We start from the raw sequence: 144,179 nt of genomic DNA on the forward strand, positions 1-144,179 counted from the left end.
TGTCACCAAGTCAAACCCCTCCCAGACTGATGGACAAAGACATTTAGCCCCAGTCACCTCAACTGACTCGTTGTAAGCCGATACTGCTATATGAGGTCCACCTGGATCCGAGTGACTTTATCAGCGAAAAACGAGTTAAATTCCTCGGCACTGTCCTGCAAGGGCTCCCCAACTCCCCTCTGATATAGAAGGGAGTGGGTCACCCTAAACAGAGCGGCCAGGCGGGATTCTGCTGATGCAATCAAGCCGGCATGGTACGTGCATCTTGCCGCCTTGAGCGTCACTTTGTAGGTCTTAATAAAAGCTCTTACAAGTGTTCGATCGGATTCGGACTTACTCTTCCTCCATTGCTTCTCTAGACGTCTCTTCTGGCGTTTCAACTCCAGGAGCTCCTCATTGAACCATGGAGCTCTACGGGGTCTAGTGCCACAGAGATGTCGCAGTGGCGCAATTTGGTCAAGAGCCTCCGCTGCAGCCTTGTTCCAGGCCTCAGCAAGAGACTCCGCCGAGCTGTGTACAAGTGAATCTGGTAAAACCCCAAGCGCCCTCTGAAAGCCCTCTGGGTCCATTAGGCGTCTGGGGCGGAACTGCCTAATCGGTTCCGCCTCCCTGCGGGGGAGGATTGGAGCCAGGAAATCAAGCCGCAGTAGGAAATAGTCTCACCATGACAAAGGCAATGTCTCTAAGCCCCTTAGTCTCAGACCATTACTCAATTGCTCCGAGAGGAATACCATGTCGGGTGTGTGTCCCCCCTCGTGAGTTGGACCCTGAACTACTTGGGTCAGGTCCATGGTTGTCATGGTGGCCATGAACTTTTGTGCTAGTCCAGAGGAACCGCTGAGTGACGGCAGTTTGAAATCCCCCAGGACAATAAGTCCACGGAACTCCACGGCCAATGCGGCCACCGCCTTGAGCAGCACAGGCAGTGCTGTTGACATGCAGCTGGGAGGCAGGTACATGAGTAACAAGCCCACCTGAACCCCTAAGTCCAACTTAACAAGGAGGGCCTCACAACCCACAATCTCAGGGGCAATGAGTCTATGCAGGCGAAGGTTCTCCTTGGCTACAATAGCCACTCCTCCCCCCCTTCCCTGGGTCAAGGCTAATGCCATACCTAAACCCAGCTGGGCATATTTCTGAGAGAGTGACTGCTCCCTCTGGGCCCAGCCAGGTCTCAGTCACACATGCCAGATCAGCCTCCTCATCCAGGATCAAATCCTGGATGAGGAGAGCTTTGTTTACGACTGATCTGGCATTGAGTAGCAGCAGCTTGAACCCAGGGCCTGGATTACACTCATCACCAGTACCCCAGGTTGAGCTCATGGGACCGGAACAGGGGACTGCTTTTAAGCAGTGATCCCTTCTTCCTCCAGAATGGCAAGCCATGTGACTCCCACCATATCTACCTCTCCACAGCAAGACTGGGATATTCTGGCCCTCTGCCACCCCATAGATAGATATCCCTGTCCCTCCTACATGTTGGTGCTGGGCAGTGATGGCCTTGCGTGAAAAGTAATAGCGGCTGGGAACGGAGTATTTTGGGACAGCCAATTTAAATAATTTCCTGAAACTTGGTGTCTCTACCAGGCGGTAGGGCAGCATTTCAAATGCCAGCAGCTGGGAAATGCTGGCATTCAGGGCCAAGGCTCATGGGTGGGATGGGCCGAACCTCTGCTTTCTCTCAAAAGTTTGAGTGATGGACATCTGATGAATGCTTCCCTGGGACGGTGTAGACATGCTTGGCAATGGTGGTGGTGGTGGTGGTGCTGCTGCTGGTGTCGATGTTGCCGTTGGTGGTGGTATTAGTGGTGATCCATCATTGTCCCTTTGGGGAGAGACAGGTGACCTTGTTGTTGGGGAGGCATTGGCAGTGGCCGAGGCAGCCACAGCAGAAGAGGAAGACTCAGGCGTTTAAATACTTTTAAAGTATTGTCTCCACCGAAGGTCATATTTTGAAATCAGGTGCCTGGTCATGCAGCTGGTGTTGAGATTATTAAGACCTCTTCCTCACTTCAGGGACTGGTGGCAGAGATTGCAAATGACCTTTTTCTTGTTTTCTGTTAACTGCTTGACACATGGCCAATCACAGCCTTTTATTTACGTTGATGTCCGGAGACCGCATGGCTTCAGGTAAGAAGAAGGCTGTCCATTGGTCTGCCGCTTCGCCACTTGCCTGGCACCCTGGCATAGATTTTCAAAAAAATTCAGGTTCGGCATCACGAACAGCGCGAAATTTGGTACGAACCCGAATTGTGCGAGTTCGGTTCACCCAACACTATCCATGATTTTACTTATATCTATTATCTAGTACATGTTAGACAAAATAAATAAATAGATAGATAGATAGATAGATAGATAGATAGATAGATAGATAGATAGATAGATAGATAGATAGATCTAAATTATACATGTTCAGGGTTCATTAGCATTGTTCACCAATGGTAAATATCGACTCCCTGCTTTAAAATCAGACATTCACTGTATGGAAGGTCAAATTGCATATTTTATTTCCTTTGTAATTTGACACATATGTAAATCTCATTCATATTAGCAAACTTTGATAAATATCCCCAGTTTGGCAGTTTATGCTTTTAGTTTTGGGGGTTTGATTTCCCATCTGTTGTTTGTTACATTATGGAATAGTTATTATCGCATAATAACAAAGGTTCAAACCTTCAAATTAACCACAGGAGAATATTTTCACTATCATTTCTTTGCAACTCTTCCTTTATAGGCCTTTGGAGAATGGTTTATTTATCATATAAAGTCTTTATAGCAGTCATAGACCAACATAATGGCCTAACATATTTAAAAAGCCATTGATCCTATTAATAGTCCAGGGTTTCTTTTGCAATGTCAACTGTAATAGTAATCCTTGTTTCAAATCACAGAGTTTCAAATATCAGCTGCCACTGCACAGACTGCTCTCTTTCAGTTTATATCAGAGAACCCAATGGAGTCTTTTGAAGAAGCTGGTCATATTGGTAGGGAGAACTTACTGGAAGTTCCTACTTTAAGTAATTGTTTTTCAGAAGAAGAAGATGTTAAAGCTACACATCAGCATCGTTTCTCTCCTGGTCTCCGAAGGCGGAATTCAGATTCTTCTGAAGAAATGGATGCAGATATCCCCTCAACTATTGCAAGAAAAGTTTCATTCGCTGATGCATTTGGTTTTGATCTTGTATCTGTTAAGGAGTTTGATAGCTGGGACAATCCAGTTACACAGCTCAGTGATGATTTAGAAGATGAAGATGTGCCTGTGGAGGAATTTTATTTAACTCCGCTGTTTCTAATTCCCACCACACAAGAGGAAATTTTGCAAACAGTGCGTGCACATAAAATATGTCTAGAGTTTGTAGAGTTTCTTCCAGGCATAATATGTATGAAGGGCATAATTCGTGTTTTGAATATATCCTTTCAGAAGTTGGTCTATGTTCGAATGTCTTTGGACAACTGGCTAACCTATTATGACATCTTAGCAGAATACGTGCCAAATTCTTGTGATGGTGAGACTGACCAATTCTTATTCAAGATTTCATTGGTTCCTCCGTATCAGAAAGAAGGTGCTAAAGTTGAATTTTGCATACGATATGAGACATCTGTGGGAATATTTTGGTCAAACAATAACAATGAAAATTATATTTTGATTTGCCATAAAAAGGGAACTGCATCACCTTTGGAGGATAATAATCTTCAGGAAGAAGTTACAAATAAATATATCAAAGGCTGCTTAAAGACAACACTGAACAGGTGAGATGCTTGTTTATTATAAGAACTCTGATGTATAGTTTCCATACCTAAATTATGGATATACTAAATAAAATGTGATGCAGATATACATACATGCAAAGAAACAGTTCAAAATAAAATATTGCAATGCTAATTATCAAAATAGTATGAAAACTCATACAGTAAGTTTAAACAGATAAAGCATCTCATTAATAGCTCTATGAAGTTAAGAACAGAGAAGCTATGGGAACATTTGAAGAAATTTGGTTAATGTTTAATGTATCCATTCACAGCTCCCGGCTCTTTGCCCCAACTGTGTGACCTCCAAACCATGTGCTTGCAATTTGTTTACAGTTAAATGTGAAATCCAAATTCAGAACAAGGAATATTTCTGTCCAGATCCTACTAAAGAATCTAATGACACCATTCAGGGAAAGGAGCCAATAGTCACCGGCTCAAGGTTGACTCAGCCTTCCATCCTTCTGAGGTGGGTAAAATGAGGACCATTGATGGGGGCAATATGCTGATTCTGTAAACTGCTTAGAGAGGGCTGTAAAAGCACTATAAAGTGGTATATAAATCTAAATGCTTTTGCTATCACTATTTCCATTAATTAGCTGTTTTAGTTAATCAGATGTCTAAACCCAAGGTATGCCCAGTGATCTTCTAAAATCTGCATCCTGACTTTCTGAATTAAGCAGATGAGTATAAAGGAGATTGTAAATATGGCTAATATGCTATTTAAATGAATTGGGCTGTAATAGCCATAATTTCTATCTACTGACATGAAAATATGGAGGCTATAGTCCAGGATATCTGGATTGTATAGGCAAGTCATTTTTAGATGTTGCTGCACAAATCCTTTTCTCTCCTAACTAAATATTTCTTACAAAATTGAGGTAAGATATAAATGGAATAATAGTTTAGTGTTATGTATCATATACAGATTGCTATGCAGAATTGACCAGAAATGCTAACATTAGAAAAATATTATTTCTGCAGTATTTATTTCATGTTATTATTACAGTACAATTTGGAGTTCACAGTGCACAGAACCACATTCTGGCCTAATATCACTAAAAAGCTACATCTCTCAGTTGTCTGGATTACATAATTTGCCATGATGGCATCTATCTGGAATCTTTGGAATGATGGGATCTTTCAAGAACCTTGAAATTAAATGTTTCAGCCTAAAGTGGGATTAGGAAACTGGTAATTGATCTTAGTGGGGCTACTACTCCCAATTCATTCATTCATTGCTGAGAAGGTCAGAAGAAGTAAGTTCAGTCTGCTACAGTTTCCCAAGGCACTGGGAAGTTTTATTATTTAAAAATGTGAGATCATAGTGATGACTCAGAAAGGTAAGATCAATTCTGCAAATTTTGTTGAGGAACCAAGAAAATGTGACAACAATGTCCTGGATGACACTGAATAGAGAAATTAGAGAATAGAAAATATAGGATGTGAAATAAATTCCATGTCCCATGAATGGAATCTCCATTTTAGACTGGTTATGCCTGAAACAATATATTTGTGTTTGTGGTTTTTTTAATATAGCAACGATTGAAGTATAGTAGTACCTCTACTTAAGAACGCCTCTACTTAAGAACTTTTCTAGATAAGAACCTGGTGTTCAAGATTTTTTTGCCTCTCCTTAAGAACCTGAGACCGGAAAAATTTATCAGGAAATTTGAGAGTGGTACGAAGGCCCAGCCAGTTTCCTGCCATTTTCCCTTTAATCCTGGCCATCTCAGGCTTTTCTGGGCTGCCAGAGGAGCCTTTCAGTGGCACTTAAGGAGGCTTTGGCAGTCCAGAGCAAATGTAGCATTTTCCTTTCTCTGAGCACTTGGAGAGGGAATAAACTTCTGCCAGTGCCCAGATAAAAGAAATGCTCCCTTCGCTCTGGGCAGTCCTCAACTTCGCTGTAGTAATTCCCTCGCGTTGCCTCCCACACACCCAGCGTGAGGTTGCCTCCTGGAGCATCTGGGCGCGGAAAGGCAAATGGGGGCACTTCGCCCCAGCTTCAGTCAAACTGAGGAGTCACCATAGTGAAGGAAAGGCACCAGCTACAAAGTGAGTGAGCGAGAGAAGAGGGGAACCCTTCAGCATGGGAAGGAAGAAGAAGCAGGTAGCAGCAGCAGCAACAGCCACCTTTTGGTCAAAAGTGCAGGAGGATCCCCCCGCTCGCCAGCCCGGGTTTCTCTCTCTGGTGCAGTGTTTGGGAGGCAGCCTTGCGCCAGGTGTATGGGAGGTGCTTGCTCCTCCTCGCCACCTCAGAGTCCCTCTTCTTTTTAAGCCTTAAAGTTTTGGATTTTTTAAATTCTCCTCACCTCACCTTCTTCCTTTGGCAGTGACTGTCCTCCTCCTCTTCTTCCTCCTCCCCTCCCACCCAAATTACGAGCTTTTCTTTCTTTCCTAATGGGGTTGCGTGCATTATTTGCTTTTACATTGATTCCTATGGGAAAAATTGCTTCTACTTACAAACTTTTCTACTTAAGAACCTGGTCATGGAACGAATTAAGTTCTTAAGTAGAGGTACCACTGTATGCACATTCCAACAAAAGGGTTTGGAGAGAAAGGAAGGAAAAGCAGAAATGTCAAGGACTAAGACTAGAGAAGAACTTGCTCTACTTGTGTCTTAAATTATTTTGGATTTTGTTTTGGCCAAAACCTGGGGCAACCAAAACATTCCAGGTTTCAATCCATCTGAAGTGCAACCCACCATGAATGTGCAAAACATTCAAAGCACAGTATATGTTTTGACTTCAAAGCAATGCATTTTCTGCATTGTGCATATCCATAGAAAGATATCTTAAGATAGAGGCTCCCAATCTTTTGGGCACCAGGGACTGGTTCTGCGAAGAGAAGTTTTTACTCGGACCAGAGGGGGCATGGTTTCATATGCTGCCTGCATCCTGCAGATGGGACTTCATTTGCTTGTGTGGCCTAGTTTCTGGCATGCTGCGATCCAGCGCCAGTCCACAAACCAGGGGTTGAGGACCCCTGGTCTAAGATAATGCATAAAAAAATTCTGATGGAAAAAATGCACAAAGAAAAAGGTTATTCTGTATTGTGCAGAATTCTTACAACATATATATGAGAACCATAAAAATTGTAAATGGTTTAAAACATTTGTTTAAATTTATTTTATTTTTAAAATATTTTGGACTTTAGTCCTTAAGGTTGTGCAGATACTTTGTAATGTGAAAATGGATTTGGTGAAGCCTTATTATTCCATAATTTAAAAAAATGTATAATTATGTTTATACAAATTTATATCATATAGTGTGTGCATGGATCATATACTAAATATTATTTAAATTCATGTATTAATTTTAAATATACTAGATATAGTGAAATAGAAGAAATAGCATAGTCTTGTCTATGCAACTAAATCTATCAATAAGCACAATATTAATATTTCATTTATATTCTACTTTATAAATTTCATAAGGGGTATACATGCATCTTACACAATTATAATTTGATTCCTGAATTGAAGACTAAGTTCTCCTTGCCCCCAATATTATACAAAAAAGCAACAATCTTACTGGCAGTTGAAGTTTAGTTAACAGAATAACAATCTTGGCAATCTTTTTGCCCAACCCCCTACTCAAGCAGGAAATGTTACACCGTTTCAGACAATCTCCAGGGCAGTTTAGAGAGTTGTCCAATCTCTTATTAAAAACCTCTCATGTTGGAATTCCCACAACTTCTAAATACAAGATGTTCCATTGATTAACTGTTCTAGCTGTCAGGAAATTTATCCTTAGTTCTAGGTTGTTTTTCTCCTTGATTAGTTTCCATGGATTGCTTCTTCTACGTTCAGGTGTTTTGGAGAATAGGTTGACCCCCTCTTTCTTTGTGGAAACCTTTAGATATTGGAACGTGTATCACCTCTAGTCCTTCCAGACACACCCAGTTCCTGCAACCATTCTTCATATGTTTTAGCCTCTAGGTCCCTAATCATTTTTGTTGCTCTTCTCCACACTTCTAGAATCTCAACATTTTTTATATCATGGCAACCAAAACTAATGGTAATGAGAGTATCAAGGCCGTTTAGAGAGTTACAGATGTCTACACAGGAGGCAGTGGTCTAGTCTACTTTGTAAATCTTTGAAGCATATCTCAGTGCTGGATATAAATAAATTTATATTTGCTTGCCATCATACCCCATATTATATTTATTATTTCTTTTATATCAGTCTGCTTTTACCAAATTATACCCAATATCATGCATTTGATTTTGAATAAATATTCCAAACAAATTTGATATGCAAAATTGAAACTGAGTGAACGTAGGGAAAGATTATTCTGTTTTAATCCTTCATTCTATCATATGCCCCCTCCAGTATGGAATTGTGTAAACTGGAAATGAGAGGCATCGCTGTATTATAACTATTCCTTAACCATTGGTGTTTAGGTCAGTGCCTTTGATTCTTAAAACAGTATTTATGAAGACTAGGGATTATTGATTAATTTGCCTTTTAGCAAATCTTTGCAATACATATTAACACAGCAATGCTGAAATCTGATAATTTGTTCTGTTTTTAAGGAAACAATCTGCCTTATATTTCCTACAATGTTTCTTTGTTAGTATTAATAGCTTATCAAAACTCACAGAAAACCATCAGTTAAGAGAGAATGCTTTTTCATAATTTGGGATTTTTGCCATAACCACTAAGATGACAAACTGCAATCAGCAAGCGGATTTGGTCAACCTTTTTGCTATTATTAGGTACTGATGATATGCCTGATCTTTACCAGCAGTGCAGCTGTTCCCTGCTACTGTGAGGGGGCATTTTAATTTACAGAATGACAAATGAATAAACAACATCTTGTTATTGGCTGATCCTATTTAAGATTCTTTACACCAAACCAAGCTGAGTGTTAAGTGATTCACAGTCTGAGAGCTTTTACAAGGAACACTGCAAAAACATATTTAATCTTTTTTATTTCTTTGGATTTAGCACAGATCTAATATCCATAGACAAAAAATAATGTTTAGCTTGTTAGTTATTCCTCTTCAGTTTTGACTCTAGTAGCCAAGACCATCAATATTGGAGGGTAGTAACTGTGGCAGTCAACTCAAATTTGGGTAGATAAGTTTCTTATAATTCAGCCAAAGAATATGATCAAGAAACAAAGCCACATGTATACACTCTTTGATAAGCTGTGTCTATCTTGGCTGATAAGAGCTAGATATGAGTATGGGCTTAGTTCCAGCTGTCTGTCCTTTGTCAATTTGGCTAATTTTGGAAAAAAAAGAACTAAGGTGTAAGATCTGAGAAGTATGTAGATAGAGGATTTCAAAACTTCCTAGGACTGGGCTAGATTGGGAAATCAAAAAACCCCCCACAAATTGACAGAGGAAACCATTTCTGAAAGATTGCAAAGAAATTCATTAGAAGTCACATTCAGTTTAATGAATCTTTATTATGGTTCATGTCATTTATATAATGAAAATCTATGCTGTTAGATTTCACGGGAATGAAGAGATGAAATATAGGAGCAGTTCAGCACCTTTATTGAATTTAGCTGGATTGCAATACGAACTGCCCTCTGGCTGCAGGGAAGCTGCTTTTAAGGACTTGTCTTTAACCCAGCCGGCTATTGACAGCAGATTATTTCTCCCTCCGGTAGATTAGCCAATCAGCAGCAGCTATGCAAATCCTTGCTATGAATGGCAATATACAATGAAGGGCTACCAAATTTTTTACTACCATATTGTGGGCGTGGCTTATGCAGGATGGCCTGCATTTTCTTTCAACATCTTTCAGTGCAAATTGGGTGCTGTGGAGTGGAGCTCCATTTTTGCTATCTCACTGCATCCCCCCCATCTGGGCAGTAGCCCACCCCTGGCCATATGTAACGTAAGAATTTCATTTTATTTAGGAACAATTATTTAACATTAACTGTATAATGAAATGAATACATTAGTATTGGCCAATTTTCCATTTTTCTGTTTAAAATAACAACAAATGACTGCAGGTTCAGGGTTTCTTAGGTGAAGCTGATTATTTGAAGCTTTTCTGATTGGAATTTGAGGGGAGATATATATATATATATATATATATATATATATATATATATATATATATATAAAGAATAGTCCTAAAAATGCGAGTTCCAGGTACGTGTGTGAATGATGAGGCAGCAGCCATCTCGATCACCGGAACATAGAAACTTTAATAAAACCACTTAGCTTTCGTTAGCGTGCTGCTAACTTCGTCAGAGTATTAAAATGCCATGGGAGACAATCACCTTTATAAAGCATTATTCAGTCTGCTCATTGCCCGCGTCATAGGGCCACACCCTTCCCTCCCCTCTGCGGCAAGCCTAATTGTGGGCTTACTCATGCTGGCTAAAGGGGGATCTACCGCTTTTACTCGTGTCTGTTGCCTCTTTCCCTCCCCAAGGGAGGAGGTGGAGTTACGAGGCAATACTTCGGAGGTGTTTGGTATTACTTTTCCCCCCCCCCCATTATCGTTGTTACTTTCTATAGTGGTACATGTCTGCTCTTGCAATTTTTTTGCCCATGCCCTCGTCTTAGGTCTGCACTGTTCTAATCCCCCCTTGTCCCCTGTGTTGGAACTGCATTGTGCCCCTCCCCCTCCACCCCCATGTTGCTCCAGCATGTTCCCCTGCTTCCCGCCGGGGGCCGCTCCACCCCCATCCAGCTGGTCTCTATGCCCGGCCTGGGGAATTCTGTTAGGGGCTTTATCCAATCCTAATGACCTATCCCCTTTAAGTCGTTGCTGGTGCCTTAAAGCCTGTTATGCCGATGGCATATCAATATGTCTATTTAAAGAATTTTCATTGGAGAACCAGGCTTCCTTTAGGAGGCGACCTCCCTTGGTTTCATCTCGCGCCAGAATCTCAGTTCCCTGGAAATCGAAGCCATGTTACACAACGAAAGCAATCACCCCAACGCACATAAGGTCAGTTGTATACGGACATTATTTAATAGGATAAAAACTCACTGTAGCACACGGGCAGCCAAACAAAAAGAACGAGCGTATCTTTATCAAACTTGTATACGTCATGGCTACTCGAGATATTTTATCCAACGGTGCGTCACACCCAGACTCCGGCAACCTACTGAAAGCGCAAATGAAACATCAGCGTGGAGGGTACTCCCATACATACAAGGGGTATCCGAAACAGCCGCACGCATACTGGCACCCCACGGGGTCAAAGTAGCGCATAAGCCAGATCAAACTTTGAGAAAATCAGTAATGCGCCCGAAGGAAACCTTAGTGAAGGAGGAGTCCTCCTCGGTAATTTACCGTATAAACTGCAATAATTGTGCACACCACTATGTGGGGGAAACGGCAAAAAGATTGAGAACTCGTATACACGAACACAAATTGGCGGTCCGACGTCATGAACAGCGTTCCCAGATTTGGATACACATGGAGGAGCAGGATCATGGCTTCGATTTCCAGGGAACTGAGATTCTGGCGCGAGATGAAACCAAGGGAGGTCGCCTCCTAAAGGAAGCCTGGTTCTCCAATGAAAATTCTTTAAATAGACATATTGATATGCCATCGGCATACCAGGCTTTAAGGCACCAGCAATGACTTAAAGGGGATAGGTCATTAGGATTGGATAAAGCCCCTAACAGAATTCCCCAGGCCGGGCATAGAGACCAGCTGGATGGGGGTGGAGCGGCCCCCGGCGGGAAGCAGGGGAACATGCTGGAGCAACATGGGGGTGGAGGGGGAGAGGCACAATGCAGTTCCAACACAGGGGACAAGGGGGGATTAGAACAGTGCAGACCTAAGACGAGGGCATGGGCAAAAAAATTGCAAGAGCAGACATGTACCACTATAGAAAGTAACAACGATAATGGGGGGGGAAAAGTAATACCAAACACCTCCGAAGTATTGCCTCGTAACTCCACCTCCTCCCTTGGGGAGGGAAAGAGGCAACAGACATGAGTAAAAGCGGTAGATCCCCCTTTAGCCAGCATGAGTAAGCCCACAATTAGGCTTGCCGCAGAGGGGAGGGAAGGGTGTGGCCCTATGACGCGGGCAATGAGCAGACTGAATAATGCTTTATAAAGGTGATTGTCTCCCATGGCATTTTAATACTCTGACGAAGTTAGCAGCACGCTATGGGTTGATTTCATTAATACATTGATGGCAGCTGTACTTCTGTATTTTATAGCCAACAGTTAACAAGGTGATCATGAGATGATCCTTCATGGTCTGGTCACAGTGACAGAATGAAAGTGGCCTAAGAAATTGAAGTATATTAAAATAAGACAAAGTCTTATTGTATATATAAATAAACAAATTGAGGATTACAAGTACAGTGATACCTCGTCTTATGAACCCCTCATCATATGAACTTTTCGAGATCCGAACCTGGGGTTTAAGATTTTTTGCCTCTTCTTCCGAACTATTTTCACCTTACAAACCCACTGCCGCCGCTGGGATGCCCCGCCTCCGGACTTCCATTGCCAGGCGAAGGCTCCCTTCATTGGGAAACCCCACCTCTGGACCTTCCATTGCCAGCAAAGCGCCTGTTTTTGCACTGCTGAGATTCCCCTGAGGCTCCCCTCCATGGAAAACCCCACCTCCGTACTTCTGTGTTTTTGTGATGCTGCAGGGGAATCTCATCAGGGGAATCCCAGCATCACAAAAACGGGGTTTTCCATTGATTCCTATGGGAAACATTGTTTCGTCTTATGAATTTTTCACCTTACGAACCTCGTACTGGAACCAATTAAGTTCCTAAGACAAGGTATCACTGTACAATGTATTCTGGATTGAATAGTACATTGTCTGAAATATCAGGTCAATTCTTTAGTACAAGTTCATTTATGTGTCAGTTGATATAGCTATGCCCAGAAATTATTGTACTAAACCTTGCCTTGATTATGCTTCTTCTTGAATGATGACCAAGATAAAGGGGCATGCATAAGCGCACTAGCGTGCCTTCCGTCCCCTGTCCTATATCTCCTATATCTTCTCTTCTATCCCTATATCTTTTCTTCTATTCTCTCATTATTCCTATATTTTCTCTGCTATTCTTTCTTTGATATATTTTACTTCGAGTATATCCTCTATACCCTTCATTGTGTATTATTGTGTATTGGACAAAATAAATAAATAAAATAAATAAAAATTAACAAAAGTCATCTATGTGGCTATCAATTTCCATTGTTACAATATTATTTATTTTTGGCTGTCCTTGAAGAGTGTTCAAAAGCACAACTTAGAAAAAAAGAACAGCAGCAAGTTTTATTGTCTGGATTGTAGCTTAGGGTATTCATTTATAGGGCATTTAAGTGTCAGATCTAAATGCTCAGTGTAACCACATTGCCAAAAATGCTTTAAGAGTTATTAAACTAATCTTGTGTAGCTTCTTCTCTGGTAATACTGTACTGCTAACTAGAGCATACAAAACATTTGTTAGACCAATTTTCTAATACAGCTCATTTGTCTGGAACCTGCATATCAAACATTAAACAATTGAATGAGTCCAGAGATATTTCACATGAAGAGTCCTACACTCCTCTACTCACCACAAAATACCTTTTGCCACCAGGCTTGAAATTTTGGGCTTAGACAACTTAGAACTACACCGCTTTTGGTCTGACCTAAGAGTATTACAGAAAATCATCTGCTACAACATCCTACCTGTTAATGACTGCTTCAGTTTCAACCGCAACAATACATGAGCATACAATATATACAAACTTAAGTTAAACTCCTCCAAACTTGATTGCAGAAAATATTACTTCAGCAACAGAGTGGTCAATTCCTGGAATGTACTCTGACTCTGTGATTTCATCCCCAAACCCCCATAACTTCAACCTTAGATTGCCTACTATTGACTTCACCCAATTCTTAAGAAGTCTGTAAGGGTGTGCATAAGCGCACCAATGTGCCTACCATTCCTGTCCTACTATCCCCTTTGTATTAATTTCCTGTACTCATAATCATGTTTATACTTATATCTGTTATCTTATACATGGTTGACAAAATAGATAGATAGACAGACAGACAGACAGATAATAAAATTAAAAAATTCAGAGCCTAATTCAAAATTTTAAGCACTGTTTAGTAATCTGAAGGACTTCTAAATATAGCTATGCAGTCTTTGGTTTTCAAGGCAGAAGATATTTCAAAGCCCGTGAAGGGGCATAGAAAGCACATCTGCTTGTATATAAATTTAATGCATTTTTCTGGGGAATGTTGCAAAGAATTTGCTTTAAAGAGAAGTAAACAGGTACTATATGCATGCCTAACATCAGCATTTTTTCCTTCAGATTTAAGTCTAGTGCTAAATGTATGCATCTGGACAAATTTTACAATCTTTATAGAAGTATCAAAAAAGTGTAAATCTGATGTGCTAATAGCAAGTATCCAATAAAATATATATTCAAGGGAAGGGTTTTTTTTTTATGATCTTGTTCTAATTGTTCAGCTAAAATTCCTGTTCAGAATTTTACACTTGATTTGCCTTGGAGACCTGAAATTTGGAAACAGCAAGTTATCTAAAATAGTTTATTACTGCAGGAAACTAAAATATGATTCATTTTTAAAAGCATTCATAAATGCAACAACTTTTCATGAAATACTTTAATCTTACGACAAAGGGAAGTAATTTCCAATGTGTTCTTTTCAAAAACCATCACATACCTTTATTATCTGTAGCCCCTTCTCTTTCCAATTACTGGAATAACTGTAATCAATACAATTATAAGCAAAAGAAATAGTACACAATTCAAAAGTTAATTTAGACTGCAATGCTTTTTAGTATAGTCATTGCATGCTGAAAATTCTATTTTTAAAATATTAAGTAAAATCCCAATGGAAAAATATATTAGAAAAGCTGAAGGGCTGGACCTGAGCAGAACAAGAGCAAAATAAGTGTGGCTTGACATCAGGGCCGCCAATAGGGCAGTATTACTGGTACTGGCCAAATTGAAAAATGGAGGGGGGGGCGATTGAAGAAGACCAGTAACATCTGTGGTGTGCTGGTGAGTTGGAGTGCTAAGGAAGCTAATTGGATTCAGTTGCAAAATTGTTACAATCGGGACCAAGCAAGAGCACAGATCAGCAAAAATGCCTAATTTTCTCTATTCTGCTTGAAGAGCTTCATAGCTGTTAAAAATGAAGTTTGGATCAGAGCTAATTTGGTATACATTTTGATTATGGTGTTAGGTTTTTTTTTTTTAATTGTTCCCTTCTAAGTGTGAGGAAAAGATGTGTTGCTTTGGAGTTGACATGTTTTTGGAGCCATCTTGCCATTTTAGATTCGAGAAGCAAACACCATCCTGGATTCGAGAAGCAAGCATTGTGGGAAGTAGGAAGATTTGAATATGCAAAGGAGAAGCTGTGTAGAGCTAAGGACTAAGGACTTTTCAAAAAACAAACAACTACATCATATTTTGAGACTTGTGCAGAGAAGATCTGAAACGGGAGATTGTTATTTTACATTTTACATTCTACATTATGTTAAATGCATACACAGTAATATCTCACAGTATGTTTAATAGATATGATAACATCCTAGGAAAAGAAGAAGAAAGAAGAAAAGAGAAAGAAAAGGTGTTGTTCTTAGAGCCACGGACATGCTATTTGTTAAGAGACATTATACATTACACATTTAAAAGCTTAAATATATTAAGTTATGGAACTTAACAGTAGGTACATCTATGAGAAAAAATCTTGGATTTTTTGCACATTTGCTTCATAATATGGATTTGATGATACATGAGGGCATGTTCTTTTTTATAAAGCAATTTTAAAAATTTGCAAACTTTGGAAAATGCTATAAGGAGATAGGTGGAGAGGTTAATGAGAAAAAGAGAGAAGGTTTTTTGCTCTTCCCTCCTCTTTCTCTTCTTTTTTCTTGCACTGTGCTTTTCTTTTTCTTTTTCTTGTTTTTTCTTTTCATCCTGTTGTGTCTTTACATTCATAGTTACCTTATCTACTTAGTGTAATTTTCTATTTTCTGTTTATATCTCTTTGTGTTCTTATTTTTTTATATACCGCAAGATGTTTTCAATTTTTTTAGGGGTATTTTTTAATAGGCGCTAATTATCTGTAAAGGGTTGACTTTATTTTACACCTATGGTGGAGTTTACGTATAGTTTTAAACATTATTGCGTATAATTTATCTTCTGGTTACTTGTTATTTATTGGTATTATTGTGAAAACAAATATTTTTCTAGTGTGGTGCAGGAGTGTTTTGTCTTTATCCTTTGTGCCATCTTATTGCTGCTTTTAATATTGTTGATGGCAAAATTAATAATATTTTGTTAATTTGGTGTATTTGCACTGTTCTGGTTATTTATTTATATGTTGATGTGACTTGAATATATTTTCTGCATTATTAACACATTGGTCAAAAACTGAGAGGCCACCGAAGAGACATGTGGAATCAGCGCGGCTTTACTAAAGCTGAATATATGACAGAACTGGTGGCCCTAGCAGCTGCACTTTCTAATGTTATATTTGTTATATGTTGTGTATATGTTTACAGTTCACTGTGCTTTCCTTTATGATGTCATATTTGCACTATAGTAATAAACATACTTGACCAAAGAATAACAAAATGACTCATATTATTAATCTGTCAAAAAAGTGTACCTTGTTGTAGTGGCAGGGTTTAAAATTTTTTTGTGAAAGGTAAATTTAATACATAATTGGTATGTTGCAAAATAAAGTAGTTTAAAATGGCGGGGGGGGGGGGGGTAGACACTTAGGCTGTATGGGGCCCCAAAATTCCTGATGGCGGCCCTGCTTGACATCACAAGCTGTTTGGCTTGGTAGCAAATGTAAACTAGCTGAATTGGTCAATCCAGTACTCTATATCTGTATTTCATTATCCAATCATGAAGAAAACTCAGTCTTACTTTGTGTAATAGAAACTTAGTGAAAAATCTATTACTGCTGGACAGGAACAAAATTGTGTGATAGGTGAGAGGTAAAGTTTCTCTCAATCACAAGAAAAATTATGTACTTCACATATTAATGTTCTATTTGGTTACTTCTAGTAAACTTTCTAGTATATATGAATTTGAATATCAATTTATTATACAACAATCATGTATACAGCAGCTGTGACTGTGACCAGCATATATAAACAATAATGATTTCTAACCCTCTTCAATAATTACTATTAGAGTGGTGAAACATAGCCAACTACACTGTTACATGATATGATAGGCAATGTTCCCTCTAATTTTTTTTTGTTGTGTGCAGAAAAGTATAGTGTCTGAGCGGCAGTCCCTTTGGGACTGGGCGGCAAAGAAGTATAAATAAATAAATAAATAAACAGGGAAAAAATCCCTTCTTTTTTATTAAAAGAAATTAATAATAAAACAAAACCAAAATCTATTACTATTAAAACTAAAACAACCAGCAAAACCAAAAACACAACTATTAATAAATCCATGCTTTAAAATCTTCATTTCTTAAATATTTATCATAGTATTATAGTAATCTAGTAATACTATGAAAATATATCTGAACACCAATGCATCAATTAATATATTTCCATAAATGATACTTTTCTATAATTTCATTCAATATTTCCAATCTCAATTAATTTTCAGGCACTTAGCATTTACTATTATTAACTTTCATCAATCTTCTACATTTCCAAGTATACTTTAAATTCATAATGCAAACTTATAAAATCATACAGTACATATCATAAACCCCTTATTTATCCTATGTATCTTCCATTAATTTTAACTATGTAATTCCATATAGTTCTAAAATTCTAATCCAATTTTTTAAATTAATACATCCTAATATTAAACACCAGGTACGTGTGTGAATGATGAGGCAGCAGCCATCTCGATCACCGGAACATAGAAACTTTAATAAAACCACTTAGCTTTCGTTAGCGTGCTGCTAACTTTGTCAGAGTATTAAAATGCCATGGGAGACAATCACCTTTATAAAGCATTATTCAGTCTGCTCATTGCCCGCGTCATAGGGCCACACCCTTCCCTCCCCTCTGCGGCAAGCCTAATTGTGGGCTTGCTCATGCTGGCTAAAGGGGGATCTACCGCTTTTACTCGTGTCTGTTGCCTCTTTCCCTCCCCAAGGGAGGAGGTGGAGTTACGAGGCAATACTTCGGAGGTGTTTGGTATTACTTTTCCCCCCCATTATCATTGTTACTTTCTATAGTGGTACATGTCTGCTCTTGCAATTTTTTTGCCCATGCCCTCGTCTTAGGTCTGCACTGTTCTAATCCCCCCTTGTCCCCTGTGTTGGAACTGCATTGTGCCCCTCCCCCTCTATCTCCATGTTGCTCCAGTATGTTCCCTTGCTTCCCGTTGGGGGTTGCTCTACCCTCATTTAGCTGGTTTCTATGCCCGGCCTGGGGAATTCTGTTAGGGGCTTTATCCAATCCTAATGACCTATCCCCTTTAAGTCGTTGCTGGTGCCTTAAAGCCTGTTATGCCGATGGCATATCAATATGTCTATTTAAAGAATTTTCATTGGAGAACCAGGCTTCCTTTAGGAGGCGACCTCCCTTGGTTTCATCTCGCGCCAGAATCTCAGTTCCCTGGAAATCGAAGCCATGATCCTGCTCCTCCATGTGTATCCAAATCTGGGAACGCTGTTCATGACGTCGGACCGCCAATTTGTGTTCGTGTATACGAGTTCTCAATCTTTTTGCCGTTTCCCCCACATAGTGGTGTGCACAATTATTGCAGTTTATACGGTAAATTACCGAGGAGGACTCCTCCTTCACTAAGGTTTCCTTCGGGCGCATTACTGATTTTCTCAAAGTTTGATCTGGCTTATGCGCTACTTTGACCCCGTGGGGTGCCAGTATGCGTGCGGCTGTTTCGGATACCCCTTGTATGTATGGGAGTACTGTCCACGCTGATGTTTCATTTGCGCTTTCAGTAGGTTGCCGGAGTCTGGGTGTGACGCACCGTTGGATAAAATCTCTCGAGTAGCCATGACGTATACAAGTTTGATAAAGATACGCTCGTTCTTTTTGTTTGGCTGCCCGTGTGCTACAGTGAGTTTTTATCCTATTAAATAATGTCCGTATACAACTGACCTTATGTGCGTTGGGGTGATTGCTTTCGTTGTGTAACATGCGGTCCATGTTGGTGGTCTTCCGGTATACCTCCGTGTCGATGCTTCCATCTGGGTTCCGGTTAATCTGTACATCTAGAAAGGCCAGTTTACTGTTGGCCTCCTCCTCCACCGTAAACTGAATGTCCGGATATATGGAATTAAGAATTTCCATAAACCTGATTTTATCCCGTTGTTTAATAATGGTAAACGTGTCGTCGACGTAGCGTGTCCAGAACTTGGGCTTATATATTTCCATGGCTTCTCTTTCCAATTGCTGGAGAACTGCTTCTGCAATCACGCCTGAAATTGGGGATCCCATCGGCGTGCCCTTTATTTGTTCGTATATCTGGCCGTTGAATGTAAAGTATGTTTTTAGGCAGAATTTTAATAGTTGGATGAGGTCATCCGTGCTGAGGGCCTTACAGTGTTTTGGTTCTGTTGTTGCCAACAAATTGTTAATGGTTTGGATTGCTAGATCCTGGGGGATAGATGTAAATAGTGAAATCACGTCGAATGATACCATTACCTCATCTTCCTCCACCACCACCCTTTTAAGCTGTTCTAAAAAGTCTGTAGCCGAACGTACGGTGGTGGTGGTCCCTTCAACCAGCCATTGTAGTTGGCCATGTAGCCATTTGGCCAAACCAAATGTAGGGGTGCCACGGAGAGAAACAATGGGGCGTAAGGGTACCTCCACCTTATGAATTTTAGGTAAGCCATAGAATCGTGCCATGGCTGAATCTTTCGGACGGATCCTTTTTAACGCTTCCTCATCCAATTTGCCTTGTCTCTTAAGTTTATCCACCATTTTGTTAATTTGGTTTTTGAATGATACCATGGGGTCTTTATCAAGAAGTTGGTAAGCACTCCTGTCATTAAGAAGGTTGTGGGCTTTACTGTTATAATCTACCCTATCCATAATTACAGTTGCCCTACCTTTATCTGCTGGTAGCACCATGATCGAATTGTCCTTCCTTAATTCTTGGAGGGCTGATGTTTGTGATGTTGACAAAGTCTTACATGGTTTATGATTAGCGACAAACACTTGCTTCAGCACCCTAAACCACAGGATACTCCAACTATCATGGGAAGCACGCAGGCACAAATGCAACACGCTCAAGAAAAAGGCAGAGCTACTATGTGCACGCAGGATCCATCAGACAGAGAAAACATTGGTGCATAATCTGTCTTCAAAAGTTCTTACAGACACTCAGACCTGGACCTTACAACGGGATGCTGGCTTCAACTTTATTTATTTATTACTTAGATTTGTATGCCGCCCCTCTCCGAAGACTCGGGGCGGCTCACAACAAACTTGACTGATGCTAGGGTGGTTGACTTTGCGGCAGCTTTGGAATCAACCATCCATCAGATCGAAACCACGGAGGAAACAAAGAACTCCATTAGGCAACGTCTAACAGGACTCCTCGCTAATCATAAACCATGTAAGACTTTGTCAACATCACAAACATCAGCCCTCCAAGAATTAAGGAAGGACAATTCGATCATGGTGCTACCAGCAGATAAAGGTAGGGCAACTGTAATTATGGATAGGGTAGATTATAACAGTAAAGCCCACAACCTTCTTAATGACAGGAGTGCTTACCAACTTCTTGATAAAGACCCCATGGTATCATTCAAAAACCAAATTAACAAAATGGTGGATAAACTTAAGAGACAAGGCAAATTGGATGAGGAAGCGTTAAAAAGGATCCGTCCGAAAGATTCAGCCATGGCACGATTCTATGGCTTACCTAAAATTCATAAGGCGGAGGTACCCTTACGCCCCATTGTTTCTCTCCGTGGTACCCCTACATTTGGTTTGGCCAAATGGCTACATGGCCAACTACAATGGCTGGTTGAAGGGACCACCACCACCGTACGTTCGGCTACAGACTTTTTAGAACAGCTTAAAGGGGTGGTGGTGGAGGAAGATGAGGTAATGGTATCATTCGACGTGATTTCACTATTTACATCTATCCCCCAGGATCTAGCAATCCAAACCATTAACAATTTGTTGGCAACAACAGAACCAAAACACTGTAAGGCCCTCAGCACGGATGACCTCATCCAACTATTAAAATTCTGCCTAAAAACATACTTTACATTCAACGGCCAGATATACGAACAAATAAAGGGCACGCCGATGGGATCCCCAATTTCAGGCGTGATTGCAGAAGCAGTTCTCCAGCAATTGGAAAGAGAAGCCATGGAAATATATAAGCCCAAGTTCTGGACACGCTACGTCGACGACACGTTTACCATTATTAAACAACGGGATAAAATCAGGTTTATGGGAATTCTTAATTCCATATATCTGGACATTCAGTTTACGGTGGAGGAGGAGGCCAACAGTAAACTGGCCTTTCTAGATGTACAGATTAACCGGAACCCAGATGGAAGCATCGACACGGAGGTATACCGGAAGACCACCAACACGGACCGCATGTTACACAACGAAAGCAATCACCCCAACGCACATAAGGTCAGTTGTATACGGACATTATTTAATAGGATAAAAACTCACTGTAGCACACGGGCAGCCAAACAAAAAGAACGAGCGTATCTTTATCAAACTTGTATACGTCATGGCTACTCGAGAGATTTTATCCAACGGTACATCACACCCAGACTCCGGCAACCTACTGAAAGCGCAAATGAAACATCAGCGTGGAGGGTACTCCCATACATACAAGGGGTATCCGAAACAGCCGCACGCATACTGGCACCCCACGGGGTCAAAGTAGCGCATAAGCCAGATCAAACTTTGAGAAAATCAGTAATGCGCCCGAAGGAAACCTTAGTGAAGGAGGAGTCCTCCTCGGTAATTTACCGTATAAACTGCAATAATTGTGCACACCACTATGTGGGGGAAACGGCAAAAAGATTGAGAACTCGTATACACGAACACAAATTGGCGGTCCGACGTCATGAACAGCGTTCCCAGATTTGGATACACATGGAGGAGCAGGATCATGGCTTCGATTTCCAGGGAACTGAGATTCTGGCACGAGATGAAACCAAGGGAGGTCGCCTCCTAAAGGAAGCCTGGTTCTCCAATGAAAATTCTTTAAATAGACATATTGATATGCCATCGGCATACCAGGCTTTAAGGCACCAGCAACGACTTAAGGGGGATAGGTCATTAGGATTTGATAAAGCCCGTAACAGAATTCCCCAGGCCGGGCATAGAAACCAGCTAAATGAGGGTAGAGCAACCCCCAACGGGAAGCAAGGGAACATACTGGAGCAACATGGAGGTAGAGGGGGAGGGGCACAATGCAGTTCCAACACAGGGGACAAGGGGGGATTAGAACAGTGCAGACCTAAGACGAGGGCATGGGCAAAAAAATTGCAAGAGCAGACATGTACCACTATAGAAAGTAACAACGATAATGGGGGGGAAAAAGTAATACCAAACACCTCCGAAGTATTGCCTCGTAACTCCACCTCCTCCCTTGGGGAGGGAAAGAGGCAACAGACACGAGTAAAAGCGGTAGATCCCCCTTTAGCCAGCATGAGCAAGCCCACAATTAGGCTTGCCGCAGAGGGGAGGGAAGGGTGTGGCCCTATGACGCGGGCAATGAGCAGACTGAATAATGCTTTATAAAGGTGATTGTCTCCCATGGCATTTTAATACTCTGACGAAGTTAGCAGCACGCTAACGAAAGCTAAGTGGTTTTATTAAAGTTTCTATGTTCCGGTGATCGAGATGGCTGCTGCCTCATCATTCACACACACACACACACACACACACACATATATATATATATATATATATATATATATATATATATACACACACACACACACACACACACACACACACACACAGTGGTACCTCAAGATACGAAGCCCTCGTCTTACGAACAACTCGTGATACGAACCCGGGGTTCAGAAAAATTTTGCCTGTTCTTACGAACTTTTTTCGAGTTATTAACCGGCGTTCGGAGACTGCTGGGAAGCTGCGCGGCTGTTTTAAAACATGACAGCCGGGCGGCAGGGCTTCCCAGAAGCCTCCCGAACGCCGGTTCATAACTTGAACAAAGTTCGTAAGAAGAGGCAAAAAATTTCTGAACCCCGGGTTCGGTTCGGGAGGTTGCTGGGAAGCCCCCCAGCCCGGCTGTCACCTTTTAAAACAGCCGCGCCGCTTCCCAGCTGTCTCCCGAAGCCGAACGCGGAAGTTTGGCTTTGGCGTTCGGCTTCAGGAGACAGCTGGGAAGCGGCGTGGCTGTTTTAAAAGGTCGCAGCCGGCCTGGGGGGCTTCCCAGCACCCCCCCGAACCTGGGTTCGGGGTTCGGGTGGGTGCTGGAAAGCCCCCCAGGCCGGCTGCAACCTTTTAAAACAGCCGCGCCGCTTCCCAGCTGTCTCCTGAAGCCGAACGCCAAAGCCGAACTTCCGCGTTCGGCGTTTGGAGACAGCTGGGAAGCCGCGCGGCTGTTTTAAAAGGTCGCAGCCGGCCTGGGGGGCTTCCCAGCACCCCCGAACCCCAAACCCCAGTTCGGGGGGGTGCTGGGAAGCCCCCCAGGCCGGCTGTCACCTTTTAAAACAGCCGCGCGGCTTCCCAGCAGTCGCCGAAAGCCGTTTTTTGCGGGGGGTTTTGGTTGCACGGATTAATTGACTTTACATTGTTTCCTATGGGAAACAATGTTTCGTCTTACGAACCTTTCGTCATACGAACCTCCTCCTTGCACCAATTAAGTTCGTATCATGAGGTATTACTGTATATACCAATATATATATTTGTTTTCCATTTTACAATCATCCGTCCTCAAATTTCTACCACTGTTCACATTTCTGGGTACCTCTCCTGTCTCTCCCCCTTTTCTGTCTCATTTGTTTCTCTTTTTAAAAAAACAAAATACTTTATTAATTTATACAAAAAGGAATAAAACAGTGGGAAAGGGGGATGGGAGTACAGAAAAAGAAAAATGGGAGGGGAGTGGGGTAAACAGTATTGTTATATCACAGCTTATATATATTATTGTATATACATTTCAGGTATTTGTCCATATGTAAATATTTCGTATTCAGAGCTCTTATTTAAATATCTTATAGCTGTAGTATTTGATAATCCAACAGTAATGTGGGAAAAGAAAGGGTAGAAAGGGAGAAAAGGGAGAAAAGAAAAAGAGAGAAGAAAGAAAGAAGACAGAGATAGCGAGATGAGAAGTAGTACCTGCAAGCAAGCAGGCGTTTGGATTGTGACGACTTAGATGGATTATATTTGTTGTTTTTGTTAGTGAAATTTAATCGTAGGTTGTAATATTAGTAGATTTCTAATAATTATCAAATGGATTGAACTCAGACAGGGATTGAATTATTTTTGATCCAATTTTTGGTTATACATATCTTTATTTTGGTTTATATTAAGCGATTTTGGTTATTTTTCGGTTTGTCTTCTTTAGAGTTGGATAGCCATCTGAACCATTTCTCCCAGGCCTTGTAGAACTCTGAATCGTTTTTGTTTTGAATTTCCATTGTTAATTTTGTTAGTTCGGCACATTCCATAATTTTACTAATGATGGTTAGATTTGTCGGAATGTCTTCTTTTTTCCATTGTTATGCATATATTAGTCTGGCAGCCGTTAGTATTTGGATAGTGAGGTATCTGTCTTCTTTATTTAATTTCTGTCTAAAAATGCCCAGAAGAAATAACTCTGGTTTAGTTATGATCTTTGTCAATATGACTTGGTCCATTATTCTTTTAATTTGTGTCCAGAATTTTTGGGCGTATGTACGGGTCCACCACATATGATAGTATGTTCCCTGTTTTTTTTTACATTTCCAGCATAGAGAAGATACGTTTGGGTACATTTTAGAAATCCTAGCTGGTGGAAGGTGCCATCTGTATATCATTTTGTAAAGATTTTCTTTGTAGGAAACAGCGAGTGTAATTTTATAGTTAATTGTGTATATTTTTTCCCATCTCCGTGAGTGTTATTGTGTATCCGAAGTTTTGTGTCCATGCAATCATTAACCCTTTCACTTGTTCCTCTATAGTATCCTGTTTTAACAAATAGGTGTATAGTTTAGAAATCATTTTTATATTGGGTCCAAATATTATTAAATCGAGAGGGTTTGTATTTTGAAAGCCAAATGTACTTTTGTGTTGTTTATATTTTGGGTTTATTTGTATGTATGTGAACCAGTCTATGGGTATTCCATTGTCTTGTAGTTGTTGTCTGGTGAGAATATTATCATTAGTATCTAACAATTTAGAGTAAGTTATTATTTTTGGTACTGAAAGAAGGTTCTGGTACATGAAAGATTCATTTGGGGATAGCCATTTTGGAATTGCTACATAGTAGTTTTTTTTAATCTGTTGCCATGTCGATATTAGTGTATTTCTAATATGATGATTTTTAAAGTATTTTGGAATTTTATTTGATTCTACCATTAAGAATGTATGCCATCCTGATTGTAGGTTAAATCCTTCTAGGGAAAGTAGTCTTGTATTTTGTAATGTTATCCAATCTTTAAGTTTAGTTAAGTTTAGTGGCTTGATAGCAAAGATAGAAGTTGGGGAGGCCAAAGCCTCCTCTTGATCTGTGATCTTGCAAATTTTTTAATTTTATTCTTGCCTTTTTTTTTTGTCCAAATGAATTTCCTAATTATTTTGTGTAGTTGTTCAAAGAATGATTTGTTTAATTTAATTGGAGCTACCTCGAATAAATATAGGTATCTGGGGAGAATGTTTGATTTTATTGCGGCAATCTTACCCATCAGTGATAATTTTAAATTTGTCCATCTATTTGTACATACATCTTTTTGTATGTCCTGTGTGAGTTTATCATAATTATCTTTTTTCAGAGTATTGTTATTTGCTGAGATCATGATGCCCAAGTATTTGGTTTTTTTCACTATTTTTATATTAAGGGTTTGTTCCAGTATAGAGTTTTGTTCTACTGTCATGTTTTTGGTTATAATTTGAGTTTTATCAAGGTTGATTTTAAGAGCGGTTATTTCCCCAAATCTATGGATTTCACTCATTAGAATGTGGGCTGATTTAAGGGGATCTTGAATTGTAAGTACTATATCGTCTGCGAATGCTTGAATTTTGAAGTGTTCCTTTTTTATTTTAAGTCCATTTATTTGTTCATTGTTTCTTATATTTTTTAAAAATGTTTCTATAGCTAATATAAAAATTAAAGGTGCTAAAGGGCATCCCTGGCGTACTCCTCTCGTTATTGTTATTTCTTCTGTGATGGCTTTATTGAAAAGTATTTTTGCTGTTTGTTGGGAGTAAATAGATTTTATTAAGTTAATAAAGTTATCTCCAAATTTCATGTGTTCGATTTGTATTATAAAATATTCCCAATAAAGGGAATCGAAGGCTTTTTTCAAGTCAATAAACATGAGTGCCACTGGTTTATCACGATTTTCATTATAGTATTCTATGGTGTTAAGTATAGTTCGGGTATTATTGCTTATATTTCTTTTTGGTAAAAATCCATTTTGGTCCGGATGTATGATATTGTTTAATATATTTTTGAAGCGTTCTGCAATTATAGATGAGAAGATTTTGTAGTCTGTGTTTAGTAATGAAATTGGCCGGTAGTTTTCTAAGTATTTTTTGTCTTTGTTTTCCTTTGGTATGATGGTAATGTAAGCTTCGGACCATGTTTTCGGAAGCTTGCCTTGTTGTAATGCCTGATTATATAAATTTAGCATTATTGGTTCTAGTATGTCCTGGTGATGCTTATAGAATTTTGAAGGAATACCGTCAGGTCCTGGTGTTTTGTTATTGTGTTGTTTTGCAATAGCCAATTTAATTTCTGTAGAAGTGATATTTCTATTTAGTTTTTTTCTTTCTTCCTCTGTTATCTGAAATGTTTCGTTTAGAGCTAAGTATTTTTTAATTGCAGGATTATCTGGTTTGTCTGAGTTATATAGGTCCTGATAATATTGTTGTATTGTGTTTTTCTTTTCCTCTGTGTTTGTTTTCAGTAAGCCCAAATTATCATAAAGAGATTGTATAGTTTTATCAGCTTTTTGTTGCGTCAGTTTAAAGGCCAACCATCGACCAGGTTTATTAGCGAATTCGAAATTTAGTTGCTTTAGGGTTTTATATTTGGCAGTGAGTTGTTGTTGAGTTTCTAGGTTTATTTCATGTTTTATGGTTTTGATTTTAATTAGTGTTACTGGGTCATCCGGATATTGCTGTAATGTTGTTTCTGCTTCCTGTAGTTTTATGTTAAGGTTGTTAAGTTTCTCTCTTTTTTGTTTGTTAGTGTAGGCTGAATAGGATATATATATTCCACGTATATAGGCTTTCATTGCATCCCAAACTACCTGTAAAGTTGTATCTCCTTCGCAGTTGGTCGTTATAAAAGGTAATTCATTTTCTATTTTGGTTTTAAAATGTTCTTCATTTATGGTGGAATAGTTCATAGTCCATCTTTTGTATGTTGTGGAGTCTTGGTTATTGAGAGTTAAGAGTATGGGATTATGATCGGCCCATGTGGCAGGTAATATTTTTATTTCTCTTCTTTGGTTTATAATATAAGAATTGGACCAAGCCATATCTATGCGCGACCAGGATTTGTGTGGGTATGAGAAAAAAGTGTATTGTGTATTTTCCGGGTGGTGTGTTCTCCATATATCCGTATGTTAGGTGATCAAATGTAGATGGGATGGTTTTTCGAGAACAGTGGTGCTTGCTACTCTTATCGTCTTTGTTTTTGTTGTGTATCGCGTTGAAGTCACCTATTATAATAAAGTTTGTTAAATTTAATTCTATAATTTTTTTATGTAATTGTGTGTAAAATGCTGGTTGATTAATAGTGGGTGCATATATTCCTATTATTGTTAATTGTTCATTTTTTATCGTTATTTGTACCATTAAGATTTGGCCATCAGGTTCTTCATATATAAGTTTTGGTTTATATTGGCTTTTGACGTATATTGCTATTCCTCTCCTTTTAACTAATGCTGATGAGGTGAAAAGTTCGCCAAGAGTAATAAGGTCGTGATGTCTTTTTTTACGATATGTGTTTCTTGTAGACATGTAATGTGAAAATTGTGGCTTAGGAGTTTGTGGGAAAAATTTTCTCTTTTTCTGACTGAGTTCAATCCATTAATATTCGTTGAGAATATAGTAATGTCATCTTTTTGTGTTGTAATATCTAATTTTTTGCCGTTTTTATTTTTTGGCTTCGGCTTTTGCCCTTGTGATCGGTCCTTGTCTTTCATGTTTGTTTTGTAGTTTCTGTGGGTCATTTTCCTCAGTCTGTATTGTTTCTCGTTCTTTTTCTTGGATGATGTCTTCTACACTTGATTCTTCGGTGTTTGTTGTATCTTTATCCTCTATTTCTTTTGAAAATCTTTCTTCGAGGGGTTTTAATAATTCTTCATAAAATTCCTTTGCATTTTCCGGTGTCGTTATTTTATATTTTTTGTCCAGTAGAGTTATGAGTATCCCTTCTGGTATCAGCCATTTAAACATAATTTTATTTTTGTTTAGTTTGGATGTTAGGAATTGGTAGTGTTTATCTCGTACTCGTCTGGGAATCTGCCTTAGTACTGTTATTTCTTTTCCTCTGTGTGAGATTACATTTTCTTTTGATGTTCTATATATTTCATCTCGTATACTTCTCTTTGTGAATCTTATATGTATTTCACGAGGTAATCTGTGTCTGCGGGCAAACGAGGTAGAGACTTGATATATTTCGTCAATTTGTTCTAACATTTCCTGTTTTGTTTTCCCGGTAATTTTTGAAAGAATTTCGGACATGGTTTGTGGAAGATCTTGCTCATCTGTTTCCTTCACATTTTGAAATCGCAGGAAGAAGGCAGATTTTTCCATTTCTAAGTTCATCACCGCCTCTTCTAAATTTTTGTTTATGTATTCTACTCTGGCCTCTGTAAATTGCAGGCGCGTTTCTGTTCGTTCATTTTTTTCTTCTATTGTTTGAATTTTTTGACTGTTGGTGGTTACTATTTCCTGTACCATTTCAATTTTGTTGTCTAGTTTTCTGACGCGTTCGTCTAGGCTGCCAATGTTGTCCTGCATTTTTAAAATATCTTCTCGCATTATTCCCATGCTTCCATACATTGATTCGTGGTTGCGATCAATTGATTCTTGCATCTTTGTCATCATTTCGTAGAGTGAGGCCATTGTAATATTCTGGGGTGGTTGTGAGGCTTGAGGTAGTGTTGCTTTGTCTGTAGGAGTTGCCTCTGGTGGACGTTCTGTCTCATTTGTTTCTGATTTCTCCCTCTTCCTCCCTTTTTCTCTCATTCCTTCCCTCTCTCATTCTCTCTTTTTGCATCCGTGTGTCCTCCCCCCTTGTGTGTGTGTGTGAACTCTTGAACCATTTCCAAAAACAGGTGAGGGCTGGGGTTTTTTCCTCTGTTATTATTTAAGTGCTTTTTACCATATGCTTTAAATCAAGAGTCACTTCTCTCTCTGTTTTTCTCTTTCCTCTCATTCTCTGCCTCAATCATTTTCTCATTTCTCTTTTTTCTCCCCTTTTTTCTATCATTTCTCTCCCTTCCTCTCTTCTCTCTCTCTCTTGCTTTCTCTCTCTCTCTCTTGCTGTCTTCCTCTCTCTCATCCCCTCTCTCTCTCTTCCTTCCTCTGTTCTCTCTCTCTTCCTTTCTTTCTCTCTCTTTCTCTCTCCCCCTCTTTCTCTCTTTCTCACTTTCTTTCTCTTCCTTTCTTCTCTTGGGGCCTGGGAAGGTTTTTATTATTTTGAAAATAAGGACAGGCTTTCCGGAAGCGCTCCAGCTGTGAGAGGCTTTTCTCCGAGCACTTTGGGGATGCCTGCCCCTCCCCTCTTGCAACTTCTTCGCTAGCAGATGGATGATGATGAGGAGCAGCCTCAGCTGCCACTGCTGCTGCAGCCACCGCTGTGTGCAGAGCTGCGACCTGAGGCGGGAGGCGGAGGAGGAGAAAGCTGGAGAGAGGGGTGGATCGGGTGGGGGGGCAGCGGCAAGAGCCAGAGGTGCGAGGGGGCTGGAGGTGTCGGGGGGGCGTGGGGGGCGTGGCTCCCTTTCCTTCCACCTATGTCTACTGCTGGCGCCTCCCTGCCCCCTGCCCCCCATGGGTGGGCAGGGGGTTTGGGAGCACACATGGATGCATGCCCGACTTTTAAAATAACCTTTGCTAGCCTCCACACTTTCGTCGCTCCCCGCCCCTAACTCCAAAATAATGCCCCAAGCTATTCTACAGCATAACTGTAGGTGAAAAGTACTGATGTTCCATATTGCTTTTTGAATCCAACCCTGAAAGTAGAAACAGGGCATTATAAAATAGAAACATAGAAACATAAAAGATTGGTGGCCAAAAAGACCTCATGGTCCATCTAGTCTGCCCTTATACTATTTCCTGTATTTTATCTTAGGATGGATATATGTTTATCCCAGGCTGTTTCCGCGCTGTGCCTGCCACCAAGCTGATCCCCAGCTGATCCATCTCCATGCTGAGCTGGTTCCCTAGCCGAGCCTTCCTTGCAGCTACAGCTTCTAGTTTAAATAGTCCACCAAGCCGACCAAAGCCAAAATTATTTAAACAGTGCTAGGTGTCCTGATAACAGTGGAAGGACCCCGTAAGCACTTTATTCAAAAGGGAAAGTAAATAAAGTGGAAAGTAAAAAATAAAGGGGTGAAAGGAAAGAGCAAATCCCAGGAAACCCAGAAATCTTTTTAAACAGTGATTTAACAGCGATCCAACAGCGAAAAAGCCAAAGGAACAGGAAGGAGCGTGTCAACGAGAATAGGTTGTAAAAGCTATTTCTGTTTTAACTCCAGCCCTGACCGCTCTGTAGCCTTCAGTCCTTCCCAACACCCAGCTAACTCTGTTAAGCAAAAAAAGCTGTAAATCACCATCTCCACAAACACCCTGATTATCAGAAATGGTGTTAGGAGCCAAGTAAGTGCAGCTGCCATCTGGTCTCTGCTACAGCACTAGGAGCCCAGCTAAAAGCCAAGGTTCCCCAAACATCTTATCTACAGCCATATCACCCCCCTTTTGTTTGTAAGGAATTTCAAAGAGGTAGCTGGAGTATCAAAGCATCCTCGAGTATGAAGCAAGTATCAAGCAAGCATCCATTTCCTGATCTCCAGCCCTAAACATTCCATTCCTCTCCCACCAGCCACAGAGCTATAAAGCAATAAAAGTACAAATCCCAGTGATGCCAGGCAAAAAAACACAACAAACACTCCAAGCAAAAAAGCCTGAAATCCATTTCAACCAGTGCTCCAAATGCAAAGACACTATCAACGAACTTGATGAATTCATGAAATGCCAAACTTGCTACAATTCTGTGCATCACTCTTGCCTCAATATATCAAAACAGATTGCCATCTTTCTTCATGGAAGTTCCTCAGTTTTCTATCTCTGTTCAACATATTCCCCAAACCTAGAGATCCTTAATAATTTGACTGATGAGATCAACACCCAAAAAACAACCTCTAAAACTCAACAAACATTCATCAAAAACATTGAACCTCATCTGGCATCTATGGAGAAAAATATTGAAACACTATTAAATGCAAATCTACCAAGTCAAATTCATCCTCTTGTTTCATTGTCTTGTAAATACCTTAATTTAATTCTGGCTTTCTTTTTGGCCCATATATATCTATGAATTATTTTATCTAAGTTTCAAAAAAGTTTTTATTTAATTTAATGGGGGCTGTTTGGAATAAATATAATAATTTTGGAAGTACATTCATTTTTATTAATGCAATTTTACCAAGAAGTGATCGTTGGAGTTTTGCCCATTTTTCTAAATCTGTTTTCACTTTTTGAATTACCATATCATAATTATCTCTTTTTATTGTTGAACATTTTGATGATAATATTAATCCTAAATACCTAACCTTTTTGACTATATTTACACCTAAGGAATTCTCTAATTTTTCATTCTGCTTAATTGTAATATTTTTAGTTATTATTTTAGTTTTATTTTTATTAATTTTTAATCCTGCAACTTTTCCAAACTTTTCAATCTCTTCAAAGAGGAAGGTGGTATTTTCTAACGGTTCTTCAAGAATGAAGACCATATCATCAGCGTAAGCTTGTAATTTATATTCCTCTTTTTTAACTTTCATCCCTTTTATTTCTTTTTTATTTCTTATATTTCTTAATAAACTCTCCAATGCTAATATGAAAATTAATGGGGCAAGAGGTCTGAAGATGCGTCCACCCCCACTAGGGATTATCCAATTTCCAAGAGGGGGGTAAAAAGGGGTTTTGATATATGCATGTATCGTGCCTTTTTCTTCAGTCTTTGCTTTCACCTTGATTGCTTTCCGTTCTGATTATGATAAATTCACTCTTGAATCTTAAATGGACTCTGAGTTTTATTTTTCTTAAATACTGACTGTAGCAGCTGACAATTGCATATAAATTACCAAATTTTGAATTCTCTAATAATTGTTGTCCTTTTTTAATGTGAGTTTCTTGAATACAAATTATATCAAGATTTTGCTTTGGCAGGTCCCATGCTAACTGCTGTCTCTGCCCTCTCTGGAGAATTAACTGTTGTTTTCTCCTTACCTCCTTACAGCTTTCAAACTCTCCCCTCTTATTTTTTCCTGTTTATGGAGGATTTCCCCCCCTTTCTGTAGATTTACCTTTCTTTCTTCTATGGGGAGAGTGCCATGTCTGTTATTTGTGCTGCATTTCTTTGGTTTCTCAACCTATTGTTGTCTCTCAATCATCTACAACTGTTGACCACACGGTGAGCCCATGCATTGTCTTTCACAAAAAAGCAGATTGATTGGCAAACTGGATTCCTTTGTAATATGGGCTCAGTCCTGATTGGTTGATGGACGGGGTCAACCCATGCTGACTGCTATCTCTGCCTTCTGAGAATTACCATTCAGGTAAGGAGGAAATAATGGTTAATTCTCCATGAAATCTGAATTATGAAAAATTGGGCCTCGACAATCTTCAGGTAGCCATTTTCTTCTTTCCACTGTTCCAAGGGATTTTTTTTTCATTGCACCAGATCATGCTGATGATCATTTTATTGCCCTTGGGAATTCCGGTGGCCATTTTAAGTGCCCTAATTCAATCAAGTGGCCACTTTAAAATACCTGGGCTGTTTCTAAGGTCTTTACTATACATTATAGTAAGGGTGCCCACTTATCTGCAGCTATAATGGCAGACAAAGCTCCGAAGTCTGGCAAAACTGTAAGAAGTCTATGATTTGCTAGGTGTGTATGTGTGTATAGTTTTGTTTAGGGGTTGTTATTGATTAGCTTAATTGGGGTCTTATTGTTTTTTATTGTTTTATATTTGATTTTATTGTTATTGATTAGCTTAATCGGGGTCTTACTGTTTTTTCCTATTTTATATTTGGTATTATTGTATTATTTTATTGTTGTAAACTATCCTGAAACCCACAGGAGTGGGTGGGACATAAGACAAATAAATTAAATTAAATTAAGATATTTCTATATTTTTAGCCTAACCTCTGAGGCATTGGCCACTCCTGCCAGTTTGGTGTCATCTGTGAATTTAATTACTTCCCCCTCTATTCCCTCATTCAATTCAATTCAATTCAATTTATTAGATTTGTATTCCGCCCCTCTCCGAAGACTCGGGGCGGCTCACAACAATAATAAAAACAGTATAACAATGGAACAAATCTAATAATAAAATTACATTAAAAAACCCCAACAATTTAAAAACCATACAACACATACATACCAAACATAAAATATAAGAAAGTCTAGAGGAGATGTCTTAATTCCCCCATGCCTGGCGACAAAGGTGGGTCTTGAGTAACTTGCGAAAGACAAGGAGGGTGGGGGCCGTTCTAATCTCTGGGGGGAGTTGATTCCAGAGGGCTGGGGCCACCACAGAGAAGGCTCTTCCCCTGGGGCCTGCCAAATGACATTGTTTGGTCGACAGGACCTGGAGAAGGCCAACTCTGTGAGACCTTATTGGCCGCTGGGATTTGTGCGGTAGAAGGCGGTTCCGGAGGTATTCTGGTCCAATGCCATGAAGGGCTTTAAAGGTCATTACCAACACTTTGAATTGTGACTGGAAACTGATCGGCAGCCAGTGCAGGCCACGGAGTGTTGTAGAAACGTGGGCGAATCTAGGAAGCCCCACGATAGCTCTCGCGGCCACATTCTGCACGATCTGAAGTTTCCGAACACTTTTCAAAGGTAGCCCCATGTAGAGAGCATTGCAGTAGTCGAACCTTGAGGTGATAAGGGCATGAGCGACTGTGAGCAATGACTCCCTGTCCAAATAGGGCCGCAACTGGTGCACCAGGCGAACCTGGGCAAATGCCCTCCTTGCCACAGCCGAAAGATGGTGTTCCAATGTTAGCTGTGCATTGAGGAGGACGCCCAAGTAGTGAACCCTCTCTGAGGGGGACAATAATTCCCCCACCCAGGGTGATGGATGGACAGATGGAATTGTCCTTGGAAGGCAAAACCCACAGCCACTCCGTCTTGTCTGGATTGAGTTTGAGCTTGTTGACACCCATCCAGACCCCAACAGCCTCCAGGCACCTTCACATCACTTCCACTGCTTCGTTGACTGGACATTGGGTGGAGATGTATAACTGGGTATCATCCGCATATTGATGATGCCTCACCCCATGCCCTTGGATGATCTCCCCCAGTGGTTTCATGTAGATATTAAATAGCAGGGGGGAGAGGACCGACCCCTGAGGCACCCCACAAGGGAGAAACCTAGAGGTCGACCTCTGACCCCCCACTAACACCAACTGCGACTGACCGGAGAAGTAGGAGGAGAACCACTGAAGAACAGTGCCTCCCACTCCCAACCCCTCCAGCCGGCGCAGAAGGATACCAGGGTCGATGGTATCGAAAGCCGCTGAGAGGTCAAGAAGCACCAGGACAGAGGGCAAGCCCCTATCCCGGGCCCGCCAGAGATCATCCATCAACGTGACCAAAGCAGTTTCCGTGCTGTAGCCGGGCCTGAAACCAGACTGCTGAGGGCCTAGATAATTGGCTTCTTCCAAGGACCGCTGGAGTTGGAGCGTCACCACCTTCTCAACAACCTTCCCCATAAAGGGAAGGTTGGAGACTGGACGATAGTTATTAAGCACGGCTGGGTCCAGGGAAGACTTCTTGAGGAGGGGGCGCACAAGTGCCTCCTTATAAGAAGCTGGAAAGGACCCCCTCCCCAAGGAGGCATTGACAATCTCCTGGACCGAGCTCTGTGTCACCTCTCAGCTGGCCGAAACCAACCAAGAGGGACACGGATCCAGTAAACAGATGGCGGAACTCACAGCTCCAATGACCTTCATCAGGTGTCACCAAGTCAAACTCCTCCCAGATGGATGGACAAAGACATTTTGCCCCAGTCACCTCAACTGACTCGTTGTCAGTCAATACTGCTATACAATTGGAGTCGAGATCCACCCGGATCCAAACGAATTTATCAGCGAAAAACAAGTTAAATTCCTTGGCACTGCCCTGCAAGGGCTCCCCAACTCCCCTCTGATTTAGAAGGGAGCAGGTCACCCTAAATAGAGCAGCCGGGCGGGATTCCGCTGATGCAATCAAGGCGGCATGGTATGCACATCTTGCGCCACTTTGTAGGTCTTAATAAAAGCTCTTACAAGTGTTCGATCGGATTCTATGTCATTGTTGAATATGTTAAAAAGTACTGGGCCTAAGACTGATCCTTGAGGTACCCCGCTGCTTAATTCTTTCTATGTGGACATAGACCCATCATTGGGTGCAGTTAGTCAGCCAGTTTTCAATCCATCTTGTGTTACTGTCTATTCCACTTTTCTTTACTTTGCAGAGTAGTAGATTGTGGTCCACCTTGTTGAATGCTTTACTACAGTCCACGTATATTAAGTCCAATTAATATACAGTTCGATTGGCAATACAGTGATCCCCCGGGTATCGCGATCCCGATCATTGCGAATGGGCTAAATCGCGATTTTTCAACCCGGAAGTCAAAACACCATCTGCGCATGCGCGCCCTTTTTTTATGGCCACGCATGCGTAGATGGCGCCGGGCAGATCAGCTGCTGGGCGGCTTCCCTGGGTCTTCCCCCTCTTGCTGGCGGGAGGGCAAGCGGCGGGCATCAGCAAGGAGTTTTCCCACCGCCCACGCAAACTCCTCGCTGCCGCTCGCCCGCCCTTCGCCCGCCCACGCCGTTTGCTCGTGCCGTTTCCCAGCTGAGTCCTGAAGCGAATTGGCTTCAGGACTCAGCTGGGAAGCGGTGCGAGCGAGCGGTACAAGCGAACGGCTTGTCCGCCGCCTGCCTGCCCACGCGCCCGCCGCTCGCCCGCCCTTCGCCCGCCCACGCCGTTCGCTTGCGCCGCTTCCCAGCTGAGTCCTGAAGCGAATTGGCTTCAGGACTCAGCTGGGAAGCGGCGCGAGCGAGCGGCGTGGGCGGGCGAAGGGCGGGCGAGCGGCAGCGAGGAGTTTGCATGGTCGGTGGGGAAACCCCAGTGCCGCTTCCCAGCTGAGTCCCCTTCCCAGGAACCCCAATCTTCGGCTCCTCGCTAGCGCTGCGGAAGTAAAAACACCATCTGCGCATGCGCAGATGGTGTTTTTACTTCCGCAGCGCTACTTCACAAAAACCCGATCATTGCTAGGGGTCCTGGAACGGAACCCTCGCAATGATCGGGGGATCACTGTATATAAACCAATATATAAACCATGTATGTCAATAGGTTTAACCGTGTTAATGTGTTAGCTTTAACTGTTTGCTATTTCTGATTGCTTGATTGTGTTGCAGGTTGACATAAGAAGATACTAGAGATCATACCTCTCTCTCTCTGATATGCTTTTTTTGACATTCTGTTCTCTGTTGTATCTAAGCTGTGTCTATAAATTGATATCTTTGATTACTGTGCATGACACAGACAACTAGTAAGAAGACTTTGTAACTGGATATTCTTTGGTTTGTTATTCTGACTATTACGTGTATGACCTGGACTGTTTATTGAATTGTGCTATTTCTTAAAGTAAACTTTAACTCAAGTTAGTGTATCTGTGTGTGGCTGAATAATTATTCATAACTACTCTCAGAAATGTTCTCATGTGCATATCCTTGTTATTCAAAGATTACTTGGCACATTCATTAACAATTGTCTATAACTGTTCTGCTAATGGATCCGGCCTCTTTTCAGGCATTTATGTTGACAGCCATTGAGCAGCGCATTGCAGCCAGCCTTGCTCATGCCCAGCACCACCCTTCAGACCAATCAGAGCAGCCTGGCCCCACGCCAGCTACATCTGCAGGCTGCAGCAGTCAACATCACGACTCTCCAAGAATATTCAAAGGGCTCTTCAGAGGATGACTACTCTGTGGTGTCCACCAGAGGTAGAGTGCCTGAGTGCTGTTCTATCCTCAGTCTTGGCTTGCAGGCAGTCCAGCTCCTTGGCTCAGATTCCAGGCATCAATTGGTTTCTCAGAAGGGCCATCAACTTAATTCCACTTGTGGTCCATTGCTTCCCTGCATGGGACCTCACTAAGGTTCTCAATGTGCTCACCTAGCAGCCTTATGAACCACTCCAATCAGCCTCCTTGCAGCACTTGTCTTATAAAGTGGCCTTCCTGGTGGCAATCACCTCGGCCTGCCACATTTCTGAACTAGTGGCCCTTTCTGTCCGTAAGGACTTATATATTTTCCATTGAGTTTGGGTGGTTCTATGTTTAAATCTGGCATTTGGACTTAAGATCAATTCATGATTCCATCGGGCACAGGAATGTGTCTTTCCCAGCTTTTGTCCATATCCAACACTGGAGTGGCAGGTGGCATAAACTGGATGTCCAGCGAGCTCTACAAATTTATATTAAAAGAATAGCTGAATTTTGCAAGTTGAGTTCTTGTTCATCACCTTTCTACCTACGTGGTTAGGACAGAAGGTCTCATCGACCATCAGTAGGTAGCTCTGGGGAACAATAGCAGCCACATACAACACCTTGGGCATACCCATCCGGCGAGAATCACAGCCCATCTACATGAAGTGTGGCAACTTTGGCAGCATGGATGATCCAGGCTTCCCTGGAAGAGGTTTGCAGCACAGCAACTCCTACCTAGTTCGTACACCACTATAGGATTGATTCCTATTCTTCTGACAATGCTGCATTTGGGCGCTGTGTTTTACAAGTGTTGGGAGATGGCTAGTTTTGAGTCCTGACTATTGTGTCCCTGCCCGTGGACAGAATGCTTGGGTATGTCCCATCCTGGATGATAATTCCATTCACTATGGAGAAGGGACATTGGTCCTTACCTGATATGCATCTTCTAGTAGGGAGGGAGAATAACATCCAGTCCCACCAAGGTTCCGGGCTCTGTTTGTACATAGTTTATTTGTGGATAACTTTTCTCTTTGACTTTGATGAGAGGATGTTGGCCACATGGAGTCTGTTAATTTTGACCTGATGTGATCATGTTGTGTCAGTGTCTTTGGCTTTGTCATAACTGGGGCTCAAGGCAAGGCAGAGCCCCTCAATTCAAATTAACAGACGCAGTCCTCAGATGATTAGATGAGATCAACCCATCCTGGATGATAACTCCACCTCTCTACAAGAAGAAGCGTATCAGGTAAGGACCAACGCACCTTCCCTCCCCTTCTTCCCCCTTCCCCTCCCCTTCCCTTCTCTCTCTCTCTCTTTTTTTCCTTTTCTTTTCCATACGCACTCAAGACAACAAACTTACCAAATGCTCCATCCTATTTTGTCCAAAACCTGTGAGATAAATTGGGCTGAGGGAGACCTGCCCAAGTTTCTCTTTTGGCTTTCATGTCTAAGGAAAGACTAGAATTCACAGGCTCCTGGTTTCCAACCCTGCACCTTAGCCACAACATCAAATTGGCTCTCAAATATGGAGAGTCTCTGGAGAGGGGCGGCATACAAATCCAAAAAATAAATAAATAAATAAATTGTGCTCCTTTCTGAACAGGGATAGCCTAGCTGCAGTTGTTTGCACATTTGTAATTTCATGTTTCATTTACTGTAATGTACTCTATGTGAGGCTATCTTTCGTTTAGGTCAAGAGACTTAAACTGAAGCACTTATAGGTGAAATTCAAAAAACCCAAATCAACACACTGTGGAAATCTTTGCATCTCATTTGGAAACTGAGGACCCAAGTATGGAGGAAGAATAGAGAGGCACACACTGCAAGATGCTTGAAGTCCAGTGTGAAGTTTCCACAGTCTGTGCTGATTTGGGAAGCCACATCATCTGCTGGTGTTGGTCCACTGTGATTCCTTAAGTCCAGGGTGAATGCAGCCATTTACCAGGAGATTTTGGAGCACTTCTTGCTTCCTTCTGCAGACATGCTTTATAGGGATTCTGACTTCAGGACTTAGCACCTGCCCACACTGCCAAAAGCACCAAAACCTGGTTCAATGACCATGGGGTGTGCTTTATTGGCCAACAAACTCACCTGACCTGAACCCCATAGAGAATCTATGGGGCATTGCCAAGAGAAACATTAGAGATATGACACCAAACAATGCAGAAGACCCAAAGACTGCCATTGAAGCATCCTGGTGTTCCATAACAGCTCAGCAGTGCCACAGGCTGATAGCTTCCATGCCGCCCTGAGTCTACGTAGAGGGACGGCATACAAATCTAAATAATAATAATAATAATAATAATAATAATAATAATAATAATAATAATAATGCCATGCTGCATTGAGGCAGTACCATATTTTTCGGAATATAAGACGCACTGGAGTATAAGACACACCTTAGTTTTTGGGGAGGAAAGTAGGGGGAAGAATCTGCTTACCAGATATTCATCTGGCTAGCATCCTTAGTCTGGTAAGTTTCAGCATATTATTTTATCCCCTGGTTAGGGCATTAAAAAAAACCTTATTCAGAGAGAGTAACAATGAAAGAACTTGCAAGCCAGTAAAAGCTGGGAACATTGTTAGAACCTGGTTAGGGCTGGAAAGAAAAATTCTGAGCAAGTAGAACAATAAAATAAACCTGCAAAGATAGGGCTTGGAAAACATTCTTAGAGAGTAACAAAGAGAGCTTGCAAGCAGTAAGAGCTGAGAACATCGTTAGCACCTGGCTAGGGCTGGAAAGAAACTTACTTGGAGTAAGTTAGAGTAATGCAAAGATTTAGAGCTGGGAAAACATTCTTCACAGGCAGTAACAATGAAAGAGCCTGCAAGATAAGAGCTGGGAATATCGTTAGCAGCTAGTTAGGGCTGGGGCAAAAAGGCTTCGAAAAAAGCAGCATTCAGAGTATAAGACGCACCTGAATTTTCAGCTTCTTTTAGGGAGGAAAAAGATGCGTGTTATACTCTAAAAAATATGGTAATTGCTGCAAAAGGGGCCCAAACCAAGTACTGAGTACATATGCGTGCTTATACTTTTCAGAGGTCCAACATTGTTCTATGTACAATCTTTGTTTTATTATTGCATGTAATATTCTAATTTTCTGAGATTGTGAATTTGGGGTTTTTATGTACCCCATAATCTCACAATTATGACAAATCACAGTGTGAACTATCTTGCCTTGCATGTAGTGAGTCTTTCTCATATATTAAGTTTCACCTTTTAAGTTGCATTACTGAAATAAATGAACTTTGGCACAATATTCTAATTCTTCGAGTTTCACCTGTACTTCGGCAACTAGATTACATGTTATATCTTTATGGAAGCAACTATATTGACTGCCAATTTTCTACCAACGTAGCCTTATGGTTTTGACTACAACATACAAATTCCTCAACAACCCTCAACTCAGGATGCTAATTAGATTGCCTGCTACACATATGAATTGCCAAGAGCTATCTGAGTCTGACTGTTATTTTTTAGCAGGCATTCTCTATGATGGGTACTCAAGTTCACTATTTTATCATCCACATCTCTTTCTCCATCTCTTTTAATAAAAGTTTTAACAATGTTTTATTTTAAATGCAGCCAATAGAACAATTCATTTTAATCCATTATTCATTGGGTATGTTATATAATGTTTTTATTGTAAATGACTTTGAGATGCTGCAGCCTGAAAAGTACATATAAATAAATTAAATGAAGAAATAATAAACTTTAATTAAACTGGGTAAGAGATTTAACAGAGCCCTGACTTATGACCTTGTCACCTGCAACAAAATCCTAAATCGTTTTGACATACACACTAAAATAGTTATGAGAACTGGCATTCATGTATATTATCAACTTGATATACATGAAACATCTGCCCAAGTATAAGGTCAAACTTCTAGAAATGAACAACTTTATGATTAAATATCCTAATCTACTTCTTTTATGCCTGAGAATATTTGCATGTAACAGTACAGCATGGCTTCTGGTGGAGTTGTTATCCTTTAAGATTATGTCTCCCCAGTGCTAGAGTTCTGAATTAAGTTCCAGTTTGGGTTAGTCAGTAGGATCCGAGGTTTTGTCTTCCGAGCTTTCAGGCTCATGCTGGAGTCCAGTTTCAAGAAATTTCCCTCTAGCAGAGTGTATGCTGTTCTCTGTATGGTATTTATAATGCCTGTTTTAAGTGGCTTTTAAAATATTGATTAGGGTGCGTTGATGGCTGGTTTTTAAGTTATTAGCTGTCATTGCTTGTGCTGTCACCTTCTAAGTACTTGATAGGCTGATAATAAATCAGCACTCTGTTGACTGACAAGAGGCCTCTTTCCCAGGCTTCAATCACTTCCCTGGCTGTTTTGTGCCTGCTTGCCCAACAATCTTAGCAGCTGCTAAGAGTATTCAGCATGAGGTTGGAAGGACAGGTCAGATAACTGAGAAACTGATTAGTCCTGACTCTGAGTTATGATATTGAATAGAGACCCTCCCTACCCAGGAAATGATGTAACTGACACATAACACAAAGTTCACAAAGGTCCTCCTAAGTACAATTCCCCCTGCCCCTATAGGAGTCCAGGAGGAGGAGGAGGAAGAGCCATGAATCCAGAAGGACCTCCAGATTACACACTGGGTCTGTCTGGTGTAGTGCATCCCTGTTCTGACCCAACGCCAAAACCTCAACACACACAAATTTACAATCATGTTTTGGTTTTAGAAATTAAAAGCAGAGACTCCTAATAGAACTTTTAGGAGTTCAAAACACAAAAAGTACACTTTAATGTACAAATAGTTCAAAGCAAACGAAGACAAGGAATAACAAGAAAGTCCGGTTATCTTACTGAGTCTTCAAGAGTTGGCATAGTTCCTAGAAGTTAGTTCTTGAAAACATCCAAGCCAAATTAAGCAAACAAATTAGAGTCACTGAGCAGACTATGAATAGACAGGCTTTATCAAACCTTCTTAGGAACCATGGAAATCAAGATTCATATCATGATACAGACTGTATCAGTACAAGAATTCTGGAACTATTATTGATTGATTGATTGATTTGATTTGATTTCTATGCTACCCTTATTCTGAGATTCAGGGCAGCTTACAGCAAATTTATGCAAAAACCAATAACATCTACATTAAAATACTGTATTAAAACCCCAATACCTAAAATTAATCAATCACATCCATACATACATTCAATCATTGGCCGGGGCTAGATATTAGCAGCTTAGTGGCCCCAAGCCTCTTGGCAAAGGTGAGTTTTCAAAACCTTATGGAAGGCGGGGAGAGTGGGGGCAGTGAGAATCTTCAGAGGGAATTCATTCTACTCACTTTCTGCAAGACTCTGAAGACCTACCTATGTCGCCAGGCATGGGGTAATTGATGTATTCCCTTGTTGACTAGTAAGATTTATGTGTGGTATGATTGGTTAGTATTGACTGTTTTTAAATGATAGTGGGATTTTAGCTTTATTTTTTAATTATTGGATTTGTACTACATTGTTTATTGTTGTTGTGAGCCGGCATACAAGTCTAATAAATTATTATTATTATTATTATTATTATTATTATTATTATTATTATTATTATTATTATTATTATTATGTCAATACAACACAGCAAACGAGATCACTATGCTGGATTTCGTATTTCATCACCAGTCGGGGGCTTCCCAAGAACCTAGGACTGCGTGATGTAGCAGCGAATTATGTTTGCCGATCCCAGTAAAGTGGCCTTTTGAAATTGACAGATGGAGATTTTATCAATTTTGATGGTTTTCAAATGTCTGCTGAGATCCATTGGCACGCGCCCAGCGTGCCAAGTACCACTGGGACCACTTTCACTGGCTTATGCCAGAGTCGTTGCAGCTCGATTTTTAGATCTTTGTATTTCACTAATTTCCCTAGCTGCTTCTCCTCAATTCTGCTGCCCCCTGAGATTGCGATGTCGATGATCCATACTTTCTTTTTCTCCACAATCAGGATATCTGGTGTGTTATGCTTCAGAATTCAGTCAGTCTGAAGTCAGAAGTCCCACAGTAGTTTTGCTTGCTCATTTTCGACCACTTTTTTGGGCTTATGATCTCACCAGTTCTTTACCACTGGTAAATGGTAGTTCCGGCACAGGTTCCAGTGGATCATCTGTGCCACAGCATTGTGTCTATGCTTGTAGTCAGTCTGTGCGATCTTTTTGCAGCAGCTGAGTATGTGATCGATTGTTTCATCTGTTTCTTTACAGAGTCTGCACTTTGAATCGTCTGTTGATTTTTCAATTCTGGCTTTGACAGCATTTGTTCTAATGGCCTGTTCTTGTGCCGCCAGTATTAGTCCTTTTGTCTCCTTTTTGAGTGTTCCACTTGTAAGCCATGACCAGGTCTTTTCTTTATCCACTTTGCCTTCAATCTTCTCCAAGAACTGGCCATGCAATGCTTTGTTCCACCAACTGTCCATACGACATTGAGTTACAGTTTTTCTTACTGGTCATTAGTTTGCGTCACCTTGAGAAGCTTCCTATTGTTGACCTCCATCAACGCTGACTCTTTGCTGTCCTTCACATAGTCAGCTAATGCATGCTTTTCTTCTTCCACTGTCTGCTTCACTTGCAAAAGTCCTCTGCCACCTATTTTCCTTGGTAAATACAGCCTGTCAACATCACTGCTGGAGTGTAGTGCATGATGGATCGTCATTCATTTTCTGGTTTTCCTGTCCAAGTTGTCCAGCTCTGCTTGAGTCCAGTTCACTATGCCAGCTGTGTATCTAATGACAGGTATGGCCCAAGGATTTATAGCCTTGATAGTGTTGCCACCATTCAGTTTGCTCTTCAAAATTTTTCTGGTCCTCTGGAGGTACTCTTTGCTGATCACAGTTTTGACATGACCATGCTTGATATTATCCAGTTGCAAGATGCCCAAGTATCTGTAGGCTTCTGGCTGGTGGCACTTGATGGTTTGACCATTTGGCATTTCAATGCCCTCACTTTCAGTGATTTTCCCCTTTTTCAGTGCCACTGTGGCACATTTATCTAGGCCAAACTCCATGCTGATGTCATTGCTGAAGATTCGCACAGTGTTGGTTAGTGACTGTATCTCAGTTTCTGATTTTCCTTACAACTTCAGGTCATCCAAATACAGCAGGTGTGAAATTTTTGGTGAATTCCTAGCAGTTTGGTAGCCTAGGTTTGTTTTCTGTAGGATGAGTGACAGTGGGATTATAGCGATGATGAATAGCAATGGGGACAAAGAATCCCCCTGCAAGATGCCCCTTCTGATGTTGATCAGTCTATAGCTTTCCTTCCCAACAAAAAGCTCAGTCTTCCAATATTTCATTGCCTTTTCTATGAATTTCCTGATGTTTTCATTGACTCCAATGACTTCCAGGCATTTTATGATCCAGCTGTGTGTCAATGAGTCAAAGGCTTTCATGTAGTCAATCCAGGCCATGTATAGGTTTGTTTTCCTGTTCTTACAGGTCTCCAAAATCATTTTATCAATTAGGAGCTGGTCTTTTGTACCTCTGCTTCATCTTTTATTGCCCTTTTGCTCCACTGGCATCTTCTGGCATCTTCTAGGTAGTCCTGAATTCTGTCAGCTATGATACCTGTCAGCAGTTTGAGCATGGTCTGCAAACATGTTATTGGCCTGTAGTTTCCTGGTATGGCTCCTTTCACTGCGTCTTTCTGTATTAAATATGTCCTGCCAGTTGTAAATCATTCACTGATATTTCCTGTCTGCAGCATTTTGTTGAACAATTCGGCCATTTTTGCACGCAAGCTGCTCAGGTATTTCAGCCAAAAACCATGTACCTGATCAGTGCCAGGGGATGTCCAATTCTTTACTTTCTTTACTCTTTTTGCAATCATTTCAGCTGTTATTTCCAGCTGCTGCATATTGCTCTTTGAGAATTTTTTCTCAAACTCCTTTATCCACCCAGCAGTTTTGTTATAGTCCTTTTCGACCTCCCAGAGATCTTTCCAGAACTTTGTTGTTATTTTCACCTCTGGCTTTTCAATTTTCTTATCTGTTTGCTGATGCAGGTTCTGGTAGAACTGCCTCTGGTTGGATTGAAATGTTTGATTCTGCCTGTACTGGGTGATCCTAGCTTCATATCACTCAATTTTCCTGGCTGTCACTGTTATCTGCTGCTTTACAATTTCCAGAGCTTCCTCGATCTTTTTTGTACTAAGCCAGTACTTTTTTGTCAAATAGTCTTTGATCTTCTGGTTGTTCAGTTTCTGCTCCTTAATGTTCTTCAAGTTACTTACATTTTCAATTCTAGTCGGATTTTCCATTTTGGTTTTCCAATTGGTTTTCCAATTGGTTTCTGTGGCAGTAACCCTAGTTCTTCAGTTACTATCACAGCTGTACTGTAGGCAAGCTGATTCAATTCTTCAATTGAAGTTACATTGGCTAGAACAAATTACTTCCCAGATCATCCATGCAAAACCCGAACTATTTTTATTAGGAATCATAAGACAAAACTTTAGTAAAGAAAACAGATATATTATAATTCACATTATTACAGCCGCAAGGATTTTATATGCACAATTCTGGAAACAAGAAAAAAACCCAACCGTCCTATCACTTTTGATTAAAATAATGGAATGTGCAGAAATGTCCAAACTAACAATGGAACTGCAAAACAAGGATGAGACAGATTTCTACAAAGCATGGGACAAATGGTACCGCTGGTTAAAAAAAAGGAATTACTCAAAAATTATTCATCAAGAAAAATATCCAACAAAAACAACTTGAAAAACTAGCAACCTACATCACAAATCATAACATCAAATTGAAACAACAAACTGCAAACATCGATTGACACGAACTTTAAATTACAAAGAAAACAAACCCTTAAACCACTGATACGTATTGGCACTAATAATTACATCAAAAACATATGGACAAAACTTTAGGGAAATTTACACCACCTATGTGCTCAAACCACAGGCCGCAAAGCATGAAAGCCCCAGCTCTAACGCTGGCCTTCTCTTCTTACCACTCCCCTTTTGCTCTAATTTCCCATCCCCCTTCCCCTTATATCTCTTTCCCTTTCTCCCCAACCCCCTACCTTTCTTCTTTTCTCCCTCCCCACCTACGTGTACTATATAAGTAAATTATAAATGTTAGAATGTATATTATATATATCCCTTTTGCTTTTCTGTACCCTGTTTTTAATGTATATATTCAATAAAAACAATATTTTAAAAAAAATTGAAGTTACATTGACAGTTGCAAATGCAGAGTTAATATCTTCCATCAGTGGGACTAGTCATTTCTTGTTTATGTTTTTTAAGGCTGGCAGTCTCTTTCACTCTGCATTGGACCCTGCATGAGCAAGTATTTGGTCCTTCAGTTCTTGCTGCCTTTGAGTCATAGTGCCAAGTGTCTCATCTGCAGCTTCTTGCTGTCTTTCCAAGTTTTCATCAGGTTCCAGTTGTGCAGTGACTCCAGATCTTATTGGAGCTTCTACTGGTGCCAGATCAGATTTTGGTGTTTCTATTTTACAAATTTTCTGTATTTCTTCTAATTCGACTTCACTGAACATTTGGTTCCTGATTATGAGTCATCACTGATCGGCCAGTTGAAGTTCCGTTATTTTTGAGTCTGCATGTTCTTGTTTCCATAATTGGTACATCCGTCTTTGATATCCATGTTTTTCAGGCTCCGAGTTGTAATAACACTTCATGATTGTGTGATTCTCTGACATTGAGAATTTCTGCCGTTTTTTGATTTGTAAGCTTTGTTTGTTTTGTTCCTGTAGCTCATTTGTCAATGGCTGCCCAGGTTCCACAGCAGCCACTACAGTCCTTTTTATGCCGGGCGATGACCGAGCCAGTATGGACTTCTTTTTGTTTTGTCTCTCCATTAGTTTAAATGGGTTAGGTACGTTTAGTCTGGCTCCTCTGCTTTGACCACTCCGGCAAGGTTAGACCTACCATTAGTTTACACTACCGCTGGCACAGCTCTCAGCTTCATTGAAGCACACAAGCCCCACTACCATGACAAGGCATCATCAGTGGGGTTTAGTATTAGTATTAGTATTAGTATTCCAAAGGGCTAGGGTCACCACAGAGAAGGCTCTTCCTCTAGGTTCCACCAGTTGGCATTGCCTGGCTGATGGGACCTGGAGAAGGCCAATTCTGTGGGACCTGACCAGTCACTGAGATATGTGAGGCAGAAGACAGTCCTGTAGGTAGTATGGTCCAATGCCATGTAAGACTTTATAAGTAAAAATCAACACTTTGAATTGTGTTTTGAGACTAATCAGTAGCCAGTGCAGCTTGCAGAGTGATGTAGAAGCATGGGCATATATGGGAAGCCCATGACTGCTTGTGCGGCTACGTTCTGCACTACCTGCAGTCTCTGAACACTCTTCAGAGGCAGACCCATGTAGAGAGCATTGCAGTAATCGAACTTCGAGGTGATAAGGGCATGTGAGTAGAGACTCCCTGTCCAAATAGGGCCACAACTGAGGCGGACCTGAGCAAACATCCCCCTTGCCATAGCTGAAAGATGGTTTTTTAGGGTGAGCTGTAGATCAAGGAGGATACCCAAGTTGTGGACCCTCTCCCAGGGGGTAAGGAGCTTCCTCTCCCCGAGTAATGGATGGGTGGGATTGTCCTTGGGAGGAAAACCCACAGCCATTTCGTCTTGTCGGAATTGAGCCTGAGCCTGTTAACACCATCCAAACATTCACATCCTCCAGACACTGGCACATTACTTCCATTGCTTAACTTAGTTGACACAGGGTGGATATGTAAATTTGAATGTCATCTGCATATGATGCAAGACTTCTGGAATTACGATGCAAGCGTTACGATTCAAGATGCAAGATTCAGGAGTGGCATTGTTCTCAGCAATTAGCCTCAGTGGGATTAAGACTTAAGTAGTCTCAGGGCATGGCCAATTAGCCTCTAGCTCTACTCACAAGTAGACCTTACTGCCTCTCCACAACTCTATTATCAGGTAGCTCTCCACCAGAGTAAACCTTACTACATTTCAGAAGCCTTGCAGGCTCTGGCATTCAGACAAAGGAAGGGCTGCTCCTTTCTGAGCCCTGTCAAGATGCATCACAGGTTTCCAAAGGCTCTGGCTGCACAAGCTGCTAGGCAGGCTACAACATATCCCATCCCAGACCAAAGGTTATAAATTCCCACATGGGTTTTACCCATAGCCACTCCATCTTACCAAGGTTCAGATGAAGTATGGTATTTCCCATTCAAGCTCCCACAGCCTCCAAGGCTTGCTTTTTAAAAGCATTAAAAACACACACACACTATGCTGGTTTTATTTTATTTTGTTTGCACAAAACATTTCTTAGGAACAATCCTACCATTTCACATATGCAAGAGTCAGAGTGGTTACGAGGGCCCTTGAAGGTAGAGCAGCTGATTGGATGGTCTTGCATGATGCCGGTGAGCCCTTATTGAGGAATTTTGATGAACTTATGGCAGCCCTCCGAGTGCATTTTGAGGACCCTCTTGCTGAATGCAAAGCCAAAAATAGAATTAAAACCTTGAGACAGGGTGACTACACCAAGGAATTCCATGAGCTTATGTCTTATGTGAGTTTGTACCCAGTTGGGATCCTCATGGAGTATTACATGGATGGCCTGAGTGATGACATCTACCAACACTGCACGTTGAGGGGGGCTCCCAAGGACTTGAGTTGTTGGTTCCAGCTGGCGGTGGAGGTGGAGATCAATCTACTGAGGAGCCAGCCGGAGAAAACCCCCACTCTGGCTGCTGAATGGAGCCTGAGAAAAGTGGGGAGATCTGCTGAATCTAAACTGAGGTCATCAGGATGTTTTAGGTGCGGCTGAGTGCCTTGTGAAACCTGCTGGCAGCAAGAAAATGGAGCAATGCACCACGAAGCCTCCAGAGGTGGGGTGCCAAGGGAGGGAGGCTTCCACAAAAGGGAAGAGCTGGGACCTCCGGTCTGCCTAATCATTAAGGATAGCAAGCCTGAGGATGCCATCTTGGTAAGTCCCCCATGAATCTTTTTACGTCCCTGACACATTGTGGGACCCAAGGGGAAGGATGCCAGCCCTTTGGACTCTGAGTGCACCTGAAATCTCATGAGCCCAGAGGTGGTGGAGAAAATGAGCTTAAAGCTACAGCTCTCCTTTTGCCAATTGGGTGGATCAGTGGCTGGGGGGAAACCAGCTAAGCACAAGACTGAGCCCCTAATAACGTGGCCCCACCAAGAGACTATACATTTTATTGTGGTGCCCCAAACGGACAATCCTCTGATTTTGGAGCTAGCATGGTTGAGGAAATGGAACCTTAAAATTAACTGGTGCACCAGGATGGTGACCATCGCCTACAAAAAAGGGGGAGAGTTGGGCTTCACCCTGGAAGAGTTAGGACTAAGAGGAACGGCTGGGGAGGAGTGGATCGTCGGAGAGGGAAAAATCCCAAAGGAGTATTGGGAGCTCAAGGGGGCATTCAATGAAAGGGGAGCAGATAAATTACCACCCCATAGGCCACACACTGTAGTATTGAGATGCTGCTGGGGGTGAAGCTCCCCAAACCTAGTGAGCTGGAGGAGCTACTTAGATTCATTGACAAGAACTTGGGAGGGGTTTCATACAACCAGCCAGGCCACAGGTGGCTGCCCCAATCCTTTTCCGGGAGAAGAAGGATGGGTTGTTGAGAATGGTGATCGGTTATTGGAATTTAAATGTCATTTGTGTGCAAAACCTGTACCCCGTACTCTTCATGAAGGACATGTTAGCTTATTTGGCGAAGGGGAAGATTTTCACCAAATTGAATTTACATGAAGCATACTATCAGGTCCAGATCAAAAAGGGAGACAAATGGAAAATGGCATTCAACTGCCCGTTAGGTTGTTTCCAATTCCGGGTACTCCCTTTCGGCCTACAGAGGGCGCTGGGGGTATTTATGCAGCTAATCAAGGAGGTGTTGGTCTGTTTGGACGATATGCTCATGTACACTGAAACATTGGAGGAACACATCACCCTAGTGTGGGCAATGGTAAAGAAACTCAAAGCAGTGGATCTGTATGCCACATTGTCTAAGTGTGAGTTCCATCAAAGTAACATTGACTATTTGGGTTATTGCATCTCACCTAAGGGGTGAGGAGGTGAGGGTAGAGAAGGTGAGGGCTGTTCTGGAGTTGGGAGCTCCACGCACCTTCAAGCAGCTACAGGGTTTCCTGGGGTTTGCAAATTTTTACCGACAATTTATTCCCTCATTCACCCAAATAGCCAATCACAAACCTCCTGAAAACAAAAGATAAAGCTAGGCCCAAGCCGGGCCAACCACTACAGTGGCCAATTGAATGTCAAACGGCATTTGAGAAGTTAAAGAGACTGTTTGCGGATGACCGCATCCTCAAACACCCAGACCTGGAAGCCCCTTTTATGTTTCAGGTCGATGTCAGTGATGTGGCGGTGGGGGCAGTACTGCAGTACTGCTGCAAGGAGATGAGGAGGAGGGCCTCTGTCCATGTGCATACACCTCCAGGAAACTGACTGAAACTGAATGGAGGTGGGCAGTATGGGAAAAAGAAGCATTTGCAGTGTGTTGGACCCTATTCACCTGGAGACATTTCTTAGAAGGGGCTAAACACCCCTTCAAGGTTTGGACTGACCACAGAAACGTGGAGGCACTAAAAACTCCCAGGAAGCTGTCATCTAAGTAGGCCCGATGGTTGCAGCACTTCGCCCATTTCAACTTTTTGCTGTGATACATCCCTGGAGGAAAGAATTTTATGGCTGACCCATTGTTGAGATTATCTCAGTATAATAGTGCTCGGTCAGAGGTAATTCAAATGGTCATTCTGATCCAACAGTGGGTGCACCCAGCAGTGATGAGGGTACAGAAAACCCAAATGGTAGAAAACCCAAATGACAGATGTCAGACGACTTTAAATTTAGCATAGGGTAAGCCCTGAAAACTGATGCATGGTTCATGGCCCATTAAACAGAATGCACCCTGTGGGATGACCTAGCTTGGATAGATTCTAGGCTGTATGTCCCATCATCCCTGAGAATAGCAGTATTGGAAAGAGTTCGTGACTCCAAAGTAGTGGGACATTTTGGGTTCGTGAAAACCTTGCATTTACTGAGAAGGCATTTGTGGAGGCCTTCCATGAAAAAGGACATTGAACATTGGACATTGTGGCCAGCTGTCCAGTATGTGCTGCAGCCAAAAGCCCCCTGCTCGGCCACAGGGACTCTTACAGAATGTAGTGAGGCCTGGGGCACCGTGGAAAGAAATGTGTATGGATTTCATTGTGGAACTGCTGGAGAGTGATTTGGGTTGTTACCGACCTTTTTTCCAAACAAGTGTATTTCATAGGCTGCCCAAATATCCCTTCCTTCAGAGCATTATCTAAACTCTTAATCCAACAAGTGTATAGACTTCATGGGGTGCCTGAACAAATTATCTCGGATTGAGGGGTCCAATTCACTTCAGGGTTCTGGAAGGAGTTCCTGGCCCTAATGGGCACCACCCAAAGACTGAGCTCCACCCATCACCCACAAACCAATGGGACGTGTGAGAGAGCCAATTCGGTGTTAGAGCAGTACCTTCGCTGCTATTTAAATTATCAACAGGACAACTGGAATTAACTTCTACTCTTTGCTGAGGTGGCTTATAAGAATTTGTTGCACAGTAGTACTGGGATCACCACATTCAAATTGGTCTATGGTCAGGACTGTGTGCCTATTCCTGAATTACCGCAAGATGGGCCAAAGCACCCCACCTTAAGTGAGTGGGTGACTCAGCTAAAGTCAAATTGGCTGATAGCCCATAAGGCTCTTGATGAGGCTCATCAAGCCCATAAGGTTCAAGTTGATAAAAAGAGGATCCAGCCAGTAAGCTACAAAGTAAGACATAGAGTCTCTTTATTGCCAAGGTTTCTATAGACCACTCAAAAGTCTAAAAAACTAGGATCCAAGTATGTGGGCCCTTTCCCCATAGTGCAACTGGTCACCCGGTGGCAATGAAATTGGAAGTGCCAAAGACTTTACAGAGGATCCACCTAGTGTTCCACATCAGTCTATTGAAACCTGAGCACATTTCAGAGCTGCGGCCAGCCCTGGTAGACCTTCCAACTCCCCTACTTATTGAAGGAGAGCAACACTTTGAGGTTAAAGAAATTCTGGACTCACAAAAGCAAAGGGGAAAATTGAAGTAACTAGTATTCTTGGAAACATCCCCCTCCATCTCAGGCAGAATGGGTGGAGGAGAAAGACATGAAGGCCCAGAAAGAAATTGATTGTTTTAGAGCAAAATACCCTGACTAACCACATTGCATAACCTTATTATTTCTGTTTGTTTTCTCTTTTTCCCCCTCTTCTTTCTAGGACTAACATCCCTGTTCTAGGGGGTCTGAATGTCAGCCTTGCTGTGTTTCATCCTTCAACTATGCTTCAGCTGTCATGAAAAATGGGGTGGGGGGAATAAGTGTTGGGATTTGGGAGGGGGAAATCCGCTGGAGGAGTCCAAGTAAGTTTCATTTCTTTTGGTGAAGGCCAAGACAGTTTCATTTCTCCTGAACACCAACCTCAACACCAACTGGAAAAAACAGCCAGACACTCTGGTAAAAGCCAAAAGTATTTTATAACTGGAAAAAATAAGCACAGAGGAAAACCTGTTCTTCCCAACAGACAGGATATAATACGGTACAGCAGGGTCCTGATGTCCAGACAATACAGCAAGCTTCTTGCTGGCACACCCCCCCAAGGTTTCAATAGTCAAAGGCACAAACCAGGATTCCAAGACGCCAAAGTTCACAGTCAGGTCCCACGACTCTCAAAGATAAAACTCCACAAGCCAGGAAGGGTGGGTCTGCCTTTTAGCCTTTCCCAAGAGCACCACACCCAAACCCAGCTGTTGCCACTTTAATGCTGAAAGTATTTAGCCAATTGATTCCGTCTCTGAGTAGCTCTTCGTTGTCGCAGATCAATTATGGCTTGTGCACTTTCCTCTAAGGAATCCAGGCTGCTTGCTGGGGAGAGCTCCCCCTGGTGGGACTCTGGCTGTCCTCCCTCTTCTTCAGCCTGGGATTCCTCCTCCTCGTCTGTCTGCACCTCCTGTTCCTCAGCCTCTCCCTCTGAGCTGGAAACTGACAGAAGGTCAGCCGTTCCCGGAGGGGCCTCAGACGGAACCACAACAATAAGGGGTGCATTAGTGGTGTGCATTCAAAAAGTATGATGCACCGGTGAAGATGCATCCATCTGACAAAGATGGACAATGGTGTTTGTATGATCTGCCAAGGGGGGCAATTGGGATTACTTTAATATGGGCAACTATCACGTCTTTTTCCTCAGACTTTGCTTTTCGTTCGATGCATTCACTTCTGATTTAGTAAAGTTCACTTTTGAAGTTCAAAATGGACTCTGAGTTTTACTTTTCCTAAATTCTGAGCAAAGCCAACCTGACACATAGCTCATAAAATTATCTTCTACAATGTCCTACCTGTTAAAGACTACTTCATCTTCAACCACAACAATACATAAGCACACAACAGATACAAACTCAAAGTGAACCGTCCTAAACTTGCCTGTAGAAAATATGACTTTAGCAATACAATGTTTAATGTCTGGAACTCACTACCTGACTCTCTGATTTTGTCACCAAACTCTCAAAACTTTACCTTTAGACTATCCATTGTTGATTTCACCCAATACCTAAGAGATGAGTAAGGGGTGTGCATAAGTGTACCAACATGCCTACCATCCCTATCCAATTGTTCCCTCTGATCAGTTCCCATTTTATGTATATAAACAATGTTATATCTATGTATACTACAAATACTGTACATACTTGACAAAATAAATAAATAAAATAAAAATAAATAAAATAAATGATGAAATGAAGAGGGCAGAGATTTTTGAACCAAGGTTCCTTCCTTCCTCCTTCCTTCCCTCTTTTCCTTCTTTTTGCCCATATGTTAAGCCTGTTCTGGAGTTACCAACATTTTCATCTTTATTGCTCCATTTCACCCTAAAATATTGAAATGTTTTGAAGACCAACTTTACATTTCCTTAATTTATTCCATGTTGATGTGTGTAGTTATTTGTAGGTATTTTATTAATATTTATATTGTTAGTACCTAAATATTTTAAAGATTTATATACTGTTGCAGTGATGGTGAACCTGTTTGGCAACAGGTTCTGAAAAGGGAGTGCACACGGACTCTTTTTTGGGATGCAAACCAGAAGAGGAGCTGCCCAGGGGGCATGCGTGCACCAGAAAATGAACTTCCAGTTTCTGATGCATGCCTGCGCAACAGCCAGTTAGTCTTCCAGTTACTGGTGCACATGTGCATACATGTATGATGATAAGCTGGCTGGCGTGCATGCGCACACCAGAAGATGAAAGACCAGCTCTTCCTGTTTACAGTACTACTGCGTGTACAAAGGCTAGCTTATTGTTGCATGTGCACCAGAAACTAGAAGTGGAACGGGCAACACCAAGCATGCCAGGTGACATGGCTCCACATGCCACTTTGGGCACATGTGCCATAGGTTTGTCATCAAGGTACTATTGCCATCCCTAAAACTATGGTTTTCATGATAATAAGAAAAACAGAGATGTGATGTATGAAAATTAACTGATAGTCCTGCCACCTCTGCAAATTAATCCAACTTCTTAATATATCTGACTGAATAAGAAGCATTTAAGTCAAAATTATAGCACTGCAAATAGATTTTAAAGATACATCTTATTTCCCATTTTGTCCCAAAATCTGATTATATATAAATACTATTGTGAACTCTGCTAGGTGCCACCCTCAAATTTGAATTTAATTAATATTCCTTTTGAATACTGTATTTATGAATGAAAAGCTTTGAAGATATAAATTATGTTAATGTGATTAATATAAAACTATGTTATTATTGCTTGTTATCTATGAAATAGCTCTGGTAAATAATGTTTTTAAAACATTTAAAGAAAAACACAGAATAGTTTAAAACATGAATGATAGAGATAGTACATGTCTAATGTATTAATTAATGTAATATTTTATTTTATCTTGTCCTTGCTTTAATATCAAAATCAGGGTGAGATAGGTGGCAAACAAATCTATAAATAAATTTATGAAAAATAAATAAAAATAATTGGGATTCCAATATTTAAGGGGTTGCTGCTTAAGGGGGTCAACCTATTTTTCAAACTACCTGAAGGTGGGACAAGAAGAAATGGATGAAAACTAGGATTTGACAAAGACTATTTCTCTCCCAATTTCATTGATAAAAGACTGAATTTGAATAAGGTTATGGTATTTACAGCTCCTTATTTTGAACTACTGTAACAAACAATTTTTGCATTCATTTATAAAGAATAAAATAGAATAGAGTAGGGTAGAGAGAATTATTTATTGACCAAGTGCGATTGGACACACAAGGAATTTGTCTTTGGTGCATATGCTCTCAGTGTACATAAAAGAAAAGATATATTTGTCAAGAATCATGAGGTACACTTATTTTTTCTCATAGGGTACAAATAAGCAATCAGGAAATGATCAATATTAATATAAATCGTAAGGATACAAGCCACAAGTTATAGTCGTACAGTCATAAGTGGGAGTAGATGGGTGATAGGAACAATGAGAAGACTAATGCAGCCTTAGTGACAGTGGTGAGGGAATTATTTGCTTAGCAGAGTGATGGCATTCCTGGAAAAAAACTGTTCTTTTGTCTAGTTGTCATGATATGCAGTGCTCTATAGTGTTGTTTTGAGAATAAGAGTTGAAACAATTTATGTCCAGGGTGCGAGGGGTCAGTACATTCACTAATGGAAGGCAATCACAAGTTAATATATCAAACTGGATTTTGTACACTGTACCAAAAGAGACACCATTAAATCAACATAAAAATCCAGTCAACAGATTTGACATGCGCCATATGATAAAAGTGGAGAGCGCACTGCAGTAAGGCCTCTGTAGTGTGGTCCTTAGTGCAATAATATACAATTTTCACATGGATAATTTGCCCGCCAAACTTTATGGATTTATGGATGGAGATGGAAATATTAGGTTACTGTCATTATTTTCCTATGGCGACATTGGCTTATGACACATAAAGCCAGATGAGAAAAATATTACCGTATATACTTGAGTATAAGCCGAGTTTTTCAGCCCAAAAAATGGGCTGAAAAACACAACCTCGGCTTATATTCGGGTCATTGACAAAGTCACCACAAGAGGGCGCCATTGCTTGAGCCAGAGCGAGGAGGCACCAGCTTTTGTCCCCTCTCGCACGCCGTAGGAGCTGTGGGAGGGGTGGAGCTCGTGCCTTCTCCCTGGCTCAAGCAAAGGAGGCAGCCATTTGCTCCAACCGAGAGGGGGGAAAAGCAATGGGAAGCTGGTGAGGTCGTGTGTGTGTGTGTGTGTGTGTGTGTGTGTGTATGCCCCCTCTCCCCCCCACCGTGAAAAAAGCCAGCTACCTCTTGCTGAAAACCCAGAGGCTTTTTTTTTTTACTCCCTGTGTGTATTTGTCAACAGGTTTACAGTAACTATTCCTTGCTCTCTCTGCATTGCCCTTAGTTAGATTAAAAAGGCCCCTTGCTATCAGATTCTCCTCCCCCTCCTTTGAAAGGATTTAAACTGTTTAAAAAATGGTATTTTGTCTTAGATCTATCTATCTATCATCTACCTACCTACCTACCTATCTGGTTTTCTGTGCTGATAACCTCACAGCAGCTAATGCTGAAGCTCTGTTTGGATATACAGATTTATTTATTTATTTATTTAATTAATTAATTAATTAACTGGATCTGTATGCCGCCCCTCTCCAAGGACTCAGGGTGGCTCACAGCATGTATAAAAACAGAACAATAATGTAAATCCAATTAATGATGAGATGATGAGAAGGAATCCTGTTTTAAATTTACAGAGCTAGTTTACTGGTTTTCTTTAAAATAAATATTCTAAAACGTGATCTTCTGATGTTTCAATTAATGTAATTTTATTGGTTTCCATTTTTATAAGTTACCAGTAGCCACTGCATTTTCTAACCTCGGCTTATACTCGGGTCAATAAGTTTTCCCAGTTTTTTGTGGCAAAACTGGTGCCTCGGCTTATACTCGGGTCGGCTTATACACGAGTATATACAGTATTTAAAATTAAATTTAAATAATTTAAATACTACATTAATTATGATAATACTATGGCTTAAAAACCCAGAAAAAGATTTTAATAACTATAACTTTATTTTCTTTTTCATTTAATAGTAAAGAGGAAACATTGACAACGGCTGATAAAGACATTTGGATTAATCCCAGAATCTCAGGTAGAAAGTCTCAATCAATTCAGCATTTTGTAATTTGTGTTTTAAAAAGAAACAAAGTATCCAGGTGAATATTATTCAATAATTCAATTCCTTTAGATTCACACATCCCCAAAATTGTTTATTCACATGTGGATAATGAAAATAAATACATAAAAGAAGATGAAGAAGAAAAAAATGATGCCTGTATTGAAGATGACAAAGAAAATGAGAAAGAATTGGAACTGCTGGTAAGTTTTCAGAATCTTTTACAGCAGTGTTCCCCAAATTTTCTGGGTTGGTAGCCTGATGCGGGGTGAGGGTGAGGGGATGCTTTTATGTGACGGGCAGGCATGCACGTGCATAGCTTCACTCATGCAACTCAGTTGTAAATAGACCGTGCCCCAGAATAGGGTGCGGTCCACAAGTTGGGGACCCGTTTTACAGAATAATCTGTAGAAACTAACTGCTATTACTTTAAAACACTCTAAAATCCTTTTCAGATGCATATAAAAATCCCAGAGGGTGGAATCAAACAACATTCTCTATTTTTAAATTTTTCTATAAAATAAACAAATATTTCTTCCTGTTGCAAACAATGAACATGTATTTAGGTCAACCAATTGGCTGTTCACAAACATGAGAAAGTAGTGGCGTTTTCTTCAATAGAACAAAAAACAATTCTTTAGATTATTCTCTCTCTTCCCACCCTATCTTGCTAGCCTCTTATTGACTTACCAGTAGACATTTTTTGTGTATATTTTGTCACAGGTCTGACATTTTTTTTGGGGGGGGAGAGGAATAATATCACAGAATTTTTATAATTTTTCAGTCATTTTTCTTCAAAACAACAACAATGTTCAGATTTAATATACCAAGAATGCTGCCACTAATCTCCATACCTCCAAAATTCAATCCTCATTCTTGATGACAGATTACTGTATTGTCTATGTGCTAATCAAACTTCCAAAATAATTTTTAAAATGCCTAATCTGTGGTCATCAAAACTTTGTTCACTTCAATTAGAAAATATTATTATATATTCCTTAAAAGGAAGAACTTTTTCTACTTCAACAATGGTGAAAAGCATACTACATAATTTGCCAATAGTATGTTACTATCAAAGTTTTAATTATATATTTGGTATGATTAAAGGATTTAGGATGTTTTGAAACATTTTATTTTGTTATTTCATTTAACAACTTATTTCTCTTTTATCACAGGCTATAAGAGACAATTTGAAAACAATAGAAGTATAATAACTTAAATTCTTATTTTTCTGATTACTATTATTGCATTTCCCCCCTTTTTTAGTTTTACAGTTAGGGAGCCATACATAGACTGTAACTAATGGCTACTCAACAGTGATTGTAGGCTCATGAAACAACAAAACAATAATATTGTAAGTGAATTTTTTTAGTATTTGGTAATTAGATAATTGTGTAAAGTCATTTTCAATGTGGCACTTGATGTATAGATTGATTTTAAAACAATTCTCCTTTGATTGATGTTTGATTCTGAAGAGAATAATAGTAGGGAAATATAAGTTATTGTTTTTAAACTCAAAAATTGCACCTGACCACAGATACCACCTTTCACATATAAAACACACATCCCAATATTGACTAAATCACTTTGATTTTATAAAGAAATCTATTCATATTAATCATTATTTTTAACCTCAATGCCACTTATATTTCATAAATGTTATTCATTGGGTTAACCTGCATTTTATGAGAAGAAAAAATGGGATAGTTATATACACAAGTAAATAAGCAGGAAATATAATGGTGTTTGTGAGTGAAAATATAAAAATCTCAAAACACACAAAAGGGACATGCTAAACATTAGCACCACATAGCCATTTTGGGTAGAGAATAAGACAATTCTTCAGACAAAAGCCCAAAAGTTATCTTAGCTCTAACTTTTGGAGAATTTAAAGTTGTCATTCAGAATGGAGCTTTTATTGCCTGAATTATCAGCATAGAAATTTTTTTTTAACTAGAGAGAAGCTATGAAAGTCATAACATTCTCCAATACAAGACTTAAGTATACAGATTTTTTTAAAAAAATCTATATACCTGGTCAAAGCTCAGTCCAATCATTTTATGTGCTGCATAATGAATTAAACAATAGAGGTATATAATAAATGGAAATGCAACCAAATCTTTGAAACCCATAGGCAATGACTCACACGACAGCTCTGCAGTTGACAAGTAACATCAGCCTTATGTGAGGAGGGGAAACTGTAAGATTTGCATATAATTATTAAAATCATGCAAATGTCAGTTATAAGGAGGGAGATGGGGGGGGGGGAGAAACAGGCATCTCACTATTAAATCCTGACAGTTGGCATCACTGAAAAGCTCAGATACATTTGAGGACTAGTTGGCAGAGGGTCATTAAAATAGAATTTGCAGAAACATTAGTTCCTTCACTTTTCTTTGAGTGACGTTTTACTATTAATAGTTTGCAGAAGCTTTGCAGAAAACATATTAATAAGAGACATTGTAATAGGGATATCTGCAGCAAATGTAATAAGGGAGTATCCAAGTTGCCACCTTCTAATTGATTGGTATAGAACCATCTGCCTATGCATTTGAAAGCAAGAGAAGAATGCCATAAGGAGCAAGTGCTATTGAATAATATAATTTAATATTGGAGAGATACTGAAGAAACATATTTGTGGCCATTCCTAACTCTAAGTTTCTGCAGTTTCTAACTAAATCATTCCTGTCTGAAGGGTCTTGGGAAAACAAAATAAACATAATCCTTATAGTATTCGTCAGTGTGCAAATGTGTCTTTATTTTACTGGACACTCCTGTACATTCTTTAGCTTTGATGTTTTGTGTCATGCACTTACTTTAAAATGAAGCATGCCTAGAATGGAATGTGCTCTCTGAATGAAGTAGTTCACTTTGTACAGAATCTTCTCTTCAGGATTCATTTCTCTGAAACATGCTTGAAGCTTACTCAACTCATAAAAATATCAGGCTAAGATGGGGACAGACATAAAGAAGAAAAGTGGAATTTTATTTTTAGCCTCTTATGTTTGTTTCTTGCTCTTTGTGGCTGTGCATGCACATGTGGCTTAAAATGCAATATTTATTTTGTAAACAGCTTGGAAGCATACTTTCTGAAAATGGGTTTTATTGGAAAAAATATATTTCTTGAATTGAACCCCTTTCCATGTGTGTGTGTATGAGTGTAGGCATATAGTCTATTCACATACACATTCACACATATTTTCACTCTTATTCTATTGTTTCAGCTAAGTCAGCACTTGACTAGAAGCAGAAGTTCTTCAAGGAATGAAAGGAGTTCCTCTGCAACTGAGCCAGTTAGATTTCCAAATGAACTACAACAACTGGGGGACAAACTAGAGTCTGGCTTGATTAAACAACCTCTGCCTAGAAGCTCTTCAACAGAACATGCTTTACAAGACAAAGAACTGCAGAATAATCAAGCATGTTCTATTGGAAATGATAGGCAGTTATTATTCCCAGAAAAATTCAGTGAGGTTAACTCACTAAACAAAAGTGCACAGTCCTTAGAGTGTTTGAATCCAGATGAAACCTATTCTTCACCAGAATATTGGTCTGAAATTAAAAAAAACCAGACTGCCTATATTCCAGATATTATCTCAAGCAATTGTGGAATGCATCAAGCATATGTTCCAAGTGATGAATTTAAGAATGTCCCAGGAAATAAAACAAAAGAGACATTATTCATAGGTGAGGATGATTATAACTTCAAAAAAGCAAGGGAGACAATTTCCTTAGAAGATGATGAAGCAGGGAAGTTTAAAAAAAAAAGCATTGAAAAGAGAGTATAATAATATCAATACAGTTCAGGAACAACTTAAGCAGGAAATAGCTTTCCAAATTCTAGAGTTAAATTCAGAAAGCCTCTTCAAACATGAATCCCAAAGAGAAAAAGTTGAAAGCAAAAACAAATTATGTGTAAACAGAGATTTAAATAGTGATGCCATAGCTAATGCTGATGCCATAGAAAATTATTTGGTAAGCTCTCATTCAGAAGACATTGTAAAAGAAAAATATAACTCTGACTATAATGTTGATAAGGAGAAAGAAATCATGCTGAGAATTTTAGAGAATTCTCCAGAAAAACAAATATCTATTACCAACAGATATAGAAAACATGTCTTATGTGATCATTATGACATCAACGAGCTAGCTAAGTCACCTCAAAGGGAAGAAGTAATGACTTCCAGTGTCCCAGCTGAAATAAAAGAAGAGCAAATGTTAACATCAATAGGGCTTCCATATTTAAGTGACAGTGGAAACAGAGATAAAAATAAATCAGAAAGTAAAAATTGCATTATAAATGATTCAAATCATGACTCAAAAAAAGAAGAATTTAGAATCCCTGAGAAAATTCATAATGCACTTTGGGAGAGTCAATCCCATGTTGTACCACCAGTTGATGAAAATATCTTTGTGCAATCTATATTAATAAACACAAAGGAAATGTCTGGTAGCAGAAACAACTTAGAAAAAAGAAAGTACAGTAAGAATAATCCAGCAAAGAGAAATATTCCCGAGATAGAACCCCGCCAAAGTGAACCTGATACAGTTATCCTTAAAGATCAGAGTACCTGGGACAGATTGATGATTCAAAGGGGGAATGGTCCAGAAAGTCAGTTGGCAGAAAGGCAAAGTGAAGCAAATAAAATAGTGTAGATGAAGGAACTAACAAGATTTGGAGCCATGGGGGGTATTAATGACAATACAAGATGTTTAAAACTAAGTCCCACAGATGAACTATTTACCTGCCATGATACAGTAAGTTATGAGGAGATTTCAGTCACTAATCATGACAGTACAGGAAAGGCAGAAGCACTTACAGCTGCTTATATAATTAAAATGACATCAGAAAGTATTTCTGAAAAAATGTCTGCTGGTGAAAAAGCAGTAATTGTTAAGCTACACCAAGAGACTGAACTAAGTGACAGGCCCACAGAGAAAAAGGAAATAGTATTTGATATACATGAAGGAAGAAATGATGGGTCACATTATCCTCTTTGTCAATGCAATAGAGAGGGTGAATTATGTGACACCAAATTTGGAATATCTGCTTCAGGTATTAAGAATGTGCCTACATATGAAACAGTACATATGGAAATTATTTCAACACATGCAACAAATGAAATGCTTGCGAAAGCAGAACATAATTCTGTAAATAATTCACTATCAATTGAAATATTTTGTCCTTTTTCAGCAGAAGGAAAAATTGTTTCTGAACAAGGTGTGCATTGTGAAGTACCTTTGAAACATTCAGAACATTCTTCACAAGGCTTACACAATAAAGAAGCGGAAGAAGGAAGCATCTGGAGTTCATTTTCTCACATAGGTCTCACAACTGAATCAAAAATATGTCATTTGGATGAAAAATTGGTGGGAACCTGTTATAAAAACTCCTCAATGATATCTCCCAAAGGCTTTGTAAGCCCTCATACTGCTGAAGTAGAAGAAATGTTGCCTCCACCTACAGATGCTTCAATTGAAACTGCAGCTCAATCTGAATGTAACTTCAACCCAAAAGATGAAATAACTCATGTTATTCTAAATATCACTAAGCCACAAGAATTTCCTCCTAGTGAGAAAAGAGAAGGAAACATAGGCCAGTTTTCCCATCAAACAGAGTTCAGTTCAGAAAAACAAATAAGGCCCACAATTTTAATTAAGGAATCCACTGAAGAAACAGAAGAGACAAGCTTAGATTCAGAAGATTTAATAACTGACAAGAAAATGAATATTGCCAAACGTGATAAGCAAGCTTTTTTTGATCATATGGGAATTTCTGACCAGCCAAATGAAGCTTATAATTTACCTGCTGAGTGTCTTGTGTTAAAGCATATTGCTTACAAGATACTTTATTTCCTTTTGTTCATTGTATTTTGTGTAACATTGTACCATTATGATTTAATTGTCTGCTTTGCACTCTACTTATTTTCATTATGCTGGCTATATTGTGATGGAAGAAGAAACAAAAACTCCATAAAAAAGAAATAGTATAAATATTCCACATTGTATTTAGAATTTATTATCCACATGTTCCGAAAAGTAACAATGTCTACTCTTAAAACCAAAATAAGACTCATTTCCTCTTTTCAAATGTTACTTAAAAAGAATGCACATGGAATGCAAATGTACTGTATATGCAGCCATTCTATACAGGACCATTCTGTTTGGAACATTAAATATCTACATGAATCAAGAGTTCTGCAGCATATCAACTTACAATAAATCTAGTTGCTGTGTCTTAACCCATTATGAAGGTGTGACATTTCAACCAGTTCTGGTTTGATCATATTTATTTATTTTGTAGTATAGTCTCATTTTCTGTGAATTTAAAAATATATAAATATATTTAACAATATAAATTAAATACTTAATTTTTTAAAAAGAAAGAACACGTTAGCACTGTCTGTTAATGCAAGACTTTCCTAACAGTTGGCAATAAACATCACAATGGAAGGATGAGACGAAACACTCCCATTACTCTTCAGAAGATGTTGCTTCAGAGTTTTGTACCTTTATATGAACCATGCCACTTGTGTGCCGCCCACCTTTTTTCTATTCTGCCATATGAAGACATTCAATTTTTTAAACAATTAGTGACCTAATCCAAGCTCTCCTTCATATTCTAATTATGGTATTTGACCATATTCTTAATATATTAATACATTGGAAAATTGATTTGTGCATGAACAAGTACAATCAGTGAGAATTAAAAACCACAAGGAATGTACTTCATTTGCTAAATCTATTAAATTTTATTGTCGATCTTCCACAATCTGGCTCCTTCCAGATACACTGGACTCACAAATTCTTAGCTAATATGACCGAAAGCTGGCTAGAAAGTCTACAAAGTACCAAGTTGGGAAATGTTGATCTACTGCTCTAGTTTGTGTGGGGTGTGTGTGTGTGTGTGTGTGTGTGTGTGGAATAACTCTGATACAGATTACATGGTCTGCTTTTTTTCAAGGTTATGAGTTATATAATGAACATTAATAGCATGCTGTCAGCTAAAGAATGCAAAGGAATTATGGTGTGTGTGTGTGTGTGTGTGTGTGTGTGTGCGCGCGCGCGTGTGTGTAAAGTTAAGCAAGAAAACCAGGCTTCCATTCTTATCACAAAATTAATATACAGATTGATACACAGTAAAGGACAAAAACTGGAGCCTCACTATTTTCATTTGCTTGTATTTTTATAAATGAAGACTGAGATTTTCTTTTCTTTTCTTCCACATTATTCCAGTTAGGTGTTTTTAATCATATTATTTGAACTGTGCTACATTAAAAAAGCAAACGTGATGAACATTGAATAATACTAATAAGGTTTGACAGTCTGAGTTGTATGTGAATATTCCAAATTCCTAAATGAAAATAATTAAGTATAACAATTGTGCTGTGTCCTATACAGCTATGGAAGATTCATTTTGATCAATACTGACCATTTAGTCCTTCCAGCTCTAACTAATAAAGAATTTTCATAGATCTCATTCATTTTTTAAAAAATATTTTTTTAAATTATATAATTATACTTTATATCTTTGAGGACATAATGGAAATGGAAGGAAAATAATATTGGGATCCCTCATCTCTACAAGCTATCAGCTGCAACATCTGCAGTACAACATTTCTAATACTGTAATATTTGTACAGTCTCTTATTAAACATGCAGCTCTGTGTCATAGAGGAAATTGTCCTAAATGCAAATTATTTAGAGTCAATCAATCATTTTTGTTTATCCTTATAGATCAATATAGAACTGTTTAACTAGAATACACTGTGCAAAGTGTACAATGAGGCAGAGGTGGAATATTGTATAAATGTATCTTCACTCTCACGAAATATACTCCAAAATGGATTCTGACTCAAGTTTGACTGGGCCAAGGTTTCCTACTTATAATATTTAAGAATGTCTGCATCAGCTTCACAAATCACTTTGTTAGTCCATAGAATAATCAAATATTTTATAAGATTCAAACCTAGCAACTAAAAATATTTCAGAGGGCTTTAAAACAGGACTCTTATTTTTCTCTATTGTTTTATAATACTATTATGTATCATATCATATTATTACATACTGTACAATAAAAACAACAGGATTTATGAAGCCTCCATCAAATCCCTGGCTTGAGTCCAACTGTACATAAAGTTTCTTTATCCACTAATTATTTAGAATAGTTCTCATAACAATTATGCATTTACTGCCCAACATAACCTCCCTTTTATTGCTAATCTATTGATTGAGCTAAAGACAGCAATAGTCATTTCTTTCTATCAAAGAATAGGGATACAGGTGAAACTTGAAAAATTAGAATATCATGCAAAAGTTCATTTATTTCAGTAATGCAACTTAAAAGGTGAAACGTAATATATGAGTGAGAATCATTACTTGCAAAGCAAGATAGTTCAAGCTGTGATTTGTCATAATTGTAATGTATGGAGTACAGCTCATGAAAACAGCTAATTTCCCACCATCTGAGAAAATTATTACATGCAATCAATAAAACAAGGATTGTACATAGAACAATATCGGACCTCTGAAAATATAAGCATGCATATGTACTCAGTACCTGGTCTGGGCCCCTTTTGCAGCAATTACTGTTTCAATGCAGCGTGGCATGGAAGCTATCAGCCTATGGCACTTCTGAGCTGTTATGGAAGACCAGGATGCTCCAATAAAGGCCTTCAGCTCTTCTGCAATGTTCTCTCTCATCATTCTCTTGGCAATAACCCATAGATTGTCTAGTAATCCCATGGTCATTGAACTAGGTTTTTGATGGTTTTGGCAGTGTGGGCAGGTGCCAAGTCCTGCTGGAAAATGAAATCAGCATCCCCATAAAACTTATCTGCTCCAAAATCTCCTGGTAGATGGCTCCACTGACCCTGGACTTAATGAAGCACAGAGGATCAACACCAGTAGGTGACATGGCTCCCCAATCAATTCAGACTGTGGAAACTTCACAATGGACTTTAAGCATGTTGCAATGTATGCCTCCCTGTCCTTTCTCCATACCCTGGGTCCTTGGTTTACAAACGAGATGCAAAAGTTTACACAGTCTGTGTTGATTTGGGGAGCCATATCATCTACTGGCATTGGTCCTCTGTGCTTCATTAAGTTTCGAGTTTCACATGTAGATACCTACAGTAGTTCTGATTGGAAAGAAGACTTACTTTTAATTATATCAAGTGTAAAAATGAAGAGATGACTTGTCAGGTTCTCTGTATATTATGTATATTATATTCTCGATACACTAAAATATTTTTATTTAGGGCCATTTGGCTTTGAAAGATCTTTGCAACAAAATGAAGCAAATTATCAAATCATTATCCCTATGCATGCATAGAATAGATGTAGAAGTAAGATCTAGAAATTGTGGAGCCTGATCTGTATCCACAGATTTTTTAAAATTTGTACTTGCAATATTTAGAAATAGAATAATATGTAATAATAGACTTTGCAATAATAGATTATATTTTTTTCTGAAAATGTCTATCATTTTGAAATATAGGGAGAAGTAATAGACATTTAAAAATTAAAAATTAAAAATCTAAAGGGTCATTTGAATATAGATTGAAAGCTGAAGGAGAGAAGAATATATCTAATGTTCTACAAGGAGCACTGAGACTGCAAGAACTACTAGCATGGCAGCATGTCTAAAGGCCAAATTTAGGGAAGGCTATACTTTCTTCCTTTCATGTGATAGCTGAAAACTATGTTGCCATTTCTGTCCTGCAGCTTTGACCTTTGCTTAAATCAAATGTTGAAATGCATTGTAAAGCCCAAGAATAACAACAGGCTGTGTTACTAATTTGATGATGTGCACGCTGTTACAGAAAATAAGTGTTCAGACAAAATGGTACATTTAGTTTAGAATTATTGAGGATCATAAGGCTTAAAAGTGCAAGAAATTCAACACTAGCAAATGCTGCCATGACCTTTCAGACAAGCTGATATGGTTGAATGACCACCTGCAGCTGTATGTCAAGGCATAAGGGATGCAAACACACAAGCAAGCACAGAATGCTGTATAAGTCTTTTGCAAAACATAACAGAGGCTTATGGGGTAACAGTGGATGGATTCAGAGCTTACTTCTTCCTCTTAATATCAATGCAAGTTTCATTTTCTACATTCCAATCAGCTAAGTTTATACTTTTCTTTTTTTGAAATTTAATCCCTACTATTTTGGGTTTTGTTTTTCAAATTAACCCTTAATATTCTCATCTATTTCAAAGAAGCCACATTCCATTAAACCTCCCCTCATCCTATTCTTGATTTGTGAGACATTGTATTCATAGGAAATTTTCATATGTGCAACGTTTACACCATAAATTTAGTAAATTAAGTTTTTCTTTTGTCTTTAGACATACAAGAAACCCCAGCCTCAACTTAAGAAGTTATAGGTTACTAAATTAAATTTTAGCCAACTCTTAAAGAAAGTATGTTATTGAAGTACAATTGAGAATATCAAGAAACATATTTTAACAGAAATAAAAAAGTGATGTGTTCAGTATTTAGTAAAATTAACAGAAATTGCTATCTTTCTAGTTATGAATACTCATTAAACAAATTATCATTATTATTTATTGGATTTGTATGCCGCCCTTCTCCGCAGACTCGGGGCAGCTAACAACAATGTAACACGTAACAATCCAATTTAATAAAACAACTAAAAACCCTTATTATAAAAACCAAACATACACACAAACATACCATACATAACTTGTAATGGCCTAGGGGAAGGAATATCCTAACTCCCCCATGCCTGGCGACAAAGGTGGGTCTTGAGTAATTTGCGAAAGACAAGGAGGGTGGGGGCTGTTCTAATCTCTGGGGGGGAGTTGATTCCAGAGGACCGGGGCCGCCACAGAGAAGGCTCTTCCCCTGGGGCACACCAAACAACATTGTTTGGTTGATGGGACCCAGAGAAGGCCAACTCTGTGGGACCTTATTGGCCGCTGGGATTCATGCGGTAGAAGGCGGTTCCGGATGTATTCTGGCCCAATGCCATGTAGGGCTTTAAAGGTCATTACTAACACTTTGAATTGTGACCAGAAACTGATCGGCAGCCAGTGCAGGCCGCGGAGTGTTGCAGAAACGTGGGCGAATCTAGGAAGCCCCATGATGGCTCTCGTGGCTGCATTCTGCACGATCTGAAGTTTCCGAACACTTTTCAAAGGTAACCCCATGTAGAGAGCATTGTAGTAATCGAACCTCAAGGTGATGAGGGCATAAGTGACTGTGAGCAACGACTCCCTGTCCATATAGGGCCGCAACTGGTGCACCAGACGAACCTGGGGAAACGCCCTCCTCGCCACAGCCGAAAGATGATGTTCCAATGTCAGCTGTGGATCGAGGAGGACGCCCAAGTTGCGGACCCTCTCTGAGGGGGTCAATAATTCTCCCCCCAGGGTAATGGACGGACAGATAGAATTGTCCTTCTTGGGAGGCAAGACCCAAAGCCACTCTGTCTTGTCTGGGTTGAGTTTGAGTTTGTTGACACTCATCCAGGGCCCAACAGCTTCCAGGCACCGGCACATCACTTCCACTGCTTCGTTGACTGGACATGGGGTGGAGATGTATAGCTGGGTATCATTGGTGTATTGATGACACCTCACCCCATGCCCTTGGATGATCTCACCCAGCGATTTCATGTAGATATTAAATAGCAGGGGGGAGAGGACCGACCCCTGAGGCACCCCACAAGGGAGAGACCTAGAGGTTGACCTCTGACCCCCCACTAACACCGACTACGACCCACTGGAGAGGTAGGAGGAGAACCACTGAAGAACAGTGCCTCCCACTCCCAACCCTTCCAGCCGGCGCAGAAGGATACCATGGTCGATGGTATCGAAAGCCGCTGAGAAGTCGAAAAGCACCAGGACAGAGGACAAGCCCCTTTCCCGTGCCCGCCAGAGATCATCCATCAATGCGACCAAAGCAGTTTCCGTGCTGTAGCCAGGCCTGAATCCAGACTGTTGAGGACCTAGATAATCGCCTTCTTCCAAGGACTGCTGAAGTTGGAGCGCCACCACCTTCTTAACAACCTTCCCCATAAAGGGAAGGTTGGAGACTGGACGGTAGTTATTAAACATGGCTGGATCTTTGTCTTTACACAAAGAGAAAAAACAGTCCAACATATCAAAAACAGCACCACAAAAAAGATTAGTAACATTAATTTAAAATAGGGAAGAAAAATGGTAAGTGAACACCTGTCTACCAGTAGTGGGTTCTAAATCCCATCAGTGCCAATTTGTCTGAATGTTTGCACATTTTCCGGATGAGTGGGTGGAGCCTCCTGCTCCTGGTTCACCAAACAAGGCCAAACTGTGAGAAATAGCTGTTTATCCTAGATGAGTTCAAATCACCAGGATCTGATGGATTACAACCCAAGGTTCTGAAAGAACTGGCAAATGAGATCTCAGAACCACTCAGCTATATCTTTCAAATATCCTGGAGCACCAGCGAACTGCCAGAGGACTGGAAAAGAGCTGATGTAGTTCCCATTTTCAAAAAAAAATTAAAAATCCAGAAAACTACAGATCTATCAGTCCCTCAATACCAGGGAAGATTCTGGAAAAAATAATCAAGCAACAAATCAGTGAACACTTAGAAGCAAACAAAGTAATAACCGAAAGCCAACATGTGTCAAAAACAGATCATGCTAGACTACTCTTATTGCATTCTTTGACAAAATGACAGAATTATTGGACCAGAGGAATACTGTCAATATTATTTACTTGGACTTTAGTAAGGCACTTGATAAAGGAAAACCATAATCTACTACTAGATAAACTAGAAAAATGTGTATTAGAGAGCATCATCACCAGATGGATTTGTAACTGGCTGACCAACTGCACTCAATGTGTAGCCCTCAATGGAACTGCATCTACATGGAGGGAAGCATGCAGTCGAGTACCCAAAGGCTCTGTTTTAGTACCAGTACTTTTCAACATCTTCATCAATGAATTGGATGACAGGATAGATGGGAAAATCATCAAATTCCTTCCAAGCTGGAAGGAATAACCAACACTCCAGAAAATAGGCTTATGATACAGAAGGATCTTGACAGACTTGAATATTGGGAACTATCTAACAAAATAAAATCCAATGGCGAAAAAAAGTAAGGTTTTACATTTAGGCAAGAAAAACAAAATGCACAGTATATATGGTACCTTGCTCAATAGTAGTAACTATGAGAGGAATCTTTTTTTTTAATTTTAAAAAGTTTTTATTTGTAAAATATACAAAACATAAAAAAACAATCATAACAGTTGACATTGGAATCTATTACACTACAATATGTTTGAATATATATATTATAGCATTCAGTAGACATATAGACATACAAAAAAGAAAGAGAAGGAAAGTAAAAAGAGAAGATATAGAGATAGTAGAGAAAAAAGGAGGAGGAGAAAAAAAGAGGTGAAGCAATGAAGAGGAGAGAAAAAGAAGAAGAGAGAAGGATGGGCGAGTGTACAGGGAAGTTGTGTTGAGAATGTAAACTAATTTTAACTTTATTAGCTAATTACCTTAGATCAAGATTAGTCGTGTAGATGGAGAAAAGACAGTGTTGAATTAATCACGGTATAGAGATTTGGAACTAAAAGTAAAATTTTATCTTTATACATCCAATATCTCTTGCAGCAATTGGAAAAGAAAAGGAGGGTTTTATACTAGATTTGTGTCTAATCTAATATATACAGATCGTTCCATTGTTTAAGCAAATTGTTCTCTCTTTTTTTAACCACCTATAAAAGGGATCCCAACATTTGTTGAATGAAGATTCGGTTTCATTTCTAACTGCCATGGTTAGCCTAGTCATCTCTGCACAGTATTTAATTTTCCTTACTATAGCATCTTCTGGGGGTATATCTTCATTTTTCCACCACTGCGTGAAGTCTGGCTGCAGTGGTTAGATGAATAATTAGATGTGTTTGGGTTTTAGGAAGATTCTGTCTAAGAATACCCAGGAGGAAGCATTCCAGAGTTTTTTCTATTGTCAAATTAGTATTTCCTCTATCCAGAGTCCAATTATATTCCAATAAATCTGTGATTTTTGGCATTGCCACCAAAGATGGAAGTAAGTACCTAGTTCTTGATGGCATTTCCAGCAGTGGGGCGATAGTTGGTTATTTAATTTAGCTAATTCTATCGGGGTGATGTGCCACCTATAGAACATTTTAATTAAATTTTCTTTATAAAATGTAGCTATGGTTAATTTATAGTTTCTATTCCATAATTGTTGCCGTTCTTCGTCTTTAATTTCTATTTTAAGGTCAAGATTCCATTGTTTTTTTGTTGTTGTTTTTTTTTAAATTTTTTATTACAAATATATATACACATTTACATACAATATATGTTTTATATTAATACAAGGCTAAATCAACGCGTAACAAATAAACGAACAAACAAACATGACAAACAAACAAACAAAAATATTCTTAAAAAAAGATCTAATTGCTTATTTAAGTACATTAATAACAATAACTATTCACTTAGCATATTTTATAATATTTGTACTTGTATTCCCTTCAGGAGGTAAGTTTTGAATGATTTTTGATTTTAAATTATTTTCTGGTGAAACATGTTGTGTCCTCAGCGTATACCATTTTCTCTTGTAGGTTGTCACTGTTTTTTAAATCATTTAATTCTTTCTTATCCGCCTTCTTTTATTCATATTCAATTTCTTTAATGTCATACAGATCTTTTTTTATAAAAAGGTTTTTTGTATATATGTCTTTTGTATTTTTTTTTCTATGTAATGAAAAGGATATAAAGTATTGTTAATTTGATTTTTTCTTTTGAATTTTATTTCTTTTCTTAAACCAGTTATAAAGATGTATCCAGGTTTTATCGTGTTCGGAATCCTCTTTATTTTTTAATTTAATTGTTAGTGCGTCAAATTCAGCACAGTCTAATATTTTTTTAATTATCAAATCGTCTTCAGGTGGTTCGGGTTGCTTCCAATTTTGAGCTATCGTTATTCTAATTGCTGTCAATATATGAATTAGTAAGTAATGTTTGTTTTTTTCAATTTTTTGATCTATAATTCCCAGGAGAAAGGCTTCAGGTTTTTTATTTATCTTCATTTGTAAGATCTCTTCTATCCAATTCTGCATTTTGTTCCAGAATTTTTTCATTTTTGAGCAGGTCCACCAAATGTGGTAGTATGTCCCCATTTTTTTGCACCTCCAACATTTTGGGCTAGTTCCTTTATACATTTTGGCTAATGTTGCCGGTGGAAGGTGCCACCTATAATACATTTTGTATATGTTTTCCTTATAAGCTGTAGATTTTGTTAATTTATAGTTCTTGGTCCAAATTGATTCCCACTTATCTAAATTTATGCTATAACCAAAATTTTTGCCCCAACTATGTATACTATTTTTGACGATGTGTTCTTCCATTTTATAGTGTAGCATATATTTATATATTTTGGAAATCATTTTTTTTTCTTGGCCTAAAATTATCTTATCTAATTCTATCTCTTTTATTTGTATTTCCTTCTTTTTCCCTTCTTGATATTTTGATTTAATTACGTTATACGCCCACCAGTCGATTTTGATTCCAATTTCTTCTAATTGTTCCCTAGTTTTTAATTCCCCATTTTTTTCTAATGTTTGATAATAATTTAACATTTTGTTTAGTTCTCTTGAGTTTGGATATACCGTCGCCTCTAAGCTTGAGTACCATTTGGGAGTTTGGTGACATTTTTTTGATTTTTTTCCAAGTTGTGTATAACGAGTTTCTTATTATATGTTGTTTGAAGTAACTATGTGTTTGTTCTTTATTTTCCCACAGGATAGCATGCCACCCTATTCTCATATCGTGTCCTTCCAGTATTAGCAGTCTTTTATTTTCCAATTTAAACCAATCTTTCAACCAATCCATAATTGCTGCATTATAATATAGTTCGAAATCTGGTAGTGCAAATCCTCCTTGTTTGATATTATCTTGCAGATATTGTATTCTAATTCTAGGTTTTTTTCCGGCCCAGACGAATTTTGTAATCATTCTATTTAATTTTTGAAAAAAGTCTTTTCTTAATATAATTGGAATCGTCCTAAATAGATATAGAATCTTGGGTAAAATAGACATTTTTATTGTTGAGATTCTACCTATGAGCGAAATAGGCAATTTGTTCCATTTTTCTAATTTCTTTTTTATTTCTTTTATTAAAACCGTGTAATTATCTTCCTTTATTGTGATCGCTTTTGCTGTTAATTTTATTCCCACATACTTAACTGTTTTTACTATTTGTAAGCCTAATCTGTCTTCTAATATTTTCTTCTCTGTATTTGTTAAATTTTTTGTCAGTATTTTGGTTTTTTGTTTATTAATTTTAAGTCCTGCTACTTTTCCGAATTCAGTAATCTCCTTTAATAAAACTTCCCCTGATTCAATTGGATCTTCTATATTGAATACTAGATCATCGGCAAATGCCTGAATTTTGTATTCTTGTCCTTTCAAATTTAATCCTTTAACATTTTTATTTAATCTTATCTGATTTAATAAGGTTTCTATGGCCAAAATAAATATTAATGGGGAAAGGGGGCATCCTTGCCGTACTCCCTTTTCTATTTTTATATTTTGCGTTAATTGGTCGTTTATTATAACTTTTGCCGATTGTGTAGAGTATATCGTCTTGATTGCTTTTATAAATTTTTCTTTAAATTTCATTTTGGTCAGTTGTTTAATGAAGAAGTTCCAATTCAAATTATCGAATGCTTTTTCCGCATCTAAAAATATTAGTGCCAAATTCTTTCCTGGGTTTACCTCATAGTATTCTAAAATATTTATAATGTTTCTCAAATTATTTTTTATATTTCTGTTTGGTAAAAAGCCGTTCTGGTCCGGATGTATGATTTCATTAATTATCCCTTTAAACCTTTCTGCTAATATTGTTGTAAAGATTTTGTAATCTGAGTTTAGTAATCCAATTGGTCTGTATTGTTTTATTAAATGTCTTTGTTCCAAATCTTTTGGTATTAGTGTTATTAACCCTTCCTTCCAGGATTCAGGCATTGCTCCTTTATCTAACACCTCGTTCAACATCTGTAGTAATAATTTTTTGACTGGTTCATATATTTCTTTATAATATTCGGCTGGTATTCCATCTACTCCTGGGGTTTTGTTATTGTTTTGTTTTTTAATTGCTAGCTCTAATTCTGTCATAGTTATGGTTTTATCCATTCTATCAATGTTAGTCTCCGATATTTGGGGTAATTCAATCTCGTTCAAATATTGATCTATTTCTTCCTCTTTTATCTCATCATTCCTATATAGCTGTTCAAAATAGTTTTGTATTATCTTTTTTTTTTCTTCTATATCAATTTGTTTTTTTCCCTTTTCATCTTCCAATTGTTGGATATATTTCTTCTCTTTCTGTTTTTTAATTTTATAGGCAAGCCACCTTCCCGGTTTGTTTGCATGTTCGAAGTAATTTTGTTTTACACTTTTGATTTTTTGGGCTATTTCTTCCTGTGCTATCAAGTTTATCTTATGTTTAATTACATCTCTTTTTTCTTTTAGTTCGATTTTTTTTGGATCTTTTATCCATTCGGCTTCTATTTGTTCTAATTCTTTTTGATTTTCTCTCATCTCCCTATTTTTATCCTTATTTTTTTTACTAGTGTATGCAATGGTTATCCCTCTTATATAGGCTTTGGTTGTGTCCCATATATTTTGTATGGTTGTGTCTTCATTCCAATTTTTTTCTAGAAAGATATCTAATTCTTTTTTTGAAAATTCTTTGTATTTATTTTCTTGTATAATTTTTGTATTCATTGTCCATCTATTTTTTTTGGTTTGGTTTCCTCTAATTATAATACTTACTGGGTTGTGGTCTGCCCAAAAGTTGGGTTCTATTTCTGCTGATATTATCTCTTGTTGTAATTCTATGTTTGTCCATATCATGTCCAATCTGGACCATGAGTCATGTGGGTGTGAATAATAAGTATACTTACATTCATCTCTGTGTCTTTCCCTCCACGTGTCTTTTAGTTTAAATTCCTCTATAATATCTTTGAGTTTTTCTGGTATTGTTTTTTTCTTTTTACTCTTTTCTTTACCTTTATAGTCTTTGTCGTAATCTATTATTATATTGAAGTCCCCAATCACACAGATGTTTCCTTTTTCAATTTTTATTATTTTTTGGTACAACATTTTATAAAAAGATTTTTGGTCTTTGTTGGGAGCATAAATCACAATTAAATTTGTTTTTTTTTTATTAATTTCAATTTCTGTTATAAGTATTCTACCCTCTTCATCACTGTCAATTACTTTTGGATTTAACCAGCTTTTAATATATAGTGCAATTCCCCTTTTTTTTTCGTTTGCAAGTGATGTGAATAGTTTCCCTAGTTTCGGGTGTTCCAATACTTTCTTATCCTTTTTCCTTACATGAACTTCCTGGAGGCATATTACATCTAAGTTTTGTTTTATTAATTTTGTAAATGTTTGTCCTCTTTTTTGAGGAGAGTTCATTCCATTTATGTTCACCGAAAATAATTTAATTTCCTTATTCATTCTTCGTCAACTATCTTGCCCTTTTGCTGCTTCTAAGCTCTCTGTAATTTTCTGTTTTCTCCCCTTTCCCCTTGCTTATCTTGTCTGTTCTCTCTTCCTCTATCTCTCCCTCCTCTTGGCTTGTTGTCTCCAGTTCCGTGCTGCTTTCCCCTTCTTTTTTCAGGTGTTCTAGAATAAATTTATCTGCTTGTTCTAGTGTTTCTATATTTATTTTCTTCCCCTTCCACGTTACCATCACCCCCTCTGGCACTAGCCATCTAAATTGTATCTCATTTTTTATTAATTTGTTTGTAAAGTAGTGGTAATCCCTCCTTCGTTCCCTAATTCTTTTAGGTATTTGTTTCAACACAATTATGTCTTTCCCTTTGTACGTTAAGACCCCTCTGGTGTTCCTATATATCTCGTCTCTCAGGTTTTTTTTTGTAAATCTAAGGTGGACCTCTCTGGGGAGTTGGTGGCGACGTGCGTAGTTGGTTTGCACTCGGTATACCTCGTCTACGTGGTTAATTAGTTCACTATCGTTTATTTTTAATTCTTCCGCAAAGAGTTCAACTACAGTCGCAAACAGGTTCTCTCCTTTTTCTTCGGGTATATTTTGTAGCCTGAGATAGAATGAGGCTTTTTCGAATTCTAATTGGGCAATGGCCCCTTCTAAATCTTTATTTACCCTCCTAAGGTCTTCTTCGTTTTTAGTTAATCTCAACTTGTTCGCTTCTGTTGTCTCTTCCACTTGTTGTATTTTAATTTCCTGTCTGTCTACTGCTTCCTTAACATCTTCTATGATACTGTTAAATTTGGCAAAGTTTTCATTTACTTCCTCAAATTTTTTTTGTGTCTCCTGGTGGTTTTTAATTATAGTTTCTTGGGTTTGATTAGCGGATTCCTGTTGTTTTATCATAAATTCTTGAATTTTGTCTAGGGAATTTTGTAAGCTTTGAAGCGAGGGTGCCTGATCCTTAATTTCTCCTGTAACTATATCGGAAGTTGAAGAGGATTTCTGCACAGCTGGTGATAGTAGGGTTAAATTACCCCTTCTCATCGACTTGGTTAATGTTTGTTGAGTTGCCATTTGTAATAAGTGTTAACCTTCTAATAATTAAATCAATATCTAATCAATCTATTCTATATCTAATCAATTAGTCAAATTACTCTTTAACAGTTAATTCAGTATATAACCAGTCGAACCAATCAATTCATACAACTTATTTTTCAAAAAAGAGAAAGGGTAGAATTAATGCTTTCAATTATTATCGGTGTTTCAATATTTAAACAATATTTAATCTAACTTAGCTTATTCTTTTCAGACTTATGTTTGATATTCTAACTTATATCTTAATATTTAATATTTAATCCTTAATATCTAATATCTTAATGTCTAATAATATCTAATACTTAATGCTATAGTATTTAATACTTAATACTTAATCAATATTCAATATACAACATATAATACACAATTAATTAATTAATGGTTAAGAGATCAACAGTTGAGTAGTTAAGTAGTTAAATAATAGTTGAATAAATCCTTATAAATATTATACATGAACAATTTTTAAGAGTAGAGGTAGAGGTTTAAATAATAATAATATATTATAGCTTTAGCAAGTCCTTACATCAATTAATCACTTAATTAATTTGTTAGTTAATCAGTTAATTACATTTATTAGTATTATTAGTTAATAACAGCAATTACTTTGATTTCATCTAATTAGATTTCATCTAATTGTATTCCTGTCCAGTCTAGTTTCTGTCCTTTATTTTCCTCTAATTGTATATATTGTCCAGTATACGTTTCTTGGTCCTAATATTGGCTTTAGTCCAGACTATTGCAAAAGTAAGTGAATTTAGCAGTCCCACATTTAATATTCACAGTTTAGTAGATTGTAGTTTAGTGTCTGGTAGTTTAATTTCGCGTAGATTCCTAGTTTCCTATGGGAGGATCTGCTGTGATGATGTTGAAAAAAACCAGCCCAGTCAAGTTGATATCTATTCGAGTCAAATTCCTGTCTCTTTAAGGTTATACCTTCTTGTGTCGTCCAAAGGCAAGCGCAAACCAGATAGACCAGATAGACCAAAAGAACCAGCTAAACAAAACGAAGGGGAGTAGATCTCCACGATGTTATCTTGCTGTTTCTGCTTCCTGCTTTCGTAGCTGTATGTTTCCGGAAGAGGGGGAGGCTTAAACACGTAAATGTAACGTCTCACACCGGGGGAGGTTTTTTTTTTTTTTTTTTTTTTAAATCCCCGCTTTTGCTGTTCTTATTCCACCTGGTGTTCCTGGTATTCCAAATGTTCGTGAAATAAAATCATATCATCCCCCGGTTATATCCGTCTTTAGTTCCCGATTTTTAGTTCCTGATTTTTCAATCTGTCTCCGTTCCGTCTCCGCCCCTCAACCCAGCTCTTCTGTCACATACCCGATTCTCCTGTCACCGCACGCTGTCTCTTGCTTCTCCTGTCGCTCAACCTTTTAATCGCCGCTTCTTTCGATTTGAGCTTTTCTATCTTTTATCGTCTTTCCCACAGTTGTTCTGGTACACAAGAAGTTTCCGAATTCAAAATATGTTGTTTTAGGGTACTTGCTGAGGTTCACCGATCTCCTCTCACTTCCTCCTCGATGTTTACGGGGCGGCCATGTCTCAGGGCCAGCAAACGCTGGCTTCTTTTTTGCCCGGTCCTGGCGGTTCAAAAAAGCTTGTGCCGGTGTGAGCTAGCGACTCTCACATTGGGCACAGCATAACCACCTCTTACGACCCCCTTCCCTCCAAGTTGGGTGTCTGATCTTATATTTAAAGGCAATAAAAGTCGTGCTGGGAGAGCAGCGGTTCACTCACCAGCTCCGCATCGACCAAGCCCCGCCCCGGAAGATTCCATTGTTTAATGTTTATTTTTATGTTGGTGTTTTCAAATTCATTAGAAGTTAAATAGCAGTAAAAAAAATTTAATCAATTGATCCTGGGGTCCTGTACATATTTTATCTAGGAGAGCATTTTTAGCAATTTCTGGCGTAATTTTATCTTTATTAAATTTTGACTGTATTTGTAAATACTCCCACCATTCTGTTTTTTGGCCCAGGGTCTCTAATTCTGCTCTGGTTCTAATTTCTCCATTGGTATTTATTATATCCTTATACCTTATTATATTATTTTTTTTGTGGAAATTGGGGTGTACATAAGCCTCCAATGGGGCATACCAAAGTGGAATCCCTTTATATAGCTTTTTCCTAATTTTTTTCCAAGTGTACACCAAGGATTTTCTGACCAGGTGATTAGTGAAATACTTATGTGTTTTGGATTTTTCCTCCCACTATGAGAGGAATCTTTGAGTCCTAGTGGACTACCATTTAAATATGAGCCAGCAATGTGTACCAGCTGCCAAAAAAGCCAACACAGTTCTAGACTGCATAAACCAGTGATGGCGAACCTATGGTATGAGTGCCACAGGTGGCATGCAGAGCCATATTTGCTGGAACGCAAGCTGTTGCCCTAGCTTAGCTCCAGTGTGCATGTGTGTGCTAATCAGCATATTTTTTGCTCACAGAGACACTTTGGGAGGGCATTTTTGGCTTCCAGATAGATTCTGGGGGGGGAGGGAGTTTTTACCTTCCTTCAGCTCCAGGGAATGCTTTGGAGCCTGGGGAGGGTCAAACACGAGCCTACTGGGCTCACCGGAAGTTGGGAAACAGACTGTTTCCAGCCTCCAGAGGGCCTCCAGGGGGTGTAAGAAGCTATTTCACCCTCCAAAGACATTGAATTATTGATATAGGCACTCACATATGTACGATAGCGCACGCACATGCTTTTTCAGCACCCAAAAAAAAAAAGGTTCACCATCACTGGCATAAACAGAGGGATAGAAGCAAGATCACGTGAAGTGTAATATCACTTTATAATGCCTTGGTAAGGCCACACTTGCAAAACTGCATTCCAATTTTGGTTGCCACGATGTAAAAAGGATGTTGAGATTCTAGAAAGAATGCAGAGAAGAGCCTTACCAAGAAAGATGATAGGGACTAGAGGCTAAAGAACAGTTTCAGGATGTCTACTTTAAAGAAAAGGTCTGGGGAAGACATGATAGCAATGTTCCAGAGGTGAGTTTAAGCAGGTTCTAACCAGTCCTCAAGAACTGGTAGCAGAAATTTTGAGTAGTTTAGAGAACCCGTAAATACCAATTCTGAGCGCCCCATTCCCATCTATTCTCTGCCTCCCAAGTCCCAGCTGATTGGGAGGAAATGGGGATTTTGCAATAACCTTCCCCTGGAGTGGGGAGGGAATGGAGATTCTACAGTATCCCTGGATTTTACAGTAGCTTTCTCCTGCCATGCTCACAAAGCCCTACCATGCCCACCAAGCCACACCCACAGAGCTGATAGTGGGTTTTTTTTAATCCCACCACTGCAGTATTCCAATATCTCAGGGGCTGCCAGAAGCAAAAGGGTGTGAAGCTATTCTCCAAAGCACCTGAGAGTAGGACAAGAAGCAATGGTGGAAACAATGAAAGAGAGAAGCAACTTAGAACTAAGGAGAAATTTCCTGACAAGTAATGCCAGGAGCATCCACAACTTGCCTCCAGAAGTTGTGGATGCTCCAATACTGGAAGTTTTTAGAAAGATGTTGGATAACCATTTGTCTGAAGAGGTGTAGGGTTTCCTGCCTAAACGGGTTGGACTGGAAGACTTCTAAGGTTCCTCCCAACTGTGATATGTTATGTTATGTTATGTTACCTTACATTTGTTTTGAGTGGTCCACAGCTGGTTCAGCTAGTCATGGACTTTGAGGAGGATGAGCCAGGTCCATCTGGGTATCCTAGACCAGTGTTTTTGCTAGCTGAGTTTGAGAGTGAGAGGGAAGGGGAGTTAGAACCTGGGGGACCACTAGAGAATGTAGAACCACCAGCTATGGTAATGTCTGAGTCAGAGGATGATGGGGAAATTGAGGACCCAATCTTAGATGCTAGAATTAGAAGAATGAGAGACAGACAGGGATATCTCTATAAACATAGATTGAGACATTGAATATTTCTATGTACATTTGCCACCCCAGCAGTATAAAAGAGAGGCTCTTGGGAAAGGGAGCGTGGAGAATAAATGTTTGTAATAGTGGATGTCCCAGATGCGGGATTCCAGAAATACTTTGCTGCTCTTACTCATGTAAATTCATTGTCCAGTGATGCATCCGTCTGAGGAAACCACAAAGCCTTGTAAGTCTGTGTTTGAATGATAGAAAAAGCACTTAAGGAATGCCTTAATTGGATTTGGCTTCCGACCCAGAGTTTTGCTTCTTATCTCATAGACAATTTGACTGGGAATGCCACCAGCATGGACTAAAAGCCTTAACCTGTCTTGTACTGCTCATTTTAAAAATGCAAATGTGTTTAGTTTGAAATCTTTGAGAGTGTGTGATTGTTCCAATCTGACCTGACCCAGGCAGAACAACATTACATTACATTACATTGTTATACTCAATTGTATTGTATTGTATTGAACTGTACTATATTGTATTGTATTGTGTTATGTTGTGTTGTGTTGTATTGTACTGTACTGTACTGTATTGTACTGTACTGTATTTTAATTTTAGCAGTTCACCCCAAAAATGTTAGAAGCAAAACTGTATTTAAGACTAACAATGATAGTAACCATTTTGTTAAACACTAAATGCAATAAATGAACATCAAATGAAAAAGAAATAATAATTTTAAAAGTTATAGTTTAAATGATAAGAAGTGTTTTTTTCTCTTGAATAGTGTTTATCAACTATTTTCAACATTGCTCATGTTTATGATTAGCAACTTTAAGATATATGTAGTTAATCTCCCAGAATTCCTCAGAAAATACCAGCTGATCAAGGAATTCTGAGAAAGAGTTGAAGTTGTCATATTTTAAAGTTGCCAAGGTTGAGAAAAACTAGTTTAGAACAAACAGGAGCAATCTTGCTTCTCTCAAAACCAATTCTTGAGTTACAGCATGCAGCTATATTATGGAGATTAATAATATAATTAATACACAATTAATAATATAATTAATACATATAAAAAAGGCTTAGAGAAAAATGCAACTCTGCCCTTTGCTGTCATTTTTGTACAATATGCTATGTAACACCATAACGCCATTACCATACTTGCTTGGTTTATATAACATAATCTTTGTCTATAACTGTGATAGCGAATCAATGGAACCATATTGGTGGGCTCATGCCAGCTAATTTTGGGGCCTACTAGGAGTTGGGAAGCAGCCTGTTTTCAGACTCCAGAAGGGATGGGGAAGGCCCATTTTTTGCTCTCTTGATGTTCCAAAGCCTTTCGAGGAGCCGGGGAAGGGTGAAAATGGCCTTCCTCATCCCCCCAGAGGTCTTCCAGTGCCTGTAAACATTCCGTTTGTCAACTTCCAGTTGAACTGGAAATTCCTTCTTCTTTTTTGCTTCCCCAGGCTTCAGAGCCTTTCTCGGAGCCTGGGGAGGGTGAACATGTCCTTCCTCAACCCCCATAGGCAAATGGGCCATTTCTGGCACCTGGAGGGCTTCTGTGGTGGAAGGCTGTTTTCGCCCTCTCCAGGCTCTTAGAAAGGCTCTGAAGCCTGGGGGAGCAAAAATCCCCAGAACTTCCAGTTTAACCAGAACTTGGCAAATAGGCCATTTCTTGCCTCCAGAGGGCTATTTTTGTCCTTCCCAGGCTTCTAGACAGGCTCTGAAGCCTGGGGAGAGCAAAAAACATAGAGCAAAAATTCATGCGTGGGGGCCCTGCATGGAAATATGGGTGTAGACATGCATGCACCCCCCCCATGTTCCCCTTTTTGGCATGCGAACCAAAAAAAGGGTCACCATCGCTGGTCTATAGAATATGTAATACAAAGAAAAAGTAGCTTCACCTGGAACCATCATGTGGTGTAATCCAGTGAGGACAGAGTCTGTGTCTCGCTGATTAAGGCGCAACCCATTCATACACATGTGCGCTGAAATTTTATGAAAAAGTTCACACGAGACGTTTGGACAAAGAGAACAGAAATGTTTATTCTCTCTGGGTATACCAAAAACGGTTTGCAAAGTGGGTACTCTTCCCAAGGGAAGAGACACTTGTACAGAAGCTAAAGAGCAGGTTATATAGGTTTTTACAAATCACAAAGGTACATAGAATTCCTCAACTTATCAAAGGGGTACACAGAATTCCTTGCCCAAATATGGTCCACATCCTGCCTCCCTCTCCCGGAGATGAATAGTTTATTGGGTAAACAGCAAACATTTATCTTGTTAAACAGCAAACATTTATCTTGTTAAAAACAGATCCCAAAGTGACAGTCACAAGATAAGGAAAAACAGGAAATCCTAATCTTGTTAACTACAGACAGACAGCAAATACTGATATTCTTAAAATAAAACTTAAATTATTTTATACACAATGGATTCTTCCTTCAATTCCTTCATTTCTCTTCTTTGTTTTAATACAAAGCTGTTTAAGATTTTGTTTTATTTCTAACAACTTGCTTTTTTCTTCATTATTCATTTTCTCTTCCTGAATAGTTTGCTGTTCATTCTCCAGTAATTTCAACTCGTCCCCAATCTTTTTCATTACCGTTATAGTTTTAATTGATTATTGACCGGATACAATACTTTCAATGGAACTCTGGACAAAACTTCTAATTAAGGAAATAAGACAGGGTAACATCATTAGTCCATAGATTATTCTCAGGCATGGTAATATTCTCAGGCACAGTCTTATTGGTTCCAGCAGTAATATTTAAAACTATCATTATTTCACAAGGGACATATCCAATATTAGGGGCATGGAGATTTATTCTATTTACACATCATCTAATCACAATCAGATTTTGTAGCATCCATTAACTTTCTGCTCATATGCTATGCTTATATTCCATTCTACTGCTTCTAAGGGCCATTGGTCCCCTACATTTGTTCCCCCACACACATAACAATTGGACACATTTAATGTTTGAGCAATAGTTTTGGCAAATGTTAAGAACAAATTTCTGGCTACCTCTGGTACTTCAAAAGGTTTCTCAATCTCTTCCCAAAAGTCTGAGAAGAAGGTCTTACTTAATGGGTTTCCTTCTTCTACTAACTTACTAATTTTTAAATAAAATAAACCTCCAGTGTCAATCCCAGATCCATATACAGTGATCCCTTGAGTTTCGCGATCTCGATCTTCGCGAAACGCTATATCGCGATTTTTCCACCCGATGACGTCACTCTCTTCCTTCCTTTCTCATCTTTCTTTCTCTCTCTCTTTCTCTATCTTGCTTCTTCCTCTCTCACACTTTCTTCCTCCCTCTCTCATCTCTTTCTTTCCTTCTCTCTCTTTCTCTATCTCTCCCCCTCTTGCTGGCGGGCGGCGGGCGGGCGAGTGGGGGCATCAGCGAGGAGCCGGGGTTTCCCCTTTGCATGGGCGGCTGCGAAACCACGATCTTCGTCTGCTCGCTGCTGCTGTGCTGAGCAGATCAGCTGCTGGGCGGCCGAAGGAACCTTCCCTGGGTCTTCCCCCTCTTGCTGGTGGGCGGGCGAGCGGCGGGCATCAGCGAGGAGCCAGGGTTTCCCCTTTGCATGGGCGGCGGGGAACGCAAACTCCACCATCTATGCATGCGCGGCCATAGAAAAAAAGGGTGCGCATGCGCAGATGGTGTTTTTACTTCCGCAACCCTACATCGCGAAAAATCGATTATCGTGAGGGGTCTTGGAACGGAACCCTCGCGATAATAGAGGGATCACTGTATTCTTATTCCATGTTGGCTTCCCCATTTACTTATAAACTCTTGTGGATTATTTATGGTAAAATTAACAAAATTACACTTATTGTTCTCACAATTACTTTGCACATTTACTTTTATTATTTATTTATTATTTAGATTTATATGCCGCCCCTCTCCGAGGACTCGGGGCGGCTCACAGCAGAGAAAACAAATCATAAATAATCCGAGCAAGTTTAAAACATTTAAGATTTAAAAGAAAGTAAGGTGGTAAGGTATCCACTGGCTCCAGGGTTAGTATTCCATGTGGCCCAACCTACACAATTCCAATAAGGACAGTATTTTTCATCAGTATTAAAACACTGTTCTTTAGTCTCCTCCCATTTTTGAGGACAGATATATTTGTCATTATATATATATGTTCTTTGCCAATCCATATTCCCATATCCAGTGGGTTCCTTGGCCAACTGGCAAGCTTCTAAAAGTTTTATTAGTAGGATTTCTTATTTGCACTTTAGAATGAAGCTTTCCCTGATCATTTCCCTCCTTTACTTCTAACCAATATTGAACTGAGTTTTCCTTTGGATCATAACATGTCATTTTGCCTTGTTGCTTGCATACATGATATGCTATAACTCTAAACTGACACTGCAAAGCTTTTCCTGTACATTTATATTTGCTTTGGTAAACCAAAGTTTGCCCTATCTTGCTCCCTGCTTGTACTGTTTTATGCACTTCTAGCAATCATTTCCCTTCTCCCTTATGTCTATTTTCCCTCTTATTATTATTTTGCACCTTCTTTTCATCAGTCATCCAAAAACTCCCTGTTTTTAATATTCTGGTTGATTTTGTTATTTTAGTGTCCAAGGCACACCGGCCTGTCCATCCCATAGGTAAATCTGAATACAACTGATTTCCACATTTTATATTGACTGGAATCTTGTGAATAAAGGTGGATGGGATAGTCTTATTCCACCATCCACACATTGCCCATTTTTGTAATTCTGCATTCACCTTACATAATGGATCCTCAGCTCCAATTATAACATAACACTGAAATTCCTGAAATTCCTCCCAGAGACCACCCCAATGGCAAGGATGTGTCTCATCTTTGGGCCATTCAGTTACCATTTCATTAAACACATAAGTACATTTCTCTCAGGGCTCCCATCCCATTTCTCTCCCCTGTCCACCTTTTGCACTTATACAAATCCGATAACCCTCTGCTTTTCTCATTATCAACCCTAGCCATAATAGCATTACCCATCCTTCATTTCTCTTCTTGTGGGTGTACAGGCATCCAGGCTGAAAGGGAAAAATAAGCATTTTATTTTCTGGTTATCCGCAGCTTCAAGGGTCCGACAGGTTGACTTGTCCATGTATTGGGAGCACTGCTTTTCTTCACATGAGTATAATGAGTCCAGCCTCGTTCTGCAGTTCTAACAGCGGTATCTGTAGTCAGCAGCACCTGGAACGGGCCTTCCCACATAGGTTGGAGTTTCTTGAGCTTCCACCATTTTATCAGAATCCAATCACCAATTTCTTTACTTTAAAACTCAGGACAGATGTTTGCAACAACAGGCTATTTAATCTGGAATATTCAAAAGACTAGGACAATGATTGCAAATATTGTATCAGATCTTTATACGGAAATCTCCTGTTTTTAATCCACTCCCCCCTTAAAGACATTCCAAACAACATTTCATAAAACATTAACCCAGTGTCTCTTTGAGGCTGAATTCTAATTCTCAACAGAGCTATAGATAATCCTTTGATCCAAATTAGCCCAGTCTCCATGTATAACTTAGTTAAACAATGCTTTATTTTACCATTCAGTCCCAATTAATTCCCAAACCATTTCATAATTTCCTGCACAATTATCCCAATAAAGTGTCTACCTTAATCTGAAACAATTTGTTGTGCTGACCCATACCTAGGTATAACTTGTTCTAGCAGTAATCTTGTTCTGTTTCATCTATACACGGAAAAGCCTCCACCCATCCTATCAAATGATCCACTATTACCAGTAAACATTTAAATCTTCCCACTTGTGACATTTCTATAAAATCTATTTGTACATTCTGAAAGGGATATAATACAAGTGATCTTCCTTCTCATTGTCATTGTCTTACATAGTTCTTGTTTACCTTTTGGCTTACACATTTATTCACCACCTATTGTGCTGTAGTATATATTTTTATCCCAGTAAATGTTTTCAATACTGTGTCTATCAATCCTTGAGTTCCCCAATGACTCCCTTCATGTAATCTTTCCATTATTCTCCTAAAATAAGGTTGGTTTAATACTTGTCTTCCATCTGGGAAGAATCATTTCTCATCCTTCCCCTCCTGTCCTCCTATCTGCTTTAGTTTTTCCTGTTTACCTTCACTAAATAGAATTTCTTCAGGATCTAATACTTGAGGAATCAGAACAAACACTCCTTCCTCCTCCTTCTGGCCCACTGCTTGAGCTTCTCTATCCGCTAATCTGTTTCCTTTCTTATCTTCTTCTTCCCCCTTTTGATGTGCTTGAATATGAATCACAGCAATTTCTTGTGGCCCTTTTAAGGCTTCTAAAACCTGATGTATTAACTCAAAATGTATTAATTTTTTTTTCTTGACTTGTCACATATCCCCTTTCCTTCTAAATTTTTCCAAAGGTGAGTACAACTCCAAAAACATATTTTGAATCAATGTATGTATATTTACTATCCTTTCTCTACTTAATTCTAGAGCTCTCAATAAAGCATATCATTCGGTCACTTGTGCAGAGCAGTGATTGGGTAACTTCTTCTTCTTCTTCTTTTTCTTCTTCTTTTAATCACTGACCAAGTTTTCCTCTAATAAATGACTTTGATCATTTAGCTGAATGGTGTAACAACTGGCAACTTCAAATCTCAACCAACAAATGCTCTGTCTTACAGAATCAAAATACTAAATACATACTTGGAAATAATGAACTCATAGCTAACCCTCACCCTGTCAAAGACCTTGGAGTACTCATATCCAGTGACCTATCTGCCAGAGCTCACTGTAACAACATTGCTTAAAAAAGGCATTAAGAGTTACAAACCTAACTTTACATAGCTTCTTCTCCAGAAACACTGAACTATTAACCAGAGCTTACAAAACATTCATCAGACCAATACATGAATATAGCTCACCTTATGGAATCCACATTGCATAACTGATATTGACACAATTGAGACAGTCCAGAAATACAGGCAAGGAGAAGGGGGAGTGAAGGGGGGAAACTGTTAAAAGCGAGCAGCTACACTGAAAGGAGGAGGGGGGGCTATCCTTTCTCTCTCTTACTCCTTCAAGGCAAAAGAATCCTTGACAAGGAAAATGTTACATATATATATATATATATATTTACACAGAAATGTAATACTTTTCTCCACTCATCATTCTCTCAACAATTCCCCCCCTCCTTCTAGCTTTAGAATTTGTTACAGCTTACTGTTTTAAAGAATCAAAAATGCATTCACACCAACTTTTTCTTACTGCTTGTATACATCATTTTCATATCAAAATTCCATTTCATACAAATAAATCTACAATTATTCCAGGGAGCTTTTTCATAAGCTAATGAGTTCCATTCTACACACAAACACACACATCATTCATTTGCCGGCCAGCCAAAACATATCACAATCAATCCAATTCTACACATCCTTATTATGTTAAATCCCCTATTAATCACTCAGCCTCTTTTCTTACTTGAAGTAAACTTCATGTTTTGGGGAATTTCCATTCTCCTGAAATCTGCATAGTAGTTGGAGGGTCTAAATCAATTTCCAGGCATTTTCAAAATCTAATTTTCCTCCTTTTGTTACTACACAGCTCTTTAACTCTTTAACTCTGGGCTATCTGCCCCTTTAACTCTTTTACTTCCTTAAATAAAAGTTTTAGCAACTCTTTCTCTTCAGGTTCAGAGTCTGAACCAGACTCTTTTCTCTCTCTCTCTCTCTTTTTCTCTTTATGTCTGCAGACTCTTTATTTCCCATTATTTTCTTTACTTCTTGATCTTGGATTTTTAAGGCAGTTTACCCACTAGGCGATTGGAGTCTCTTTTAGTCTCCAAGCTACCTAGCCCACCCGAGGCAGTTTTACCACTAGGAGATTGGAGTATCTTTTAGTCTCCAAGCTACCTAGCCCACCTTTCCAAGAATTATCTTGCCCTTGGACGTTAATGGTAGTTTTGCCACTAGGATTTCCCTGTTGAAGTTTCCCACTATTGAGACTTTCAATTCACACTTCACCAACTTTTGTGCCTCCTTTTCTGGCCAATTCCCTCGCGGGAGGATGGAACCGCAAATCAGGAGTCAACTCTCACATCATCCTGCAGGTCCTCTAATAGGACCCCTCAAAAGGACGTCTCACCACACACACTCAATAGTCTCCAAACAACCTAGCCTACCCACCCAATAACCGTCTGAGTAAGTAGTCCCTTAGTTGTAAAATGCCATAGCAAATTACAGGTACTTACCAGACCTGTGCACAGGGTTGCCCGGTCCTCGAGGGGCCTTCTATTATTTCTCTTTGTCTCTTTGTCTCTTTCTCTTTCTGTCTCCTTGTCCTAGTGATCTCGTTTAGCCAATTTTACGGGTCTACCAGAGCCAATTGCCTATCCATGGAGGTTCATCTTCTGTCCAAATGGGACAGGGTGCACCTAAAGACATTCCTCCCTGGACAGTCAACAGGATGGAATCCCGGACGAGCCCCCAAGTTGTGCGCTGAAATTTTATGAAAAAGTTCACATGAGACGTTTGGACAAAGAGAACAGAAATGTTTATTCTCTCTGGGTATACCAAAAACGGTTTGCAAAGCAGGTACTCTTCCCAAGGGAAGAGACACTTGTACAGAAGCTAAAGAGCAGGTTATATAGGTTTTTACAAATCACAAAGGTACATAGAATTCCTCAACTTATCATAGGGGTACACAGAATTCCTTGCCCAAATATGGTCCACATCCTGCCTCCCTCTCCCGGAGATGAATAGTTTATTGGGTAAACAGCAAACATTTATCTTGTTAAACAGCAAACATTTATCTTGTTAAAAACAGATCCCAAAGTGACAGTCACAAGATAAGGAAAAACAGGAAATCCTAATCTTGTTAACTACAGACAGACAGCAAATACTGATATTCTTAAAATAAAACTTAAATTATTTTATACACAATGGATTCTTCCTTCACACAGTATTTTGTATATACATTCACTATTCAAATATAGTATTTTTTTGAGAATGATTTAGCTCCTTGAAATCTGCCTAACAAATCAGTAATCTGACTTGGTTACATTGTGCTTATGACTAAGATCTTACAGAATATGGCATTCAGGAAGTTGTACATACAGAAAGCTATACACAGGGGTGGGCTGCTGCCCGGATGGGAGAGAATGCAGTGGGGTAACAAAAATGGAGCTCCACCCCAGAGCACCCATTTTGCACTGAAATATGTTGAAAGAAAATGCAGAGCATCTTGAATAAGCCATGCCCACAGTGTAGTAGTAAAAGTTTTGGTAGCCCTTCACTGGCTATACATAAAGAAGAGACTTCTGGGCCAATGCCATGGCGATGCGATGCTAGTAGAGCAACCGCTGGACTATTTATTTATTATTTATTTATTTATTGGACTTATATGCTGCCCCTGTATGTGGACTCTGCCCAATGTTCTCTGCCCTTGATGTCGAACACCCAACATTGCTGAACCCTGAAAGGGGAGCATAGGAAAGGGGAACACTGCATGGCAATGAGTGGAAGAGCAAGACCTCACTGCAACAAGTGAATACCCTGCGATCGGGCAGAGAAAAGACCTATGTGTTCATTTGGCCCAGATGCATGGTGAGCTGATATACCAACAGGGAAGAACGGAGAGTAAGAAGTGGTGAGATAGCGATGGAATCACACAAAATAGCTGATGCTTATTGGATAGTTTCTGAGGGAGATCATAGAAAAGAGTGAGTCTCCTGGATAGGACTTGATGACACCTCAGCAGACAAGAGCAGGAAGTGGAAGGCAAGAAACAATAAAACTACGGTAAAGGGATTTGGTCTCAAGATTTTGATTTGAAAATAAAACAAAGGCTTTGGGCTCACTTAAAACTTTAAGGACAAAAGTGAGTAAAGATCTAAGACATTGGACTTAAAAGATCGATAAAAGAATATAAAAGGGGAAAAAGTTTGACTTTAAGTAAACAACAAGATCTTTGAAGTAAATGCAAGAGAAAGAGACAGAGACAGTGGCTGTGCATTTTACTGGAGGAGACATCTTGCACAATGCTTGAAAATGGGCTGCTGATAAAATTTCGGGAACTTTTGTGTATATTGGCAAACAGATCACCAAACTACTAGATTCCTGTTGGATTGTTGAACATTGTTTGTTTGTTTGTTTGTTTGTTTGTTTGTTCGTTTGTTTGTTCATTCGTTCGTTCGTTCGTTCGTTCGTTCGTTCATTCATTCATTCATTCATTTATTTATTGTTAGAGTTGAAAGAGACCATGCAGGTCATCAAGTCCAACCCCCTGCCTGAGCAGGAATCCTAAAGCACCCCAGCCAAGTGGCAGTCCAATCTCCTCTTGAAAGTGTCCAGAGTTGGGGAGTTCACAACCTCTGCAGGCAGGTTGTTCCACTGGTTGATCACTCTGACTGTTAGGAAGTTCTTTCTTACTTCTAGGTTGAATCTCTCCTTGGTCAGCTTCCAGCCGTTGTTCCTCTGGCCCTCTGGTGCTCTGGAGATTAGAGTGGCCCCCTCCTCTCTGTGGCAACCCCTCATATACCTGTATACAGCTATCATGTCCCCTCTGGCCCTCCTTTTCTCTTGGCTATCCATGCCCAGTTCCCACAATTAGTTTATCACTGGGACATTAGAAATGTAAAAGATAACATATACTTCTTGTTAAAAGGTGATCTATCTAACTCATTGATTCTAAAAGACATAGTGACAACTGAAAAGTAATATATTATATTGATTATATTGATTTTTCTTTTCCTACTTTCTTCTAATCTTAGAAACAGAATATTGGTAATAACAGATTATTGTGATACATGGACATTTTTTATTACTTAATTTATATTATTTAACACACTATCTATCTATCTATCTATCTATTTATTCATTCATTCATTCATTTATTTATTTATTTGATTTATATGCCGCCCTTCTCCTTAGACTCAAGGCGGCTTACAACATGTTAGCAATAGCACTTTTTAACAGAGCCAGCCTATTGCCCCCACAATCCAGGTCCTCATTAATTTAGTGATTAGTTAAATAATTGAGAGTACTACTACATAGGGGTATTAATATGTCTATTTTTATATAGCTATATTGATTATTGATTATATTGATTATTGATTAAATATTAATTAAGTATTGATTAAGTATTTATAAGAGATTAATTGAACTATTTAAAAGTGTTGCAGTATTTACAATAGATTTTGATTCTGATTTTGAACAGACATTAATTAATTAAGGAAGATTTTTGAGATATCAATTTACGTAGATGTTGCATAGATATATATATAAACCTGTATATATATATCATACAGATATTAATTAATTAAGTAAGATCCTGGGAATATTGGATACTATTACAAAATTCTGATTTTACCATTTAATGAAAACATGGTGTAATTTTTTCAGAGTAGTCAACATATCTGCAACAGTAACAAAAACAGTGAAAAAAACTACACCTGTGCCCCTTCTTCAGTGGGGCAAAAATGAATATAGAAACAACAACCTCAGAAAAACAAGGACAATCTCCATCACTACTGTCTATATAAACATCCTTAGAAATAAGCATGATTCAGGAATTCATTATCAGAAGTCAAGGAACGATGTCCAAAACTCAAGAAACAATTGTACAGAATCAAGAAGAAACAAATGGGAATTTTGAGAGGATGACTGGAAATATGGAAAAATTGAATGTAAGAATGAAAAATATACAAGAAGTTTTTACCAACCGTGAACAAAGAATTTTTTTAAAATATATTTTTATTAAATTTTATTACAACAAAAAAAAACTTAAAGAAAAAGTGCCCAACACCAATAAAACCCCACCACCATTTAGGGGGTTAAATTATTTGCAATAAGTTTCAATTTCTTCCTTAGCTCTGGTTTACATTTCTTTACATACAAAAAGTGATTGGAATTTATTTTTCACATTGTCGTCATAAATTCTACTTAAGATATAATTTTTCACTTTATTCCATCGTGCCACCAGCTTCTCCAATTTATTTTCATCAAAGTTATTTAATCTTATTTCCATAATTTCGAAGTGAATGTGGTCCACCATGTAACAAAGAATTTTAAAAGATTGAAAGCACTAAGGAAAAAACCAGAAAACAAGATAGAGGAAACAGAAGAAAAATTGATTGCAGCAAGTAGGAAACTTGAAGCAGCCATATCAGTACTGGAAATGGAAAAATCACCATTTTACTTACATTTCCAGAATGTTCCGAGACCCAGGGATGAAAATCTATATAAGAAAATGTTGGAGATACTAATAGAAACACTCCAAATCGATGAGGAAGGACTAAAAGGACTCATAGCTGAACTGTATAGGGTACAAACTAACTATACAAGAAGACACAAACTATCGAGAGAGGTCCAAATAAGGTTCACCAAAAAAACCCCCCGCAAGCACATTAAGAGATGAAATATATAGGAGCATGATGAATGAACAAATACTTTATAAGGGAAAAGAAATAATAGTGCTAACAGAATTTTAAAAAGAGGAGTCGCAGTTTATATTAAAAAATGGCTAAATCCAAAACAAATTTATGCCAATAGAGAAGGTAGAATTTTAAGTATTGAGATAACAATGGTTAATAAAAAATTGTACTGATGGTAATCTATGCACCCAATATAAATCAAGAAGATTTTTATATAAAAAAATAGAAGAATATAGAAGTAATATAGAAGGGGAAAATATATGTATTATTGGAGACCTTAATGCAGTTGTAGATACAAAAAAGGATTACAAATCGGGGGGCGGGAGCTAAGGAGAGAAAGATACTAACAAAAGGTTTTTTGAGATGGCGGAAGAATATAGATTGAAAGATATTTGGAGAGAATGACACCCACAAAAAAGTCAATTTACATACTTCTCGCCAGCCCAGGAGTCATGGCTGCGAATAGATATGGTGTGGGCAGACAAAGAAATTGATAATAAAATACACAAAATTGAAATCTGAAGAAATATAGTATAAAGTGCACCTTCTTCCTCCCTAAAAGAGGCTGATAATTTGGGTGCACTTATACTTTGAATGTAGCTATTTTTTCAGCCCTAACTAGCTGCTAATGATCTTCCCTGTTCTTACCTTGCAGGCTCTGGCATTGTTACTCTCTGCGAAGAATGTTTTCCAAGCCCTAAGTCTTTGCAGGGTATTTTTTCAATTGCTCTAAATTGCTCCAAATAAGTTTCTTTCCAGCCCTAACCAGGTGCTAACAATGTTTCCAGCTCTTACCAACTTGCAAGCTCTTTCATTGTTACTCTCTGCAAAGAATTTTTCCAAGCCTTAAGTCTCTGCAGGGTTTTTTTCATTGCTTTACTTGCTCCAAATGTTTCTTTCTGGGTGCTAGTGATGTTTCCAGCTCTTACTGGCTTGCAAGCTCTTTCATTGTTACTCTCTCTGAATAAAGTTTTTTTAAAGCCCCAACCAGTGGATAAAATAATATGCTGAAGCTGACCAGACTAAGGACACTAGCCAGATAAATAGCTGGTAAGCAGATTCTTTTCCTTATTTTCTCCCCAAAAACCAAGGTATGTCTTATACTTTGTTGCATCTTATAGTCCAAAAAATATGGTATATAGGCAGACCATCATCCAATATCAATAATAAAAAAAGAGAAAACAAAAGAATAACAATGAATCAAACAATAATAAATAGGGAAAATTAAACTAACTATATGGAGAATGAATGAAAATACTTTTAAAAAGAGAATTGGAACAAAGAAAAAATGCAATATTTATGGGATACTACTAAAGCATATATTAGAGGACTGACTATATCATATACAATTAGGAAAAGAAAGAGTAAAAATAAACAAATGGAAGAGATACAAAATAAAATTCAAAATTTAGAAAATAGGATGCAAATAGACCCACAAAATGATAAACCAGGAGTGGAAAAAGATAAATAAAAAAAATAGAATTAACTTAATAACTAAAGAAGAAGTGGCCTACAAATTAAAACAGCTAAGAAAACTTATTTCAAACATGCAAATAAGGTGGGCTGATGGTTAGCATATAAATTAAAAAAGGAAAAGGAGAAGAGATATATTCAGCAATTAGAAGATGAAAATAGGAATAAGCAATTTACTATAGAAAAAAATAGCGGTGAAATACTTTCAGGAGCTTTACAATAAAGAGGAAATAGATAAAAGATAAAAGAAATATATAATCAAAACAGAACTAGGAGAATTAACAGAACTGAATAGAGAATGTCTAGATAGAAAGATAATAGTAACAGGGTTAGAAAAAGCAATACAAAAGTAGAGTAATAATAAGACTCCAGGACCTGATGGTATTCCATGTGAATCCTACAAAGTTACAAAATGTATTAAATGATCTGTTATTAACCACATTCAATGAGGTATTAGATTTTGGAAAAATACCAAGATCCTGGACGGAAATGTTAATAACTTTAACACCAAAAGATACTACAGAAAAGCAAAGAATTCAAAATTATTGACCAATTTCTTTACTGAATTCCAACTATAAAATGTTTGCCACAATTATTGCTGATAGATTAAAGCTGATATTAAAGAAATGAATACAGAGGAGGGGCGAAGCTAAGCCGAAGTGACACAACAGACTCCCCAATTCTTTGTGGTAGCCTGTTGAGCTGATTGGGGTCCCATGATGTGGACTGTCCTATCTTGGAGAGTCAGGTGAGAGAGGGGAACATCTGGGAAACAGCAGGATATCGCAAAAGTCCCCTGACCATCAGCCTGCTGGAAGTAACCTATTACCTTAAGCTTCGGATGTGACGGAAGCTGAGAGGCTTATTAACATTCATGATGTCATCTGATGAGAGAATTGTTTTGGGATTTTAAAATCTGGACTTTGAAGAGAAGAGATATATTGGAGGTTTCTTAAAATTTGACTTGGAACTGTTTTTTGGTGAGGGAGAACTTTGATATCCGGCTCAGCGGCAGGGAAAATTTTGTGTATTGCCATCTCTCTTGAATGCTGCATTTAAAATGCTAGAATGATATGTTAACAGTGTTTTTGTAAAGTGCTACAACTCTAAAGAAGCTGATATTTTAAAGAGAAAAGTATTTTGCTTGTTTGGGCTGGATTTTTAGCATCTTTTATTATTTCTTTTTATATTTTTATGTTTAAGATACTTAAAATACTTTACTTCGAAAGATTTTTTTCACTCTGAAAGGCTTTTCTTATACTGCCATCTAGTGGCAAGAGGTTAAAAGAAAAAGTACAGGCTGCAGCATGGGAAAATGGCCTTGACATTTTGCTACATTTAATAACAAAGCCAGGTGCAGCTTGCTGATTCAGTGTGTTATTGCTACAAGGTAATAAAGTTTTTTTTCCTGCTCTTTTGAAAAGTACATTAACTCTGCTTCTTGGTTTGAGGATAATACAGCTAAAAGACCCTCTAAGGGTTATACATTATAATCCTATAATCAATATATTTTGTGTATATATATTTTAGACACTACAATTTTTCATACCCAGCCACTTTTTCGATTTGAACATTAATTTTATTTTATCTATAATTCAAGTTTATTTTTCTTAAAAAAATAATTAATTTTTATATTTGATTTTTAATTTTTAAATTTTTAAATCTTTAAATCCTCATTTTTATTTTCTTAGGCTTTTTATTATACTTCACTTTTTTCCATTTTTTATTATCTTATTATTTTTATCAGATTTTGATTTTGATAGCTTCTTCTGAGAATTGGCTTTTATATTACTCTTTTTATCGGACCCCAATTTAAGTGTTGGGTCTGACTAGTTGATTTTTTAAATTTATTTTTATTTTTTAAAAAAACTAGTTTCTTATTTTATCAGGTGTTTTTAACACCGGGTGTGTATACCCACCCTTTGGATTATTACCTGATTGGAATATTTCAGACTAATTGGATTATAAAATGGCAGCAAAGAAACCATCTCATTCTACAAGCACTCCTCCACAGAGATCAAGCATCACAGAGAAATTGGAATTTGCTGAAATTAAGAGTGCAATTCAAGCTTTAAGAGAAGAAGTAAAATTGAGAAAGTGCTGATCAAGAATTCAATTTAGTTAAAGAAAATCTGAACCAAGTGATTAAAAATGTAAATTCTGTTAACATTGAAATGAAAGGAATGAAGGAAATTATTGCTAAAAATGAGCAACAAATACAAAAGGTCGAAAAAAAGGTGCAGACCCACGATACAAAGATAGAGGAATTGATGACAGAAGAGAAAAAACAAGAAAGAATTTTACTAATTTTTGAGGCAGATCACGCAAAATCTTATCTGCGTTTTCAGAACATTACAGAAGACAAAGGTGAGAATCTTCAAGAGATTTTAGGTGATATTTTGGCAGAAACAATGGAAGAAGAAAAAAGAAAAAATAATGATGGATATTGATGAAGCTTTCAGAGTGAGCACTAGATATGTGGTCAGACACAATTTACCAAAAGAAGTTCATGCTAGATTTACTAAAAAGCGGCATAGAACACAAATACTTCAAAAGCTGAGAACTGTGACTATCAAATATAGAGAGAAGGAAATTACAGTCTTAAAGCAGGCCCCAATAAAGCTTCACCAAAGAGGAATCAATTTTAGATGGCTGATCCCAGAGGGCATATTTCTGGTATGGCAAGGTCAAAGATATAGACTGGATTCAGGACTTCCGGGGCAGGACCACGGCGAGCAGGCACAGGAGAGCAAAGCTCTGCTCTCCTAGACCTGGATCCTTGTAATTGGAGGCCAGATTTTTGGCACATCCGCACCGGAGGAGTGGGTGAAGGAGGGAAGAAACCTTCGAGCGTTGTGGTAAAAGGCAATCACCCCGCATGAAGAAAGGAGAACCTCACAAACTCCATTGCAGGAGAGTCGCCTGTCACCATGGTGACGGTAGTGCCGTGACAGCCCATTGTAACATAGGAAGAAGAAAAAGAATTGTATTATTACAATTCTGATTCTACAATTAAGAGGTGACCCTATACGTTATTTAAATGAACTATTTGAGTGGATAGATAAGTGATAATATATCAAGTGTGATGGTGTAAAAGGAACCATAAAGTTTAAATAGCGGCTACCCGGTGGTGGGGGAAAGTGAAGGAGAAAGGAATCGTGGAAAGGTAGCACACGAACTGGAAAACACTAAACTAAAAGATCTTTGAAAGAACCAAAAACTTAAAAGAAAGGAAAATGAGACTGTGACCTTAATGGATTGCTAGCTGTCTACTCTGAATGACTTTATTGATTCAATTGACTTGATTGCAGTGGTGGATTGATCGGAAGTGGAGATTGTGGTGACAGAGTTTGAGAGTTTGAGAGAACGCTGGTCCTTTAAGAGATTGGGAACAGAGTCCAGGAAAGCGGAAGGAACCTGAGGGAGATGAGACAACCAGAAAAGGAGACGAGTTGGAGGGAAAGAGCGGTGCCACCCAAATAAAACAGTGAGAGAGAGAGAAAGAGAGGCAACATTTAACTTTAAAAAGAAAGGGGAAAACAACAACAACATACCAGCATGGGGAAAAGCGGCGATTAGCAACTGATAGAGACTATTTTAAACTGGATGAGAGGGAGCTGTGAGTTAAATGAAAAGACGGTAACAGACAGTTGTAGAAAACTTTTTTCCCCCTTTCTCTTTGGTTACTAAAGGAATTTGGAACTTGAAAAATTATGAAATTAGACTTACATAAAATTAATTCAAATTACTGATTATTGAACATCACTGATTATTGAACATTAATTGAACACACTAAACATTTAACATTGATTGAACTGGGAAATGCTTTCTTCTCTATTTTTTATATCATTTCTGAATTTTGATTTCTATATTTTAAGATTTATTAGGATATTTGTCTCCAAAAACCTTTGAACTATACTCTTTATATCTTTGACTATAGCTAGTTGTTTACTTATTTATTTGGTATCTAGGATTTTTGACTGTCAATTATTCTTAGGCTTTAAATATTTATATACTATATTTAGTGATCTTATTAACTTATTAAGATTGATAATCAATAACAAAGACTAATGCAGATTCTGATTTAAGTTTATTTAATATTATAGTATAGTTCTCTCTCTATATTAATCGACTCAATTTATATGTCAGTCTTAATAACAATTAACAATAACCAATAATTAAAAGTGATATAGGATTTTTTTGAAGGGGGAAAGGAGAAACCTTGAGGGAAATTGCATGGTAGAGTGGAGCGAAGTAGTTAAAGCAATCAAAATGTCAACCTACCAGAAATTTGTCAAAAAAACATCCTCTAACCCAACTTTACCAACAGACTCACCCTCAACTCAAAGATCAACAGCTGGCACATTAGTGACTGAGAAAACAAGCAATACTTCACTAACAACGCAAGAAACGTTACTGGCAATTCAGGAAACAATGCTTAAACTTCAGGAGAAGATATCATGAGATAATGAGGAAAGATATGCAGAGAATGGATAATAAAATAGAAGTAATCCATCCAATTTTAGAGAAAAATGAAAAAGTATAGAGCAAATTGAGAAAAGAATGGAACAAAATGAAAAGAAGGGGACATAGTAGATCAGAAATTTATGCTTATTAATAACGAATTGGAAGAATCAATAGTAAATTTAGAGATAGACAGAGCAGAGTTTTATATCAGATTTCAAAATGTAGTAGAAGATAAAAATGAGAATCTAGCAGAGATAATGATGGAAATGATAGCCAACATCCTACAAAAAGATAAGCAAGAAACTGCAAATGGATTAGATGAAATTTACAGGGTGCACACTAATTATGCTTGGAGACACAAATTGCCCAGAGAAGTACATATAAGGTGCACTAAAAAGATATTAGAAATGAAATATTAAAAATTACAAAAGATGAAACAATACTGTACAAAGGGAAAGAAATCAGAATCCTTAAGTAAGTACCAAAAAGATTAAGGGACAACCGAAGAGGATATCGCCTATTGGCAGAACAACTAAATAAAAGAAGAATTCTCTTCAGATGGTTGGTCCCAGAAGGAATGCTTATTACATGGAAAGGAAAAAAGATCAAAATAGATAGTGAACTAATTGCACAGGAATTTTTTGAGGAAGAACAACCCTTAATAGACTTAGAAAGTGGAAAAGAAGGAACCTCCAAAGATAAAGAACAGGAACAAGAAGGAGTTCTCACTAGAGTGCAGAAAGAAAACAGAATAAAGGGAGGACTTCCGGTTGTGCTCGACCACGTCGGGTGTGCGAATACACAGCTCCGTCTTCACATCATCTTTTCTTGATTGTAGGGAGCAATTTGCGCTCCGTTGGTGCCTGGAGGGTCCAATGCAGGGCAGGGGGTCTCCCGGGTCCCTCGGGGCAGATCGCCACTGCCCTGGAGAGTAGGGAAAGCCCCGCAGCTACGATTATGAAGAACCGCGTCCAGGCGGCTGCCCGGGCGCGGCCATAGTGGCTGCCACAAGTCAAATAAAATAAAAGTCAAATAAAAGCACCAAGAAGTCTACGGAGAATTGGATCAGCAGAAAAAGAGGAAACGACAGCACCGTAAGGTAATCCTTTGGTATTCTAACATCTATAACTGGAAAGAGAAGATCTCAGACCGAAAGGCAAAATATAAACAAAGTAAATAAACTGTAAGTGATATCCATACGCGGAGAAGGAAAAACGGCCGGATCTACTTGTCTTTGTTAAGCTTGAGAGCATAACGACTTTTGATATTTACAAGATGATAATTATTTTTATTTTTTAAATCGCAGCAAACGACTGGACTGGCAATTAGATAATTGGAAGAACATTTAGATTGGACTATTTAAAATGAATTGAAATGAATTGAACAATGAATAAATGAACTGAATTAAATGAACTGATTTACAAATTGCTTTTTAAATGAATAAATACCTGGAATAAATTTTGGAGTTTTTGAATTTTTGAATTTTATTTCATTCTTTATTTTCATTTGGAATCTGAGCCTAAGATATTAAGAGGAAATATATAAGGGACTATTTTTTTAACCAGACACCATAGGCGTAAGAATCTCTTTTTTTTTTAATTAACAAAGGAAGAAGAAATAGACTTATCTTTATTCTAATTTGGATTTTATAAGCGTTACATTTTATATTGGGTTTGGAGTTTTCATTTTTGGACATAACAGTTTTCAAGGGTTTTTTTCCTATTCTATATTTGGATTATTCGGATTTATTTGGATTTTTGACAATTTTCCCTTTTCCCCTTTTTTCTAGTAATGTTATTAAAAATACTCTCATTTTTATTTTCATTTTTATTTTAAAATTTTATATACAGATTTTTGGACTAAATAATTTTAATAGTTTTCTACTGTTTCTTTTTCTCTCTAATATTCTTGCTTTCTTTTCTTTTTTATTAATTAAACTAGGAAAATAATATGCGCTAGAAGGTTTATTCTTTCCCCTTTTCTACCTGGTCCCCCTCATAACTTTTGGATTTAAAAGTTAAGAGATTGGTCTTCCCTTTTTCCTTATCCTTGTCTTTTCTTTAGACTTAGCACTATAAAAATTTTCCTTCTGCTGATTTTTCATTTTTAATTATTTTTTCTTTCATCTGCCTCTTCTCTTCCCTTTCTTTCTAATTGTTAATAAAATTGAATTGATATTTTTCATATTCTTTCTTCCTTTTTAATTTTATATTTTTCACTGTTAGTATTATAAATTCTAAATCTTTTTTTAATTGTGAACAACAAGAGAGTGTTTTAAGAAATTGTAAAATAAGGTCGAAATTTTGAGATATGAAAGGTTCTTACAGGGCACAAAGTGTGACTTCAGTGACAAGAACAACAACCCGAAAGCAAACAGCTACTCCAACTCCAACCCCTATGCCCAAAGTATCTCCAACATCATCTCCACTACAACAAAGGACAATTACAACAATGTTAGCCAAGGAAAAAGAAAAGGAGAAAGAAAAGGCAAATACAGAACTAAACCTCCAGTCTATTCAAGATACATTAGCAGGCATCCAAGATTTCATGCAGAAGACACAAACTCAGATGAAAACTCAACTTGAAACTAACAAAGAAGAAGTGAAAAAATACTTGAAAGAAATGAAGCAAGAGATGAAAGAGATGAAAAATGAGATGGGTACATTGAAAACTGAGATCAAAAAAGAGATCGGCGAACTCAAAACTGAAATAGCAGGAGTAAAAGGGAGCATGACTGAAATGGATGGGAACATGAAAGTTATACAACAAAATCTACAAGAGAGTGAAAAAAGAATAAAAGCAACAGAAGAAAAAATTCAAGATATGGAACAAAAGGTAGAAGAATACGAAGATCACAATTACATAGCCTGAAGAGGCTTCGATACAGCAATAACCAATCTTGAACTCCAATCCGCATCACATGGCCTGAGATTTCAAAATATTGAAGAAGAAAGAGATGAAGATTTATCAGCAAAAATGGCGGAAGTAATAGGAGAAATTTTACAAGCTGATCCAGGAGAACTGATAAGAGAAATAGACGAAGTGTACAGAGTCCAAACTGGATATGTAAGACGCCACAACTTGAAACAAGTTCCTAAGAGAGTAAGAGAAAGTCGAAGAGAATATTACTTCCTTACAAGTGTTTTAATCAAAAAGAATATTGTCTTCAGATGGTTGGTACCAGAAGGCCTTACCTTAACCTGGCAAGGAATGAAAGTAAAGATAGAAAGCGTGGACCAAGCAAGATTCTTCTTTGCACAAAGCAGATTGGACAAGATTTATCAACTTCAGATAGAACTTAAGAGTAAAGGTGAAGCAAGGGGGGTCACCGGCAGAGAAGGGGCAGAAATACAGGCAGTAAAGAAGAAACAACCACAGATTTCACAAGAACTGGTCTTAGATACGAGACTTCGAGAACTGAAAGAAACCAAAAAATACTACAAATAAAGATGACTCATTTGAAAAAAAATTCAGTCAACATCAATGGATTAAATAATCCAAAGAAAAGAAATCAAATATTAACTAAACTCAAGAAACAAAAAGCACAAATAAATATTTTACAATAAGTTCATATTAAAAAATCAAAATAAAGTCTTCTTAATAACTCAAAACTAGGGAAACTATATACTAGCCTGGCAAATCTAAAGAAAAGAGGAGTTGCAATGTACATTGATGAATCAATTGAATCCAAACAAATGTATAATGATAGTGAAGGCAGGATTTTAATGGTACAATTAGAATTAGAAATAAAACCTCTTGTAATTGTCTCAATTTATGCACCAAATGACAACCAAAAACAATTTTATAAAGAATTACATGAAAAAATAAATGAATTTTCAATAGAAAATATGATAATAATAGGGAGATTTTAATGCAATCTCAGATGATCAAATAGATTATACTGGGAAAAGAAAAGAAAAGAAAAAAAAGTAATCTTACCTGAGAAATTCTGGAAAATGCGTACAGAATTATTATTAAAAGACATATGGCAAGAATATCATTTAAAAGAGAAACAATACACTTTTTATTCTAACTCACATAAGACTTGGTCTAGGATAGACATGGCCTGGGCTCCAGTACATATAATGGAACAAATTAGTGATATAGAAATAAAGACAAATACTTGGGTGGACCACAACCCTTTATTGATACATTGGAAAGGCAAAAAGAAAATAAACAATTGGACAATGAATAGAAACATAGTAAAGGACCCAGAGTACAAAAAATGGATAGAAAAGGAACCAGAAGTTTTTTTCAAAATAAATAAAAATAGTGATACTGCCCCTCAAAACCTCTGGGACACAACAAAGGCGTATGTACGTGGGTTAACAATTTCTTTTATAGCAAAAAAAAAAATAAAGAGAAGAAAATATATTATCAAAAAATAGAGGAAGAATTGAAAAAATTAGAATTGTTAATGCAAAAGGATGAGAACTATGATAAAGTTAAAAATCAGAGAGAATTAATAAAACATAAATTAAGATTGTTAGAACAAGAATCAAGACCAGAAAAAATAAAAAGAGCAAAACAGGAATATTTTGAATAAGCGAATAAACCAGGAAGATGGTTGTCATATAAACTTAGAAAAGAGAGGGAAAACAAGATTATTAAAAAATTGATGGACTCCAAAGGTATAATAAAACACAGAACGGAGGAAAAAAAGGAAATAGTATTAGAATTTTATAGGCAATTATATAAGAGAGAAGAAATAAAAGGATTCAATTTTTGAATATTTAAGGAATATAGACTTACGAGTCCTAACTGAAACACAACAGCAAAGATTAAATAAACCTATTACAGAAATAGAATTAAGACAATATGTAAAGAATCAGAAAAATAATAAAGCGACGGGCCCAGATGCGATACCAGCAGAATTTTACAAGTTAGATATAGAAATACTTTTTTCAAATATTTTGGAGATATATAATCAAATAATAGCAGAAGGCAAATTACCCAAAACATGGTCAGAAACCCTAATAACTTTAATACATTAAGTGGGTATGGAGAAGGAAAGAATTGAGAATTATAGACCAATTTCATTGTTAAATGTGGATTATAAAATTTTTGTATCAATTTTTGCCAATAGGTTCAAAAGTATTATAAATGACATGATAGATGGTGACCAAAATGGATTTCTGCCAGGCAGATAAATAAAAAACAACTTAAGAACAATAATAAACACATTAGAATATTATGAGCAGCATCCAGATAAACAAATGTCACTTATATTTTTAGGTGCGAAAAAAGCATTTGATAACGTAGATTGGAATTTTATGAAAATACAATTGAATAGGATGGAGGTTGGAACAACATTTTTTAATATAATAGATGCTATATATTCTGAACAATCAGCTAGAATTATAATAAATAATGAACAAACAGAAAAAATAGCAATACAACGAGGAGTAAGACAAGGCTGACCAATATCGCCATTATTATTTATTTTAACATTAGAAGTTTTGTTGATAAAAATAAGAGCTGATAGGGAAATAAAAGGATTAAAGATTAAAAAAGAGACCTATAAATTACAAGCTTTTGCAGATGATGTAGTTTTCATCTTAGAAGATGCTACAACATCAATTTCAAGGTTAATAAACTTAATTGAAGAATATGGGAACGTCGCAGTTTTGAAAATAAATAAAGAAAAGACACAGATACTAACAAAAAATATGACAGAGACACAGAGAAAACATTTTAAAAAATTAACAAATATGAAAATTACTAAAAAGATAAAATATTTAGGTATATGGATGACTTCCAAAGCCATATCTTTAAAAAATGATAACTATTTAAAATTATTAGGCCAGATCAAAAAAGATTTGGAAGTTTGGAGTAATTTACAATTATCACTAATGGGAAGAATTTCTACAATTAAAATGAATGTTCTCCCTAAAATTTTATTCCTTTTTCAAGTTATCCCAATTAATCCTGGACCAAAATTCTTTGTAGAATTAAATAGGATAACAAAAAAAATTATATGGCAATGTAAAAAACCAAGAATTAAATAAAATTCATTAGAAGATCGTAAAGAAAGAGGAGGCCTCGGCCTCCCAAACTGGAAATTATACTATCAAGCTACTGCGCTAACATGGATAAAAGAATGGTTGACATTAGAAAATCAAAGATTGCTTAATTTAGAAGATCATGACTTAATGCTGGGCTGGCATGCTTTTGTATGTACAGAAAGTTAAAAACACATTCATATTTTAAAAATAATATTATTAGAAAAGCATTGATTGACATATGGAATGAAATAAAGAAAAATCATTTTTTAGTAATGCCAGAATGGATTTCACCAATTGAAGCCATTTCTCACCTGAATTTTATAAAAGAGGGTAAGATTTGGAAATATAGGGATTTATTGGATAACCAATTAAAATTAAGAACAAAACAAGAATTACAAGAGTTAGGTATTGATCTGGATTGGTGGCAGTATATACAGATTAGTTATAGATATCAAATGGATATTAAAACTTATATTTTTTTGAAAATAAAACAATGTATTAAGTAAATTATTAATTCAAAATCAAGTGAAATTAATTGGAAACGTATATAAATATTTAATAAATTTTCCTTTAAAGAAAATCAAATTAAGATGTTTTATAGATGGCATCTCCCACCACATAGGATTTCTAAAATGTTTCCTAATGTTTCTCCTGTCTGCTGGAAATGCAAGAAAGAAATTGGCACATATTTTCACGCATGGTGGACATGCCCTGAAGCCAAGAAATATTGGAACAAAGTAGAGAAATGATTAAAAGAAATGACAAATGAGAAGATTAAAAAGTCTCCTGAATTCTTCCTATTGGGTATTTCAGATATGAAGTATAAAAAAGAAATTTATTACTTAATAATACATATTTTAGTTGCGGCAAGAATTACATTTGCACAGAAATGGAAAGAAAAAGAAATACCAAAAGATGCCGAAGTATTTTAAAAAATTATGGAATGTGCAGAATTAGATATGATGACAAAACTTTTGAACAACCAAGCTGAAACAGAATTTTATAAAACATGGGACAAAGTATATAAATGGTGGAACTTTAAAATAGTGGTAAAATTAAATAAGTAAGTATTTATAATTATTTGAACTTATTAATTTGAATGTTAACTGTATGGATATATGAGCGAACATTTAGAAATAAATATGACAAGGTTTTCCTTTTTAAGTTATACTAAATAAGTGAATTTCAAAAAATTTATAACATGATAATAATAGATAGAATGTAATAGTTTAAAAACAATATAAACATAGAGTATTTTTGCAATATTATAAATTTTAAACTGTTACTTTTTATATTTTATTACTAGCTTAAGTATTTGATATTTTACCTGCCTCCCAGCTGCATGTCAACAGCCCTGCCTGTGCTTCTGGAGGAGGTAGCCAGGCTGGCGGTGGGGTTCCCCAGGCTTATGGTCTTGGGGGACCTTAACCTGCCGTCGCTTGGTGAAATCTCTGGGCTAGCACAGGAGTTCATGGCCACCATGATAGCCTGACTCAAGTAGTGCAGGGTCCGACTCATGAGGGGGGGCACGCACCCGACATGGTATTCCTCTCTGAGCAATTGAGTAATGATCTGAGACTAAGGGGCTTAGAAGTGTTGCCTTTGTCCTGGTCAGATCATTTTCTACTGCGGCTTAACTTCCTGGCTCCAATCCTTCCTCGCAGGGAGGCGGAACCGATTAAGAAGTTCTGCCCCCAGGCTTCTGGTGGCAACGTAGCTGCGCTAGTGTCCAAGCGGAGCTCCGCTGACACTTTCCCTTTTTTCATTTGAAGTACCGCTTTTTTCGGTGCGATCTGGCTCGGAAGTTCCGGATTGTTGAACGGGGTTATCTGAAGCTCTCAGGGCAACTCGCCATTGCCCGGGGGGGGGGGGGCAAGGAATATACCCCAAAACTTCACTTGAAAAGAACCGGCGCCTCGGCAGCCGGCCAAAGCAGCAGCGTCCACACAGCAGGAAGAGGAAGAGTGATTGGAATCAGACCAGAGAAAACAAGATACATCGAAAATAACTAAGAACTTATAAAGATAAATAACCCCAGGTACTGTCTAAATCTTTAACATACAAGGTGAAAAAGAATAGTGTAATTGAAAGGACCGCAAGTTGTTTTTTTTAAATCCTGAAAGACGGTGGAATTTAAAATCATACGCTGCGAAACTGACAGCTAACTGAAACTATTTTTTTCACTAAATTTTTCTTTTTTCTTGATGGACTATAAGTAAAAAATAATTAGTAGTTTTATTTGGAAGAGACTGAATATTTATAGTGCGAACAGGAGGCTGAAAAGAAGAAAGGGAAAGTGTTTAGGAAGTTGTTGATTGCAGACGCCATTGCAACATAATAACAGCAAGAGAGTGACTGAGCAGAAAACGAAAGTTATCAGTATAAGCGGAAGAAAGTGAGACTGGGTTTCGGAAAAGAGACAGAAAATACAGAAACCCTTTTCTTTTGTTTTTCTTTTGACAGAAGAAGATACTACAAATTCAATTTTTTCCTTTACTTTTTATTTTAATTCTTTATCTCCTGACCTACTGACAGTAAATTTTATTTTTGTTTTTCCTCCAATTAATTATTCGGTATTCTTTTATTTTTATTTTTTATTTTATTTTTTGAATTCTTATTGGACTAATCAAACAAAGAAAAAGTTTTCTCCTTATTGTTTTTTCTTGGTCTTTTTCACTTTTTGCATTTTTCTTTCATTATTATTATTAATAAATACTTTTTCCTTTTTTTCCATCTTTTTTGAAATAATTTTTACAGATATAAAAATCTCTTTACTTTAATTCATATTTTTTGAAATATTTACATTTAATCTTTCAAATCTTCTACTGTACTATACTCTTTACTTCTATTTATTATTATTTCCTCTTCTTTCTCCCCTCACCCTTTTTCTACTTTTTCTTTTATTACTCTTTGTAGTTTTGATATGAATAGTAACTAAGTAACTTCTCTTTCCTCCCGGCTTGTATTAAAATTTATTAGAGTTCCTTATCTAGATTAATTTAGTTTTGAAGTTGATTGTGAATTGTCTTTATTTCTGATAAATATATTCATTATATTTAGTAATAATTTATATTAGTTTAAATGAATTAATAGTCTAAATAAGTAAACAAGTAAATAGTGAAATAAGTTAAGATTGATTATTGTATATGTTCTGTCGGGCTCTCTGGTAGACTTCTCCCAAAAATTCACAGGTACAAATTTCAGACACACACGTTTAAAAATTCAAAACAATGTTCTTTATAATGAAAAGTCACTTAAACTAAGCCCTCTTTTGGTATAGCAAAGAGCACTTGTCTCCAAACAAACTGGTAATTTGTACAAGTCCCTTATCAGTTCTGTGATACTTAGCTTGCAGCTGTGAGGCAATTCACAGTCCTTCCTCTTTCACAAAGTGAAACACACTTTGCTCTGGTTTAGTTTCAAAGCGGGGAAAAATCAGCACACAAAAGGTCAAAGTCAGTAAAGCAGTCACGAAATACAACAATCAGATAATCCTCCACAATGGCCAAACCCACAGGCTGCTATTTAGAGCAGCCTCACTAATTACCACAGCCCCACCCAACCACAGGTGGCCTCATTTTCTTTGATAATAATCTCTCAGTTGTTGTTGCCTATGCATCGCTCTCCACATACGTGGCTGTATCATTAACTCTTGTTCTAAATCCAAGAAGGAGCTAGATAATTGATCTCCTTCTGAGCTGTCTGCCACACTCTCCTCCTCCCTGTCACTCATGTCTTCTTGGTCAGAGGAGCCTTCATCAGCAGATTCCACTGGGGGCAAAACAGGCCTGCAGCATGTGGATGTCTCCCCCACATCCACAGTCCTTGGGAAAGGAGCTGGGCCAGAGCTAACCACAACAGTATAAGAGTGTTTATAGTATTTAGTAATATTAATTAATTACATATTAAGTATAGGGAATGCATTAAATGTATTAAATATCCTCTTATCTACTGAAATTGATAAATTTAATATTGTAATATTGTAGTCATTACCTTTCTTATTATCTTTTTGCATCTGTTCTCCTATCTTACTTACTTTTCTATTTTGCAAATATCTTAGAAGCTGTATAAAACTACTATAAGTATGATTTTTTTTTAATTATAAGTGTATGTTATTGTGGAAAAACTTAAGAACTTTGTTAAACATGACTAGTATAACTACAACAATGAAGACCACCAAAAGCAAAATATAGATTCACCAATACACCAAAAGACATTAGTTACTATGTTAACAAAATACAAGTCTGGTTCGACAACTAGTCTACAATTAATACAAGATATGATAGTACAACTACAAGATACAATGACAAAAGCTTTGGAAGGTAACAGAGAAGAAGCTAAAAAACAACATGAAGAATTAAAGACAGAGATGGGAGAAGTAAAAGACAAGATCAAGGGAATGGATGAAAGGATTGTAGATATGCAACAAACATTAAAAGAAAATATACAAAAACTAAAGATAATAGAAGAGAAGGTAGAGAAGGTAGAAAAGAAGGTAGAGAGGATAGAAGAGAAAAATGAGATGACAATTAAGAATATGGACCAATCTATTTCACAATTGGAATTAGATCTTTCCTCATATAGTTTAAGATTTCAAAATATAACTGAAGAGCGAGATGAGAATCTGGGTGAGAAAATGATAGAAATCTTAGCAAAAATTTTACATAAAGACCAACAAGAGACGGCGCGGGATATAGATGAACTATACCGGGTACATACTAATTATGCAAGAAGGCATCATCTGCCGCGTGAAGTACATATTAAATTCACTAGACGGATGGTGAGAGATGAAATATATAAATGGTCACAGAGCCAATCAATATCATACAGAGGTAAAGAAATAATAATTCTAAAACAAGTGCCACGTAAGATTCGTGAAATTAGAAAACAATATCAGTTCCTGGCAAGAACATTGATTCAAAGGAATGTAATGTTTAGGTGGCTGCTACCAGATGATAACTTGGAAAGAAAGGAGAGTTAGAATAAATGCATTGGAGGAAGCAAGACAATTCTGTGAAGAAAATGATTTACTATATGAGGAACAAGTTAGTAAGGAAATTAGGGGAAGTAGAGAGGAATTAGAGACAGCAAGTCGGGAGGAAGAGGAACTGAGGGAAGACAGAGAGAAACTAAGGGTGGAAGAAGGAAAACAGGAACAAAAGGAGGTACAAAGGGAGAGAAACTTAAAAGAAACAAGGAATCGGAAATACTACGCATAGTCAATGTCAGAAGACACAAGAATAACATCTATTAATGTAAATGGACTTAATAATCCTAATAAAAGAAGATTGATATTTACAAAATTTAAAAAAATTAAAATGGACGTGATTGCTTTGCAAGAATTACATATACGTAAATGAAATGTAGACCTATTAGTAAATAAGAAACTAGGAATTCTTTATACATCTTTAGCAGAAAAAAAGGGGGGTGGCAATATATGTGAAAGAAACAATCAATTGAAAAGAAATATATAAGGATAAGGAAGGTAGAATTTAAAAAATAGAGTTAGAAAAAAATCAGAAATTGCTAACATTAATAGTAATATATGCACCGAATGAGAATCAATTAGAATTCTATAAAAAAAACTACATGAAAAAAATCATTGAATTAGATTTAGAAAACATAATTCTATAAGGAGATTTCAATGCGGTAGCAGATAAGAAATTAGATTATAAAGGAAATAGAAATATTAAAAAAAAGAAAAACCTCCCCAAAACCTTTTGGGATATAGTTAAGGAACTAAACTTGAAAGACTCTTGGAGAGAAAAACATGATAAACACAAACAATATACATATTATTCAAATCCACACCAGAGTTGTCGCGTATAGACATGGTTTGGGCAACACCGCAGATAAATAATGAAATTGTAAAAATTGAAATAGAAACAAACACTTGGGCCGATCACAACCCAATATCATTAATTTGGAGAAAGGGAAATAACAAAAAACAAATAAAATGGATTATGGATAGAAAAATAATAAAGGAAAAGCAGTACACTGAAATGCTAGAAAAAGAATTACAAATATTTTTTGAAATAAATAAAACAGACAAAATTTCACACAAACACTTTGGGACAGGACAAAAGCTTACATCAGAGAATTAACAACATCATATATGGCAATCAAACATAAACAAAAAAAATTAAAAAGGAAAAATTAGAACAAGAATTAAAACAAATAGAAACAGAGCTACAACTAAATCCAAAAAGTAAAAAAATTAAGGAGAAAAAAGATCAAATTAGACATGCAATTAATTTGTTACATCAGGAAGAAGTAGAAGAAAAAATTAGAACAGCCAAACAGGTATACTTCGACCAAGAAAATAAAACAGGAAGGTGGCTAGCACATAAACTAAGAAAACAAAAAGAAAAATATATATAGACAGATTAGAAGATGAACAAGGCAATATAAAATATGATAAGGAAGAAAAGAAAAGAATAGCAGTACAATATTATAAGAAATTATATACACAGGAAGAAGTGAAAAAAGAAGAAATAGAAAAGTATATTGAACTAACAAATATGGAAGTATTAACAGAAGAGCAACAACAAGAATTAAATAGACCAATTACCTTAGTTGAACTTCAGGCAGCGATAAAACAACAAAAAAACAACAAAGCAACAGGCACAGACGTATACCAGTAGAATTATACAAACAAGAAATAAAAATATTAGAAAACAATATATTGGATATTTATAATCAAATAGCCTGAGATGCAAAGATACCCCAAACATGGACAGAAGCATTAATATCACTCATACCCAAAACAGAAACAGAAAAAGAAAAAATTCAAAACTACAGACCCATATCACTATTAAATACAGATTATAAGGTATTCATTACAATTTAGGCAGCAAGGTTAAAAAACATTCTGAATCAATTAATACACTGTGAACAAAATGGATTTCTCCCCAAGAGGTAAATCAAAGATAATTTGAGGATAATAACAAATGTACTAGAATACTATGAGGAGCATCCTGGAAAACAGATGGCATTGGTTTTTCTTGACGCACAAAAGGCTTTCGACAATGTAAATTGAAAATTTATGATAACACAATTAGAAATGATGAATTTTGGACAACACTTTACAAATTTAATAAAAACAATATATCTGGAACAAAACACCAAAATTATAATTAATGGAGAGCAAACGGAAAAATTTAAAATTGAGAAAGGAGTGAGACAGGGATACCCTGTCTCTCCACTTCTGTTTATATTAACGATGGAAACACTACTAATCAAAATAAGAAAAAATGAAGACATAAAAGGCCTAAAAATAAGAAAACAAATTTGGCATTTATAATTGAAGAACCACTGATAACCGCACCAAAATTGATTAAACAAATTGAAGATTTTGGTGAAGTAGCAGGACTCAAAATAAACAAACAAAAAACGAAAATTATTACCAAAAATTGCACAAAAAACCAAATAAAACATTTGGAACAAATTACCAATATGCAAGTAGTCAAAAAAGTGAAATATTTAGGAATATGGCTTACAGCTAAAACGACGACATTAAAAGAAGACAACTACACAAGCTTAATAAACTAAATTAAAGTAGATTTAAAAAATTGGCAAAATTTACAACTTTCATTAATAGGTAGAATTAACTCGATTAAAATGAGTGTCCTGCCCAAGCTCCTTTTCCTTTTCCACACAATTCCAATAAATCCAGGTAATTTTTTAAAAAATAATTAGACAAAGTAATATTAAAATATATATGGTTAGGAAAAAAATCAAGAATTAAATTAAAGGCATTGCAAGATGTGAAGGAAAGAGGAGGTTTGGGTCTACTAAATTTTAAACTATATTATTACGCAACATCATTGGTATGGATCAAAGAGTGGATCACATTAGAAAATAAACATATATTGACAATAGAAGGGCACGATTTATTATTAGGCTGGCATGCCTATCTCTGGTACGGAAGAGACAAAACTCATACATATTTCAAAAAGCATATATTACAAAATTCTCTTATCCAAATATGGAAAATAAAAAAACAACAACAATATACTAAGGTACCAGAGTGGGTTTCACCAATAGAACTAACATATCATCCAAATTTAATCGGGCCCCACAATACAATTAGATATAAAAAATTATAGGATCAACAAATGAATATAAAAACAAAGGAAGAATTGGAATATAATGCTAAGAAATTAGATTGGTGGACATATGTACAATTAAAAGATGCATATAAAAAAGATAAAAAGGAATATGGTTTTCTGATAGAGAGGGATGAATTGGACAGGACACCATTTAAAAATGATGAAAAATTAATCGGTAAAATATATAAATTTTTGACTCGTTATGAGACAGAAGTGGAAATTGTAAAAGAGAATATGATAAGCTGGGGAATGAATTTTGGCTACACAATTGAATTAGAAAAATGGGAAAAATTATGGATTAACAATTGGCGAATGACAAAATCGACTGCATTCAAGGAAAACCAATTAAAAATGTTTTACAGGTGGCACCTATCACCAGAAAGACTATCAGAAATGTTCCCAAAAACCTCTCCATTATGCTGGAAGTGCAAAAAAGAAAGAGGCACGTTCTACCACCAATGGTGGACATGCACACAGGCAAAAAAATTCTGGAATAAAATAACAAATTGGTTAAAAGAAATAGTAAATGAAGAAATTGAAAAAAACCCAGAATTAAATTTATTGGGTATTTTTAATAAAAAAATAGAAAAAGAGGTAAGATACCTAGTTATACATATACTAACAGCTGCCAGAATAGTATATGCCCAACAATGGAAAATAGACAAACTACTGGAAGAAAATATAAAAATTAAAATGATACTAGACTGTGCGGAGATGGACAGGTTATCTAAAAGATTAGAGGGAAAAGAAGAATCAGATTACTATAAAACATGGGCAAAATTTTATGATTGGCTAAAGAAAAGAGCAATAAAGAAATAAATAAAAATTTACGCAAAGCAACATGTCTAATAAAAGAATTGAAAAATTAATACTATGTAAAAGAAGTAAAATTCTCTGATCAAACACCCAAAAAGTGGGGATACTTTCATTTCCCAAATGTTGTATGTGTATGTCTTTATGTATGTTTTTTCTTTTTTCTTGTATGTTATATTTGTAAAAAAAAAAAAGAAGAAGTTTCGCCCCAGATGCCTGATGAACCCAGAGGGCTTTCAGAGGGTGCTTGGGGTTATTCCAGATACACTCATCCACAGTTCGGCAGAGTCTCTTGCTAAGGCCTGGAACAAGGCTGCAGCGGAGGCTCTCGACCGGATTGCGCCATTGCGACCTCTCCGTGGCACTAGACCCCGTAGAGCACCATGGTTCAACGAGGAGCTCTGGGAGTTGAAACGCTAGAAGAGTCGTCTAGAGAAGCGATGGAGGAAGAGTAAGTCTGAATCCGACTGAACACTTGTAACAGCTCATATTAAGACTTACAAAGTGGTGCTCAAGGCGGCAAGATGCGCATACCATGCCGCCTTGATTGCATCAGCGGAATCTCACCCGGCCACTCTGTTTAGGGTGACTCGCTCCCTTCTTAACCAGGGGGGAGTTGGGGAGCCTTTTCAGAGTAGTGCCGAGGACTTTAACTCATTTTTCGCTGATAAAATCGCTCGGATCCAGGCAGACCTCAACTCCGATTGGAAAGCAGAGTCGACTGACAATGAGTCAGTCGAGGTGATTGAGGCATGTACTTGTCCACCTGTCTGGGAAGAGTTTGATCTGGTGACACCTGATGAAGTGGACAAGGCCATTGGAGCTGTGAGTTCCACCACCTGCTTACTGGATCCGTGTCCCTTCTGGCTGGTTTCGGCCAGCAGGGAGGTGACACGGAGCTGGGTCCAGGAGATTGTCAACACTTCCTTGGGAGTGGGTCCTTTCCAGCACCCTATAAGGAGGCGCTTGTGCGCCCCCTCCTCAAGAAGCCTTCCCTGGACCCAGCCGTACTTAATAACTATTGTCCAGTCTCCAACCTTCCCTTCATGGGGAAGGTTGTTGAGAAGGTGATGGCGTTCCAGCTCCAGCGGTCCTTGGAAAACCAACAGTCCCCAACAGTCGGGTTTCAGGCCCGGTTACAGCACGGAAACTGCTTTGGTCACTGGCGGGCCCGGGACAGGGGTTTATCTTCTGTCCTGGTGCTCCTTGATCTCTAAGCAGCTTTCGATACCATCGACCATGGTATCCTTCTGCGCCAGCTGGAGGGGTTGGGAGTGGTAAGCACAGTTCTTAAGTGGTTCTCCTCCTACCTCTCCAGTCAGTCGCAGTCGGTGTTAGTGGGGGTCAGAGGTCGACCCCAAGGTCTCTCCCTTGTGGAGTGCCTCAGGGGTTGGTCCTCTCCCCTCTGCTATTTAATATCTACATGAAACCGCTGGGTGAGATTATCCAAGGGCATGGGGTGAGGTATCATCAGTACGCTGATGATACCCAGCTTTACATCTCCACCTCATGTCCAGTCAACGAAGCAGTGGGAATGATGTGCCGGTGTCTGGAGGCTGTTGGGGCCTGGATGGGTGTCAACAGACTCAAACTCAACCCTGATAAGATGGAGTGGCTGTGGGTTTTGCCTCCCAAGGACAATTCCATCTTTCCGTCCATCACCCTGGGGGGGGGAATTATTGACCCCCTCGGAGAGGGTCCGCAATTTGGGCATCCTCCTCGATCCACAGCTCACATTAGAGAAACATCTTTCAGCTGTGGCGAGGGGGGCGTTTGCCCAGCTTCGCCTGGTGCACAGTTGCGGCCCTATTTGGACCGGGAGTCACTGCTCAGTGTCATTCATGCCCTCATCACCTCGAGGCTTGACTACTGTAATGCTCTCAACATGGGGTTACCTTTGAAAAGTGTTCAGAAACTTCAGATCGTGCAGAATGCAGCTGTGAGAGCAATCATGGGCTTTCCCAAAAATGCCCATGTAACACCAACACTCCGCAGTCTCCATTGGTTATTAGGAATTTACAATAACACATTAAAAAATGCCGTATATCCCTTATCGTGTCAAGAAGCCAATATAATATTGGTGGAGCCCAGGGCTTTCCTGGCAGCTACCTGTGAGCCTAAGCTTTCGCTGCCTGCGAAGAAACCGCAGAACAGAGCAAACAATTCAATAAGGGCCGCTCCCTGTGGGGAGGGAGAGCTTCACCCTCTGCTCTCCTGAAATTGTTTGCTCTGTTCCACGTCTTCTTCTCATGGGATGAAAGCTTAGGCTGAGAGGTAGCTGCCGGCCAACTGGACATCCCTTGGCAGAGCACTGGCTTCCTCCGCTAGTGCTGGGAAAGGGCTGAACTGCCCCACCCCTGGCTTTGTGCAGGTATCCGGGAAGGGCCATTTTACCCTTCCGCTCCTGGCTTGGTTCAGCTGTCCTCGCCGGTGGGCTGGCAATGTCTCTGGCCACTTAGCTCCTCCTGTCCAGCCTGAAGCCAGAAGTTCTGCCCTTCCCCACACCTGGCTTTGGCCCCTCATGGGCTCCTGGCAGGAAGGGGTGGTGGGCGATGGATGACCGGGGCTCCCACAGACCAATTTGTCACTGCTTCCTTGCCTCGCCTCTGTCCCCACTCTGTTTGCCTCCACTTCATCTACCAGCCTCTGCGCTTTTCTTTTGGCTTCAGGCTGGACAGGAGGAGCTAAGCAGCCGGAGACTTTGCCAGCCCAGCGGCACTTTTACATTGATTCCTTTTACATTGAAGGTCTCCGGCCGCTTAGCTCCTCTCATCCATCCAGAAGCCAAAAGTTCTGCCCTTTGTCCGCCAGCCTCCATGCTTTTCTTTCGGTTTCAAGCTGACAGGAGGAGATAAGTGGCTGGAGATGTTGCCAGCCCACCGGCGCTTTTACATTGATTCCTTTTACATTTTAGGTCTCCGGCCGCTTAGCTCCTCCCATCCATTCAGAAGCCAAAAGAAAAGCACAGAGGCTGGGGGAGTCGGGGTTTGTGGAAGAGGTCTGTGGGAGAACTGGGGGGAGCTGCGTTGGCTAGACACCTGCCTGCAGCAAAGCCACCTCGCGACCACCACCTTTGCCCCCAGGGGAAAGACCCCAGCCCATGCCTGCTGCTTGCTCTCCTGGGGGGTGGTGCAAAGACCACCTTTGGGAGCTTTCCAGCCAGGTCCCTTCCATGGGGCAGTGGCCACGGTTCCCCCCAGTTCTCCCACGGATCTCTTCCACACACACCGCCACCCCCAGCCTCCACACCGCCACCCGGCTGTCATCTTGTAAAGAAGTTAGAAGAGGAGGAGGAGCTGGGCACCAGTGGTAGTGGAGGAAGGTGAATGCAGCCCGGAGGATGGGAGGAAGGCAGAATGTGGGAGGAGGAAGAGAAGGAGGAGGGAGGGAAGGAGGGAGGGAGGAAGGAGAGAGAGAGATGAGATCGACAGAGCTCAGCTGAACAAAACCTCCCAGAAGGGAATCCTGGTGGGCCAAATGGGATTCCCCATTTCCTTTTGCTTGCACCTGCAGTCCCGAGGCGGGGAATCCTGACCATGGAAAGGACCCACGCTTTGGCCTCAGACAAAGCTCCCTGGCTCTCCCTGGGTTGCCCTGTCACCTTAAAGCAGCGAAGCCCCCCCTGCTGCCACTTTTGCCTGGTCCTCCGTGGGGGGAAGAGCCGTGGTGGAACAAGCGAGAGGAAGCAAGTAAGCAGGCTCCAGGTTCAGGCGCGGCTCCCCCCCCCAACGGAGGACTGGGCTGCTTCGCTGCTTTAGGGTGATGGGGCTTAGACCCAGGGAGAGCCAGAGAGCCTTGTCTAAGGCGAAGCGTGGGTCCTTGCCATGGCCAGGATTCCCCGCCTTGGGACTGCTGGTGCAAGCAAAAGGAGGCAGGAAATCTCGGCGGGGCAGCAAGCAAATAGGAAATTCCAACAGTGCCAGTCACAAGGCAGAGGAATCCCTGCCGCAGTAAGAGAGCACATGGTAGAGCGCATGCGCAGTAAGAGAGCCCATGCCCCCAGCTCGGGTTCATGAGGTGAAAATGGTTCTTAAGACAAGGCAAACAAATCATAAACCCTGGGTTCGTATCATGAAAAGTTCATATGATGAGGGGTTCGTAAGACAAGGTATCACTGTATTTACTAAATTATGAAAATACAGAGGAAGAAGTTAAACATAGTATGATAGCATGGATGACAAATTTTGGTTATTCTAGTCAGTTAGACAATTGGGAAGATTATGGAAAAATAATTATAAGATGACATTATCGGTATCATATAAAGAAAATTTACATAAGATGTTTCCAAACATAAGTAATAAGTGCTGGAAATGCAAATCTGCCAGAGGTATGTATTATCATCTTTGGTGGTTATGTCTGGAAGCAGAAAAATTTTGGTCTAGGATTCAAAACTGGTTAAAAGAAATGTTAAATTATCGATTGGAAATGAAACCGGAAATGTATCTTTTGGGAATAATTAGAGGACAGCATAGTAAGGAAGACTACTACTTGATAACACATATATTAACATCAGCAAGGTTGGTGTTTGCACAAACTTGGAAAAAGGAAAATATACCAAATGAAGAAATGGTGATTAGGAAAATGCTAGATTGCCCACAGGAGACTAAATGCACGTGTTGCAGAACATAAGAATGCATTAAGGAAAAAAGAAAAAAACTCCTCCCTTTTCCAACACTTCAAAACTACAGGACATGAAATTGATTTTGACAGTATTAAATTAATTTCCAAAACAGAACACTACAGCAAAAGAATAATCATGGAACCCATCGAGATAGAAAAACATCCCCAAAATATGAACAAGCGGTGTAAGAAAAACTCCACAGACCATGAGAATAAAAGCTAAAAATGTTTATTAACCACATGATATATATATATATCATAGAAACATTTATCAAACATAACATATATCAAACATAACATATATCAAACATAACATATATCAAACATAACATATATCAAACATAACATATATCAAACATAACATATATCAAACATAACATATATCAAACATAACATATATCAAACATAACATAAAGACGCCAATATGATAATACCGTATCATATCAGGACCAATTGAAGACACTCAAAAGGTGTACTCAAAAGGTAAAGTACCTAACTTCAAGAACCATCTTTTATAGTATTTTAATGTCTGGTTTACACCCCCTTCCTCCTGTCCATATATGGGTTTGTCTTGCATCCAATTTCATCATAGTTCCTTGGAACTCTCTAGATTAATCCATCAAGCCTTTATGAATGTTTCTTGGCCTAAACAATAGGATTTCTTCATCTTGATACAGGATGTAAACATGTTATTTGTACTGTTTGTTTTTCTGGCAAGGACTGCTGTCCAAAAGGTCGGAAGTTTAGTACTCCAATAAGAGTGTTCCGTATCTATCTAGGCCTTAGATGCCTAGATTCTATAGATAATTCTCTCAAGCGGGATGATACCTCCTGCCTACCAGACATTTGGAAACCAGCCCTCATTAACAAACGTATCCCAGCCATAGAAACTGAAACCAGACTCAGAACACACATTGCAAAACAATCAAGTAGGCTGCAAGCTCCAACTACTCAGGATATCATGCCTAATCCACAATCATTAACTAATCAGCATACCTCAGCTACATCAACGACCCCAGGTGTTACCCCACTGACTCACCAGGAAATTTCTACACAGCAGGCAATTGCTGAGCCATCAAACCACACCCAGCCACCAGTATTTATAGAAGGAAGGCAGCTCAGGTCTCGCTGTGTTCGCCCTAGAACAAGGACAGAAACACCAGCCTGAAGATGATGAGTGGGATCTCGTCAAAACGTCACCAGAAATTTCCAAATCCTACACGGGAAGAAACCCGAATATGCCAAGACCATCATATATATATATATTTGTTTTCGTAGATTTTCACGGGTATATGTATGTAGATTGTTCTGAGTTCGGGTTTTGCCCCGTGTAATGTTTTGAGTGTCTATGCGACGTTTCGGTGAAATCACATTCACCATCATCAGGCTGAAGTTTTAAGCTTCGTGCTGCTGTAAATATGGAATGTTTGCAACTGTCATTTGTTCCTTAAAAATAGTTTTGGGGGTGGAGATTTGGTTTGAATGTAGCAAATAGATTGGGTGACTATGTTTTAGTGATTTGATTGGTTGGTGGAATCACAATTGCTTGAAGGATTGACATGGTGATGATTATGATATGTTTTTTTGTTTAAGGCTGGTTTCCAAATCTCTGGTAGGCGGGACGTGTCATCTCTTTTATTCATGCAGAGGGGGTGTTTTTCTATCTCTATTGCTGCCATAGTAATTCTTCTGTATACATTTTCTGTTTTGGAAACTAATTTAGTTTTTTCAAAGTCAATTTCATGCCCTGTTTTTTTAATGTGCTGGACAAGGGAGGAAGGATTTTCTTCTTTTTAAACTGCATTCTTATGTTCTGCAATGCGTGCGCTCACTCTTCTATTGGTTTGTCCAATGTATGTGGCTGCACATGTTTTCCAAGGGATTTCATAGATTCCTTGGTGTTCTAGCTGGATTTTTGGGTTTCTTAGGATGTTTGATATTTTTTGGTTAGTGACAAATGAAGTTTTGATATTATGTTTGTGTAGAATTTTACTAATTTTGTCTGTGGTGCCCTTGATGTAAGGGAGGAGGGTGGTACCATTATCCTGTTCTTGGTCTTGATTTTTGGGGGGTGTCTCTTTTTTTATTAGGTTTGTAATAGTTTTCCTTTCAAATCCATTAGAAATTAATATATCTTTGAGTTTGTTCAATTTAGTTTTTAAGTGCTCATGGTCAGCTAGGCGTTTGGTTCTGGTGATGAGAGTTTTGGCTACTGAGGTGATCTGTGCTGGGTGGTGGTGGGAGTGTGCATTTAAATAACGGTTGGTATGGGTTTTCTTTTGGTAGATGGTGTGTCCTAGGGTGCCATTGGGGTTTTTATAGATTAGTACATCCAGAAAGGGAAGTTGATCATTGACTTCTGTTTCCATGGAAAACAGCTAAAAACATTTGACACACACACACACACACACATATATATATATAACAGTCTTGGTATATATATATAACGGTCTTGGTATATTCGGGTTTCTTCCCATGTAGGATTTGGAAATTTCTGGCGACGTTTCGATGAGGTCCCACTCGTCATCTTCAGGCTGGTGTTTCTGTCCTTGTTCTAAGGCGAACACCAAGATTATTGTTCCTATTTTCCACTATTCCAATTAAACTTGAAAAGACTATTTTTAATGAGTTAAATAAAATGACAACAAAATTTGTATGGCAAGGGAAAAGACCAAGAATCAGTCTTAAAAATTTACAAGACACGAGAGAAAGAGGAGGATTTGGGCTACCACATTGGGAGCTCTATTACCAAGCTGCGGCAATGACATGGGTAAAGGACTGGATTTTACTTAGCAATAAAAGACTATTGGTGTTAGAAGGACATGACTTGCAAATAGGTTGGCACGCATTTATGTGGAATGAGAAGAAGAACATACATAGTTACTTTCAGAGACATTGTAAGAAGTTTGTTGATGGCAATTTGAGAAAAGATGAAAGTGAAACATTACTCCAAAGCACCGTTCCCCGTAAGCTGCGCGCGTCAGCACGCGCGTGCCCCAAAATACCCCCCGTGCACCCTTTTCCATGGGCGCGCACTCCCCATCCCCCTGCCAGCCTGCGGGGGGGTGGGGGGGAGGTGCCGTCAGTAGAAGGCGCTGCCCCCCGCCCACCTGATCCGCCCCTTCTCCTCCTCTTCTGTCGAAAGAAAAGTGCGGAGGCTGCCTGCTTGAGGCTCCCATAGCTCCACCCCGCTTCACCCTGCCTGTCATCCTCCATTGTGTTTTCGGGGGGGGGGGAGCGGCAGGAAAGCCCTGTGCCGGCCAGGAAAGCCAGCTTTCTGGGAAAGCACCGTGCCTTTTAAACACGCTGCTTTTCTGCACCTCTTTCCTCGGGGGGGAGTGGCCTCCTCCCTCCCCCCTGCCCAGGAAAGAGTTGCAAGAAAGCAGCACATTTGAAAATATAAAGGGAGAGAGGGAGAAAGAGAGGGAGAGGGAGGGGAAGAGGAGAAGGAAGGAAGAGAGAGACAAAGAGAAAAAAGTGGAAGGAAGAGAGAAGGAAAGAAAGGAAGGGAGAGAGAGAGAGAGAAAGAGAGAGAGAAGATAGGAAGGAAGAGAGAGTGAGAGAGAGCAAGAAAGAAAGTGAGAGAGGAGAGAGGAAGGAAGAGAGTGAGAGAGAGGAAGAAAGCAAGAGAGAGAGAGGAATGGAAGGAAGAGAGGGGGAGAGAGAAATGATAGAAAAAAGGGGGGAAAGAGAAATGAGAAAATGACTGAGGCAGAGAATGACAGGAAAGAGAGAGAAACAGAGAGAGAAGTGACTCTTGATTTAAAGCATATGGTAAAAGCACTTAAATAATAACAGAGAAAAAACCCCCCAGCCCTCACCTGTTTTTATTAATAGTTATGTTTTTGGATTTGCTGGTTGTTTTAGTTTTAATAGTAATATAGTTTGGTTTTGTTTTATTATTAATTTCTTTTGATAAAAAAGAAGGGATTTATTTTATTTATTTATTTATTTATTTATTTATTTGTTTGTTTGTTTGTTTGTTTGTTTGTACTTCTATGCCACCCAGTCCCAAGGGGACTGCCTCTCAGACACTATACTTTTCCGCCCACCCCGAAAAAAAATTAGAGGGAACATTGCTCTAAAGTAACCATTTTGGATATCAATAATAGAAGTATTTATGCACCCAAATAGACTAAACTGGTCTAATATCTTAAGATACAAGGATGTATTGACACAGTTGTTGAAGTTAAAACCACTTCAGGAATTAGAAAAACAAGGCATAAAATTGGATTGGTTTATGTATTTACAGTTACAATCAAGATTTGAGAAAGACATTAAAACAGAAGGTATTAATTTCCCAAAAATAGAATTAAATCAAATCTTATTGGATCAGGATGTTAACTTGATCAAAAATTTTTACAAATACTTCTTATCGATTGAATTACAATTTGAGCAGATTAAGGACAAAATGATAACATGGATGAGAAATATAGGCTATACAATAGACAGAGATTGTTGGCAGCAATTATGGGAGATAAATTATAAAATGTCAATGTCAACTGCATATTATTATTATTATTATTATTATCATTATTATTTATTAGATTTGTATGCCACCCCTCTCCGAGAACTTAAATATATCCATATTTAAGGAAAATAGGTATAAGATGTTTTATAGATTTATTTATTTATTTATTTATTTATTTATTTATTTATTTATTTATTTATTTATTAATTAATAGAGTTGAAAGGGACCATTAGGTCATCGAGTCCAACCCCCTGCCTGAGCAGGAAACCCTACAGCACCCCAGCCAAATGGAAGTCCAATCTCCTCTTGAAGCTGTCCAGAGTTGGGGAGTTCACCACCTCCCCTGGCAGGCAGTTCCATTGGTTGATCGCTCTGACCGTCAGGAAGTTCTTCCTTATTTCCAGGTTGAATCTCTCCTTGGTCAGCTTCCAACCATTGTTCCTCGTCCGGCCCTCTGGTGCCCTGGGGAATAAAGAGACCCCCTCCTCACCGTGGCAACCCCTCAAGTATCTGTAAACTGCTATCATGTCCCCTCTAGACCTTCTTTTTTCTAGGCTGTCCATGCCCAGTTTGCTCAATCTCTCTTCGTAAGTCTTGGTTTCGAGTCCCCTAATCATTTTGGTTGCTCTTTTTTGCACCTTCTCCAGAGTTTCGATGTCTTTTTTGTAGTGAGGTGACCAGAATTGGATGCAGTACTCCAGGTGGGGTCTGACCAGGGCATAGTAGAGTGGTATTAGTACTTCCCTGGTCTTGGAGCGTATTCCTCTATTGATGCAGTTTAGGATTGAGTTGGCTTTTTTGGCTGCTGCTGCACATTGCTGACTCATGTTTAGTTGATTGTCCACCAAGACTCCAAGATCTCTTTCGCAGTCACTACTTCTGAGTGGGGTATCTCCCAGGCTGTATGTATGTCTAGGGTTCTTTTTGCCGAGGTGGAGGACTCTGCATTTGTCGGTGTTGAACCTCATTTTGTTGGTATGGGCCCAACAGATGGCATATATCACCACAAAAGCTAGCGAAAATGTTTCAGAATTTGTCGATGAACTGTTGAAAATGCAGCGAGTTACCTGGCTCATTCTATCACATATGGTGGACTTGTCTGGAAGCATGTACATTTTGGACACGAATTCAACATTGGATTCAGAAGATTTTAAGAAAGACTATTGATCTTAGACTCGAGATATACCTTCTGGGTATTTTACCAGACAATTTTGTTAAAGAAGAGACAGATTTAATTATACATATAATTATAGCAGCTAGGATTGTATATGCACAATGTTGAAATTGAATAGGATACCAACGGAAAGGGCAGTTTTGAGAAAAATTATGGATTGTGCAGAGATGAGTAGATTGACTTTGAAACTTAAAGATAAACAAGACTCGGATTATTATAAAATATGAGGGAAGTTTTATGATTGGATAGAAAATTAAGAGATACATTATGTATGTATTAGTAATTGGTTAATTTTGGAAAAATTGAAACAAGAGAATTTGATTTAAGCTTTGCAAGCCAGATGGCAAAGATGAAAAATGGTGGTAGCACTATATAATGATATAACACAAAATTTACTTATTGTTTAGACTTAAATATATAGAACTTTATTTTACGATGTAGGTGATATATTATGAATAGTTTCTTTTATTAAAGATTATAGAGAGAATTTTTAATTAGCTATATGATGTAAGATTAAAATTTAGATAAAAGAGATTTTATTATTCTTTACATTGTTGTAACCTTTTGTAGTAAGATGGTGAGGGAAAAATTTTAATTCAGAATTTTAGCAATTTCTAATATTGTATAAAATTAACAGAAAATTTTACATGGGGAGAGATAAGAGCTTCCTTTGAGGGAGTAAAGAGAAAATAAAAGTTTGTATATGATTGATTTTTAGCATTGTTGTTGTGTTTATAACTATATATTGTTTTACTTTATGGTGGAGAAAAAATAAAAAATCTTATACTGAAAAAAAGAAATGAATACACTTGGACCAAGTTGACAAATTAAAAACAATACAAGAACAATATAAAACACCTTAGAATTTTATGAAGCTCACCCAGAGAAATCTGTAGCATTAATGTTGTTTAAATGCTCAGAAAGTTTTTGATAATTTGAACTGGAAATTTTTAATAACGCAGTTGAAACAAATTAAGTTTGGAAAAAAGTATATTAATATGATCCAGACAATCTATTCTAAACAATCAGCAAGAATTATAATAAATGAAGAAATAACTGAGAATGTCCTATCACTAGAGACACTAGTGAGGGAAATTTGCAAAAACCTGGAGATTACAGGATTTAAAAATAAGGGACAAGAATTTAAACTCCAGGCATTCACAGATGATCTGGTGTTTATCATAGAGGATCCATTAGAGACAGGACCAAAATTATTAGAAAAGATAAGCAGATATGAACGAGTAGCGTTCAAACCCAAATTATAATGAAAATATGATAATAAACAAAAATATGATGATAAACAAAATCAAGAGTTAGAAAAGGCATTAGAAATCCAAATTGTAAAGAAAGTTAAATATTTAGAGTTAATAATGACATCCAAATGTACTACAATTAAAGAAGACAACTATAATAAATTATTTTTAAAAATAGAAATACAATTAGAAAAATGGAACAAATTACATATATCATTAATTGGAAGAATATCAGCAATTAAGATGTCAATACTACCCAAATTATTATATTTTTTTCAGACAATCCTGATAAAATTAGATAATTCTTTTTACACAACTAGATAAAATTATATCTAAATTTATATTGGGGGGGGGGGGCTAGAATCAGGCTAAAATCAGGCTGCAAGACAATCGAAAGCAGGGTGGATTTGGGCACCCAGACTTTGAAATATATTACCAAGCTGTAACATTAGTATGGATTAGGGAATGGATCCAAATGAAAAATAAAAGACTTCTGGCACTAGAGACACATAATCTACAGCTAGAATGGGACAGATTTCTCTGAGATGAGAAGAACAGAACACACTCATATTTTGAAAACCATAAAATAAGAGATGCATTATTAAAGGTCTGGAATAAAATTAGAAAATTACATTATAGGGAAATACCAAGTTGGTTTTCAGGGATGGAAGCCATAATGCACCTAAACACTATAGATTTAAGTAAAATGGTAAATTACTCACAAATACTGGCCGAAGAAGGAAACCTAAAAGCAATTCAACAATTAGAGAAGCAAGGGGATAAAATAGATTGGTAGTCATATCTTCAGGTTAAATCAAGACTACAGAATGACAAAAGAATACTATGGGATACAAAAACAACATATAGCATTAGATAAAATTTTACTAGGACAAGAAAACAACTTAATCACTAAATTATAAAGGTTTTTACTTGATTATAACATGGAGGGAGAAATAGTCAAAAGGAAGATAATTAGTTGGGTGAGAAATATTGGCCATAACATAAATTTAGAACAGTGGGAATATATATGGGTGAAAAATTACAAGACGACAAAATCAATATCATATAAGGAAAATATACACAAAATGCTGTTTTTTTAAATAAACTTTTATTGATAAAAGAGGTTGTTCACACATATGTTTTTACAGATCAGATTCCATTTTTTTACACATTGAAATTACATATCATAGCTCTATGTATTTAATAACAAATAACAATTCAGTAGATTGATAGAGCATAATATAATAATAAAGTTAAATCTTAAATCTTTTATATGTACACTGATACCCTGTATTACTATGTTTTATTTTTATTGCGGATCCATTCATGCCATTTTTGCCATATCTCTTTGGTTTCTTTAGTTCTTATTCCTTTGATTACGTTCATCATTTCGTCCATTTCTGCGCATCTGTAAATTTTTTCAATAATTAGGTTTTTAGACAGGGTTTGTTCTTTCTTCCACATTTGCCCTATTGAAATTCTAACTGCTGTGATTAAATGCATCATAAGATAGAGCTTTTGCCTAGAGTAATGTTGTTTCCAAATTCCTAAAAGCATACTTTCTGGGGTATATACAGTAATAGGAAAATAGTTGGAATGATAGGCTTTACATTAAGCCGAATATGAACTGTTGTTATTATGCACCGTAAAATAAATTAAACTATAAAGGGTGATCTATCAAGAAAAACAGCAAGGGAGGGGGGATCAATGGGTTTTCATTTCTTCTCTTTCCTTTTCCTTTTTTCTTTCTGTTGTTGTTTTTTTTCTTTTGTTATTTGTTTGTTGTTAGCCATTTGTGGGTTAGCCATTTGTGGGTTAGCCATTTGTGGGTTATTTTCCAAATATTTTGAATTTTGGGGCAGGACCACCACATATAAAAGAAGGTGCCTGATTGTTTCTTGTATTTCCAACAAGTACCTTTTAGTTTTGGGTAAATCTTTGCTAGTCTTAGAGGGGGCATGTACCACCTGTAAAACAGTTTGTAGAAATTTTCTTTATAAGCAGCTGACAATGTAATTTTGCAAATGATATTCCAGGATTTCTCCCATTTTGCTAGGTGTATATTATGTTGAATGTTTTTGGCCCATGCGATCATGGGGTCTTTGACAGTGTCCTCTAACCTGTCAGTTTCTAACATATATTGATAAATTTTGGTGATTAATTTGTCATCTTGTCCTGTTAGTACTTTATCTAAGGTGTGGGCTGAGGTATCAGTGCCAGGGACTTCTCAGTCTTTATTGTACCTAGATTTGATTTGTAGATATATCCACCAGTCCAACTTATGGTTTTGTAATTCAAGTTCTTGTCTTGTTTTCAAATCTCCGTTTGGGTGTAGAATGTCTTTATATTTTAATGTTTTAGTAGGGTCAATTAGATTTGGGTAAACAATTGCTTCCATAGTGGATAACCATCTGGAGATTTGTATATAATATTTTCTTTTAATTTCAAACCAGGTTTTTAATAAAGATTTCCTGATCAGGTGTTTGTTGAAAGTGGTTTGTGTCTTGGTTGCATCTTTCCAAAGGTACTTGTGCCAGTCCTTTCATAGGTGGCATTTAGCGCCAGGAAGACTTGCAAAGATGTATCCCAACCTAATACCTGTTGGAAATGTGGACACAATAAAGGTACATTCTTCCATATGTGGTGGACTTTCCCGCAAATTAAAAAAATGGAATAAAATTAAGATATGGATAAAGGAAATTACACTCAATATGAAACCAGAAATTTTTCTATTAGGCATAATAGAGAAAAAAAATGAGAAAGCAATACTATTATCTAATACAGCATATAATAACAGCTGTAAGATTTTGTATTCCCCCAAACTGTAAACAAGAAGAAATGCCAACAGAAAGGAATATCATAAAAAAAAATTTGAATGTGCAGAACTAGACAGAATGACACTGAAACTAAATGATATGGAGGACTTGAACTATTATGAAGTATAGAGTATATTTTATGAATGTTTAGAAAAAAGGAAACAAAAGAAAGCTGTATAAATGGAAGTTATATGTTAAATAGATATAGAACTTATATGGTAAGAAAGGTTAATATAATACCAAAAGAAAGTAGAAAAATAAGAGCGTATTGCAATGAGAGTTACCGTAATTTTCAGTGTATAAGACGCAGCTGTGTATAAGCTCAACCGGTCACATCCCTGCAAGGACCGGGGGGAAGTGGATGTATGGGAAGGTCTCTGGCTCTGACTACCTCCACCTCCCTCACGATGCCCCGAGATTGGGAGCGAGACACAGGACTGCCCTCCTGGTGCCCTAGGACCACCTCTGCTGACGCGACGGCTCCTCTCTGCAGGCTCCTCACCCATGCAGGGTTTGATGTAAGGATGCCACCAAGGTACAAAGAGCAAGCGGATGGATCAGCCCAGCCTTCGCCCTTACAACCTGGGGAGGACAGGAGGCTTCTGCTTTCACCACCACTGCTGCTTCTAATGGAGGCTGAGGCCAATGGGCAGTGCTGTATTCTCATAGATCCGCTTCATCCTTCCTCCTCAGCTGCCTGGGTTTTGGCTCCATCCGAAGAGGGGTGGCTGAGGAGGAACGATGAAGCGGATCTGGCGAGAACATAGCACTGCCTGTTTGCCTCAGCCTCCATTAGAAGCGGCGGCGGCAGCAGAATCAGCAGCCTCCCATCCTCCCCATGTTGCAACGAAATGTTTATGAAGAAGAGCTGAGTTGGTTACAGAGGGGAAGTAAGATGAACATACCAAGGGAGAGAGGTACTCATGCGACAGAGGACAGAAGCTCGGGTTTCCCCCCATGCTGTTAAACTTGGGGCATGGTCCCGTAGTCTGGCAGGGGTGGTTAGTAGCAGCGGCAGCAGCCTTCCGTAGTCTGGCGATACCGGCTTCTCATGCAGTTTGGTAGCGATGGTCGGCGCCAGCCACCAAACCACATGAAAAGCCGCCACTGGGACTAGGAGAAGGTTGCTGCCACTGCCACTGACTGCCACCCAATAGCATCCGGTGTATAAGACGCACCCAGTTTTTGGCGCATTTTTTGAAGTACAAAGGTGCATTTTATACACCAAAAAATACAGTAATAGGAAAATAGTTGGAATGATAGGCTTTACATTAAGCCGAATATGAACTGTTGTTATTATGCACCGTAAAATAAATTAAACTATAAAGGGTGATCTATCAAGAAAAACAGCAAGGGAGGGGGGATCAATGGGTTTTCATTTCTTCTCTTTCCTTTTCCTTTTTTCTTTCTGTTGTTGTTTTTTTTCTTTTGTTATTTGTTTGTTGTTTTGGTTTAAATGTACTGCACGAGATTATATTATTATGGTTATGACTGGAAATCATAGACTATGTACTGTCTTTTTAAATGTATACTAATTTAATAAAAACTCTTCTTTAAAAAAACAGAAGGATGTATATACAGAAAATAATCAAGACAGACTCTGCTATTCCTCTTCACCTGCTTGCCTCAGCTGTTGTAGTAATGGAGAGGGGGAGGTCAGTTAATTGGGAGGGGGGAAGTGTATGGTGAGTGCCCTGTTTGAAATTTCAAATAATTGCTAGGGAGGAATATTCTCATCACTATCTGTCTGGCACAGCCAGGCATCATGGACTTGTTTACAGTCTATTCAAGGTCAATGGCTTTGGCGCCCAGATCTGGAAGACCAAATGGTCAGCACACCCACCTGACATCTTCAGGAATAGGGATTGGATGGATGGTTCGGGGGGTCATTTGGGAGGGCTTGGGGTTTCTTTGTATATGCATCTTGCATGCCTTTTGCTTCAGAATTTGCTTTCCTTTTGTTGCTATCACGTCTTTTCTAGTAAATGTACTCATCTCCATCAAATGGAGTTTTGATAGAGGACTTTGAATGGAAGCACACGTGACATTAAGCAAGTTCTGCTTTATTAGTCAACCCGGAGAAAACTTCTACTGAGGGGGTTAAGCAAACATGTCCAGCCAAGGCAGAAGTCAGGAGGAACAGGCAGCAGGATGCACACACACTCAAATCCAGTCAGAGCTGAGAGAAGTCTTAGTGGTAGTGGGATTGGGAGTGCGAGTCTCTGGCTGAAACAAAGCCTGTGAGAGCTAAATGGTTGTTAGGAGAGGGAAGGCTTGATGGAGGAAATTCCATCCAGTGACTACAACCAGGCACCGAAAGGAGGAGTCACCTGGAAAGAGGAGGACGGGGAAGACCTCCTGCTGACTCAAGCTTTACATCTGATGAAGTAAGCTTTAGAGAACTGAAGGAGCTGCAAAAGTTATGCATCACCAGCTAAGAGGGAAGCCAAAGTGTTTGGGGAGGGGCCACCCATAGAGGCTTTTGGAGGCCAGGCCAATCTAGGAGGGGCAGCCAGGACTGCAGCAGCATTGGCAGCTCAAAGGGCCCCTGTCAGTGGGGGAGGACCACAGAGGCATCGAATTCCAATGATTCTTCCCCTGGTAGTAAAATACAATGGGGATCCCAAAACTTTGGGATTTTTCCTGACCCAAGTGTGGAATAACATGCAAGAGTATTGGGGGGGGGGGGATTTCCCAAATGAGACATCCAAGGTGCGATTTGCTACCATGGCTCTGGAAGGTAGCGTGGCTGAGTGGATGGTGGACCTCCATAACAAGAATAACCCAGTGATGAGGGATTATACTTACTTTTATGGTTGCCCTCCTGTGCACTTTGATGACCTTCTGGTAAGTCACCCTATTGGGCCCTCATCCTTCCAGTTGAATTACGAGCACCATCATCAGGTGCCCAGGGGAAGATGCTGGTTCTTTTGGATTCTGGGTGTACTAGATGTGTAATTACCCTAAGTTGCCCCAATACAATAATGCCAGGCAGAAATTAGTCCAGCCTGTAATCCCTGCTAAGCAATTGGCATTTCCCATGGTCACTCAGGCCCAAAAGGAAAGGAGGTCTTATCTTTCTGTGGACCTAAATTCTCAACTCTGGGAAGCATTAAAAATAGATGGATGGTACTGGCTCACTCAAATGAGTACACTGTTTGTGATGGCCTAGCCTGGATGGGATCTAAACTTTATGTCCCAGTCCTTACTAGGGAATTGGTGCTAGAGAAGGCCCATGACTCCAAGGTTGTAGGGCACTTCAGATTTATAAAAACATTACATTTAGTAAAGCGTCAATTTTTGGTGGCCATCATTGAAAAAAGACATTGAGGCTTATGTTGCTACTTGCCCCGTCTGAGCAGTTACAAAGAGACCACTGGGGAAGCCACAGGGATTACTACAGAATGTTGCTAGACCTGGGGCCCCATGGAAAGAAATATCCATGGATTTCATTGTCAAATTACCTGAGATTGGGGAGGAATATATTTATTTGGGTAATCACTGACCTTTTCTCCAAGCAGGTCCATTTTTTACCTTGCCCCAAGATTCCATCAGCTAAGATTTTGGCTAAACTCTTTATTCATCATATGGACAGGCTACGTGGAGTGCCTGAATGCATCAACTCTGACAGGGGGGTACAATTCACTTTTGGAAAGATTTCCTGACCTTATTAGGCATCACCCAGGGATTAAACTCCACCCACCACTTCCAGACAAATGGATCTTGTAAGAGGACCAACTTGGTCCTAGAACAATGCCTCAGGTGTTATATAAACTACCAACAACTTGCTGCCATTTGGTGAGGTGGCCTATAACAATTTGGTCCATAGTAGCACAGGGTTTACCTCTTTTAGGGTTGTCTATGGCCAAGACATTGTACCCATCCCTGAATTGCCACAGATCCCTTCGTTAAAGGAGTGGATTGAGCAGCTCCAGTTGATCTGGCCGGTGACTCTCAAAGCCCTTAATGATGCTCACCAGGCCCATAAGAAACAGGCTGACAAGAAAAGAGACAAATCAAGAAACTTGGTCCCAAGTATGTAGTCCTTTTCCCATTGTGAACATCATGAACTCAGTGGCGATGCAATTGGACCTCCCAAAGTCCCTGAGAAGAATTTGCCCAGTTTTTCATGTCAGCCTTTTAAAACCTGAAGATACCTCTTCCCTTCGACCCACCCTGGCTGCTCCACCTTTCTCTTTGTATTGAAGGAAAACAATATTTTGAAATTAAGGAAATTTTGGATTCTAGAAAACATAGGGCTAAACTGCAATATCTGCCATTTGGACTGCCATTTGTCTGAAATAATGTAGTAACTCCCACTTGAGAGGAGGGGGGGTTGGACAAGATGACCTAAAAGGTCCCTTCCAACTCTAATAAATAAAATAAAAAATCTAGTAGCCTGGAAACATTTCTCTTCCTCACTTTCTGAATGGATAAATGAGCAAGATGTTACCTACAGGACCATCTTCTGCCTCATGCACCCCAGCGACTGATTAAGTCCCACAGGTTCAGCCTTCTCCAGGTCCTGTCAGCCAGACAATGTTGTCTGGCAGGGTCTAGGGGAAGAACCTTCCCTGTGGCGACCACGGCCCTCTGGAACGAACTCCCTCTGGAAATACATATCACCAATACATTGAATGAATGGGAATGAGTGCATATGGTTTTTTTTTTACAATTTTATTAATTCTTTTTTAAACAATAATTAGATTTCTTCACTTCAATCACTTCAAATCACTTCACTTTGAATCACTTCAAAGAGGGCAGCATAGAAGTCTAATAAATAAATAAATAAAATTTAGGATTCCTAGAGCAATTGAACTGTTCCGTTCTAAGTATCCCGATAAAAAGTGAAGATCTATCCTTGTATATTTCTTATACTAATTTTGCTTGTTGTTATGTCTTTATATTTTTTCTTCTGTAGGACTAGCACCCCTTTTGCAAGGGGGATGAATGTCAGCCTCCACTTTTTCTCCTCACCTGATTGCCTCAGCTGTCATAGTAACAGAGAGGGGGAAGTCAGTTAATTGGGAGGGGAAAGTGTACTAGTGAGTGTCCTGTTTGAAGTTTCAAATAATTGCTAGGGAGGAATATTCTTCTCACTGTCTGCCCAGTACAGCCAGGCATCATGGACTTGTTTATAGCCTGTTCAAGGTCAATGGCTTCAGTGGCCCAGATCTGGAAGATCAAATGGCCGGCGCAGCCACCTCACATCTTGGGACATGGGGATTGGATGGATGGTCTGGGGGAGGGGTCATTTGGGAGGGTTTTGGGTTTCTTTATATATATATATTGCAAGTCTTTTGCCTCAGAATTTGCTTTCCTTTTGTTGCTATCACTTATTCTCCAGTAAAAGTATTCATCTCTATCAAATGGAGTTGGGGGTTTTCTTTCCTGGACTTTGAATGGAAGCACACCTGACATAGACCCCACCCACCAACCCCCAAAATATGTACAGTATTTTTAATTATAACATTTTTAAAAAACTGATTTTCTGATTAGTTACTTGTAGTATTTTCTGGAATTAGCTATGCTTATATAATAAGTAGAGAAGACTTTGAGTGCATTTGACACTGCTGTTTTTCTAAGTGACTAAAGAGAAAAAAAAATCCGAAAGGCACTAAAGATTAGAAAAAAAGAAAGTCTTTCCACAAGAGACTATGGTTTCTTATTCACCATTTTTAAATGAACAATTGTATTCCAGGTCATTATATCATCTTAACTCAGCTTAGGGTTTTGATTGTTTTATGACTGAAATGATTGCTAATTTAAGTGCATTTGATCAGTACTAAACATTCTGAAGATGGAAGCCATTGGGATCGCTGTCCAGGTCACTATAAATGAGACAACAGTCACCATGAATTAGACATCAGTCACCATGAATGAGAAGGAGTTCTTCCTGAAATATGACACTGTTTAATTGAAGAGACTTGAAGCATGCTTCACCAGGGCCGCCGATAGACCGGTACTACTGGGAGTCCTGTCACGGGCCCAGCCAAATTGAACAATTAGGGGGGCCCGCAGTCAGCAGCTCCTTGCACATGCGCAGACTGTACCCTCCCTCTTTTGCCGGCTGCCTGCCTCACCTCAGCAAAGTAAAAGGCCGGGCCTTTTACTTTGCTGAGGTGAGGCAGCAGGTAGCCGGCAAAAGAGGGAGGGTACAGTCTGTGCATGTGCAAGGAGCTGCTGACTTGGCGCCAGGAGGCCGGGCCCCCTAATTGTTCAATTTGGCTGGGCCTTTTAAGGCCCAGCCAAATTGAACAATTAGGGGGCCCCGTCGGCCGGCCTCCTGGCGCCAAGTCAGCAGCTCTTTGCACATGCGCAGACTGTACCCTCCCTCTTTTGCCGGCAGCTCAGCAAAGTAAAAGGCGAGGCAGAACTCGAAGCCCCGATGGAGCCTTTGGCAGCATGGCGGTCCTCCCATTCCCGTTCCCGAAATAAAGCGTGGTGCCGTGCGTGCGGCGAAGCAACTTAGGAGCCCCTTTGGGGTGGCGGCGGCGTGGCATTGGTAATTGGAATTTGGAAACGAGGCTTTTGGGCGGCCGGGCACTCGCCTCATCCGGGCCCTGGCCGGCACGCGCAGCGTGAATTGGGCGTCCCTGCTTTCCACCCCCCCATAGGCATATCTGCTGCTATACTTGATAGGGCTCAGAATTTGAGAAAAACTGTTTAACGCAGTGTTTCCCAACCTTGGCAACTTGAAGATATTTGGACTTCAACTCCCAGAATTCCCCAGCCAGTGAATGCTGGCTAAGGAATTCTGGGAGTTGAAGTCCATATATCTTCAAGTTGCCAAGGTTGGGAAACACTGGTTTAACGTAAAGCTCTACATATAACTGTGAACAAGTAGCCAGATTCCAGTATATTGAGATAACTGCTGGCTTGATCTGAACTGGAAGGAGGAAAATAAAATATTAACACTTCCCTCCATCTTGGCATTATATAATTGTGCATATCTTTTGCCCAAACCATTGCAGTTTTTAAATGCAAAATAAAACAAAAAGAGTCATTTAGATTCAATATAGAATTAAAATATCTCTCTTTCCCTCCCTCCCTCCCTCCCTCTCTCTCTCTCCCTCCCTCTCTTTTGAGAAATGGGAAACAATCCTGTCAATCAATCAGTCTTGTGGTTTAAACTTGACTGATTTGGGTAGTGTTTAAGCAGCCTGACTTAAAATCCAGAAAAGGATTGTAGCCTTGACATGGACTTGCAATGGCTAAGTGCTGTTTGTTACTAGCATTACTAGCTCAGCTCTTCAAGACATGGCAGCCCTGTAGGGTTACAGCAATCTTGAAGGTCATCTTCTCTTACACTTCACTTGATGACAAGATTCTCAATATCAAATCATTCCCAAAGGGAAAAATGGAGGGACCTGAAAGAGAGAGAGAGAAAGAAAGAAAGAGAGAGAAATGAGAGAGGAAGGAAGAGAGTGTGAGAGAGGAAGAAAGCAAGATAGAGAAAGAGAGAGAAGGAAAGAAAGAAAGAGATGAGAGAGGAAGGAAGACAGTAAGAGGGAGGAAGAAAGCAAGATAGAGAAAGAAAGAAAGAGATGAGAGAGGAAGGAAGAGAGTGAGAGAAAGAGAAAGAAAGCAAGAGAGAGAAAGAGAGAGAAAGAAAGAGATGAGAGAGGAAGGAAGAGAGTGAAAGAGAGGAAGAAAGAGAGAGAGAGAAGAGTGGAAGGAAGAGAGAGAGAAATGATAGAAAAAAGGGGAGAAAAAAAGAAAAATGAGAAAATGATTGAGGCAGAGAATGACAGAAAAGAGAGAGAAACAGAGAGAGAAGTGATTCTTGATTTAAAGCATATGGTAAAAGCACTTAAATAATAACAGAGAAAAAAACCCAGCCCTCACCTGTTTTTATTAATAGTTTTGCTGGTTGTTTTAGTTTTAATAGTAATGGATTTTGGTTTTTTTAAATTATTATTGACAAAATTGAATGGGTCCAAAGACGGGCTACAAGAATGGTGGAAGGTCTTAAGCATAAAACGTATCAGGAAAGACTTCATGAACTCAATCTGTATAGTCTGAAGGACAGAAGGAAAAGGGGGGACATGATCGAAACATTTAAATATGTTAAAGGGTTAAATAAGGTCCAGGAGAGAAGTGTTTTTAATAGGAAAGTGAACACAAGGACAAGGGGACACAATCTGAAGTTAGTTGGGGGAAAGATCAAAAGCAACCTGAGAAAACATTATTTCACTGAAAGAGTAGTAGATGCTTGGAACAAACTTCCAGCAGACGTGGTTGGTAAATCCACAGTAACTGAATTTAAACATGCCTGGGATAAACATATATCCATCCTAAGATAAAATACAGGAAATAGTATAAGGGCAGACTAGATGGACCATGAGGTCTTTTTCTGCCATCAGTCTTCTATGTTTCTATGTTTCTATTAATTTCTTTTAATAAAAAAGAAGGGATTTATTTATTTATTTTTTATTTATTTCTATGCCGCCCAGTCCCAAGTTTTTCCTTATTTCCAGATTCCATTTCTTCTTGGTGAGGTTCCGCCCATTGCTTCTTGAACTACCTTCAGGTGGCATGGAGAATAAATAGATGCCATCTGCTCTGTGGCAGCCCTTTAAGGATTGGGAAACTACTATTATATTCCCCCTCAGTTTTCTATTTATTGAGCTAAACATACTCATTCTCTTAGCCCTTGTTCATAGGATTTAGCCTCTAGGCCAGGGGTGTCAAACTCAATTTCAACAGGCCGGGAGAGGGCCGGGAGAGGGCTTGCCCAGGGTGTGTGGCCATGGTGGGCATGGCACGGGAGAGGGCTTGCCCAGGGTGTGTGGCCATGGTGGGCATGGCACGGGATTTTGGGGGCAGTAGTTTTAAAATGGCCGGGGGGGGGGCCCCAGACACTTAGGCTGTATGGGGCCCCAAAATTCCTGATGGTGGCTCTGTGCCTCAGGGACTCCTGGTTTCTAATCCAACACCTCATTTACTGCATCAACTGACTCTGTTTAGCCTTGTCTTCATTACAAAGCCTCTTGTTCAATCAAGAGGAAAGTATGTAATAAATAGAAATGTTAATACTGTAGTAAGATGGCAATGCTCAATGAACAACATTTTTGCAAATTTCTCAGATTGCATATAAATTGGTCTTATTATATCAAGTGAGATTCCTTTCCCCAAAGAGTCGAAGGATTGAAATAATGATAGAGATAAATAAGTTTCTACACAAAACATAATTTATAATTGATTTTATTTTTAGAATACTGTATATTAAATACATTAAACTGTTTGTTTCCAACTGGTTTTGATTTCCTGCCTGCCTCTATCATAAATATGAACAATGAAGATGGGACTTGCTACACCTACTCTAATGGAAATTGTAAGTTTTATTTTAAACTTTCCCTTACTTTTGCTTTAACATCCACAACAATAATATGCTGTCAATACTGAAATGCCCTAATACAGAGGAAATTAGAAAGAATTGAATGATATGCTTAAGCACATCCATTTGGATAGATATAAAGAATGAAGAACAGCACTTTTGATCAATAAAATATGTTAGGAAATATTTTGAAAAAGTAATTATTTCTTTTTCAAGAAGACATGCATGCACAAACAACAATAATAATTTTTTTATGTTAATTTATGCTTTATTTACTTACTTACTTACTTGTTTGTTTGTTTGTTTGTTTGTTTGTTTAATTCAACTTCTATGCCGCCCAATCCCGAAAAACTCAGGGCAGCTTACAATAACAATATAAATACAAAAACAATAAAAAGAAGTCAAATATACAATCTAAAACTATAAAACCCGAATTTAAAACCCATAATTAAACAATCCAAGACAACATGCATGCATACCTTTCATACGGTTTGACCATGATTGTTGTTATTTCATGGGCCCCAGACCTGCCGGCAAAGCCAGGTCTTTGTGACCTTACGGAAGGCCAGTTAAGTTTACCTGCTTAGTAAACATTTGCTTCCAAAGTTATTGAATCCATTGTGCAAAAGTAAAATAATACATCAATATTAAATATATTAATATTATTTTAATAAATGTATTTATTTTAATTTTTAGAATTACATATAAAAATTCTAATTTCAGTTGAACAGTGTGTTGTTTGGACACAAATAATTTTAGACAGAATAATCAACATGTTTACAGCAGTAGTGTTTAATTCAATACTACTACTACTACTACTACTATTACTGCTATTACTACTACTACTACTACTACTAATAATAATAATAATAATAATAATAATAATCATCATCATCATCATCATCATCATCATCATCATCATCATCTTTTCACAAGAATACTGGACAATTCAGTATTTAATCATCTGATGGAAAACAGTTTGTATCCAGTAGAACAAAAAGGAAATTATAAAAAATCAAGATGAACAAAATATCAGTACCATTGACAAAATGGTACTAAAAATGCAAAACAAAAAAAATGAATTTAAATATGGCATGGATTGATTAAAAGAAGGCATTTGTGTTGTAATCATAGGTTTATAAGCACTGAATTTTGGAATGGAATATTACTGGAGAGTGATATTTTAGCCCAATTGTGTGCTGAATAAAACCTTAATTCTTCCTCTATGGAAAGGCAGTAAAGTCCAGGCTGAGTAAGCAAGCTGCAGAATCTATGACCATGTATGGAAAACATTTAACTTGGTATGCAATATGAAGAAAACCTATAGCTAACTTCCATATAAGGAAATATATGCCTCACTCTCATTCCAATCCAGGAAAAAGGCAAAGAATGGAGCTTCCGTTAATTATCTATAGGGAAGTCATGAGAAGCTTGCCTTATATGGTGTAGGAGTGAATTGTAGTTAGAGGATGGCTTAATGTATGTGGCGTTCGCAAATTGGTTATTCTGTACCACATGTCAGAGAAGTGAAACACAATAAAAGGAGCGATCCTGATTTAACAGAGGTCGTCTCATCGAGAAAACTTTCTCTGTCATTTCATTCTGATGTGGCAATCATGGCATGCTGTGCCTCCCTAGAGGTCGACCCAATGAAGGCGGGCTGCATGCCTTCATTTGGTGACCTTTTCGACGTGACCTAGATAAAGGACACGTTTCTTGGTTCGTCCTGACTCACCGACAGATAAGAAAGAAAGAAAAAAGGAGATAAAGTGTCAGCGCACCAAGGGCCGGCCATGAGTGTACGGAGCACCCTCTTCTGTGAGTATAGGATCTGAATTTTCTTAAGTTTGCAGATAGAGCATTTTAAGGAATTCAGGGAAATAACCGACAGATAAGAAAGAAAGAAAAAAGGAGATAAAGTGTCAGCGCACCAAGGGCCGGCCATGAGTGTACGGAGCACCCTCTTCTGTGAGTATAGGATCTGAATTTTCTTAAGTTTGCAGATAGAGCATTTTAAGGAATTCAGGGAAATAACCAGGTCATCCAATTTAATTTTGAAAAATAATGGGAAAATTTGCCTTTGCCTTCAAAAAAGGATTTAGTTCATTTACTAAAGTATATTTATCAAAATTGTCTCACCTATCTGGAAAAGGGCATGCTAAAATGTTTAGTTTGGATAAAATTGGAAGCTTATTTTCATGAGGTGCCAAGAGCACCCCTGGAAATACTCTCCACATGGAGGATTGTTATGGAATGTCTTCAAATTCATGATAATGTAAAGAAGGGGGGTATGGATCCTCCCCTGCCATATGAATCAGACAATAAATTGCCACAAAAAGTGCAAACAGAGACTTCCAAAATTTATCCTGTAATTTCTTCATATTAAAAAGTAACAACCCATATAAAACCTGTTATTTTGCCATTCCATTTAAATTTGTGGGGAAGAGATTTGATGTCACAATTTGATGCACGTTTGATTTTACAGTAATTTTTCTACTCTTTGTCACGTCTGTTACTCCTTTTTCTTTAACTCTTTTAAATGATACCCCTGTGTGGGTGGATCAGTGGCCTTTAACAAAAATTGGCTGCTCTTGTTGAATTGGTTCAAAAACCATTTATCAAAAATCATTGCTTTTTGCCACTTTGATTACTAAGGGATGCAAGCATTGTAGACTTTTGATTGGCATGGAACCTTTTTAACTTTTTGTTCCTTGTCCCTTGAGTATATGGGAAAATTTATTTGAATTCTCAGATCAGATTGGCCAAGTCAAGTATTGTATCACCTACCCTCAGACCCTAGATTGTCCTTGATAAAAATGGTTCTTGTAAAATGGCAACTTCCCTGCTCCCCTCAACCTCTGCCAGATGCACTCACAGTATTTGCCAACGGCAGTAAAAAAAAATTGGTGCTTGTACTTGGCAATTTCTGGGAGAATGGAAGGTTTTGACTACCACCCCCCAAACCTCAGCCCAGCGTGCTGAGCTTGCTGCATCTATTTTAGCCTTTACTCAGTTTAAAGATCAGTCCTTTAATTTGATACTAGATAGTTTGTATGTTACTCAGATAGTTCAAAATATTTTTGAAGCCTATCTTTCTCCTTCTGTGGAGTCTTCTTTGTTAACATTGTTTCGTACACTACAGCTATTAGTTCATCAATGACAACATTTTTTCTTTGTTGCCCACATTTGTAGCCACCAGCCATTTCCTGGTATATTACAGGAAGGAAATGATTTCCTTGTGGCTCCCACTCCATGGGAGAGTCATGCATTTTTTCATCCAAATAAAAAAGCGCTCATTAAACAATTTGGTATTTCATTTCATTTAAATGACAGCCATTATATAACAATGCCCTGAGTATAGTAAACAAGGGGTTTCTATCCCTATGGGGGTTAATCCCCAGGGCCTTAAGGCTGCGCAAATTTGGCAAATGGATGTAACGCAATATCCTTCATTTGCCCCCTGGAAATATATTCATGTTACTGTTGATACTTTTTCAGGGTTTATTATGGCCACCCCCCCCCCAAGGGGTGAGGCCACTAAGCATTAATGTCATTAATAATTGCATTCGGACTTTTGAATCATTGGGATGCCCAAAAGAACTCAAAACTGACTAACCAATCTGGATTAAGGGGTAAAGGTCCCCCCAGCCTCCTGGCAGTGCAAGACATTATTAACATTTTTTTGTTCACTTTTAAAATTTTGAATCTTTCTGGAATGACTCCATTGTCTGCAGTTGAATGTAATTTTTCAGCTCCCTCACCCTCCCTAGTTCGACCATTTAACACAGTTATTTAACACAGTTCAACTGATTTTTAACAAAACCATGTTGGCTACATCATTGTCATTCCGATTCTGAATAGTTCCCAGAATCCCACCTAGGTTAAGGTTCATCTTACATCCCCCACACCCACAAGTTCATCACGAGAGCCAGTCTGTGTGCAGGGGCTTATCAACTTCCTTTTCTCTTCAGTTGAGGCAGAATAAATGGTGACCTTGGCTTGGAGAAAGGAACCTTTGGTTGTGTCTAGTAACTTTCCCCTCTGACTACTTACTACCACTCCCATCCCTCCTTGTGTTGTGTTATGCTGAACTGTCTAACTCCACATGTAGACTTTGGCCTGACAGCAAATCTTTGAATATATATATTTTCTGTTGGATCACCCTGGTATATTGAAGGAATGTCACAGCTCCTTTTTGCCTCTAGGCCCAACCCAGAGCCATTTCAAGGCAATTAATTTATTCATAGCTGACAACTATATACCAGGGTGTATCCCATGCCCCTGGTTTCACCGCCGGCTGTACAGTCGGGAAACGAGGGCATGGTGGCAATGCTAGGTCGGGCTAGAATTTCATCGGCCAAGGATTCTTCGGATAATGACCCCGGAATGTACTGTCACCTCACGATTAATGCCAAACTCCTTGTGGCTCATCGTACCCAATCAATTTCAGCTCTTGCTGTTGTGGATTCGGGGGCTACCATGAATTTCCTGGATGCGGAGTTTGCACAGAGATATTTGTTGCTCTTGTGTCCTGTGACCCCCCCCCCCCCTGTTGACTGTAGAAACAATAGATGGCCGGGTGTTGTTGTCTGGGTCCATCCGATTTCAGACCTTGCCGGTGCAGATCAGCATTGGGATTCATGAGGAGGCGTTACAATTTTACGTCATGCAGGGCCTCCATTTCCCTATCGTTTTGGGGTTGTCATGGTTGCAGGCACACGATCCTCATGTGGTGTGGTCACAGAATATCGTCATGTTTTCCAGTCTACAGTGTGTGGACCATCATCATCATGTTTGTGCATCTCAAGGGCCCGTCATCCCCACAGCAGTGTTACCGGAGTGCCTCACTGACTTTGCGGATGTGTTTAACGAAAAAGAGATGGATCGGATGCCTCCACATCACCCTTATGATTGTGCCATAGAACTTATCCCCGATGCCAAGCTCCCGGCGGGTCGATTATATTCTATGTTGGAACCCGAATTAGTGGCCCTCAAGGACTTCATAGACAAAAATCTAACCAAACGGTTCATCAGACCCTCAACCTCACCTTTATCAGCGCCTGTCTTGTTTGTCAAGAAAAAGACTGGAGACTTACGTCTGTGCTGTGATTACTGGCGCCTGAATGCCATTACGGTGCACAATCACTATCCTTTGCCACTGATTCCAGAATTAATGGAACGTTTATGAGCTGTCACTCTAAGCTAGATGAGCTGTTTTTTCTAAGATAGACCTATGATGAACATTTACAAGCTGTTTTTTCTAAGATAGACCTAGGCAGCAGTAATAATTTGGTACGCATAAGGTCAGGGGATGAGTAGAAAACAGCGTTTGGCACCCGATATGGGCATTTTGAGTATACAGTGATGCCCTTCGGCCTCACAAATGCCCCGGATGTTTTCCAGAATTTGATGAACGATGTATTTATGGACATGTTAGACCATTATGTGGTCATATATCTGGATGACATTTTGGTGTACTCCCCCTCCAAGTCCAGCCACTTGGGACATTTGCGCTAGGTTCTGCTCCGTTTGAGAGAGCAGTGTTTATATGCTAAGCTGGAGAAGTGTCAGTTTCTGCAGACCACCATAGAATTTTTAGGAAATGTCATTTCTCCAGGGGGCATAGCCATGGACCCAGGCAAGGTGTCGGCACTTAAGACCTGGCAACCCCCAAGGAGAGTCAAGGATGTGCAGAGGTTGTTGGGGTTTGCAAACTATTATTGCACATTTATAACAGGGTTTGCCCATTTGACCGCACCTCTCACCCGTTTGTTGCAGAAACAGGTCTCATTTCATTGGGGTGAGAAGGAGCAGCGGGCTTTTGTGGCACTTAAGGATGCTTTCATGAAAGAGCCCTTGTTGCAGCATCCAGATCCGTGTCAGCTGTTTGTCATTGAGACCGACGCATCTGACGTTGCTATCGGTGCTGTACTTCTACAGGCCCGTCCCAAAGGTGGCACCTTGTTTTCGTGTGCCTACCACTCCAGAAAACTCACATCCTCAGAAAGAAACTACACTATCTGGGAAAAGGAACTTTTGGCAGTCAAGTCGGCGTTTGAGATATGGCATCATCTTGAGGGTGCCCGGCATCAGGTAGAGGTCAGGACAGATCACAAAATTTGGAGTATCTGCAAACGGCCCGAAAGTTGAACCAAAGACAGATACGTTGGTCATTCTTTTTCGCAAGGTTCAACTTTCGGATACAGTACACCACCCAGTTTCCAGAATCCCAGGGTGGATGCTTTGTCTAGGAAACCAGAGTTTCTGCATCCAAAAGAGCCAGCCCCATTACAAACCATCTTGCCGGCGGAAGTGTTGGCTGCTACCCAGGACCCCATCGACTTGCGGAGGCGTATCCGGGAGATGCAGAGGGGGATGGGTTTGTGGCACAGCGGGTGAGGGAGATGGTGCCCAATTCTCC

At 38.6% G+C, this 144,179-nt stretch overlaps 1 protein-coding gene across 1 annotated transcript; it reads left to right on the forward strand.

The window, feature by feature from the left end:
* Positions 1-2,953: 2,953 nt before the first annotated feature.
* PPP1R3A (protein phosphatase 1 regulatory subunit 3A) lies at positions 2,954-63,318 on the forward strand. Its single transcript, XM_070754750.1, is given in 5 exon segments — positions 2,954-3,750; positions 57,248-57,306; positions 57,403-57,533; positions 60,555-61,085; positions 61,087-63,318. Coding segments are annotated over 5 exon segments (3,750 nt in total).
* Positions 63,319-144,179: the final 80,861 nt, after the last annotated feature.

This window comes from Erythrolamprus reginae, chromosome 6, assembly GCF_031021105.1.
Source record: "Erythrolamprus reginae isolate rEryReg1 chromosome 6, rEryReg1.hap1, whole genome shotgun sequence".
NCBI classification, from domain to species: domain Eukaryota; kingdom Metazoa; phylum Chordata; class Lepidosauria; order Squamata; family Dipsadidae; genus Erythrolamprus; species Erythrolamprus reginae.